This window comes from Elgaria multicarinata, chromosome 10 (assembly GCF_023053635.1).
Source record: "Elgaria multicarinata webbii isolate HBS135686 ecotype San Diego chromosome 10, rElgMul1.1.pri, whole genome shotgun sequence".
Lineage (NCBI taxonomy): Eukaryota > Metazoa > Chordata > Lepidosauria > Squamata > Anguidae > Elgaria > Elgaria multicarinata.
In genome coordinates, this window is record NC_086180.1 from 84,965,148 (window position 1) to 85,109,326 (window position 144,179).

A 144,179-nucleotide genomic window follows, 5' to 3' on the forward strand; every position below is an offset into this window, starting at 1 on the left:
CTGGAGAAGAGAAGATTGAGGGGAAACATGACAGCACTCTTCAAATACTTCAAAGGTTGTCACACAGAGGAGGGCCAGGATCTCTTCTCGATCCTCCCGGAGTGCAGGACACAGAATAACGGGCTCAAGTTACAGGAAGTCAGATTCCGGCTGGACATCAGGAAAAACGTCCCGACTGTTAGAGCAGTACGACAATGAAACCAGTTACCTAGGGAGGTTGTGGGCTCTCCCACACTAGAGGCCTTCAAGAGGCAGCTGGACAACCATCTGTCAGGGATGCTTTAGGGTGGATTCCTGCATTGAGCAGGGGGTTGGACTCGATGGCCTTATAGGCCCCTTCCAATTCTACTATTCTATGATTCATTGATCTCAGTTCCCACTCTGGGTAGTATATTAATGTGATCTGCATTCAGAGCTGGTCTTGACTGACCATTAATTAGCACTTGTTCCTCATAGTCAAGCCCAAGCTAACAAACAAACTTTGAAAAGTGGAACCACATTGCACATAACACCGTTAAAGTTAGACTTTACTTTATCTTATATTCATAGAATGGTGCCACACTGAACAAACATTGCCAAACTTGCAAATGAAGCACTTGAAAGAGGGGGAGGCGACAGAAAGCTAATCTCTCCCATTGGGGAAGTGTGTGGCGCATGAGCTTTACGGTCTGTAATTACAAGCCACAAAAAAATGTCAATTTATTTACATGCAGGTGATTCTCTGTTGGGAGCTGCGCTACAAGAGACCAAAGAAAGAGTGTTAAATGTTTTGTGCTGACACGAACAGCCGGCGCTTTCAAAAACGCTGAAGCTGAGCACTTACAACTCCCATTGACTTTAATGGCGAAGGCATGGTTACTCAGCACCTGTGAAAACTAGGCCACTGAAATATCACCTCATTCCTTGTGGCCTTAATGGCCAGAAACGAGAGCACTGTTCTTTGTAAGCTACTTTCTGCTTGAGTCTTGTCCCACAGCTTAATAGCGAAGAAAAATCTCTCGGCTAACCACACAGTCCAATCATGGGGGTGGGGGTGGGGGCTGAGAGTAGGAATAAATGAGAACCAGTGTGCTGCAGTGGTTCTTAACCTTTTTTGAATCACAGACCCCTTTGAAAATCTGGTGAAAGCTATGGACCCCCTCCCTAGAAAAATGCACAGAAGCACATAAACACAACTTTGCATGCAATGAATATACTTTATTTTATTGAAAATTGATTGCCTCATACAGTGTATGACATACACAAAGTATGAATAAATTTATTTGACTTTCACAGACTCCCTGAAGCCCATCCATGGACCCCAGGTTAAGAACCCCTGAGATAGAGTGTTGTTGGACCTGGGTTCAAAGTCTTTTTTCCTCCTTAAATGGGGACTGTACTTCTCCAAAACACCCTCCTCCAAACTCTGTTGAGTCATTCAGCAGAACTCAGGAAAGCTGCTCACTTTTATGATGGGTGTAGCTCTTCTGCTGGAAAAGAGGAAATACATGGACAACAATTGTATGAGTGGGGGTATTAGATCAGGTTTTCAGTAGGGTGATCAAAAGCCTCTGTGCCCCACCCCTTAGCCTTCCTCCTGAGCCTTTAATAACTGCTTGATTTGAAAGACTCAGCAGGTGAAGTCTTTCCTAGCACAGAGATCAGCATTATCACTGGGATTAAAGACACAGCAAAAGGACCAATCCTAGTCTTCCATGTCAGGAATAAGGGAAGTGAGAAGACCTGGGAAGGAGCAGCCTGTCCTGGGTAAGTTGTGCTGTCCCTCAGCCTCATCGAATAACTTGCTGCAAGTGTGGCATAAGCCCCATGAATTCCCTGTTATTTATTTATTTATTGCATTTCTATAATGCCCAATAGCCAAAGCTCTCTGGGCGGTTCACAAAAATTAAGACCATTCAAAGTGTAAAACAGCAGTATAAGTTGTTGGTATTGACCTATAAAGCCTTACACAGCTTGGCACCACAATACCTGACGGAACATCTCTCCCGACATGAACCTACCCATTCACTGTGCTCTACATCTAAGGTCCTCCTCTGAGTGCTTACTCCGAGGGAAGCTCGGAGGATGGCTACAAGGGAGAGGGCCTTTTCAGTGGTGGGCCCCCAATTTTGGAATGATCTCCCTGATGAGGCTCACCTGGCACCAACATTGTTATCTTTTCAGCTCCAGGTTAAGACCTTCCTCTTCTCCCAGCCGTTTAACAACATATGTTTTTAACGGACCCCAGAATAGCTGTTTTTATGATACCATGTTGCTTTTTAATTTTGTATATTTGTTTTAATGATTACTGTTTTTAACTTTTGTAAACCGCCCAGAGAGCTTCGGCTACGGGGTGGTATATAAGTGCAATAAATAAATAAAACCATAATTTGTGATGGCAGACTTGCCCAACCTGGTGCCCCCCCCCAAAAAATATGCTGGACTACAACCCCCATTATTCCCAGTCAACACAGGGCAGGTCACTTAGGGAACAAGTGTGCTATAATAAACAAGGTGTAAGATGGAGATGCTTTGGGAGATGGGATAAGGTCCTGTGAATAGGGTGTGTGTTTTTTGCTTGTCCTGTCCCGTCCATTTTTCTTGCTCCCCCCGTACCCCCTTGCCTTGTTTACCCCACCCCTCACCCCTGCTTTACTCAATTCCTTATCCCTTTCCTTGGCCCTACCACCAGGGCTAGGATCTAGTCCCATCCACACATAGTTGATGCATGGATTTCCCCTTGGCTAGTGAGAAGCTGCACGCATCATACAAATGAGCAACTTCCATGGCAGGCTTGTGGCAGGCACATAATACTTCAGGTCAAGGAAGAAGTCTGGCAGATTTGGGGGCTGCCCAAGTGTTCCATAGCCTCTTCATGTCAAATTATGCATCCGTATCAGTGCTGCTAGCAGGCCTTCTGTAGAAACTCTCTACTGATTTGGCATGATCCATTGTAGCAGGTGAAGTGTTCTCTAGCATGGAGGGATGCATTTTCATTTGCTATTAAAGGCACACTAGCTTTCAGTACCAGCAGGTAAAAAGTATATTGGCCTGGCTTGTAAATAAGGGTATGACTGCTTCTCTAGGCCAGTGGTTTTCAAATTGTGCTTTAAGGAACCATGGGGTTCCACAGCTGGAAGATCAGAAATACCCAAAACACTTAGGTTGCTCACTAATACTGAACTTCCTTGGCAAAATGCAGCTCCAGAAGTGCTGAGTTTGTTGTAGGATGAGTCACCTGGGATAAGGAGGAACCCAAAATCTGGCTAGTCCACTGCTTTAATGGAGTGTGTGCACTAACTCATTGCAGTGAACAGGTTCTATGGCAAGCAAGTGGGACTTTGAACCCACAGATACTGTGATTTCACCATCAGGTCTCTCTTCTCAATCCCCTCCTCCCCCAGATAACTTGCTTTTTGTAATCTCATCTTAACCTGATGAAGGGATCTGTAGATCTTGAAAGCTTGTACATTCCTTATGATCTTTTGGTTAGCCTAATAAAGGTATTACACTAATGTGGATTGTGGGTTGGTTTGTTTTTTATTGCTCAACATGGCTACCGTTGCGTTTTGTGTGACTTGGAGAATACCGAATTCAGCTGTTTTACAGTGGGACCCTACGCTGGAGGAAGACGATTTTATACCATCCAAAGTTTACAATTTATTCTCTGAGTTCATCCCCTCCAGTTTGTCTTCAATTGACTTTTTAAAACGTAGTACAGTATCTAATATCTCCAGTTTTGTTAATATAAAGCCTAGTTTCTCGCTGTGGTCCATCGATATTAGGACTGATGTTCCACAGAAAGTGATGGAAAACACTTCTGGAAACAGCTGGATTTTGGAAAAACAGGAGAATCCAACATATGTCTTCCTTTCTTGCTCCCAGCAACACTATGTCCAATCTGTAACCCGTCACATAGCTTGCAGAGCCTAACTTGAATTTCTGGAGATCTCTCCTTGTCCACTTCATTTTAGAACTGAATTATGACTTCACCATCAAGTCAGGGTTTCCCCCCCCCTCCCCTGCCACCTCCCCCAATCAATACCTGATGTAGAGTTCTTGAAAGCTTACACATTTTTGGTAAACTTTTGGTTCATCTAATAAAGCTTTTACATTAATATGTATTTTGGAACTTTTCCTTTCAGTCAACATAGCTGCCTTTGCTTTTTGTGGCACATTGGAATGGTCCTCATTAATGATAGACCTTTCAAAAAGCATTGCTGTAGGCCAGGGGTTGGCAACTTGCAGCTCCCCAAACGTTTTGGCCTACAACTCCCATCATCCCTCAGCACTAGTTGCCCACCTCTGTTGTAGGCTTTTGAATAAGTAGTAGCTAAAGGTGCTTTCTCAGTGGGTAGACAAGCCAGTATTGGCACTTGATTCTAACACTCACTTTAGAGTTTATTTCTTTTCCTTGGTGCTCTGTTATGGCCAATATCAGCTAATTAGTCACTTTGCCCTCATCAGAAAGATACGGACCAGCCTCCAGCATTTTTGGCTTCATTAACCTACCAGGTGTTTCTAATTAGGTCACCTATTTGGCATTGTCTTAGTGTGACAAAGGTACACACATTGCTACTAGCCAAGCAAGTAACTAAAGGACTGTTCTAATTAAATTTAATTGTAAGCATGCCAGCAGATGTAACATAATAGGATAAAGTATTCATGTCTTTGAACAATAACAGGCCCATCAGCTTAAACCATGGGTGACCACCCTGTAGCATGGATATCAGGGCATTATACAGTAATATGGAGTCTTGCAAGCCTGGCTGTGCCATAGAGTTGGGCCTACATTCCTGGGCTGTGTTATTCCCCAGTTTAGAGGCAAAAATCCATCAAGGACTGAATATAAACTATTGGGTACACTTTCTCACAGTTTGGATGTGGCTTTTGCCACATCCCCTAAACACTGGCTGCCCTTATAAGGCTTCTATAGTGGAATCAATACTACTGTACTTGTGATACTAAAGAGCTTATCAAATATTGAGCAAACATTTATGTACTACAAGGAAAAAGCCATCCTATTACTATCCTCTCTTGACTTCTTTACATATTTTTGTAAGATTGAGATTTGGACTTAATGGAGTCTCTGTTAATAGTCTTGGCAAAGTTGCCAAGTATCTCCTTGGTTTCCATAAATGGCCCATAATGACTAGGCAATGTCAGAATACTTATTTAGAAGGCAAGAGACTTCTTGGAGAAAGGACATGCCTTTCTCTCACCTCACTATGGCCCTCTTCACATGAGGCTTTTAATCATGCACTCATGGTCAGTCACTCACAGAGGTTTGCGAGTCATTTTCATGACATCATCAACCTCCAGTGCCTCCCCATTGTTTTTTAGCTTTATTCTGCCATTTTTTTTACTCTCCGAAAGTGCAGTAATGTTTCCAGAATCACACAATATCACAGCACCATCTACTGGCTGTATAAATGAAACATAAGTAAACAGCTCTCCAAAGGGGGAGGGAGTGCATGTATTATGCCAATTGTAATCTCCGAAAGACTTTGGAAGAAGAAGCCCTTGTAAAGGAGTGGGATTTTTGCTTCAATGTAGAGAAGCCCTAAGAATGAGTAATAAAAGTGTATGGCTGGGTTTGGATGACACGATAATCAAGGGTGGTGGTGGAATGGAGGCAACTGTCGGCTGAGTTGATTATTGTGTCCTGTGGGGGGATGACACACAATGTACACACAACCAAGAGTATGCTATTTCACCATTTTAAGTAACAGAGAAAAACAATGGGCTGCTCTGTTGCTTATGAAATAATTGATTAAAATGTTGTGTGGAGGGCTCTCCCCCTCGGTCGAGTGCACTATTCCATTGGCCGTAGAGTTCTCTGGCAGGAGTGGCCAAAATCACCCCAGCTGCTCCTGTACAGCTGTCAGAAGTCGCAATAGGTGATGGGATGCGGCTGGGAGGACTGATGGAGGAGCAGCAGCAGCCCAGAAGGATGCTGGGACTCTCAGCCGCGTGATGGGGGGAGGGGCAACATGTTGTGTGACAAATACCAGAAAATTAATGAACTGTGAGTGTGTTATTACCCCCTCCATTGCCTAATATGTTGTCCGAACTCAGCCTCTATGTGTGAAAAGAACAGAGGAAGTTTGAGTCTGACAGCAGACTGAGAAAAACACAGCAGTTTTTGGAACTCCATAAGTTTTGAGATATTGCGTGTCTGATGTGGCAGCAGTGGACACTAGCAGATTATTGAGGTATTTAAGTTGTGTGCCTTCACTTTTGCTTAGGCTGTGAATTTGTGAATGAATATAAATACGTCAAATCACCAAGAAACCTCCAGTAACCACCTTCCAAAGAAAATGGAACCCAGGTAAGTGCTGCTTCCCTAGAAAGTCTCACAGAAGTGGAATGCATGTTGTTGTTGTTGTTGTTGTTGTTATTATTATTTGTAGGCTAATCTGTCATATGTGAACGGAAGACAGATGGTTCACATGACCAAAATAAGCCATGGTGTGTGCTGGGTGCAATTTCCATAATCACTGCCCAGGAGCGACTTATCACGTTGCCCAAACCCAGACGGCATGGCTTGTTGGGAGGGGGAAACAACCCTACAACAGCTCAAGGGTTATTGGCGGGTAGTTTTCCCATGCAAAACACTGCCTGGGTTCGGGTGATTCATCAAGCCACGTCTGGGTAGTGGAAATTGTAACCTGCATGTGCCTGCAATATACTGAGATTTAAATAAGCCAAAGTGGCTCATTCTGATAGTGCAAACCAGGTCACAGAGAGAGAGAGAGAGAGAGCAAGCAAGTAAGAAGGCTGGCACAGTGTAGCATAAACTGCCCTGGTTAGGCCTCATCTAGAGTATTGCGTCCAATTCTGGGCTCCACAATTCAAGAAGGATGCAGACAAGCTGGAGCGTGTTCAGAGTAGGGCAACCAGGATGATCAGGGATCTGGAAACAAAGCCCTAAGAAGAGAGACTGAAAGAACTGAGCATGTTTAGCCTGGAGAAGAGGAGATTGAGGGGAGACATGAGAGCACTCTTCAAATACTTAAAAGGTTGTCACACAGAGGAGAGCCAGGATCTCTTCTTGATCCTCCCAGAGTGCAGGACACGGAATAACGGGCTCAAGTTAAAGGAAGCCAGATTCCAGCTGGACATCAGGAAAAACTTCCTGACTGTTAGAGCAGTACGACAATGGAATCAGTTACCTAGGGAGGTAGTGGGCTCTCCCACACTAGAGACATTCAAGAGGCAGCTGGACAACCATCTGTCAGGGATGCTTTAGGGTGGATTCCTGCATTGAGCAGGGGGTTGGACTCGATGGCCTTGTAGGCCCCTTCCAACTCTGCTATTCTATGATTCTATATCACAAACAATGCAATTGTTCAGTCCTGATGAATGGTCAACAGAAGGTAATCCCATAAATTGCCCTTGTCTAGGCTTCCTAGTTCAAAGGCGATCCTTTCATTTCTCTCTGTCCCTCTCTCTCTCTCTCTCTCTCTCTCTCTCTCTCTCTCTCTCTCTCTCTCACACACACACACACACACACACACACACACAAACACTCTTCAAATACTTAAAAGGTTGTCACACAGAGGAGGGCCAGAATCTCTTCTCGATCCTCCCAGAGTGCAGGACACGAGATAACGGGCTCAAGTTACAGGAAGCCAGATTCCAGCTGGACATCAGGAAAAACTTCCTGAGTGTTAGAGCAGTACAACAATGGAACCAGTTACCTAGGGAGGTTGTGGGCTCTCCCACACTAGAGTCATTCAAGAGGCAGCTGGACAACCATCTGTCAGGTATGCTTTAGGGTGGATTCCTGCAACGGTCCGGAAACTTCAGAGGGTACAAAACAGAGCAGCCCGTTTACTAACAGGCACTGGCCGGCGAGATCACATTACGCCAGTCCTTTTACAACTTTATTGGCTGCCAGTCCAGGTCCGGGCCCGATTCAAAGTGCCGGTATTGACATTTAAAGCCCTAAACGGTTTGGGGCCAGATTATTTGAAGGAACACCTCCTCCCATATGTACCTGCCCGGATCTTAAGATCATCTACAGGGGTCCTTCTCCGTGAGCCCCGGCCAAAGGAAGTGAGGCAGGTGGCTACTAGGTGGAGGGCCTTCTCCGCTGTGGCACCCTGGTTGTGGAATGAGCTCGCCAGAGAGGTCCGCCTGGCGCCTACACTGTACACCTTTCGTCGCCAGCTGAAGACCTTTTTATTCTCTCAGTATTTTAACACTTAATTTTAACTTAAATTTAAATTTTACTGTTCTAACTCTGTATTTCAATCTTATATCAATTTTGCTGCATGGCTTTATCCTGGTTGTGCTTTTTATTAGGGTGACTATCTAGAGGGTCGCTCTTTCAGCGTGTCGGCTAACGGCAGCTCGTCCTCCTCTTTTCCCCTTTCAGTTGGGGTTCCGCAAGGCTCGGTGCTTGGCCCGTTGTTGTTCTCTCTATACATGCTGCCCTTGGGCAAGCTCATTCAATCTCACGGCCTCCAATATCACCTGTATGCCGATGATACACAATTATATCTTTCATCTCCGGAACTTTCTCCAGATGTTCACGATCGTATCTCGGCATGTCTTTCAGATATCTCAGCCTGGCTGCTTCATCGTCGTTTGAAACTTAACATGGCAAAGACTGAACTGCTAGTTTTTCCTCCTAAACCTTCTCCTCACCTCTCATTCTCCCTTACTGTCAACGATGTCACGCTTACTCCAGTCAAGGAAGCTCGTAGTCTTGGCTTTATATTTGACTCCTCGCTCTCCTTTACTCCTCACATCGAGGCAGTAGCTAAATCCTGTCGTTTCTTCCTGTATAATATTGCCAGGATTCGACCATTTTTGTCTGTCTCTTCTGCCAAGACTCTCGTTCACGCACTGGTTATCTCTCGGTTGGACTACTGCAACCTTCTTCTCTCTGGCCTTCCTTCGTCTCACATCAGTCCGCTGGTCTCTGTCCACCACTCTGCCGCTAAGATCATCTTCTTGGCCCGCCGCTCTGACCATGTCACTCCACTTCTGAAGTCTCTTCATTGGCTTCCAATTCACTTCAGAATCCAATATAAACTTCTCCTACTGACCTTCAAAGCTCTTCACTGCCTAGCTCCTGCCTATCTCTCCTCTCTCATCTCACACTATCGCCCCGCTCGGGCTCTCCGCTCCTCTGATGCCATGCTTCTCGCCTGCCCAAGGACCTCCACTTCCCTTACTCGGCTTCGTCCTTTTTCTTCTGCTGCCCCTTACGCCTGGAACGCTCTTCCAGAACACTTGAGAACTACAAACTCAATCACTGCTTTTAAGACTCAGCTCAAAACTTTTCTTTTCCCTATAGCCTTCAAATATTGAGTTTGTTCTGACTTTACACTGTTGGTTTTGCCCTACCCTGTGCCTGTTTACACTTCCCTGTGCCTGTTTGCATTCTCCTTCCCTCTTTATTGTTTACTACAACTTATTAGATTGTAAGCCTATGCGGCAGGGTCTTGTTATTTACTGTGTTATCTGTACAGCACCATGTACATTGATGGTGCTATATAAATAATAATAATAATAATAATAATAATAATAATAATAATAATAAAAGGAGGACAGAGCTCCTGTATTTTTAACAGTTGTATTGAAAAGGGAATTTCAGCAGTTGTCATGTGCATGCATCACCTGGTGAAATTTCCTCTTCATCACACCAGTTAAAGCTGCAGGTGCCCTGCCCTCTTTTTAAATCACTCTATAGCTCCTGCACTTTAAACGTTGCGATAAAGAGAGAATTTCACCAGGTTCCCCATATATACAAATGACACCTGCTGAGAGTACCTTTTCTCTACAACTGTTAAAGATACAGGAGCCCTGTCCTCCTTTTCATATGGTCACCCTAACATGGCTCCTGTATCTTTAACAGTCACATAGAAAAGGGAATTTCAGCAGGTGTCATTTGTATATATGGAGAACCTGGTGAAATTTCCCCTTCATCACCGCAGTTAAAGCTGCAGGAGCTATACCAGAGTGACCAGATTTAAAAGAGGGCAGGGCACCTGCAGCTTTAACTGTTGTGATGAAGAGGGAATTCCACCAGGTTCCCCATATATACAAATGCCACCTGCTGAAATTCCCTTTTCAATACAAGCGTTAAAGATACAGGAGCCCTGTCCTCCTTTTCATACAAAGCGCAGGCGGAAGGAATCGCCCGGCCGGAACACATGCGCTCGGGGAGCGGTTTCCTAGTCGGGGCTGTAACTCCGCCGGACCTCTTTCCCCTTCTCGCTTTCTCTGCTGGGAAAGTCTCTCCTCGCGGTCGCTGCCGCCGCTGCTTCCTTCCTGCCGCCATTTTAGTCGATCTCGCTCTCTTTCTCGGCGGCCTGCTCGCGTCCCGGCTCCCATCATGTCCAAGCGCCACCGGCTCGACCTCGGGGACGATTACGGCTCCAACAAGAAGCGCGTCGCCTCCGACGGGTAAGGAAGGAGAAGCCGCGGGGGGCGGCGGCGGCGGAGCGGGGACGGGAGAAGGAGGGAGAAGCGCCTACTCTTCCCGCTCGCTGGAGGAAGCCTCCCCCCCCCACCCCGGCTCTGTTGCTTTCGGGACCCGGAGAGGCCTCGCTGAGGGCAGGCAGCGCGGGAGGCCCACCGCGGGCCCTCCTCGCCTTGGAAACCTGGATGTCCTTGAGCCTTTCACCGGCCACCCTCTGCAGGAGCGCGGCCGGCAACTAGGCCCCTCCGGCCTCTTTGTTTTGTATTTCTGTTCATGATCCTCGTTTTCTGCGCTCGCCTCTTACAGACCTCGCATTCACTCCCAACTATCCCCGTTTACTCCAAAAAAAAAACCATTGTCACTCTTTTGCCTTTAGTGTCCCTGTTTTTAAGGGAGTTATCTTAAATATTCCTCTTTTTCCTCCTTGTCTTTTTTTTTTTACGGGGTGTACTAGCTTTATGGAGATGGGCTGCAGCTCAATGGCAGAGCACATGCTCTGCATTGCAAAAGGTCCCAGGCTCAGTTCCTGGGATCTTCAAATAGGGCTGGGAAAGACTCCTGCCTGAAACCTTGGCGACCTAGATTCAGTGTTGACTATACTGAGCTGAATATTTATTTATTTATTTATTTATTTATTTATTTATTACATTTCTATACTGCCCAATAGCTGGAGCTCTCTGGGCGGTTCACAAAAATTAAAAAACATTCAAAGTATAAAACAACAGTATAAAACCATACTATAAAATACAATATAAAAGCTCAACCAGATAAAAACAGCAGCAATGCAAAATTACAAATTTAAAACACCAAGTTAAAATTTATTTATAGACTTAAAATGCTGGGAGAGTAAAAAGGTCTAAAAGCATATAATGTAGGTGCCAAGCGAACCTCCTTAGGGAGCTTATTCCACAGCTGGGGTGTCACAGCAGAGAAGGCCCTCATACATATGGTATGATTTTTCTTCCCCTCCCCACCAATGTTAAGAATCTTGTGGCACTTGGAAAAGTAACACATTTATTGTGGCAATAAGTCTCATAGAGCACATTTTATTATTTATTTATTTATTTATTTAATTACATTTATATACCGCCCCACAGCCGAAGCTCTCTGGGCGGTTTACAACATTTAAAAATAGTAAACATTAAAAGTATACAATTTAAACACACACACACACACACACACACACACATAGAAACAGTATAAAAACAACAGTATCCATTTAAAAACAACAATTGTGGGGTCCATTAAAAACAAACTTAACGTTGTTAAATGCTGTTAAAATGCTGTTAAAAATGCCTGGGAGAAGAGAAAAGTCTTGACCTGGCGCCGAAAAGATAACAATGTTGGCGCCAGGCGAGCCTCATCGGGGAGATCATTCCACAGTTGGGGGGCCACCACTGAAAAGGCCCTCTCCCTTGTTGCCATCCTCCGAGCTTCCCTTGGAGTAGGCACTCGGAGGAGGACCTTAGATGTTGAGCGCAGTGTACGGGTAGGTTCATGTCGGGAGAGGCGTTCCATCAGGTATTGTGGTCCCAAGCCATGTAGGTGCACACAGACAGTATATTTATTTATTTTAAATATTTATATCCTGCCCTATTTCACTAAGATCTCAGGGCGGTGTACAGATAAAAACATACAGTAAAAAACAATAAATATATACAGTTAAAAACAAATTAAACCACGATCCACGTTAAAACAATATATAATTTAAAAGCAATAGATATAGTTAAAACAATGTGCCAGTGAGTTTAACCATCAAAGGCTTTGTTTAAAAAGCCGTGTTTTTACTTGGCGTCGAAATGCAATCAATGTTGGCGCCAATCGGGCCTCCAAGGGGAAGGCATTCCACAGTCGGGGTGCCACCACAGAGAAAGCCCTCTCCCTTGTGCGAATGTACTCAGAGGTAATTGAGGAAGGGGTAAAGGGTATTGTACAAAAAGACTAGAGTCAGATTAGGCAAGGCAAGACATAGCTGCCAGTGTGTAACATAGTCCTGTTGGATCAAACCAAATAGATGGTGTTCTGTTTCCCGCAGTGACCAGTCAGATGCATCTGGAAGCCCAGGTACAGAGCATGAAGGCAATAGCCTTCTTTGGTGTTGTCCCACCTTGCCATTAACTGTATTCAGAGGCATGTTTTCTCTCGATATGGATGTTCCATTTAGCCATCATTGCCATCAGTTGCTGATAAGGCTGTTGTAGCCTTTTAAAGCCATCTAAGTCTGTGGTCATCACCACATCTTGTGGCGGTGGATTCCATAAATTTGTTAATTCATTTTGTGAAGTACTTTTTTTCTAGTTGCCCTGATTATACTGCTAATCAGTTCACCTGGGTAACCTGAAGTTCTTGTGTTATGGGAGGGGAAGAGAAATTCTCTCTACTTTCTCCACATCATGCATAATTTTTATAAACCTTTATTGTGCCTCTGCCAGTTGTCTGTCTTCTAAAGTTTTAGGTCTTTTTAATATCCAAATGATTTAGCTTTTTTCATGAGGATGGTGGTTCAATCTCCTGATCATTTTGTTTGCCTGTTTCACCTCTAGCATATCCCTTTTGGATGTCATGACTATAAATGTGCACAATGTTCCAAACGTGATTGCACGTTGATGAGCCAAGAGTTGTTACAGAGGAAGCAGATCATATGGGGAAATATTCCAGTGCATAACTTCTTGAATTCCCACAGCTGTGTTCCTGCTATAGACATTTAATTGGGAGTTAAACAACTCTCCCATAACCCTAAATCAGACCATGAGTTCAGTGAGTGTTGTTTAACCCTTGCATAGTTCATTCTTTCTGGGTGTGCAACCCCTTGGAACAGGGGTTGTATATTCAAAATGGTAGCTGCATGCACCATTACCATGGGTTCATGTGAACAGCCCCATTTAATATTTGTTCACTTCTTAAGCAAATGCTAACAAAAATACTACTTTCTCCTGAATCTGTGCCATGTTATATACCTTTTTATTTTCTTTGTATATTGGCATTACTTTTTGAAGTCTGTTCTTCCACTTTCCAGTGTTGGAGGGCACATTTTTTCTCTGAACTGATTAAGACCCTTGACTATTTGATTTCTGTGCTTTTGAAAACAAATGTGATAAAGCTCTTCAGCATCGATCCCACCCCCTCAACCTATCTTCTGGGCAGTGACAGGTGTGATCTGAAAGATTGTATGATAAATCCTAAGAATGATTAGAAGACTCAGCTTTGAGGAACTTTGGGTTCTTAAAAATCATGTGAACCTGTTGTAACAGAAATACTAATGCTATATTTGTGAAATTACTCACATGATGCTTAGGATTTGGGGCTGGCTTCAACATTTCTATTAATCCACTTCTTGGATTTAGTGCCTCTTTCATGTTCTGAATTCTGCATATGAAACATGCAGAACTGTAAGACTCAAATCTTATAATAGAAGATACAAATAAATTCAGATTCTTGCTTTCAAGGTCATGCATTCTAAAATAACAATCTTCAACAATGTACAAACATGTTTGTTCTCTGTCTTATGGGGAATTGATGATCGCCTTGAGAATTTTGTGAGGCTGGTAGAATTTCTGAACTTAAATTCTTTCTCTTACAACCTGATCCTACAGGTATGCACAGTTTCAGTTTTGTAGCTATAGTGGTGTGTTGTAAGTCAACTAGGACAAGTTCATTTTGCAAGGTTGCCTGACAGGTAGGCTCCCATTATAATTACAGTTGGCATTTGATAGATTAACCTCCCCCGCCCCCAACACTTTGGTCAATTCACTAGTCAGATGGGGTTGAATATCAGTCAAGTATTTAAAGTATTAATTTTTAGAACAGTAATAACAGAGTCCAGTCCTTCCCAGAAGATGTGCATAGCATTGTGCTAGGTCATATGGATACTTTCATGTCCACAGCAAATGTTGACTCACTAGTAGTCTTGAAACCAGGGTACTTGTGACATGTGCCAGTTTTGTTTACAAACCTTCTAATCCCCAGGGATGAGCATGTGCAGAATTCTAAAAATGCCTCCCTGTGTAGGAAGACAATGACCTTACAGATGCTACACTGCCTGAGAGATAGCAGGTAATTGTTCCATCGATGCCCTTTCTACAGTCAGCTGGGAGACCATCTTTTTCACACATGTAACCTCACCAAATGCACTCTGCAAAGTGTTGCCAGTGACCTCCATGAGGCCCAAGATCCATGTGTTGCTTTCAGTCCAATATCATGCAACCATCAGCATCATCTATCTGGATGCTTTGGGTCCACTCTTACTACCCCTTTGGAAATTGCTTCCACTGTGTGTGTACGCGAGAGGTAGGGAAGGAACGTGGTTGCAGAGAGAGAAAGGGCTATGCAATGCTGCAAACTACGCCATCTTTGGCTCTGTTCACCATTGTCTGTTCACTTCTGATTGACTTTTACCATGCCTCAACCTCCCTTCATAGTATGAATCAGCACATTTTTGCATTTATTTGCATTCTCAGACAAGGGGCTCTCACTTACGCCATAGCCACCAGATGACACTATGAAGCAGTAAAAGGACAGTTGCCACTTAAATACGTTCAAGGATTATGTGTAGCACACTTAAGTAAGGATATTCTTAACTTCATGGCATATTTGACGATAGTTGAATGTGGCCCAATAATATGTGGTCAGTTGACCGTATTCATCTAGTCAAATGACTGGTATCCGAATTCTGATTTATAACTTAAGAAAAAGTAATGCATTGCCCATATCTGTTTCCTGCTTCCTCGATTGGATGACTGCTTTGAGGACACTACTTGTCAGATCCATAAGGCAGGCTGCCTTTGGATGCCCAGATTCAAGTGTTGGGGTAGACTGGCAAGTTTTTGAAAGCAGATTTGTGCGATAGATTTTGTTCAGCTATTTTTCAAGGCTGCTATTCACTTGGCACAGTCATAATAGGAAATAATGAGAGCTTTAGGTTTGTACCCACCCTTCCCCCTTCATCTCCTCCTTTGCATCCATGAGCAGGAGACTGAGAACTGATTTCAATTCTGACCAAGTTTCCCTGTGGTGTTCAAACACGGCAGAAATGTGGTCTGTTCAAATCATGGTTACTGAGAATATTCCACACTCAAACCATGGTTTTTGATCTTGTGTTCTCAAGCCATACTTAAAACAAACCATAGTTTAATGGGGGCCATAGTTAATTTAAAATCACAGTTGTCAAAGACGTGGCAGAAGGATTGTGGGAGTGCATGACTCACTAGAGTTTGTTCTCATAATGGGCAGCCATGATATATTTGAACTAAGATACTGGGTATGTGGAGTTGAGTACTGTCGTAAATCTTTAGGAAAAGAGGGTGTAGATGAGTCACCTGTAGTCCATCTTGGCTCATTTCTATCCATCCTAATGTGCTATATCTTGCAGTAGTTTGTATTCATGTGGTAATATTGATATGGTACTGTGCTAACAACATTCTTAGTCTGCTCATTTTGGTAACACAAATAACACAAAATCCTACATCTAGTACAACTACAAGTCCTATATAGTTCATAGAATCATAGAATAGTAGAGTTGGAAGGGGCCCATAAGGCCATCGAGTCCAACCCCCTGCTCAATGCAGGAATCCACCCTAAAGCATCCCTGACAGATGGTTGTCCAGCTGCCTCTTGAATGCCTCTAGTATGGGAGAGCCCACAACCTCCCTAGGTAACTGGTTCCATTTTCATACTGTTCTAACAGTCAGGAAGTTTTTCCTGATGTCCAGCCGGATTCTGGCTTCTGGCTTCCTGTAACTTGACAAACCCACACTTTGATTTGGAGACCAGAATGGAGCAGACAACTGCAAAAACCTTGTTGAATAAGCCTTGAGGAAGGACGTTTTTTGTCCGAAATGCATAGGCACCTTCATTAAACCCTTTTTTATACAAATAATATTTTGCAACATTATCCTTGGTTCCGCCCCTGCCTTCAGCTTGTATAATGCCTGTAACTTGAGCCCATTATTCCGTGTCCTGTACTCTGGGATGATTGAGAAGAGATCCTGGCCCTCCTCTGTGTGACAACCTTTCTCGAGTACATTATACTATAGTAGTATAGGGAATACTTAGAATGCTGCTGTGCATTTTTGATAGACAGGCGTTTTTGCCCGTCTAGCTAGGGCTCTGCAGAGGGAGGAAGGCTGGGGATAGTTTGTATTCCTGCTTCCCCAGTTCCTTCCCCTCACTGATAGCAATTGAATTTCTTTGCCTTAATTTCTCAAATATAAAATGTTTTTATATTTGAGAAACATTTTTGAGACATTGGAGAGGCAGCAAGCGCAGTTCTCTCTGCACCAGCTGTGGGGGGAAGGGTTGGAGAGCTTGGACACTTGGATCCGAGGTCAGAGTGCTGTCTCCAACATCTGATCCAGAAATCCGGAAAAAATCCTATGTCCTCCCCCCAAGACATTGGGGCCATAGAATTGTTCTCTATATGTTCCAGTCTTAATTTAAAGGCATTTTCCTGTATGCTCTCCCTTAGGGAAGTTAATGCCAAGATGGGAGTTAATGCCATATATTGTAAGCAGTATTGGTTTTCAAATGGTGGGTTGAACTGAATTCTGCCTCCCACTAGAGTTGGGTTGTAACCATGGCATCCCCACCAATTCTTTGTTTCATTTTCTTTTTTTAAGGGAAAAGACAGAAAAAGAGAGAGGTGGATATAATTATCTACGGAAATAATTAAAAGTAGGCCCTCTTTGGATAGATGGGGTTAACATTTTGTCTGGGTCTGAAAATTGTGAAGATTTTTAATTCTCACCCCTAGATTTACTTACAACTGGAATTACTTAAACTACTAACGGTCAAATATTTGTTGCTTATATGTAAGCTAATCTTGGCACATTGGACATATGTTCTCTTTATTGAAATATATATATATATATATAACTTTCAAAGCGATAGAACTTGGAAATATAATACCTTGCCAGAAACACAAAAGGCCAGGTAGCTAAATTGGAATATTACAACAAATAACTTTTTATCTTAGAAGCATTTACTCCTTTTTCCATTAGCAGAGGGCAGAACAGGGTTGCAGAAAGTTGCATTCCCATATAAAGCTCTTTGCTTTGCTTCCATAGTGGGTAGGATTCCAACATTGACATCATTGACTTGGATGGAGGAATGTGTATAAAGGGAGAACCAGACAGAAATCTTTAATTTTACAATGGCTCTCATATCTCCAAGCTGTTACAAATTTTGTAATGCAAATAGTAATATTACTAGTAATATTAGTATTTATGTAGCAGCAAACTAGTATGTTTAGTATGCATACATTCAAGAAATCTCTAAATAAGATAATTTGAAAATTGTTTTAAATCAGTTATTCTCTTGGCTAATTTGGAGGCTTATCAGGGGTCCCTTCAATAAGATGATCAGTAATCACAAACAACCTCCCTGAAATACAGAGCTTCAAGGGAGTATTGGATGTGCACCTAGTACCTATAGGACTAGGTGTACTCTTGGTGGAGCACTGGTTAAGTTCCAACCAAAGACATGGCCAGTATGTTGTCTGTAACTGATTGTGATTCCTAGAAAGCTTTCAAGAATTCCTTTGTCTTACACAGTTGTGTGTTTGAAGATGTATGGGGTTCCTTGGTTGATATCAGTGTGAAATGGCTTCCCTTAAACTAGGGAGTTTGAAATCTTACCACTTTATTCCTTAGTGTGTCCTCTCTGCTTTAAAAACAAGGCCTTTATGCATAGCATTTATGTGTATTACAGAGTTGTTAAGCAAGCCAGAACAGAAATTGGATAGTTTTTATTGACTTAGTTAATGACTGAGCATGCTATTCTGAAAATTAAGAGTGACTTGTCCTTCCATGGTTGATTTTATTTATTTATTTATTTAAAACATTTGTATCGCACCTTATATCACTGTGATCTCAGGGCGGCATACAGATAAAATCATACAATATAAAACAATAAATATACACAGCTAAAAACAAATTAAACCATTAATAAAGTTAAAACCAATATATAATTTAAAAGCAGTTAAAACAATGTGCAAGCCAGGTGAATTTAACCATTAATGGCTTTATTGAAAAGCCATGTTTTTATCCTGGTCTAGATAGAGTATATCTAGAACATATCTAGAAAAAGGAAAGGTAATCAGGGGAGACAGACGTCTGTAGCAGGGAGGGCCCATGGTTTAGTGTTAAAGAACTAAGGGGGAAACATATTATTCTTATTTCAATGTTACATACCTTTTTGTATCCTGAAAACCCATTTAGGAAGGATCGAGATCGTGAACGGGATCGTGATGACCGATCCAAAGACCGTGACAGGGATCGAGATAGAGATCGTGAGAGGGAAAGAGATAAGGAAAAGGATTTGCGTCCTTCAACCAATTCTGCACTCATTGCTGGTGTTGGGTTGCCACCTTTAAAGCCAGCTGTACTTCCGCAGGGTATCAATCCATTTACAAACCTACCACACACACCTCGTTATTATGAAATCCTAAAGAAACGGCTTCAGCTCCCTGTGTGGGAATATAAGGAAAGATTTACCGATATTCTCATCAGACACCAGTCTTTTGTACTTGTTGGTGAGACAGGTTCTGGTAAAACAACACAGGTAAGTTCCTGTTTAGCCTTTATAATTAATCTGTCAAGATTATGTGGTGAATGGTATGTGTTAACCATTTTGAATGTTTCTATGAAATTATTCAGTGTTGTACTAGCAATATTTCAGTGTCCTTAAAGAAATTCATTGTGCAGTGACACATCACAGGTCTTACCCTTTTGAGCATGATCTGTTTAATGAACCTTTCAGTTGCTTAATGACTAGAAAATGATGTAATGAGATTTCACTTTCCTCCCCCACCTCCGGTAGTCTGTCTGTCTCTTCAGGGTCTGTTACCTCTTCATAAAAGGTTCAGTGAGGTTTGAATTGCTCAATACAAGCCTGTGTTAATCTACAAATAGCTGCTATTCTGGTTACTTGCATGTGTTGGTCTTATAATAAAGGTACCAAAATGAGGACATGCACTTATTCAAAAACAGATTTTTCTGAAACTGACTACTGCTAGATAAAAAAATTCCTAGACATTATTTGCATTCCATATCTATGTCACTGATAGCAATTGAATTACTTTGCCTTAATTTCTCAAATATAAAATGTTTGGTTCATATATAGATTGCCATCTTGTTTGCAACAGTGTTCTAATTCTCCAGGCAATATTGTGCCACTCATACAGGGGTGGTGAGTATATTGCTTTCAGAAGTCACAGGTGCGAGGAACAATATTCCGTGCGAGTTCACAGAAGGAATAAAATAATTGTAAATGCTACTCTGAGACAGGCTTGTTATAGGTACAAAATATTCGGGTATGTTTGCTCTTAATTCACATTTGTTACCAGCCTCACAAACATCATTAATCCTACAAATGTCAGTGGGATTGCTGACAGTGAAGTATGCACTGTGCTTGGTCCTTCTTTGTAATCCCTGTCAAAGGCAAATATTCAAAAATTCTTTCCTACATTATAACAAAGAAACACTCATATGCAGGCAAAGGAATGTTCCAGTACATCAGTATGTTTTGCTTTAAAGCAGTTAGTTTCATAGGAAATTAGCCCTAAAACAAAGATGGGAAAGTATGACACAGTGGTCCTTTTTGAGAGTCATAACAGGCTAACATCTTGACTGTCTGAAATACATATTTCACCATAGGCTCCTAGGCCTGCCTGTTTGTATGAGGACAATGTAATTGATATGTCGATAAAAATGGGAGTGCTCAATCCTCAAATTCTAACATTTTCTTTATTGTGGAAGTATCCAGTCTTCACAATATGGAGGCAATTGCCACAAATACAGCAAAGAAGCAGTGTCCTTACAAAAAACAGCTTGCCAAATGCTAACTTATTTTGGGTCGGTCAGTTGTCTGCTCAAATAACGGGCAAGTATTTTTAATGTTAAGAAAACAATGAAGTAGGTAACTATTTTTACTTAAGTTAATTACAATGAACAAATTAGATAGCTGTTACTGAGACGCAATGACATTGCCTTTTAAAAATAGTGATGAGCTATTTTTTTTTAAAAAAAATTGCCCTTTCTCCAAGAAGCTCAGAATGGATGTACATAGCTCCTTTCCCCAATTTTATCTCCAGATAACACTGCAGGGTATTTTTGGTAAGAGCGTGTGGCCCAACATCACTTAATGATCGTCAGTGAGGGAGAGTTTGAAGCTGTTACTCTGATCCTAGACCAACATTTGACCCACTAGGCAGTGTTCTTTATAACTGATGATTGTTTCTGCTCCTGTTTGGAGATGGCTAGTGGGAAACATTTAGCTATGCTGCTAGGCTTTGCCCATAACTACTGCTAAGTAAGCTGCCTTTATTCCTGTCTTTCCTAACAGATTACACCATCATGAAATAAAAATGTAAGCTGTCACCTATGCAGTGGTATTGTTGGAACATTTGACTGGTCAATTAACAAGCATGGCAATTCTAATTTACCACGGTGTGCATGTATCCAGTTGGTAACCCTGGTATCAGTATTGTCCTGCCAAGTGGTAAGGAAATCTGGTCACACTTCTGCACCCGATCACTCGGAAGGTTAATGCAGCTGGTCAGTTTACCAACTGGTTCCATGCATAGTGTGTTCAGTTACCCCTTGGTAAATGGTAGGCTGCATTGCTACCCAAACAGGTGTGCAAGGGATTGTGCACCATGCATTTTTGTTAACATTCACATTTGGCAGCGTTAATCACACTGGGAGTTTAAAGTATAACTTAGCAGCTTGAGATGTGTGAGTGTCTGTTCAGTTGGAGAGAACATTCAGTTCTGTTTGTGAATCCCTTGATTGTAACCACTGAACTCTGAAACCATTTGCACATAGGTTCTAGGGACTTGTATGGCTCCTTCACTGCCAGTTTTCCAATCAGGTGATGCTACCTCTGTGTGAATGCAGTGGGGGATATATATTTTTTATAGCTGTCTGCTGTGTAGTTACCTTTTGCCATTGCTATTTTAATTAGATGAAAATGAGAAGCTTTCCGATGATATTAGCTTTCACAAGTGAGAAATTTGCTTAAACGTGTTGTGTTTGTATTTCAAAGCTCATTGTCTGAGTTTTACCCTAGCCCCATGGTCTAGTTGGAATCTCCGTTCCATCTTTTAGATTATGTTGACATGTTAAATTAGTTGCCTACCTTCCATAGAAGCATACCTATCCTTTTAAATTATTTTTTCTGTAGTTTTCTGAAGACTTTCATCATAGCAGTAGATTAAGCTGTTGCCAGAAACACATTCCTAAATGGCTGTCTTGTTCATGCTGTTCTGGCCTGCAGGCTTTAGATGTTTTCTGCTAGACTCAGATATGACTTAAACACTCAGCCTGTTGTCTTTAGTGAAGTGGCATTATTGCTAAAGTGACAGTATATAACATCTGTTTTAATAAAAGCCACTCTTAAGATTATTAGCCAAATGTACAAGCACAACAGCATTGTGTATTCCAGATGGACCTTTCCCATAGATAAGGCATTTAATCTTCTTTCCCAAAGTTTCATAGCTTTATTTTGGACAGTACTTCTGGCCAATCATTTTAGTCTAATCTCTTTATACAAGAGCATATATGTAAAAAAAAAAAATCTTTTTAAATGCTGTGATTTAATACCTCCTTCCCTCAAAGACTGCTTATATGTTTTCTGGAAAGCTGCATAGCTAAAAGCTATCCTTAGCTTGGCAAGCACAGGCTGTAGCTGATATCTATTTTCCAGGCAAGAAGATCATATTAACCAAAGGCTGATAGCCTGGATAATTCCACTCCCTGGATCTTCACTTGATATCGTCTCCCAGTCTGATGACAATTTCCAACAGGTCATCAGCTGGCTGCATACCCAGGCTGCACTAATTCCTTTTAGTTCATATCTTCCAGCTTACTTGATTATGTATTGAACAGCATCAGGTGTTGTAGGATACCATTTGTAAAAAATTTACAACTCTTCAACATTAAGCAGTCACTTAAAGACACAACTTTGGCTGAGGCATCACCATTAAGTCTGGAGCTCTGTGGCTCCCCTACAAAACATTAAGATTAATGTCATTGTTCCACTGACTCGTTAAGCACTTAAGGGAACAATCCTATGCATGTTTTGACAGAGAAAAGTCCTACAATTCCCAGCAAGCTACAGCCAGGATCCTTTTTTCTGTCTAAATGTCAGCTAAATCCTGCATTTGTTTTTTCAAATGGAGTGTGTATGTGTACATATATAAATTCACACACACACACACACACACACACACACACGGCAATAGACAGTTGTTGTAGTATGCAATTGCAGTTTATTCCCTCTTATTTTAATGTTATTCCTCTGCTGTTGCCTTAAGCAGAGTCTTGACCCTAGGTGGCTGTCCAGTGACTTTTCTCTCTCACCTCCAGCTTTTCCTCCCTATTCAGCAGCCCCTGGTATCACAGATGAATGTTAACATTATGTTTATTAAAGTACTTACAAAATGGCATGTATTTGGTGCCAAAAGCAAGGACCCCCACCTCCGCATAGACAGATTTATCCACTCTGAGTGGTGGTGAGAACAATCCTAGGGTCCCTGGGAGAGTGTCCCAGGGACCCTAGGATTGCTGAGAAAAAGCCTTCCGGGATCGGAAGCAACACTCTGCACTCAGAAGGAGTTGGAGATTCCTCCCTTCCCCTTGCAGTTGATGCAGTAAGAACTGTGCCAGCTGCTCTCCGAGGTGAGAAAAGTGACTTCGGAGAAGAAGAAAAGCAGCCGTTCTGTTGGCTGGGGAGGGAACGAGACCAGAGAGGCCAGGATGTGGGATACTCTGAGCCGCTTCAAGACGGAGGATGGGGAGGTGAAGATGACCTCTTATTTCTTCTCCTCCCCTGCTGCCTACAGCCCAGGGGGGCATAGGAATTCCAGAAGTCTCAAAGTTAAGAGACTTCCAGGCAGCAAGGGTGCAATCAGTATATATCCTTATATTCAAGTATTCGAAAGAATTGGTTTTTGTGTGTGGTTCTTTTTCATGAAATAGTATTGGTTTGAGAATTTAAAGATGAAATACATTTAATACTTTGCTTTTGAGTTAATTCAATTTGATTAAATTTTATCTATATCCCTTGTTGAGAATTTTATGTAGCCTGCCTTGTTAGACAAGACTATTGCCAGTTTCTGTAGTATCTTTATAAATGGCAGATCTTTTGCTCTCTTATGGAAGGTACTTCTTTTGCATATGAATTTATAGCTTTTATTAATGTTGTCTCTATGAACCAAGCTATTGGCTAATGGAGTCACAAACTCTCAGTGATTTGTTAGAGATTTAGACTTTTTTTTTTTAACAGTAACTGTGCCTGAAAAAATATTTATCTTCAGCAGTTAAAGATGTGGGCTAAGTGAATTATTTCAAAACTTTTATTATTGTAGATATTGATGGCTATCCTACTGGGTCATTTTGAAGTATATTTAAATTGTTTCTTCCATGCTTTCTCCAGCCACCCTTGCTTCTTAATAATGGAAGTGAAATAGAATTGGAGTTGCAGTTGCTAATACATGTTTCTGTAACTCTTTTCTCTCCTCCCTGTACTATGTTTAATTGAAGCATCTTGAATGATTGACCTGTTTATCTTTACCATGAATAATACATTTATTTAATATAAATAATAAACTAAACACATTTTCCCACCTGGTAGATCCCTCAATGGTGTGTTGACTATATGCGGTCACTGCCAGGGCCAAAAAGAGGTGTTGCATGTACCCAGCCCAGGAGAGTAGCCGCAATGAGTGTGGCCCAGCGGGTTGCTGACGAAATGGATGTGATGTTAGGCCAAGAAGTTGGTTACTCTATTCGATTTGAAGACTGTAGTAGTGCAAAAACTATTCTAAAGTAAGTATTGACTGCTGTCGTTCCCCAAAATCAGCCATCTCCATTTGAAATCTGTTTGCATGTATGTGTGTCGTGGGGGAGGATTTTGGAAATGGCGTGCTCAGTAATTATATTACAGGGGTAAATCTCAACGGGGATGGGCAATCATGTGTCTTTCTCCCTCAAGAATGGCAAAAGTAACAACTGAAATGCACTGTACTGTATCACATTTATTTGAACTTGACAACTTAAGCTGTTTCTGGAAATAAAAGTTGTGTTTGATTGGATGATTCAGGAGGTAGGTTTGAATATATATGGTATATCCCAAACTGCTGCTTCCTTCCTTCCTGTGTTAATGGGGAGGAACATTTGTGTGTACAAGGCTCATAATAGATAGACGTTTCTTCCTGGAATGTAATATGTACAGGCCACTATTACAAATTATATCTTGCTGGTTATTGTACCTTGTTTCCTTTTTTCATTGCAGCAGTCTACCTCTCAGGACAAGAGATTATTAAACTGATAATGCCAGTAAAAGTATCCTTGCAAATATGATCCAGTTGTGTAAAAAACTTTTCCTTCTGTAGTCCAAGAGTTTTTAGGGAGTGTAGTTGCCTTTTAAAAAAAAAGTAGCTCTGCGAGATTGACTGGATCTGATCTTGTGCGATGATTGAGGCAGAACTATTACTGATTTTCTTCAGTGTAGGGCAGCCTTTTCCCAACCTAGTGACCTCCAGATGCTTTGAACTTCAACTTCCATCAGCACGGCCAGTGGTCAGGAATGCTGGGAGATGTACTCCAAAATACTTGGAGGGCACATAGTTGGAGAAGACTCATATAGGGCATTGCTAATAGGGTAATATGTTAAAAATAGATTAAGTGCTAGATTGAAGATATAATTATTTTGTTTGAATTTGAAGAATTACTTGAGCTCACTGGTTGATAGTTACTGTTGTTGAATATTCCAAAATTATGCTACAAAGGTGAAGATTGTAGTTGTCATTAAGGATGCATATACTTCTAATAGCACTGCAAGCCACAGTAATATGGATTTGTTTTATACAGATTTGAGAACCCATCCTTGAATATCTAAGCTGCTACTAAGTTATTTTGTAGTTTGGTATAGATATTAGAGTATAAAGTATTTTGCTGCTTTGGTTGTGAGGAGTGTATATATGGTTAAAATGACTTTTCCTTAAAAATACACATAAAGGCTCAATTCAGACAACACATTTCTCTACACACTGGGAAAATTCCACTCAACAGTTGAGTTTTTAGGAGGTACTCACCACACAACATATTCTAACTCCACCATTGTGTGACTGTGGGCTCCCGTGGAGTTGAGTAAAAGGCAACACACCGTTTGATTGACAGTTCCTCAGCCCTCTATCCTCCCCCAGTCCTCCTGATGGTATCCCATCAGCCATTTCTGCAAAAACAATCCCAGCGGCTTTTCTAGAGCGTCACTTGCTCCTTTGAACACTCTTGCCAGAGAACTCTGTAATCAGTGGGAAAAGTCAACTCAAAGCAATGGAAAACTCCATGAAGCGCTCCACACAACAGCGTGGATATACAGCGTGAAGCGTTTTCTTTTTTTAAAAAAACTCTCCACTGTGGGGTGGAGTTTTCCCTCCAGACAACACATTTCTCAATGGTGGTGTAAGAACTCCACTGTGTAGTTCTAAAACCACCATTGAGAAATGTGTTGTCTGAACTGAGACAAATGTTGTTCTGATCTTTCCTTTTCTCTGCTTCCATACCTCTTAGAGGAGAAAAGATGTCTTTGAAATGCATGGCTACTCTTGCATCCTTGCATGAATACAAAACATCATGCAAAGTGTGTCTGTGAGAAACAACCGATTAAAATATCCTGGGTCTGGTGGAGTATAAAAAAGTGGGGGGAATGAGGCTAGAGGAGTAATTCCCAAATATAGTGCTGTGAGAGAACTGCTAGAGAGCTATGACATATAAGTGAATTAAATACACTTTTTGAGTCCAAAGTATCTATCCACAGTGTGGTGTAGTGGCTGAGTTGTTCGACTGGGAGTTGGGAGATCGGGGTTCTAGTCCCCACTCGGTCATGGAAACCCGCTGGGTTCCTTTAAATAAAAACCACAGAAGAGGTTGCTTATTGAATCTCTGCTTGATTCAGTGCTTTGGCCCAGAACTGTGGCATTTGCGTGACTGTCCACCACATATTCATTTTCCCACAGGGACTGTCACATCATGCTAGGCACCCACAGGTGCAAAACCCAGGCAGCATGGTTGTTTGAAAGTTAGACAACCCTTAAATACCCTAAAATATGCCATGGGTTAGGTTCCTCCAAGCATTGTTAATTAACCCTTACATGCTCCTAAAGCAAATCTTTTTGAGTGCAAAAGTGAAGTACAGCTCAAATTTTCATTTTTGAAAAAAAAGTGTGGCTTGGCTATTAGACATATATAAGAAGCATTGACCCAGAGATACCAAAAGTATGTTTCAATAGCTATGAGGGAGAGGTTCATAGAAATTGCACAGTTTGTAAAGGTGGTAAAATTAAGGTACTTCCTTGGCACCTTTAGAGAGCCATCCTTTGGCCCCAAGGTGGTGTCTGAAGGGCCACAAGGATATGGTGACAGTGCTCCAGCCCCAGAACTCCACCTCTCCAAGCTCCTGCCAGCTACCACACAGAACTCTGCTGCAGGTTACTTTCCTAAGATGAGATTTCCAACCTCAGGAAGGAGAGGGAGAGGTGGTGTGTGCTGGTGGCAGTGAGGGAAGAATCCCTAGATCCTGTGGTGACAGCCATCCTAGGCAGTGCTGCCATTAGAGTGGAATCTGAGGCCCGTCTAATGAAAAATTGCTTTTTGGAGGAACTAATAATTAAAATTATCAAGTGTGCAAGGGATGGTGCTAACATGGGCAGGAACATCGGACTGTGTTAAGTTTAATATTTAAACTCCAGAAGGAAATTGGTGGGAGAAAGTTAACATTCTTTGAAGGAAGTACGAGAGCTAACAGAACACTGTATCTGGAATTAAATACTGGTTTCCTATTCAGGTACATGACTGATGGTATGTTACTGCGTGAAGCTATGAATGACCCTTTGCTGGAACGTTATGGAGTAATAATTCTTGACGAAGCCCATGAAAGAACACTGGCTACCGATATTTTGATGGGAGTTCTAAAAGAGGTTGTAAGGCAAAGATCCGATTTAAAGGTCAGTACTATATATCATATGTAGAACGTCGCAAAATGCATTTGTAGAAGACATTCTCAATACTGATTGCTTTTCACACTGTTAATAAGGTTTAAATTTTGTATGTGTGGCTGAAATGGTTCGTAGTGAGAAATTTATAATCCACAAAATAGCTTAGGTTTGTAATCTTTTAGCATCTTCCTTCTCCCCTTCCTTTCCAACTGTTTACTGTGTTAACACATACATAAAATGGTTTAGTGTGTATTTATTTGGAAGCAAGCCCCATTGAGTGCAGTGAGACTTGCTCCCAAGCAAGTGTGCATAGGATTGTAACCTTAGCAAAAGAAAACGTGACAGTGACCTGCTTCACATGTTGTGAACAACCCAGGATTTGTTAACCCTGGGTTGTTCATAATGAAGTGGGAATGAACCTGCTGGCTTCTGCCTGTTCCTGCTAACAACCCAGCGTTGTTTGCTGTGACATCGAAATCCAGAATTGGAGGTTGTTAGGGGAGGAACAGCCCAGGCTTGTAGCCCAAGAAAGTGCCGTGGCTTTCAGGTCTGGGTTGTTCTTTCCCCAACAACCTCCAGTTCTGGGTTCGGCATCATGATAAACAACTCAATAATGCTATGTAATTCAGTAGGAGCAGCCGGTCGGGCACCAGCACATTTGCTTGTTCACTGAACATTTGCTTGTTCCCACTTTTTCATTTGTGAAACCTTGGGTAGCTGTGACATGCAAACTGTATTATTGTGACCATGGTAGACTTCACCTTTAAATTGCAGTTTAGTGTACTGCATAATTATTGTGTTGTGTTCAACTTCCAACTAATGCTGTTTTTTTTATATTGTAGGTTATAGTTATGAGTGCTACTCTAGATGCTGGCAAGTTTCAAATTTATTTTGATAACTGTCCTCTCCTCACTATCCCTGGCCGTACGCATCCCGTAGAGATTTTTTATACTCCAGAACCGGAGAGGGATTACCTTGAGGCAGCTATTCGTACAGTAATCCAGATTCATATGTGTGAAGAGGAGGAAGGAGATCTTCTACTTTTTCTTACTGGGCAAGAGGTATTTTTCACATAATTCTTTTTCATATGAGTTGTAATTAGCCACTCATGAAAGGTTTGGTTTTTTTTTTAGTGTGTTCAGAAGTATTTTGTGTTATAAGTTGCTAATTGCTTATTTTTCAACTGTGGCTTAGTGTCATTAAGAAAATCAGATTCTGAATGGATGACAGTTGAAATATACAATATCAATGAACAGTAGTAAAAATGTAGGCTAAGAAAAATAACTGCCAGCATGTTGTGAAGAATGTGCTTTCTGACTATGCTGAAGTTGGGCCTAATCTCTCTCCCCACCACCCTGTTAGAATTTTCTATATCTGTATTTAAAGATTTTTTTCCCCGTTTTTGAACTCAGAGGTTTCCAAGCCAGTAAAAAACTAAAGCTAGTCAAAATTTAAAAGAATAAAATTATGATAAAAACACTAAAATTATACTAAAACAGCCTAGTAGCACAACAGTAAAAGTAGAAAACTGCACAAAAAACAGTGAAAGCAGAAGACGGCACAGTAAAATAATAAATTTTAAACTCGCGAGAACAGGATTCCTAGATTTTAGGTGCCAGGTATAAACCCACACCCAATTTGTAACCTGCCACGTGTGTCTGGAAAGGAAGCTCCACAACAGAAAAGGCTCTACATGTGGTTCCACTTGCCCAGCATCAGAAGTTTGGGCCTCTGGAGCACAGTTTCTCAAAATCTTTGGCTGTGAACTCACAGAAGTCAAATAGACCTTTATGCATCAAAACCTGCTCCTTGTGTCCAGAAACAAATTGGGAGTCAGTGGTTTTCTTAAAAACAAACACCTGATGAAATGTTAGCCAGTTCCCATTGTTAAACTGTGTTCTGAACTAGTGGAAGTTTCTAAGTCTTTAAGAGCAGACCATTGACATATTCAGTCAGACTGTTGGCCCATCTAGCTCTGTCCAGGAATAGGCAACATGTATCCTTTCACAAGTTGTTGAATTACAACTCCCCTCAACCCTTGTCATTGTCCATGCTGGCTGGGGCTGATGGGAATAGAAGTCGAACAATTGGAGGGCTGCATGTCGCTCACTTCAGTTACACTGTCAGCAGCTTTCCAGGTTTTCAAACGAGTCTTTCCTGGCTCTACCTGAAGACGTCAGGGATTGGACCTGGGAATGTTTGCATGCAATCTATGTACTCCATCACTGACCTACAGCTTTTCCCAGGAGGGACTGCAATTGGCATACCTGCCTAAGCCTATGAAAGGTGCCTTATGCCATAGATGCCTCTTGGGGCTTTCATTGTTAAAACCTAATAGCATTCAAACTTGATTCTTTGAGGGGAAGTGCAATTCTATCCAGAACAGATTGAATACCACCTCCAAGACCTTCATCCTGTCTCACTGAACTTCAGCCCATTACTGCCTCCAACTTCTACCATCCGCTACCATCACACCACACTTCAAAGCCCTGAAAAATATTTTCCATATAGATGTTACATAGAATGAGAGACAACAACATTTGTTTGCCAGAGTGAATGAATTTTGCATAACTGTTACATCGGTCTTTTGCTGTTCCCCCAAGACTTGTAATTTGACTAGGAGTTTTTTTATTTGTTTTAAATTATTTAATTTGAAAAAGTTGCAAGTACAGTAATACATTGTAAGTCTATGAACAAAATAAATTTACAGCCAATCTAGATGAATAGATCCCAGTTTGTATAAAAGTTTCTGTTTTTCGGATTGCATTCTCTAAACTTTACTAGATTTACAATTTGACCATAAAGCTGTCAGATCAACCCTCTAACTGTGACCTTTCAATTTTGTCCAGTTATCTTTACACTAGCCACTATAAGCAAATTATTTACTAATCCTTGACTTTTCAGATATTATATCCAGTCAAAGAGGACAGGTAGGTAAAGCAGATGATGTTCTGCTCTGAATGATTCCGATGATTTATTTCCAAAAGTCCTGAACTTTCCAACAGCTAGCCATATATGCCAATTAGCATTAGGCTCTGAGCAGCACTAGTATGAATCTGGAGTAGCAGTACCGCATGTATTTTGAGAAAAGCTTTAACATGATTTACTCTCAAACTAGTGGAGATAGTAGTATATGACCTGGTTTGCATTCAGTGGTGGCAAATTTTGAGTTAATTAACCTACAGTTAGTTGTGAGGTTAACTATCAGCTGTTTAATCCACGATTAATCCACAGTGTCTGGGTTCAGATGACTTGGGGGAAATTTCCAATCAGCCTGATTGGAGGTTGCATATGCAAAATGGCAGTGGCACATCTTGGGTTAATTAATCTGTTGTTACGTGCAAATGGGTCTGGTACCCTATTCTAGATAGTATTCCTTCTGAAATAGTGGATTCCCATGCATTTTCTGTTATGAGTTTTTCATTGTCTAAACTAGTGCTGTATCGTTTCAGTTTAGTTTCAGCAGGGTGAAATTAAAATGGCTCTGTCATGACGTAGTGTTGCTCCTTTTTGGTCATTCTTTTTGCAGTTAGGAAGGAATGCTGCCAGGCTGTGCTCAAGTAGCTCCACAATTGTTTTTAGTGGTGACATAGATTTTGGTGTGGGTGTGTGTGTGTGGGTGTGTGTGTGTGAAAGTGAGAAAGAGAAATCCTTGGGCACTGTATCCAGCACTGGTGCTCTGCTTAGGCTATTGATGTACCACTAGCGTAAGGAATCTTGGAATGCCATTAGCACAAGGTAGCGCCATGATTTTTCCAGGAAATCTCATCATGCCATCTTATGTATTGGTGTACCACTAGACATCCCTTATGCTAGCTGTACATGAATAGTGTAAGTAGAGTTGTAGTGGTGGATACTGTCCTTTGACTTTCTGTAACAGTAAATTCTGACTTTTTGAAAGGAGCCCTTAAACTGCCACCAGAATTTTCTCATAGAATCATAGAGTTGGAATGGGCTGCTTAGACCATTGACTCCAACCCTCTGTTCAGGAAGGCATCCAGTTTAAAGCATCCCTGACAGATGGCCAGTCTCTGCTTGAACACCTCCAGCGACAGAAAGCCCACTACATCCCGAAACACTTTGTTCCATTGTGCTCTGAACTGCTCTGAACACTAGGTAGTTTTTCCTGATACTCAGCTGAAATCTGTCTTCCTGTAACTTATTTCATATCCTACAGTCTTGGATGATAGAAAACAGGTTATGGTCCTCTTCTGTGTGACAAGGGAAGATGTTCCCAGTTCATTTTTGTCTCATCGCCATCTCTAGAAATTATTTCATTTGAAAGTACTGGATTAAGCATAAGTTTCCTTTCCATTGACAAATATTGGCTACGTTCGGACAACAGGATAGTAAACGGTGGGGTAATAATCAACTCGACAGTTGTTTACCTGGAGGGTACTCCCCACACGTCATGATAATAATCAATGGTAGTGTAACCTTGTAACCTTGAAGAGGTACTGTGAAAGTGAACTTCTGCAGATCAATTATGACAAAACAAAGGTTGTAGTTTTTTCCAGAAGAAGACTAAAATATAAATGGCAACTAAATGAACACCAAATCGAACAGGTGGTTTCGTATAAATATCTGGGAATAATATTTCATTCATCAGGAACGTGGAGGGTTCAATCTAAAAATGCCATCGCTAATGTGCTGAGGAGCATTAAGGCATTCCTCTCCTTTTTCTACAACAAAAGTGGGCAGCATATTTCCTCTGTTCTCCATGTCTTTGCTGCTAAGGTTTTAGCTCAAATGCTGTTTGGTTCAGAGATTTGTGTCTGTGAAAAGTTGGCCCCTCTGGAAGCTGTGCAAACTAAATTTCTGAGGGCAATTCTTGCGGTCCCGTCCTGCCTTCAAAATACAATTGTAAGGCTGGAGGCAGGCCAGGTCTCATTAGAGGCCCGTGTATGTATACGTAAGTTTCATCTCTGGTTAAAATTATTGTTTGTCCCTGTGGGTTTAGCTCCGCTTAGTCTAACGGACACTTTCAATTCAAGGTGGAAAGATACTTTGAATAGGAAGTTGCAATCGCTAGGCTATCCACGACTGCGGTCCTGAACCTAGGATATGAGAAAGCAAAAATGGATATTGCCCAAAGGATTCAAGATCTCGATCTACAAGATCAACTGAGTCGAGCTAGCCTGAACCTGGGGTTCAGGGAAAATAGTGGTCCTCTAGCACTTGCCATGTACCTGATAAACTTGGCCGTTCGGAGGCTCAAGAGTTTTTACGTTGGCCAGGTTTAATGTTTTACCTTCAGCATTGCTGGAGGGCAGATTTTAAAAAATCTCTTACAGCGAACGGCAATGTCCATGTGGGTCGCGGGATGTTGAGACAATAGTCCATGTTTTACTTTACTGCCACCTGTATAAAGACCTCAGAGTTTCCTTAATAACACCACTCATAAAAAAATTCCCGGGCAGAACGGACAAATTTTGTTTAGATTACCTTTTGTCAGGCATGAATGCCCAAGTTACTGTCAAAGCGGCCAGATTTTGTGCTGCAGCCATCTCACACTGTATAGAGGCGAGACAATAATAATACATGCACGTTCTCCATCTATAACTTAATGTAATGTGTTAAATTGTATGGTGTTTGATTGGAGTACTGGTTGTTATACTGTAATAAACTTATTCATTCACGTCATGATAATAATCAATGGTAGTGTGGATTAGGATCAGTGTTGAGCTGACTATTAGTCTACCTTGAGTTGACTCACTCATCCTCTGCCCTCTCCCCCGCTCAGTCCTCCTGCTAGTATCCCATCAGTCATTGATGCCAAAAATCTATCCTGCTGGCTGGACTAGAGCAGTAGCCACCACTTTGACCACTCTTGCCTTGTGACTCTGTGGTTGATGAAATAACCAATGGTGGCCAAGGAAATAACCAACAATGTCCTCCACCCAACACGATATCCAATAATGATTAAAATAGTCAACTCTGCACAGCGTTTGGTTATTTCGGCCAAATAACCAACCGTTGGTTAAAAAAAAACTCCTGCCAAACAACACGATAACCCACGGGTTAAATAAAAAACTGTCGACTATTTAAACCACCGTGGGTTATCGTGTTGTCTGAACCCAGTCATTGTCATATTGTAGGATGCTGTATTAAGAAGGGAGGAAGTCATTTCTTCTACTAAACCACGTGTTTCCCATGTTCAAAAATTACTTGCAAATGATTCAGTTTAGATTTAGAATTAACCAAACAAAAAAGACACTACAGGGGAAATAGAAGAGAGTTCTATCAACTTTTCCCCCCGCTATTACAACAAGCTCTAACTGTTACAGTTCTCTTTGTATGTAACTTTCACATTGACTTTTTCTACTTTGAAAAGGCTCCTAATGGAATCCCTACTTTCTGTTCCGACATATATCAAGCAATATCCGAAGAATTCATAAGCCAGTACTCAATAGCAACTATCTGTGCAGCAGGGCAGGAGGATAAAATTTGTTTGAAGAAAACCAAGTGTTTTCCGGTTAGAAAAAATATACTTAATCCCTACCTAGAGCCTTGGAATATTAATGTAAAAACCCGGCTAGCTTCATTGTGGTGGCTGCTAAGGCCTGTCTGATTCAGTGAGTGCTTGTCTATAGAAGTGAATGTGCTGAGGTGTTTCTCCCCTACAGCTTTCATTAACTTGAGTTTCTTACTACATGCTGGCACATCTGAGTTGGGAGCAGTCACCAATGTCTTCAGTTATTTGATTCAGCAGTATGGTTCCCTCAGTTAAAGAAGCTATACTCTTGTCTGGATGGACACATGGAACAGCATTTCAATTGGTCTCTCCATGTGCAGTGAGCTGTATGACTCTCTCTCTATTCTATTCATACAAGAGATGCTCAAGAGATCAAGAGCTACTAGTTTATGGAACTCCCATATCTTCCTTGTTCCAGGAATGCGATTGCATGGTGGCTCAGAATAATAATAATAATAATAATAACAACAACAACAACAACAACAACAACAACAACCCACCTCTCCATTTGGATCGAGGAGTGGAACAACAATAAATAAAAAATAAAACTGAATTAAAAACATAGTGTACATTATTAAAACATCCTAAAATTCCACTGGGTAGGCCTGCCGGAATAGATCAGTCTTTATAGCTTTCTCAAATGCTAAAAAAGTGTTAAGTTGACGAGTCTCCTCCGGCAGGCCATTCCACAGTCTGGGAGCAGCAGAAGAGAAGGTACTCTGGGTAATACTTGTCAGCCTAATTTTGGCAGACTGAAGTAGATTCTTCCCAGAGGACTTGAGTGTGCGGGGCAGATTGTACGGGAGAAGGCGATCCTGCAGGTAGCCTTGACCCAAACCATGTAGGGCTTTAAAGGTAATAACCAACACTTTATACTTTGCCTGAAAACTAATTGGTAGCCAGTGAAGAGATTTTAAAACTGGTGTAATGTGGTATACCGGTGTACCAACCTGGCTGCCATATTTTGAACTAATTAAAGTTTCCAGACTAGGCGCAAAGGTAGCCCTATGTAGAGCGCATTGCAGAAGTTGAGGCTCGAAGATATCATCGCATGCACTACTGTCTTTAGGTCTTCAAACTCTAGCAAGGGGCGCAGCTGGTGTATCACCCGAAATCCCTTGCAGTATCTAGTCCTGCTTTCTAGCACAAAGGGACAAGAACTGAAAGGTTGTTTCTGGGACTTGCATTCAGTACTAGTAGTTTTATTTGCATACTATTACCTTCTGCCAGGTGAAGCAGGATTACAGATTTGGTTGTTGAAGAAACTCTTGATCCTGGTGTAGCCATTTCTCTGCTCAGTTTAATATGGAAAGGAATGAGTGTGTCAGAAATGCTGCAGTAATGCAGAGTAAGCCTGCAATAGCTTTTAATGTCCTATAGTTACTTAAGACTTTGCTAGGGTCCTGGTTTGGAATCATATATATATAAACATGCTGAAGTGTTGTGGCTGAGATCCAATATCCTTTTTTCCTGGATCAAAGGGAAAAGATTTACCTAGGCTCAGTTAACCATGTGACTGTAGGAAATAGCTTTCAGGGCCAATGGACTATGTTCCATTGCTAATGATTCATAGCACAATTTTGGGGTATGAAAATACCTTGACTGTATTTATATAATCCACTGAGTTTTTCAGTTAATATATAGAATTGCCCATACATTCTACTAATAAAAAGAAAAACTTGTAACTACCACTCTTCCTATGTAACAAAAAAAAATTACTTCAAAAATATAAATGCACAATTGCCTGATTAGTCAGTTTAAGTGTAAGTGTGTGTATGCGAGGGAGAGACTTATTAACATCTTATTTTTATGTGACCAGTAGCAGGGAAAGAAAAGAAAAAAACTACAGAAAAAAAACAGGACCTGACGAATCAGTCCTTTTGTAAAAACATGTATAGAAAATGAATTGGCCATTCAGCCTATGTGCTGCTCTTTGACGTAAACCACCAGAAAGATGGAAATATTGCTAAGATTTCTTCCGTCGCTTTAAATTGCCTACCAAATGGCTCGCTCTCTGTACTGCACCCTTGTGTACTCATTACAACTAGACACAAAAGAAAACCAGTTCAGATGTCTGAATGTTCAGTTGCATCTTCAAATTTTTAACTTGACAATGAAGCACCTATATTCTTCGTATAGTAGTCCTAAATATGGTGGAACTAATGTATTCTGACACTTAACTAATGCATTCTGCTGCAGCTGAAAACAAAAGGCATTTGATAAGTGGATTGAAGTGTCTTTGGAAACCTTAGCAGTATTACCATTCTTGATGGAGCTGAAACTAAGGAATTGAATATACACTGCATGACAATTAATTTTCCATAGGTTCTGTGATTGATTTAGGGGTTAGATGGGACTAATTATAAAGGTAACCTCTAATCCAGATATTCCTAATCTTTTTATCATATGGTGAATCATTTTCTTTAATAGATATTCTGTTATCTTATGGTTGCCATGTAGAAGGACACCTGAAAAGTTTCTGAATTAAAATTGATTTGCTTCTGAACTCTAAATGCGGTTATACTGTGCACTCCAACTAAAAGACACAACACCAGAAGTGGAAGAGTCACTTGTTACATGCAAATCTCTCTCTCTCTCTCAGGCATTTTCTGGGTTTGTGTGCATTACTTCTCACCAACAGACCTCCCTCCCTCTCTCTCTCTCTCTCTCTCTCTCACACACACACACACACACACACACACACACACTGCTGTGTGTGTGTGTGTGTGAGAGAGAGAGAGAGAGAGAGAGAGAGAGAGAATGGAGGAGCTGGATTTGTTTACCCCCAGCCAATTTTTGGTAAGGGGAGGGGTCTTTTCTGTTCTGATATAATCCTATAGAGAAATTCCTCATAGACTTATATTGCAAGGAACTGCCCCCCCCCCTGCAGAGAATTGGCTGGGGGTTGGCAAATCAAATACCCCACGAAGAACTCTGTTGCCCCAAGGATTTTTTGTGGGGGAATTGGATGTACCCCTTGGCTGATTTTCGGCCGAGTAAGTTTCCCCCCCCCCTGTTCAAATGAACCCTATGGAATGATTCTTCATTGGCTTCCGTTAGAACGGAACAGCCTCCTCTCTGCTGAAAATTGGATGTAGAGTGGCAAATCCTACCTCCCCCCGCCCCAAACAAATATGCTATTGCCCTAAAGTTCAAAGCCTCCCTCCCAGAATTCCCACTAAGCAGAACCCATCCAGCCCATGGTTACCTGCCAAGGGATCAAGCCAGGTGAAGCAGGCAGTAGCCACTTTGTTTCTCCTCAATAGATAGTTTCCTCTTCTCCTGTTCCCCCCTCTTCCACTCAGCTGCAGCTGCGTGGAGTAATAAAATCATATTGCCTTTTCTTTTTTTTCTTTTTCTTTTTTAAAAAGACTGTTCTAAAAAATAAAATATAAAATATAAAAAAATGCCATTCCACCACAACCAAGACAAAAGGGACACTAAATCATCATGGTTTCTTGACTGGAAGCGATATTTTCTTTGCAAATGGTGAGCAATTTCTGGTTGGCACCCTGTTTAACCATAAACATTGAAGTGACCGAGGATTTCTTTTTTCTTCTTCTTCTGTTAATTGCTCTTTGTCCCTCAATTTTTAATCAATCTTCCTGATGTTTTCAGATTATGTAAAATAGGAATTTATTTCTGGCATATGTAAATTTCAGAAACATTGGTGAAACCTTTTCAATTTAATAAGTTTAGAATGACCAACCACCACCACCCTATCCCCCTCTGTTCAATGGTGGAACCTGTTTTTTTTTCTTTTCGAACCTTAACTGAGAGCGCACTTCTGTGTGTTCTTAAATAAACATCCATACAACTTTGATGGTTGTAGGAGATATGCTCAACCGTAACAAGAGCAGTAAGTTTTTTAGTCCGTTGAGTGATAGGTGGTGGGTGTTTATCCTTCCGAGCTTGAAGTATAAGTCTCTTTGCAAATGTAAAGGCTCTCAGTATCCACTTTTGCTGTGCATCTGCTCTCAGTATCCACTTTTGCTGTCCATCACAGGGATGTAGTTTCAAAGTGCATGTACATCTGCTATTATTAAACAACAAAATTTATATGAGCAATGACTTCCAACCAGAAGCAGCCTCTACAGGACATGCCCACATCATATGCCTCAATGAAACATTGCCCTCATTTCATCGCCAGCATCTAGCAGAGCTAGCCAGCTCCTTCTCTGTGATATCCAATATACGAAACATTTATTTTTGTTGAATCCATCTCCATTTTAAATCTACAGAAATAGTACATACGGAAACTAAGGCAACTTTCCATTGATTTAACTGTATAGCGCATTCTAATTCCTTATTCCATTCATCTCTCATGTAATTTCACTAGTTTTAGGTTCTCATAGAGGGCTTCTGAGGCAATGCTTTGTATCTGAATATACATACCCAAATGTACGCATGACGTGTCAGTTATGAAAGACTACATGTCTGCATTTGCAGCTTTTTCCTTCAAAATATGTAGACTCATGGGTGCAGTCCTCTGTTTCCATATGTTTTAAAAGGGCAAAGCAGCAAATATGTGTATTTTATATAAGATGTTGGTCTTGATTGGCAGTAAAATACTCTGCTCTGGCAGATTGAGCCAAAGCTTTCTTAGTGAGAAACTCTTGCACAGTCCGTCCCTGCTGTACTTTGCAGCTGCCTTTTCTTCATTTTTTAAATATCTCCAGTCCTGCCATCCAATGGAGTGCTATTGCCTACTTCACAAGTTGAAATGTTTGGGCCACTGTAGAATACGTTTGGTGCGTGCAAATTACTTTAAGGCTGGAAATATACTGACATTGCTTAGGAATCAGCATCAACCATCATAGATAACAAGTACCTTGGTATTTCTCACTGTTGCGTTCCATCGTTATCATAGTTTAAGTGCCCAGGAAATGGAAATTCTGTAGGAGTTGGTCAACTGAGTCTGCTCAAAGTGGCACACAGGAAGGAAAAGCAGCTGAGCAAATAGTTTCCTTCCATTCTCCTTGGGGAGCCAACACTTCAGTTCGTTGGTGTGCCCAGAAGAAACAAAAGAGTCTGTTACTGTTGCTTAGCAACCTTCCTTGGATTCGCAGAGAGCCCTATATAGTTGCTTTGGTAGCCCTGTTTTCCATCTCCGTGGTGGAAGAAAGCTCCTTGTTCTTAGTCACACTTGCTATTCCAACAGCAGTTTTGCTCTTTTCTGTAGCAGAGATGGCAGGGCCCAACCCTGTCAGTAATTGAAGAGGCTTGTCGTGGCCTTTATTCTTGTTTCCAAGCAGTTTCCATAGCTATCCAGATAAGTTAGGTATCCAATCAAGCTAACTGTAGAATCTCTCTGATTCTAACACATATTTGGAGAACTGAACTGGAGTCATTATTCATTAGCCATATAGAAACTATCCCCCTCCCCATCTTGAGACTTGTCTCAGTCTGACTTCTATAAACCTACCACACCGTATTCTAAAACAAGAAGCATAACTCCTTACATTTAGTATCTGTCCTGTTCTGGACCAGGCAGAAGCCCACAGGGTTCAGAACCCAGCAGCACCCAGGAGAGTTCCTAGTGAGCATCTTGCTTCTATGAAGTCTGAGGCCAAACTGAAGCCTTTTATGCTATTGTCCCAGACTTCACTTTTAAGACTGGGAGTCTTAAAAGTACTAGGCTTGTAGCCTAGGACTCCTCTGTCTCTCCAAGAGTTCGTGCCTGGCATGTTGTCAGCATGGGTGCATCGGCTCCCTGGAATGTGGGACTCTTGTAGACGAGAGTGCTGGTCCAGTGCTGGGGCTAGGTTCAGGGTACTCTGGAGGCTGAGGCTCATGGGCCTTGGGCGGCTCTGCAGTGGCGCTTGGGCCTGGAGTTTCCTCTGTTGGTGCCACTGGATCATCAACATCAGAGTCAATGTCACTGCTGGACTCCTGGGTCATGACAGTATTGAACTTGGTATTCCATTGAACGAGTCTTCCAGTTAAGTGTGGTTGTATTGACCTGGCTGTGTTGTTTAAACCATAGGATATTTGTGACTATGCCAGAGCAAGCAACCATGCCGCCTCATGACCGCTCACCACTTGCACTTCATTTCTGTTTTGGTAAATAACCTAGCTTTGTTGTTGGCTCAAAACTTGGTTGTTTCTCCTTCAACAACCCAGAATGCCAGGTTTGGACATCACAGAGCATAATGGGGCATTCCTGGGTTGTTTATCAAAGGGGAAATGAAGTGGAAGTGGCAAGCCGTCAGGAGGCAGCATGCTCGCTCACAAATAACCCATGGTAAAAGGCGGGATACAAATAAATATCTTGTACTCCTTTCGGCGCCTCCTGAAAACATCTTTATTCCAAGAAGCCTTTCTTTAACATGCAGCCTTGGATTTCTGTGTTGTTGTTGTTTTGCTTCTTTTTAAATTTTGTTTTAACTGTTTTATTCTGTTTTTATTTTCATTTTACCTTGTACACCGCTCCGAAATTTTTTCAATGAGGAGCGGTATATAAATATTCTAAATAAAATAAAAATAAAATATAATAATAATAATAATAATGATGATGATGGTTTAAAGAACCCAGCATCACCATAACATGTGAACTGGGTCACTGACCCTTGAGTTCCACAGTATCAGACAATGTAATCTTAAGCACTTGTCTGTGATGCACTTCAGTTATAACCAGTGATATAGTAATTGAAAAGTTATGAGTAAAAACAGTAGATATTGGAATGCATGGTTATTGTTTCGGAGTCGTAGCGAATTGCTGGGAAACTAATACCCTTAATATGCTACTGGATAAATCCCAATAAATAGTAATACAATTTATTTATATAGCACCTTATTACAAAGCACTGTACATAAAATAAAAGTAGATCAGCAGTTTACAATACAATGATCAGTTCGACTCTACTAAATACAAGTTTACAGCAGAGATCTCACAAAAATATTCAACAATATACTACGACAATATTTAACAATATACTAATCAACCCTATGATAATAATATTTTAAAATATACAAAATGCAAGTCTACAGCAAAAACAGAACAGATTAAAAATAATAACTTGGTTGGAATAGCGTTTCTCCCCCTGAAGCACTGCCTCCCAAACTTCAGCTCCAGCCTTGCTTTTAAAGTCTCCAGGTGTGTATAGAGGGTGGGGGTGGAGGGGAGCAGGTGGAATAGCTCGCCCAGGATGGCACTGTTTATTGTGGGCCTGTTTTGTTGTCCGAACTTTTTAAGCAATTCAAAGGTTCAAAACACCTAAATCATAGGTTTAAGCAGCCAATGTACATTTTTTGTTTCTAATCCAGTAGAGGGCATGCTAACCCAGAGTGATAGAGGTATTTAACCTTTTTACTTTGAAATCACTTTGCAAAAAGACACTTAATACATATATAAGGTTTTCATGTTTTTGGAGTGGGTTTTTTTGCTCCTGAAAGACAGACGAGAAATAGAAGGCTGTCTTTTACTTCTTACATAGATTGTACATTCTACTGACCCATGAAGTGGTCAGTAGGTGGTGTAATTCTAGAATATTCAGTGGAACAGGAAGAAAAGTGACAACTTCAGTCAAATTTTGGTTTGAAAATGAGTGAAAGGGTAATAATTTCTGTCACATTTCCTTGTACAAAGTGCTTCACAATTCTTGCCTCTGGCGGTATAACCTATCTTTATTGTTGCATAAGACAATCAATGCAGCCTACTATTCAGCCTTTTCATCCATTTAGTATGAAGTAATTTGGCAATAACATGACAGCTTATGTTGTTCTGTAGTTCCAACAGTAAGCTCGGTTAATAGGCAATGCTGGCTCTTGAGAGTATTGCTCAGATCATTAAGAAAATACTCACAAGTTCAAGATCTTTTGCAGCTTTTACTTCAGAAGATGTAAAAATATTTTCAGGTATAATTCTAAGATCTACCATAGCCCTGGTAAGTTGGGCAGAGGGGGATCTACTTCTTGAACATCTATGTTTATACTGTAAAGGTGTTTGTTCTCATTAGGTACAATGAAGCAAATCTTCCATATAATTGCATTAGTGATACGTGACATTAAAGCTTAATTGGCTTATTTAAAATATCTTGCACATCAATTTCTTTGAGATTGTGAAAATTGAAAAGGTCATGAGTGCAGTTTAATATTCCTGGGTGAGAGATTTCAATTTTAGTACAATTTGTAGAGAATTAATTAGGAAATACGACTAAAAGAAAAAAAGGGTGTTGAATGCAAATAAGGCTGTTATGCTCATTGGGATAAAGAATATGAGGCATCTTGGACTACTGTGGAAGTCCCATTGAAAATTCAACAAGTGTCCAAATTAGTTAAAAAATAACCTGTTTTGTAGCAAGACTACTTTTTTTTTAAAGTCTTCATAGCAATTAAGCTGGAAAAAAGTAACCGTTTTCATGGACTCTTGTCTGTGTAGGAAATAGATGAAGCCTGTAAGAGGATAAAGCGTGAAATCGATGATCTGGGCCCTGAAGTTGGTGACATTAAAATCATTCCATTGTATTCCACACTTCCACCACAGCAACAGCAGAGGATTTTTGAGCCTCCTCCTCCAAAAAAACCAAATGGTGCAATAGGACGAAAGGTAAGTTTATAAGGCTGCAATCCTGTACCCACTTAACTGGCAGTAAGCCCCAGTGAAATCAGTGGGGCTTACTTCTGAGTGGACATGCATAAGATTGTGCTGTGAAGCATTTTCTATCTTGTGATAATAAGGTTACTCAAATTTGAGCTCATGTGGATGCCATTGATATCTGGGAAACATGGTCCTGTTATCTCTTCTCTCTCCACTTCTGTCTCTCCACTTGTATATTTTGCAAGTTTTTAGGATGCTGTCTTGATAAATGTAATTCATGTTTTCTACATTGTCCTTTTTCTGTATGAAAAATCACCAAGAGGGGACTCTTGGTGAATTGCCCTTAATATTGTAACATGCAGTTTGAAAACCAGATTAGTTGTGGTTATTTCTTTAACCCGTTAATGCATCATTTTGGATCACGGGTGCTTTTTGGATGATTTGCTGGATTGCTGATATTTTGAGCTCTGTGTAGGTGTGGAGCCAGAAATACAATTTTAAAACAATCCAAAAATCTCTTTATTATGAATGATCAAGAAGCTCAGAAAGCAAGGAGAAATTATCCATAATCTGTGATGACCAGATCTGAGCTGCTGCCTTTCAGAACCTTACTTCATTATGTAGGTTTGAACTCTTGATTGGAAGAGGACTCTGGGTAGGGCTGCAGATAGCTGCAACAGAGTGGTCCATATTAGCATGTCCGATGTTTTCAAGCAACGTTGGGTTGGAGGGGAGATCTCCCTGAAAATTAGGTATGCTTATGTAAGTTAGCTTTGATTGGGTTTGGAGGCCTCACCCACTTTGTACAATACTATAGTGTTACATAGAGCCTGCTCAGACAACTCGCTAACCCTTTTGCAGCAAATGGTAGTGAGTGTGTTTAAATTGTTGTTATGTAGCCACCATGGTTAGGAATGGTTCACACGACATAATAAGCCATAATGTTTAGCGAAAAATGTTTAACCACCGTGGTTTAGCACGTTGTCTGAACAGGGTCACAATGTGGCAATGTTACTACTGAAAGTGGTACAGTATAGTTGTTGAAGATATTCTTGTTTGCAGAATGAAACCTTACCCTTGTGCATGACTCAATTGTGTGCTATCACTAGTGGGACTGCAGCAATAATATATTTCCAAAAAAATTCAAGCTCGCCTTCCCAAATGGCAGGCACTATTCCCAACTGTTCAAAATCATGTTGTTATTTTAATGACTTGTGATTTCCATGAAGATCAGAAAACTTAAATTCGTTGTTTCCTTTTTAAGCAAGGGTGTGTTGGTAAAACTAAACTCTTGAATATTTTTGAAGCAGGGTTTTTAGTTGACAATTGCTTGTCCAGCTTGTTCAGTGGGTATGCAGAATATTAATGAGTGTATAGCTTGAGAGATTCTGTTTACATATAGTGATCCTCTTTGTTGTTCCTTATTATTGTTGAAGTAGGTGATTGAGATCATATACTTGAAGTTGGCAAAACTAAACATCAGGCTGGTATTATCCCATTATGAATAAATTATAATCTTGCATTTTTGTTTAAAAGTTAGACATGGGTCTGGATAGGAATTTGGGGGGCTTTTAATGCTTGTCTCAAAAAAGAGGTGAGCACTGGGGTTAATTCAAGCTGGAGAGGAATTCCTGCTTTACCCCAAAACACTGATTGGTATTCTCCGGGGCCGTAGGGAGCTTCTTTGCAGCCCATATTGGAGATACTAATAAGTGCTCACAATCTCTGGCTACAGAAGGTTGCCAGCCTGCCACAGCCCAGGTGAGTACCCCCCTCCTCCCAAAAATTACCCCATACTTGGTTGGAAAACACACACCCACACCCACACGCACCCCTAATAGAGCCTCAAGCCTACACATACCCTCTTGCCCCAGGGCTCCTCTCTGGAAATTTGGAATTCCTCCCACCATTCATTTTTGGAGTGCATTTTCTTTGCTTGCCTTTTTCAGCACAGGATTGTATTGCAAGCCTCCATGATGGGGGGAGGTAGGCTTGCCGCAGAAATAAGCCTAGCTTATTTGAATTACTTTAGAAATATTTCACTGTGTGTAGTTTAAACATAATAGCTCGCTCATACTGTGACAGAACTGCTTGGGATTTCCTTTCCAACCCAGAGAGCTTCTTTAGTATGTAAGAGTCTGACTTGGAAAGTTCTCCATTTTCAAATCTCATATTTGCCTTAATGCTCTAGGTAGTCTTAGGAAAATGGCAGTTTTTTTCATTCTCAGTCCCCCATCTACAGTAAGAGGGATAAAGATATTGACATGCCTTGGAGAGCAGTTGTAAAGACTAGTGTTAATATATGTGAAAGCGTTTTAAACACCAAAAGCATTCATAAATGCTATTGTTGCATCCAGTACCACGCTTTTCTCCATGCCTTGCTCCAGTGGTGATCACTCTTTTTGGCAAGTGTCTCACAAGCAGAGTTTAAAGTATGAGAATACAACACTCTAATGTATATTTTTAGGGTATATGTTCTTCCTGGCACATGTAAATTCCAGGAAGATTGGTGAGACTTATTTATTTATTTATTACATTTTTATACCGCCCAATAGCTGAAGCTCTCTGGGTGTTTCACAAAAATTAAAACCATGAAGAGCATAAAAAGCAACCAACAATCTAAAAACACAAATACAAATTACAATATAAAAAGCACAACCAGGATAAAACCGCACAGCAAAAATTGATATAGGTCAAAATACGGAATTAAAACAAGGTTTAAATTTAAGTTAAATTAGGTGTTAAAATACTGAGAAAATAAAAAGGTCTTCAGCTGGCGACGGAAAGAGTACAGTGTAGGCGATAGGCGAACCTCTCTGGGGAGCTCGTTCCACAGCCGGGGTGCCACAGCAGAGAAAGCCCCGCTCCTAGTAGCCACCTGCCTCACTTCCTTTGGCAGGGGCTCACGGAGAAGGACCCCTGATTTTATGGATCTTGGAATGACCACCACGCCCATTTATAATGGTAGAATGCTTTTTTTTTTACTGTCAGACCTTAACCAAAGAGGCACTCCTGTGTGTCTTTAAATAAAGTACAAATGTAGGAGCTTAGACTTGGGATGTTTCTGCTCTAGTCCTATGAGCCAGTGACCAGGCAGAAGGGTGTACCAAAAAATGAAGGCAGGAATGTAAGTCTGACTTGTATGTATCCAGGTACCCCTGTGCTGCTTCCGGCACCTTTGTGGCAGGTTGGCCATCTTTACCTCATGAAGAAATGTGCCCAACTGTTGCATTTAATAGGCATTTGCTTTTTGGAAGTGTAAACATAGAAATTGAGTCCAGCACTTTGTGGCAGAATTACTGCCTCATTGTAATTAATTATTTATTTGTTTATTTATTTATTACATTTCTATACCGCCCAATAGCCGGAGCTCTCTCTAAGTTCACAAAAATTAAATCCATTCAAAGTATAAAACAACAGTATAAAACCATAATATAAAATACAATATAAAAGCTCAACCAGATAAAAACAGCAGCAATGCAAAATTACAAATTTAAAACACCACGTTAAAATGTATTTATAGATTGTTAAAATGTTGGGAGAATAAAAAGGTCTTCACCTGGCGCCTAAAAGCATATAATGTAGGTGCCAAGTGAACCTCCTTAGGAAGCTCATTCCACAGCCGGGGTGCCACAGCAGAAAAGGCCCTCCTCCTGGTAGCCACCTGCCTCACTAATCATTGAGTAAAGACCTATAAATAGTAGAATAGTATAATCAATGAATAAAGACCTATAAATAGTATAATCAACTCCCCCACCCAAACTGTGTCATTGGGACAATAGACCCCCCCCCCCTCTTTGAAACCTGTATAAGAGGCTTGGAGTCAGAAACTCTACACATATAACTATGTGAATCATCTTAAATTTTGATTTACGTACCAAATGAATGAAATGAAGGCGTTATGATACTGTACTTGGTTCCTATAGTAATGTGCATATGCTGAAGTATCTGGTTGCAAGAGATGACATTGCAGGAAGGATAAAATACGAGCTGGAGGAACTGTGTTAAGTAATGGGAAGTAGTGATCATCTGAAATGCAGGAAGAAATAGAAGCCAGCAAGTCTAAGTAGTAGAAGTTGTTACAATTTCAGGTAGTTCCACTGCCTCATGTAGATGAGACTGTGCAGGGCACCTACAATTTGTTTAATTTGAATAAAATTAGGAGAAACTATAGGATGCATACTTTCTTAAAATAGAAGCAAACCTGTGCTAATAAACCTATGCCTCAAGCTCATAGCTTAAGATTGTTTTGAATAATGTTTCAGAGTGATGGCATAATAGAGCCATCATTGCCTAATAACGCTGCCATCCATTTCCCCCCCTTTGCCACTATAGTCTCTTTGAAAACTAGTTTTATAGACTTTATAGTGCTGTTGTCTGTACGTGGTCTAAAAGCTGGTGGACATTAAATGTCTACCCCCTGGTTTGAATTGGTCACTGTGGCAGCCAGTTCGTGCACAGTTACCACAGTAGTCATGCCATTGCAAACCTTAAAAAATTGTCACTATGAGGGGATGGTTCTTCTGTTGAGTCATTTAAAGCTGTTTGATGTGGAAGCTGAGTTTTATATCCTTGCTTTCTGTGTGGCGCAGAGGAATTCTGACTGCATGTGGCAGTTGCTGCCTAACTTAAACTTCTGTTTTATTGTTTTGCAATATCTAAATGTAAAAACGTGTGTGTGAAATTCAAAAGGGGCGCAGGTCATTCAGTTGCTTTTGTTACTTGTTAGGACAATTTATTCATAAAGAGAGAGAGTCTCTTGCTTAACTTAGATGATGTGTTTTTGAGTGCAAAAAATTCTTTCAGAATTGTTAAAAGGGTTACCTGAAACTGTTGCCTTCATTCACATAAGATCAGGTAGATATGAAACAAGCATAGTTTCCAACCTTGAAATGTAAAATGGACCAAACTGTGAGTTAGAGCTACGTATGTAATTTGTTTTCTGTCCTCTACACGCATTGTTTCATGATTTTTGTGGTGCAATAGCCCTTAGAAGTGAAGTAATGGTCATAACTATAGCTTGACAATTGGTATCGTGCCAAACGACATAGTTAAGTTTCTTTAAGTATGGCTTGATGTGGTGTTTGAACTGAGCTAGAGTAGTAGAAAATGCTTGTTGTCCAGATAATAATAATAATTTATTTCTTACCTGCCTCTCCGATTGGATTGAGGCAGGGACGACAACAAGCATAAAATACATAAAATACTAATTAAAAACATGGTATACACTGTTAAAAAACATCCTGAAAGCATACTAAAATAGCTTGATGAAAGTACAAATTTGAATTATTTCAAAACTAACATGATTGTAATGATACTAAACCAACAAAAGAGAAACTCATCAGTGCTAGAAAATTGTACGTTTTAAGGTTACCAGCTAATCCCTATGGTTTCTGACTACTGTAGGCCACAACATTTGCTGCCTGATCTAGTGGACAGTTTATTAAATACTTAATGGACCTTATATGAACGCTGGATTCTGTCTTTCTACCTTTGTTGAATTCTTAAATGGTTTAATGTTTGTGCGGCAATATTTGTGCCTTGTTTGAATCATGCATAGTAGAAAAAATATTATGCTCTTCAACAGGTTGTCGTATCGACTAATATCGCTGAGACATCATTGACAATAGATGGTGTTGTATTTGTCATTGATCCTGGATTCGCTAAGCAAAAGGTAAATATAAATTCTTTCATACAGGATGAATCCCCCCATCCAGGCAGCAAAAAGAAAACCTTAAACGTAGTTAGTTGTATAAAAATTGGGGGAATTTAGCAGGAGGCTAACAGATAAAATAGGGCATTTTTTATGTAAAAAAGTAATAACATTTAAAGTTTTCCCACCACCTAAAACTATAAGATTTATTTTTATTTTGTATTTTTAAAAAATTTCTAACGGATTGACTTGGTGGCTTACAAAAGTGTTACAAATGCACACAAAATTGTGTACTACTTTTTTTTTGTTTTTAGCGACTTAGAGAGAAAATGTATCATACAGAAATGTATCCTGCAGAACTAGATGATTCTTTTCTGTATTTGACTTTTCCATCGAACAGGTATACAATCCTCGAATAAGGGTAGAATCTCTCTTGGTAACTGCAATAAGTAAAGCTTCAGCTCAGCAAAGAGCTGGCCGTGCTGGTCGTACTAGACCAGGCAAGTGTTTCCGACTGTATACGGAGAAGGCCTACAAAACTGAGATGCAGGTGTGTAATGTTCAGTTGGTTGGATTTAGTTTAAGTCCAGTTATACTGGAGCTTGATGCGGAATGTCAAAAATATTTAATGGCATCCCATAATAATGGTTTCCCTTTGGCATTGGGAAATATATGACATGCTTAGCCGGTGTTACTGCTCGAACACTGAAGATGTTCAGCTTTTCTGTTTGCCTTGACCTTACATATAATCATATAATCTTTTGATATCACTACTTTATTTTAAAATTAAGTAGCGCTTAAAGTTTCAAACACACATATATATATAGGCATAAAGAATTCTGGCTGTTATTATCAAACGAGATAGCAATTTTCAGCATCTTACTAGCATTTTTGTGAACCACCCAGAGAGCTTTGGCTATTGGGCGGTATAGAAATGCAATAAGTAAATAAATATACAAAAATCCATATATAATAATATTAGGGGGAAAGACGGTTTTTAAAAAAATTCCAGTTGATCTGTTAATTGTTCCGTATTAGACTGGTACATCTTAGCAAAGGGGCAAACCAACATTAACTGAAGTAATTTCCCATTTTCTTTTTTTACATTTCCAGCACAGAGGATTGTAAAAAGCCTTAATTTTGCATAATTTCTGAAGTATCTTCTGCTGTCCAGTTGTCATTTTTTTTTAAAAAAAAAATCTCCCCCAAGTTACTATAATTTGAAAAAAATAATGCTGTATCCAGTTATTTTCCTCAAACATTGACATTTTATTGTATGACCAAATCTTGTGCCTGGTGTATAGTAAAGTTGCTCTGTTTCACAGTGATATTCTAACATTATTTTCCAGGTGTTTGACACAAAATGTTGCCATATGTTCCAAGTCAGTTCTCTAAAATGGAAGTGGGGTTAGGTTCTTGGGTTCTTTTGTTTGATGGCATCCTTGATACTGATGGGTGTACATCTGTTCCATGCAGTTTTACATCCCAGTTTATAAAAAGACATGGATATATGTAACTGGATAGAATTGCAGTTGAATTGTATCTTGGCCTATGAAGGCTTAGTATCATGGATATCCTCTACTGGTTGCAGCCTTCTGTGCCAGTTCTGAAGCCAATCTGCATGTGTGTGTTTTCTGGAGCAGAGTGGTGATGTGTGCCTCATTTGAAATTAGGAAAAATTGAAGAGTTGATACTAAAGTGAAGAAAAAATAAACAATTTGTTCGTTTCGTAGGACAACACCTATCCTGAGATTCTGAGGTCCAACTTGGGTTCTGTAGTATTACAGCTGAAAAAGCTTGGAATAGATGATTTGGTTCACTTCGATTTTATGGACCCACCAGGTAATTTTATAAATCCCTAAAATTCTCTTTCTGGAATATAGTAAGCAAGATATACAGTATATTGTTTGTTTTAATTTGGGAACTTTGGCATAACCTGCATATAAAACAAGGTCCCTAATATTTGTGGTTGCATGCAGCAGGCAGTGACAAAAAGCACTCATTTTTTTGGTCTTCTATCTTTATGTGAAAACATATCTACTATACAAGTACCTCATAATTGTAGAGCCAACTGTGTAACAACGATCTCAGTTGTGTAAAATTGTACAGCATGTTAAGTCTTCTCCACGTTGAGCAGCTTTATGCCACATGCTCAGTAGTGGCTCCATATTTTGAAACTGGTTAGTCTATTTTACTGACCAGTTAGCTGGTTTTGTTGTTGTATGGATTTAACCTTGGTCATTGGAATTGGAATCTTCCAAACAGGCTAGTTAGGTCCAAAAGATAATATATTGAACTTGAAAGACTTGGCTTCATATACTGTCTTGGTCATAAAAATGCTAGGTGGTATGGTTCGAGTTGCTATTTCTCAGCCTCAGTTCCTTACTTTACTAAAAGTGGAGATTACAGCAAAGTAACTTACATAGTACAGCAACTGGATATGTTCCTAGGTACACTTCTCTGCCCTATCTCTGTGACCTCTTTCGTTACACATAGACTTGCAGTGGCCAGCTATTTGATATATTATACATTTGTGGAGACTACTTATCTCCTCTATCATGATTTCCTCTGCACGTTCTACTTTTTTTGCCTTTGTCAGCGTTTGCTCAGTTATGACGTCTGGAATCCAAGATAAAACAATAAAATATGACATAGTTAAAAAAAAATACTCATTCAAACATCTCGAGAATGGGTCAATAATTTTAATTTGGCATTAAGCAAAATATACTTTAAAAATATGAAAATATGGGTTCTTATGTACATACTAGTGTAATAAATAAATAAAATAAAATAGTATTCTTCAAATCTTCTATGTTCTTCTTAAAGACCCTGTAGTGGTGTTATCTGGACACTAGTGCACACACAATTCTGTGGAGTTGACTCCCTGGCCTCCCTGTTCCAGTGATCCAGTAGGTCACTTTACTGTACCCAGCTGGCTAATAATAATAACAACAACAACAACAAATTTGTTACCCGCCTCTCCATCTGGATCGAGGCGGGGAACAACACTAAATAAAATATAATACATAAAATTAGCTAAAAGAGCATATAAAACTAAGGGAAAGGCCAAACCCAGAAGAGAACCCTGATGGGGCTGCACGTATATAGAAGTTGAAGTTGAGCCCACAGCACAAAGGGGGGGCATAAGCTCCAAGAGAGCTGGAAAGGGGCCAAGGTGAGGCCAGGCAGCAGGGTGGATCAGCACCAGGCAGCTCTGCAGCAGGTGAGGAAGATTTAGCATGGTTTCTACAAAGGGCAATGAACCTCCACACCTGCGGCCGCCTAGAGGAGGTCTTCCTCCTAGGTAATTTGAAAGAAGGGAAAAAAGTGGGTAGGGGAGGCTTCCAGATGGAGATTAAAAGATGGGGATAGAGGAAAAGAATCCTTCCCTGCCTTTCTCGAGAAGCTGTGTCTGGCGCACCATTTGGTCCTTGAGACTGTACTCTGCACTTCTGTTCATTAAACTAAAAGCTCTGAAGTCACAAACATGGTGAGTGGGTGTCTTTATTGAAGGAGAGAGAGATTTGCACCCTTTGAGGTTGAACTGCCCCCTCAGTCCTGACAACAAAGTCGAACAAGATTGATAATGCGGTATTAATCTAAACAGGATAGATGAACAGAACCACTATAACAACTAATTAGTGTTGCTATGTGACATACAAAAATGAGAGCTTCAATCTTTTCACTGCCTTCCTGCTGAAATTGTGGGTAAAGTAAGTATATATAGCATATAAAAATACAAGAAACATGAGTTGATTATGAACACCAGGATATCTGGCATGGGATACTTTGAACTCTAGCAATTTGCTTTGGCCACAGCTTAATTTGGAAGGCTGTGCCAGACCTGTGTTACAGGGTATTCTAAAGTGTTGAGTGATTTTAGCTTCTACTGTGAAAATATTAAGGGCAAGAATGTGCCATAGGCTATAGGAAGTAGCTTATGACAAATCTGGTGTAATAAATATTGTTATTTACAAATGTATGAAATGGCTAGAAGAGAGCCTGCAAATCAGCATATCTGTAGCCAAATCTCAATTGGTCAAATTGCTAATCCCTTTGATTCTTTAGCATAACCCTAAAGCCAACTTCAGAGTTTTATTTGATTCATTGGTTGCTAGTTTTCAGTAATGTAATTTGATGGCAGCTTGTGTTCTGAATTTCGTCAACTACAGAATGAAAAATGAGATTGCTTATAACAGTGTGTTATATTTTTGCTTACTAAAGGCAGCTTAACTCATGTTTCTTTGCAGCTCCGGAAACTTTGATGAGAGCCCTAGAGCTTTTGAATTACCTAGCTGCTTTAAATGATGATGGAGATTTGACTGAACTGGGATCCATGATGGCAGAATTTCCACTCGATCCACAGCTGGCTAAAATGGTTATTGCAAGTTGCGACTACAACTGTTCTAATGAGATTCTATCTATTACTGCCATGCTGTCAGGTAATAGCAGGGACAGAGATGCCAATCAAAACACAGATCTCCAGTTAGGGGAAGCTTGTATTATTGTTCCTGCAACAGGACTTATAACTTTTAAAAAGCTTGAATTGTGCCTTTCAAAGTTACTGTATAGTGTGATTCATAATGGAGTAAAGTTTATAAATGAAAACAAAACTGAAGCTAAAGAAGTCATTGTGTGTGAAATGGTGATCTAACTTGTCTCATGGCAACAAAAAATCTATTTATTTGTTCAGGGTTACAGACCATAGGAACACATTTCTATTAAAAATTGCCTGTATGCTCATTTTTTGTTACAAAGTGAGCAATAGCAATAATCCACTTTATTTTTCAGTCCTCTTGTGATTGCTAATTACATAACTAGAACATTCCAGTTGTGTTTAGGAGAATTCTAACAAGTCTCTTATGTAAACTTCCCGAATTTCCATTGTTAAAGGGAACACTAACGGGAGAAGCAGTTCCTTAATATTACTACTCCATATTCTTTTAAAAAGTGGAAAAGGCAAATAGGATAAAATGGACTTGTCTGAATAGCAGTCATTTTGTTACAACGGACGAGTTTCATTAGGGCTGGAATCCAAAGAGTTACCTGTCTAAATCTAAGGGCTTGGGTATGCCCAGTGGGTTTTTTAAAACATTGAGCAGCACACCCATGTCACATCACATACTGCTTTTGAAAATTGACTGAATTTCAAAAGTGATTTGGCACTGGGAAGCTGCTGTTTGAGGAATTTAGGCCCAGAACCCTCTAGGGCATGCAGAAGTAGCATGTGGTTATTTGAGTATTGGTCTAAAACTGTAATTGTTCTGAGGGGGGAAACTGTTCAAAATCTGTGTAGGCAAGGAAGGAAATGGAAGATTAATATATGGTTAAACCTCCATCCCCATACTTAATAATCTCTAGTTGTATTCTACAATTAACAAGATGTCAAATGCTCATTATGGTAATAAAGACAATACTACTTACGAAATTATAAAAGAGATATATTTCGGTTGTCCCTGAAATGGGGAAGTTCATGGTAGATCATAAGAAAAAGGTTTGGGGTAAGACAAGCTGTCACTTTATTATTGCAGCGTATTAACAGTATAATAATATTTTTTTTCTAAAAGCAAGCTACAATGTTTATTGCAGAGTTTTGACAGTTCAGACTCAGAGCAGATGGGCAGGGCAGAATCTAATTGTTTCATGTAAATTGTAGCCTTATTTGCGGAGGTGGTGGTAGGTTGATGCCTGCCTTTTTATGCCATGCATTTTCGTCAAACCAGACTAAGACTTGATCTGAGCTCTCACTATGAACTGCATATGTTTTAATCCTTGAACTGTATATGTAGATATATTGAACGAAGACATTTTACTTAAACCTTCACAAAATATTTATACATATGGTAGCTTCATTCTTTTTCAACTAAGAACTTGTGCACACAACATTCAGTACAGTATTTTAGTAAGAATACAGTCTAAAAGAAATGTATTCTGAATGATAGTTACTCTCTTGGATGCAGTTAGGGCATAATTTTCTAAAATCCTGTTGCTTTCTACAAACTGTCAACAACAGAACCAACAAACATAACCATATTGAACAAACGCATATGGGAACCATCTAATAACTGGTTAGATGCAATCCTATACATGTCTACTCAGAGGCAAGTACCATTAGGTTCAATGGGACTTACTCTCAGGAAAGTAGATATGGGATTACAGCCTTATAGTACTGTATTATATGTAAGTGGTAGATAAAATGAAGAGGAACATAGTGTTGCTTATTGAAGTTAGTTAAACCAAAGTAATTTTATATATTTTTAACTAAGGCCTTAGTAAAATGACTTTAAGCTGATAAAAATAGTACTGCTCTTCATTCTACTACTTGCAGTATAAACACGACTAATTTTTATCTGTAATTTCTAGTTGAACATTGAATTAATGGAAATATGCTGTAATAGTGAATGGTTTTTTATTAGCCTTAGATCCACAACATTCAAACTGTTTTCTGTTTCTGGATGTTGGACTTGATTTGGTTTTGTAGAAACTCTTCTCTTTGGACTTTTGGTTCTTTCTTTCTTTATTTAAAAGTATGCGTGTGGCTTTTGCAGTATTGCTGTTGGCATATTGCATTTTGCACAGGATTCAATTACTGTATTGTTATCAGTCATTTCCTAGTATGTCTGTACTTTTAGAAGGCTAAAAGACCAGTTTAAAATTGTGTGAATGATTAAAAAAAAACCCTTTATGAGCTTTGGTTGTGACCAAGGCAAAAATTTCATGGAGTTTAAGGAGCAGTTAGACATTCATCTTGTTCTTTCATCATCCACTGTGATTAGTTTCACTTAAACATGTGCGTAGCTTTTAAGTGGAATATTATTTTTGTACATACTCTCTAGGGAAGATACTTTGCTCTTTCTTCATGTATGAGGCTGAAAAACTAGCACTAACTCATCAAACAAGTTGCTTTATGGATTGTTTACCTACTATAAATAGTGAAATCACTGCTTTATGGTCATTAATTATTCTTCATTTTGACCTTTTGAATTGAATTAAAATAAATTAAAAATGCATTACTTAAAGAGAAATTGTTATATAAAAAGAACAAGTATAGTCTCAATTCCCTAAATTCAGATTTGCTTGCTAAGGTCTGATAAAGCTGCTGGGCAGTCTACCTTCCACCACTGCCGCTATCATCAGAACCCTGGACTGCTATATATTTATATATTTATTCACGGATGTTTCTGTCTGCCAGTGCTGATAGCAATGCCTGCTGTTGATGACAGAGCTGTAATACAAATTAATATTTGCTATCAATAGAATAGTTGTTGGTGTAATATTTTTAGGGGTTTCCTCTTGCTGAATACCCCTCATTCCCACAGGTTAATATTGACCATTGACTACTTCTCTGAAAATGCATTGTCTCCACTGCATTGGGTAGAGCTATCAGCATTTGGTTTTTCACTGAGGTCACATGATCCTTACATTACACAACTTTGAAACTTTGATGGCCTTCAGAATAGATTTTTTTCATGCCTACTTCTAGTCCAAATAATCAGGCATTCTGTAGCTTTGAAACCCTCTTGTCTTGCAGATGTGGTTAGGTGTTGATGTACCAAATCAAGGTAGTAGACAGTCCAAGATGCAGTTGGAGGCCATCCTGCCCTGCCCTATGCTCTGTGAACTGACCTAGCTAGGCCTTGTTCCTCTATCTGTGAATGCGTGACTCATCGATATGGGCGTTTGTGTTGGGCCCATACCAACCTTGTTTAGTCCCACAGTGTTTTGTTCGCCCCACGGAAGCCAAGAAAGCTGCAGATGAAGCCAAGATGAGGTTCGCCCACATAGATGGAGATCATTTGACGTTGCTGAATGTCTACCATGCTTTCAAACAAAGTGAGTACAAACTTGGGATACTTGTTTATTTGTTAGTGTATGGTGTTTACAGTTTGATGAATCTGTATTCACTGTAGCTGGAGACCTTTTTGCAGATACTACTGGATGGTTATGCATTACCACTTACAAAAAAGAATATTTTTGTGGAAAATACTTTGAGCTGATGTAGTGGCTAAGAAGCTGAGTACAAATTGGGAAGTCTTTGGTTCAAATGTTGACTGTGCCATTAACTCACTAGGTGGCTTTAGAGCAAGCTACACTTTCTCAACCTACGTTCTTTATCTGCACCATGGGGATAACAACATTGGCCTCATACATACTGGATGTAAAGATTGCTAAAATATGTATGCAAAGTACTTTGAACATTCTCAAGAGCCACATCAGTGGGATTCATTTTCGACTTATTGAAGAATTGGGGGTGTTTTTTAGTTCAGGCGTTTATGTCAGAGGTAATTTTAAAAGAGTGGCAGCTATCTTACCTACTGCTTCTGTTATTGACAGTGTCACTGGTCATATTTCTTGATTTTGTTTTTTTAATCCATTTTTAGACTTCTACAACTTTGTTCCCAACATGAATAGGACCTTCTAACAGGGTTGGAGATTGGGTGGGGTGGGATCAGTCTTTAAAAAAACGAGGGAAGGAGAAATGACCAAAAGCCATTAAATAAATCACAATGCAAAAGTAAAAAAATAAAAATAAATGCATGTGTTTATTAACATAGGTAAACCCTGAGTTATTAATCCATAACTTCAGTTTAATTGAACTGATACTTGTTTTGAAAATGGATATCTTGTTGTAGTATCATGGTAGGATTGGACTTAACATCTGGGTAGAGGAAAATAATAGTTACTACTTAAGGCCAGACAGAAATTTGTGGACCCCTGACTATACCTAACAAGAAAATATTAATTTTGTATTCTTCTGCTGAATTGAAAGTGAGTGTTTTGTCAATAAGAAACATCTGAATAACTATTATTTGGAGGTACTGGATATTGCAATAGATGAGAAGAACATTAATGACTCCATTGGATTTTTTGTTGAGGCCATTAGGATGCTAGGGAAAGTTAGTCTAGATTATTTCTAGATTAAGGAGCATGCACAAAGCTGTCATGGATTCCTGAAGATGTGATCAGTTTCAGTTAGTTGAAGTTGCTGAGTTTCGAATACTAGAACTACTTTGAATGACAGAGTAATGGGTAGGTAGGTGTTGATTTACAGGGTAGCAAGTAATTGTGATAACTTTGTCATAGGGACATTGTTTCATGACTGTTGTCTGCACTAATGCATTCAATCTTCCAATAACATCTCTTTTTAGTCAGGTCTGTATGAAAAGTTAGTTCAAGATCAAAGCATTGAACAGAAAAAGTAATTCTCTCTTCTGAAGAACTAGGGTGAATGACACCCTAGGTTTCAATTTTTATTTTCCATCAATGTCTTTCATGTCAAAACTGATAACTATCTCCATGAAACAGCTTCCATGAAAATTTACCTGACAGAACAGTTACCCTTGCTTGTATAATCTGTAAATTAAAATGTGAAAGTAGTGGTTTGGCAGATATGAAAATGTTCAAAATAGATTTGTTCTTCTTTAAATAAGCAAATGCAAAGAACTTTAGAAGTTGTTGGTAGATAAAAAGCATAAGTGCAGGTACTGGCCAGCTTTTCCCTTGTGCAAAAATGTATTTTGTCTTTATATGGAATGTGAGTTTTACCGTTACAGGCTGCTTTTTTTCCTATTGCAACTGTTAGATGCATTCCTCATTTGTAGTTGGAACACCCCTATGTATTCTCTGAAGGGCTCATAGATGGTCTTCAGATCTTCTCTTCAACAGTGCAAATCTGTTCCATTTGATAACACCAACATGTTTCCACATTTAAACACTGGGAGAATATGAATGGAGTCAGGGCTGGAAAAATCCCAGTGCTTAGTTGTCCAGGCTGATGTTTGCGCCTACGCATGCAGAAGTGGGATCTTGCGTGCATAATATCATGCACAATTTCACAGGTCAACAGCCAAAATTGCACACACACAGCCTTTTAAAGGAAGCTGGAATTGTACCGATTAGCTGTTTGGGCATGAGTGGGTGTGGATTCAGTTTCTCCCCTCCCTGCCAAACAAGTGATCACCATGATACTAGCTTCCTTTAAAGGACTATACTTCTGCCATCCCAGCTGCTGCACCTGTGCAGTATTGGATCAGAGTTAATGTTCATTAGAGTATTCTGTACCAGAACTTGCAGCTGTCAGCCATCTCCTCGCTAGTTCGGTCATATATGGCATGCCAAAATCCAGAAATGAAACATTACAAAACTTGTACAATACAGTCCATTGTATTTACTAGCACTCAATGACGTTCTATTATTTACCTCCCCCCATGTGGTTTCCTATTGTCTTGCCTCCTTGAACAATTTTTTAAAATATTTGAACAATTCAGCATCTACTTCCTTTGTCAGTGTTGCTGCAAATATAAGTTATTGAGTTTTTAGTCTCGTTTACAGATTGCCCAGCCAAATTAACCTAAGAGCAACTGAAAAGATGTAGCAGTTGCTGTTTAAATAAAACCATGTCATTTGGTATTTTAATCGGTCCACTGGATTGACCATTCAGCTGGTTTCTGTTTGTGTACTTGTTTTAATTTGGTGAAATGCTCACTTTTAGATGATTCATGACTTTTTTTTTAACATTGCAGATCATGAATCGGTTCAGTGGTGTTATGACAACTTCATTAACTACAGGTCCCTGATGTCTGCAGACAATGTACGCCAACAGCTGTCACGAATCATGGACAGATTTAATTTGCCACGTAGAAGCACAGACTTCACGAGCAGGGACTATTACATCAATATAAGAAAGGCTTTGGTTACTGGTTACTTCATGCAGGTATGTCTGCATATAAAATAGAGGAAAATTGGTCTCCACCTCTGTTAAAATTTAGATTGAGAGCTCCTTCATGCTGGGACCTGTCTTTTTCCTTGTGTCATTTTCAAGTCCCTTGAACATTGGTAGTGCTATATAGATCATAAATAATAATGTTTTTAGTTTTGCTGGATAGTAGCTATCTTTTAAAATAAATATACAGGTTACATGTAAATTCAAGGTTCAGAGATTTTGAAAAGAGGCATAATTTTAACCCTATTAATATGACAAAAATACATAGAATATAATTCTAAAAACAGGCTGATGCAGAAGAGGAAACCAGAAGTTCAGCTAAGTATAAAATATAAATTTAAACTGTGGGCACTGTATCTGTATAATTTGGTTTATTGTGCAGAGTTGGACCTCTACTTTATTAACAGCAGGTTGGACATAGTGTCTTGGTTTGCACATATTGGCAGTTCATGGATTGTTTACACGAGAGTAAGTGTGTTGCTTCCACTTTCACATCCATTTTCATAAACAACTCATGAATGCCCTGTTCCTGGGTTGTTTGATGCAACGTGCAAACTCTGGGTTGTTGAAAGACGATCAACGCAGAGCAGCGATCTTTACTTTTTTCAAGTGGGAGCCACTTTGGCTAAAAAATAAAATAAAGGTGTGAGCCACCTTAACTTAACTAGGATTAACACAGAATAATCACATGCAAAGATTACTTTGGACTTCAGTTTCCGTCAGCCCAGCTACTATGGCTAATGGTCAAGATTTTGGAGTTGTGGTCCAAAACATCTGCAGTGTACTAATGAATGTGAACAGAAATCTCTGCTCACTCCTCTGCAGAGTAAAGGGGCGCAAGGGCTTGGGGCGGGGGCGCAGATTCTGTAACATAAAAGAAACCACCCAAAATTTACCATGTCATCCGCACATTGCTTGCTATTTATAGTCTCTTTTTACCTTTTGTTGGGTTAAAAGGCAACTCTTTTTGTTCACTTCCTGCTGCAGTTCAGCTGTCTTGTTTTTCTCTTTTCTTCCCTTTTTTAAATCTTGGAGGGGCTGGCTCCCCTCCCTGATGAAATGGGAAAGGCTGCTGATGGTCAGCACATACTAGAAAGCAACGTGCAGTACTGATTCCAGTGCTGCAGCCACGCATCATTTTAATTGAAACCATTTCCCTCAGAGCAAGCGTGGCAGCACACCCATACTTTTTGAATCTCACAGCCAATGGTGCATGAGGGAAGGATGAGGGATCCTCACTGGCTGCGTGACCCAAAAAGCTAGAATCTCAGGAACACAGGAAGCTGCCTTACTCATGAGTCAGACCCTCGGTCCATCTGGCCTGGTTTTGGTGAAACTGACTGGCAGCAATGGCTCTCCAGCCTTTCAGGCAAGAGTTTTTCCAGCCCTACCTGGAGATGCCTGGGATTGAACCTGGGACCTTCTACATGCAAAGCACGTGCTCTACCACTGAGCCACAGCCTCCCTCTTATAGCTGTTGTTGCTCCTCTGAGGAAAATGTTTGAATGAATCCATTTGAGGGAGACGGGCTGGAAATATGTTTGGGAATCTCCAGTCTGGTGTTTGGGAGCTGCCAGTGGCCCACAGGCCTTTCAGTGAAGAACACTGATCCAGAGTTTTAACCCAACAACAAAGCATGGGTTCAAACTCTGGGTTATTTGTTCCTCAACAGGCCAGAGTTGCAGGTTCAGATGTTGCATCAAACAACCCAGGAACAGGGCATTTCTGGGTTGTTTACAAAAGTGGATGCAACATGGAAGTGGCAAGTGTGCACAAGGCAGCATGCTCACTTTGGCACAGCCCCAACTGACTATGGTTTGTTTAAATAACGCTCTAAGTAATACAGTCAGCCTTATTCAGGGCATACTGAGTAATGAATTGAACTGTGCCCTCCTGGACTCCATACTATTGCCAGCTGATACTTTAGTGAGGATCTTGTTGCTTCATGTGTATGGAACATCTGCTGATTTATTTTTCCCTGCTTCTAGTTACAACCCCTTGAATCACACTGAAAGCCAAGTCTTTAAGAAAGGCTCCTCAGTGGAACTCCAAAAAGCCTCAGGTCACATAGTACCATGGCCAGTAAATCTCTAATTTTGTATTGTACGTAATACCATGGCAATAATGTTTATCTTTCATCTGATTTATAATTAATTTAGCTACAAATTCAGTAAAATGTAGCTTATCCATCCTAGTTGCAGGAAGTTTAAAAATAAACACATGGAACTTTCAGCATCCATCCTCAGGGTATATTCTTTGTATCCTGGAGCACACAAATCTCCAGAGGGTTTGTCTTAAGTGACATTTCCCCCAATATGATTCTTTAATTGTTCAGAGTATCATAGTATGTGTTCCCAGGATGGATCATGCATAAAACCTGTATAATCATTGGAAATTTGTAGACCTTTTGTTAAAAATGCACTGGGAAAAATAAAAACACACCAAACAGTTTAAATTCTCTAAGAGTAATGACCCTTGAGATGCTTTTATGGACCTACTTGCTTTCTGGATTACCTTTCGTCATATCCATGTTGATAGTATTTGGAATTAACTTATTTATTTATTTATAACATTTATATCCCACCCTATATCATTAAGATCTCAGGGCAGTGTACAGTTAAAAGCATACAGTATAAAACAGTAAATATACACAGCCAAAAACAAATTAAACCATAAACCAAGTTAAAACAATATATAATTTAGAAGCAGTAAAACCAAACAGTTAAAACTATGTGCCATCTTAGTGCAATTAACTTGCTTCAATCCAGTGATTTTCTTTTGGCATTGAACTTTGATGTACAAGAAGCAGCCCTATTTGGACAGTGTGTCTCATTCATTTCATTGGAGGAAACAGAATTATGTGCCCATTGCTTCACATGCATGAATCTGTTTCCTCTTTGGAAATGAATGGAACAGCGAACATATACAAAAGTTTGGTCAGGACACTGGAATATGCATGATCTGGATTGGAACAACTGTTTAGTAGTCGTGGCTTGTTGAGTATTACCTAACATTAGTTGAATCCTCTTGTCTGATGTCCACGGGTTTCATCTCTGCTTTTTATTTATTTCTACTGCTAAGCTTGCATGTGCCCACTCTTTTTAATGTGCCCTTCTTAAGTACCTTAAGGAGTTCATTGACTCCAAATGGCAGTAAATTACCGAATATCTAATTATTTTAGGAGATTGCTACTTTTTTAGAACTCTGCTCAAACCAGGGGTTTGATGCTGAAAATATGTCCTATTCCTCTGTATGGGTTAGCAGTTGTTGCATACTTGGGGTTTGAGGGAGAAAAAAGATTTTTCTGAGTCAACCTTGATGCAGAATTAGAATCATAGAATAGCAGAGTTTGAAGGGGCCTACAAGGCCATCGAGTCCAACCCACTGCTCAATGCAAGAATCCACCCTAAAGCATCCCTGACAGATGGTTGGAATAGAATTTACCACATTGAGGATCTTGGTTTTGCACGATTCTTGAGTGATTTAATATCATAGGAAAAACATAGCAGTTACCTCATTTCTAACGTTTGTGTGTGTTGTGTGAATGTTGTTTAATGTAGGTGGCACATTTGGAGCGGACAGGGCACTATCTAACAGTGAAAGACAACCAAGTAGTGCAGTTGCATCCTTCCACAGTTCTTGATCACAAACCTGAATGGGTGCTTTACAACGAATTTGTTCTTACAACAAAGAATTACATCCGCACTTGTACAGACATCAAACCAGAATGGTAAGCCTTTCCCCCCTTTGAATCTGTTTTTACAATATGTCTTTTGTTTAAACACTACTGTAGTTAAAAGTACATTTTCATGTACGTCTTTGTGAAAGTTACAGAACATTTTAAGTACAAATTTCTAATAAAGGATTTGTGGGGCAATCTATTAATCTTCATTTTCAGTTGCGCTTATTAAAAATTGCGTTGTCCCAATTCCTCTCATCTGGTTGAGATAGGTATACATAAGCCTACCCTGGGAGTCAGGAGGGATATCCTGCATGCCATAAAGAGAAATTGTGATCCTTTTCTTTGTAACAAAATAATAATAATAATAATAATAATAATAATAATAATAATAATAATAATTTTAAGCGTTAATAGAGAACTACATTTTTTTACAGAACATTGTGTTGAAGAGTGCTTGTATTTCTCTTGTTGGTACAGTTAATGGGGTACAGGGGAGATTCTGTAATTTTAAAAGCTTGATTTGGAGCACTGCTGGCATTGCTGCCATGGGTAAGTGTGGTCCACCTAAGGCAGACCATCGTGGTGTGCAGTCACATAGCCCACTCTCTAAACCCTACTTAAAGGGCAAGCTAGCGTTATGTTTGTACCAGCACTCTTTTTTTTAAAGGGGTATTATAGTGCTACTTTTTTCTACTTGCTTAATATGTTATCCCTACCCACAATTGTGCTACCTTTTACTGAGGCAATTTTGAACTGGATTTATAAAAATGATATTTTAATAAACACAGGATTTTGACTAGCAATTGCAGGCTTGCCAAAGTTGAAACCTAAAAATAGCGATCATAACTGGAGACTTGTATATTGCCTTATTAGTTACGATGGCTATTGTGGAAAGAGATATTAATAGAAAGGTCCAAAAAGGAATGAATACTAAGAAATAGGACTTCCTTTCCCTTTTCATGCCTATTCTTTTTAAAACCAACATTTTCTTTTCATCCTTTTTTTTAAAAAAAGCCATGCTTAGTAGAGAATTATTTTTTACTGAGAGGTAAACATAGGTTTAGGCTTGCAATCCACCACCTTGCCATTCCATAACCCCTAGTACATTCTGAGTCCCTTCCAGACTTCCTGGTTTGATCAAATCATGGTTTGCTGTTGCATGTGAACATAGTTTGCCTGCAAACCAGAACATATGGGGTTGAACACGATTTCCAATTCTGTTTTCAGACAAGCTATGGTATACACAAACCATATTTCCAGTTTAGATGTAATAACAGATTATAAAACCAGGAAGTTGATTAAATAAAATAAAATGCAGGACAAGAAGAGAAAACATGCAAGCCTGTAACATTTTCCAAATTTTCTGGTGATAGTTTGGAGGATTGGAAACACTACATTTGAACCAATCTGTAGAATTTGACAGTACTGAATTTCTTTTTGTACGTCACTAATACACAGTTTCATTCTCATACTCCGATTTAACTTCAAAATGTGGGAGAAGAGATGAAAAGAGGTTTTATTCATTCATGATAAACAACTCCATGTACTTAAAGTATTCAAACATTATTTCCAACTTACATATTATTCTAAGTCAATAAAAAATTAACCATTTTAATGAACACTAAGATTATTTTAATGTTACATATATATGGCGTTTTAAATACCTCTTGACAGTCATTGCATGTTAGAAGCATTTTATATTGAACTTTTAAGTTCTGAAACGTTAGGGTAGGAAGTATATCTAATCCTTGGAAGTGCCTTTTATTTTGAAACAGTGTTTTGCAGTAGAATGCTTTTTATACTTAGTAGATTTCCATATTTCTAGGCATTATTAAATAGATTGATAATCTAATTATCATAAGTAGCTACTAATTGGGCCATTGGTATCGCCTGCATGTTGCTCATGTCTGTGCGCAAGTGACAAACCTTTCTTTCTTTGGCAGGTTGGTGAAAATTGCCCCTCAATATTATGACATGAGCAATTTTCCACAGTGTGAAGCAAAGAGACAGTTGGACCGCATCATTGCCAAACTTCAGTCCAAGGAATACTCGCAGTACTGAATTTTATTATTTGAATTGAAGTTGCTCAGAGGACAGCTTAAAACAATGAATGAACTCTTTAAGTTCCAAGTTGTGCTCTTTGCTTTGGTTCAATAATGGCCTTTATTTGAAAGCTTTTAAATTTTTCTTTACAGTAAATATTCCATTCTGATTTCATAAATTAAACATGTATGCCTCCCTTTTGTGTTCACACTGTAGCTCATACTGGAAAAGCTGATCAATGTTTTGCAGTTTATTAAAAGTAGTTCTATATATATAACAATGTTATAAGCATTTCTTTAGAAATGGTTGAAAATGCTTCTAAAATGTGATTATCGACCATGGTATGCATGATCGTTGTAATTGTTGACATTCCTTTTAGAAGTTGTGAAATGTTACAACGTGCTTATGTAGACACAATCTCCAGCTTCAGTACAGAGTTACTGACTTCAATAAAGTCTATTTATACTAAGTTTTTGGCAAAGTAACTTGCCCTTTCTGTTCCCCGTGGTTAAAGAATGCTGAGGGGACTCAAGCCCTGTACAGGCATTTGTCTACAGCAGCCTTCCCAACATGGTGCCATGCTGGCTGGGGATTAGGGGAATTGTAGTCCAACACATCTGGAGAGCACCACGTTGGGAAAGGCTGGCCTACACTATAGAGCAGAGCTTTCCAAACTTTTCATGTTGGTGACACACTTTTTAGACATACATCATTTCGCGACACAGTAATTCAGTTTTACTAGCAAACCGGAGGTTAAACGAACCCCTTATAAGAGATATGGACACATACATAAATTGTAATAATGAAACGTACAGGGACACACAACATACCTCATGAAAACCTTTCATTTATATTTTTTAAAATATATGATTTGCAAGATAATAATATACATTTCCAAGACTTTTCACATTGAACCAATTTTGTTGAGCTGCGATCGAGCGGCGGTTGAGACGGTGTTCTATCAAAAAACTGGACCCATGGAATTTCTCGAATGCGTCACTTCAGGTGCAGCTGCGTCACTGGAAGTGACGCAGAATCAACTGTTTTGACCCAATTATGCATACTACGCATGCGCAGTACCTGTACGATCCCTCAACCGTGGTGTGCATACACGGATCCGACGGAAGGGGAATATACTAGTGCACCATACTAATTGGCACCTTTGCTGCATAAAAATGCCTGCAAGTTGGTATTGCTTATTTCACATAGACTCAGAGGTTTCTCGTTACTTTCGCGTGACGCACCTACACGCTGCAGCTGACACACTAACGTGTCGCGATACACAGTTTGGAAAGCTCTGCTATAGAGGGTTAAACAGGGAGGGGACAGAGGCAGGCCCCATCTCCCATTGTCTCTGCCTTCCTGACTGCTGTTACAGATCCATGTGAGTTTAGCGTGAAGATCTGAAAGGCGCCAACACTTTGTGTGTTTGAGAAACCTGCCACATCAGGGTCCCAAATCATGTGTAGACTGTAAGTATGTTCGGCATAATGTCTTGCAAACCTCTTTCAGATCTTCATGCTAGATGTGCAAAGATCTCTTAACAGCTGCTGGGGATGTAGGAATCAGATCATGCAAAATCCTGCATTGGGGTTTATTCAGCCTGAAATCAACAACTGATTTCAGCTTATTTTGTTCAAATATTTCAGTTAATTACTTGAGGAATGTTCTTCACCATAATGCGATGCTAGTTAAATAAAGCATGTTGATGTTGTGTGTGCCGTGCCAGCTGCACATTTACATTAAGAAGTACTACAACCTTCCATCCTGAAAGAGAAGTTTGTTCAAGGTGAGGAAATTCAGGTGTGTATGTAGATCTTCACTGGCTACAATCCTTTCTGCACGTTGGATAGAGGAAGCAAATCATCATGTACATTTCTTTCGGAATGAATTAGGGCCCCCTACATATGCAAAAATCCATGTGTCTATTTGAGCTCTTTCTGATCTCTGATATTTTCCTTTCCAGTACTAGAATGTAAAATGCTTCCCAGTTACACTCTCCAATTGTCAAATGAAGCAGACTTGACCTAGAAGTTCATTAATGGATTTTCAAAAGATGTACTGTTGCTTTTTAGAAACTAATAATAGTTGGCTTTCAGATAAGTAAATTAAAGGCCATGATCCTTATGTTCTTGCAGACATACATATTAAGACCCGAATTTTTACGGTTTCCAGTTCTAAAATGTTTGTGCAAATATGGAATAGGACAATTTACAGTGGAGCTCTTAAGGCCCTTAGTCCTGCTGGGGAACATGGGTGGGAGGGTGCTGTTGCACCATGTCCTGCTTGTTCATCCCTGGCTGGTTGGCCACTGTTCGAACAGCGTGCAGGGCTAGATGGACCCTTGGTCTGATCCAGCATCAGGGCTCTTCTTATGTTCTTAAGTGGATATCTGCCTTGGGCTTCTGCACATGGATCAGAAGTATATAATAATGTTTTGATTTAGCATCACTATAGAAAACCTAGGCCATTAAGTTATAAAGTATGGATGTATTAAATCTTGTGTTACTTAAAAAAAAACCTGTCTAAAACCAGAAGATTCAGGTTATATAAGAAATTTTACTTATTGCAAGTTAAGAAATGTTTGTTTGTTTGATTTATTGATTGCATTTCTATACTGCCCAATAGCCAAAGCTCTCTGGTTACTAGTAAGAAACACATGGTGAAATAATGCAAACACTGAAAAAACACAATGTATAATTGTGTTCCTGTTTTCTTTATTTCTTGAGAGAGAAACAGGCCTTAGCTAGACCTAAGGTTTATCCTGGGATCGTCCCGGGGTCATCCCTGTTCATGTAAATGACACACAGGATATCCCGGGAGCAGATAGGGACGACCCTTGGAACGATCCCGGAATAAACCTTAGGTCTAGCTAAGGCCTGAGCTGTATTTTTATGCTACAGTTGATTCTATTGTGTCATTTGCCAAAAGCTATATGAAAAAGCTACGTAAAATCTCAATGTCCTCAAAGAGCTGTAAGAGACGTACTAGTTAGAAGGGAATTTCTAATCCACATTTAACCACTAGCTTTACTTGTAGAAAAGCACAAAAAAATGAGCCATAGAATTGTTAGAACAACATAATTAGGAAAGAATATGGTTGTTAGGTAGGCATGAAACAGTTCAAAGCAGGGAGAGATGATAGAGAGAATAGACAATTGTTTACTTTTGACGTATGTACTATTATGAATTTACTTAGGGGTAGTATCTAAAAAGGTATACTTCGTTAATAAAGTATCTAAAAAGTATCTAAAAAGGTATACTTCGTTAATAAAGAGGTGGTCTTGGTCCAGCCAATAACTGGAAAACAACAACCTGGGTATACAATTTGTAAGTTGGTTTAACCTATTTATTACTGCAACCTTTTTAACTGGGAAGAGTGCAAGGTGAGAGAGGCATTAACTTAGAAATCAATATGTGGCCTATACCATAGCTACATATATATTGTTGCAGTGATAAAATGCCTTGATTCTTGTGGAGTGTGACACTGAAGTATACTTAAGCAATGTCTTAATTTGACAAAAGTAAATGTGTATTTAGAATCTTGATCCTAGATAAATGCTTCTGTCAGCTATTAATATTTATCTCATTTTTTTGGCATAATTTAATACTTGAAAAGGAAGGTATGAGTAACTCTGGAATGTTTCTGTGCAACACACAAATGGTGCAGTTGGTGCAATGCACTTCACATTGAAGGAGTACATGCTTTTATTCATCTAGTTGGTCAAGATGAGATACTTGTAGTCCAACTAGTCTACAAGTGACCCTGAAGAGGTTCCCAGCACTTGCTTTATACATTTTATTGATTTTATTTTATTTACCAGATCTGTAATTTTCTAAATTCCAGATTCCAGAGCAGTGAACATAAGAGTAAAACAAAAATATTAAAATATATTAAAATTGTTCTTTGAACACAGAATGCCATTAAAATGCCAATAAAAACTGGCTGGTCAATTTAGGAATGCTTCCTGGAGTAGTACTGTTTTGAGGAGGTGCCTGAAGCGGCATAGTGTGTGGGAGCTTGTCAGACCTCCAGGGGAAGGGAGTCCCAAAGGGGCCACCACACTAAAGGCTCTTCCTCTGGTGGACTCCAGTGAGGCCATAGGTTCATGTGGAACCGTTAGGAGCATGCTCTCTAATGACTTCAGTGACAGGAGGGGTTCGTAAGGGAGGAGGGGTTCTCTCAGGTATTCTGGTCCCAGAAGCAAATAGGCAGCCAGTGTAGTTAACCTCAGCAAAGGAGTTGCATGCGTACACATATAAATCCCATACAACAGCCTTCCCCAGCCTGACACCCTCCAGATGTTTTGGATGACAAACCACATCACAACTCACTATTGCCCATGCTAGGCCTTGATTGGAACTGTAGTTCAAAACATCTGGATGGCACTAGATTAGGGGAGGCTGCAGTATAGAATCTTCCTGTTCAATTACAATAACTACATTGTCTCCAGCACACAAATAATTGGACCATATCAGTGCTCTGTGTGAACTGAGAGTGCACTGCAGAACATACCCAATGCCCCTGTGGTTGTGCATCACTTCAGGCGGTATTTGGTAGTGATGAGCAAGCTAGTGTGCTATTCCTGATCTTACCGAAGAGTCCATGGTAAGCCTACAAGCTTCTCCAGAACAATTAATTACTTTAAATAATGTTAGTCTAGTCTAATTTAGACTGGGATTTTTTTAAAAAAAATCAGTAATTTCTCTTTTGCACATTAATACTTTATTTTTAAAACAGAGGTTATGGAAACAAGTTATTTTTTACTTCTGCTTTTTCCACACATGCAGCCGAATGTTTCTACTTCGTCTTTTGAAAATCACCAGTTGTAATTAGGCATGTTACAAATAGGTGTTAGGTGCCTTGGATCGCAATCCTACATACCAGAGGTCCCCCAACCTTTATGGATCTGTGGGCACATTTGGGAATTTGAGATACTGCTGTGGGCATTACCACAAAATGCCTAATCAGTGGGTCAACAGTTTGGCATCTACCTTTCGCGTCTATGGATGTTAGGGTCTCTTTTTCAGCAAAAATGATTGCTTCATGTCTGTTAGACACTGCAATGACTCTTTAATAAGGGATTGTCTAATTCAGCTAACTGCTGGTGGTGCAATACAACTAATGCTTCTTTTAAACATGTTCTGGCAGTGTCCAGTATTTGCTTCTTTATGGGAAGGTTATTACACAGAAAAAAATTGTACTGGAACAGTCTTTAATACTCATTGATGTACACACACTTCTAAATTACTTACTTGTTTCATGGGAATTAACACATGGCCAGCCTAAATGGATTTTTGACAGCTAAAAGCCTACTATTATAACACTGGAAGGATAAACACTCAGCTCCTATAATGCAATGGATTGAAGACCTTACAACACTTTCATATAAACGTCACTTTAAAATGGAGAGTTATTTGGATATTTCGTCCACTTTTGTTGAATCCTATGTATAATTGCTTAGAAAGGTGTATGCATTTGAAACGAATCCATTTATGTATATGAAAAAATGAAAATAAAAATTGGGTGCCCATGGGCTGCATGTTAGGGACACGTGGGCATCATGGGGTGCTGCATTGTGGACTCCTGCTATACATACTTAGCTGGAAGTAAGTCCAATTGAACTGAGACTTCCATGCAGGTAAACATCCCTAGGATTGGCCTGTTAGCTTTGTATTTTAAAAGATGCCCATTGTAATTAGAGTGGCTAAACGATAGATTTGCCATGCCCAATCTTACCTCATATCGTTAATCTACCAGGTGCAACCTGTGTGAGAGAGTGCTTTATCTGCAAGATCCCAGTATAGAAAGTCCCTTTCAGATGGTGGTCTGGGAAAGTAGTGGCCTGAATATTGGTGAAAAGGAAATGGAAGACTTTCTAAGTGAAGAAAAGTCAGTGACTCTGGGTGCTGTGTCTCTTGGCAAGGTGAACTTTTACATGTGTTTGGCCCACAATTTTCTCATGTAAAATGTCACCGAAAAATACACCGATGTGAGTACTTTTTTCTTGCAGGAGCTTTAGTGTAGATAAAAAAAAATTCAGAGATCCATATCTTGAAGGCTCTTTAACATACATTTTAACAGCACATTGGGCTGTTTTGATACCATATAGTTGCAGCTTTAGTAAAGCAATTGAAGGCTTTGCCTGCAAGTTGGCTTTAATGGCATAATTGTTAATTTTTGCCATTTATTGGGGTGCAAAAGAGTGACCATCAATTACGTTGATGGAGAAGAGCTGCTAAAAGGCCCGAGGAGGGCATTCAATTATCACTTCATTTGAATAACCACGGTAATGTTGAAAGTTTCTTATTATGGATATGTTATTAGACTCATCAATGTTTGCTTCTATTCGAACAGATGAAACGTTTACCCAGTTGCACGCTTGACAACGTAGAATCCAAACAGATCTTTTACGTACCTTGAAAGAACAGCAACAACAAAATCCATTCATCTTGTTCTCTTATCTCTTGGCAGTTTTCAATTTGCTTTCAAAGAATGTTTCCATTACTTGTTTCCTTCCCATCACCTTAATTTTCAGTCAAGAGCAATTCATATGTTGCTATTTGGCTGAGCAGTGAGTATTGATCAGCTGCTTTCTACAACTTATGGATAATACTAGATACAAATGCCAGTTTCCATTTCTTCCAGAACATTTATGATTTTTACATATACTAATGGCAAAATACATTTCTGTGTGCTCATTGAGTAGGATTGGAGGAACAAAAAATATATATCTTCGTTTCCATATCAAATCAATAGGAACAACAAAACTGAGCAAACTCTTACTTGGCAAGGAAAAACATCCCATGGATGAACAGAACCGCTGGCCATGAAATAGAGTTTGCACAGATTTCAATAGATTTGCTTTCTTTTTCCAATGAGTGCTTCTATTTCCATACCATTGGCCATTTGGCCTATCATGAATGTACCTTTTTACACATCCTAGTTGACAGCTTTATCACAGCTTTAAAAACTGGATGGTAACCGGTTAAAACATCTAGTAGTCACAAGCTTTGGAATGCCTATGCCAAGTCTATATTTTCCCAATTATCTCCGCTCTTGTGCTAGACCGTAAGATCCTTTATGTGGTAAATTTTGGATGATGTGGCCTTGCTAAGATTTTCGCTGCAAATAAAGGGCAGCAATTTAATTTATAAGGTTTCTACAAATGATTCATGCTATTTGAATATAGGCAAGCTCATCAGTGATTGTCACCCTTCATTGTATCTAGTTGAGTGATGTGAAAATCTCTCCAGCTAAATAAAGAATTTCCACCACCACCCTGCAGTGTCCAACATATTGAAAGGAAGTACTCAAAATGAAGCTTGGGACAAAAAGTTACTTTGATTTCTGGAAAGACACCTGGCTTGCAGATTTTATTTATTTATTTATTCAATTTATATACCGCCCCATAGCCGAAGCTCTCTGGGCGGTTTACAAAAGTAAAAAACAGTGATAATTAAAAAGTATACAAAATTTAACACCATCAAAAATATAAAAGCAACAGTATAAAACAACTATCCATTTAAACAACAACAGTTCTGGGGTCCATTAAAAAACAAACTTAGCATATGTTGTTAAATGCCTGGGAGAAGAGAAGTCTTGAAGAGAAGTCCAGGTGAGCCTCATTGGGGAGATCATTCCACAGTCGAGGGGCAACCACTGAGAAGGCCCTCTCCCTTGTTGCCATCCTCTGAGCTTCCTTCGGAGTAAGCACTCGGAGGAGGACCTTAGATCCTAGTGTATGGGTAGCTTCATGTGGGGAGAGGTGTTCTGTCAGGTATTGTGGTCCCAAGCCGTGTAAGATATCCCTTTGAATATTATTGTCATTACCATAATGTAGTGCAAAGCTAGATAATGTGCTGTGAAGTCCTTACACTTTTTCACCCTTCACAAAATAGGGTCGCTGTTTTAAATTAATGTGGTGGTCTGTATGTAAAATGTTTATATTTCTAAATTTTTTTGAGCTGTTTATAGAAGTCTGGTTCAATGTACTTGCCACTGAATGTACTACAGGGAAATTTGAAGTAATGTGTGGATGGATGGGATCTTCGGAGAAAAACTACCCAATATATTTTGAAAGAAGTAAGATTAATTTTGAGAAGATGATGTAACATTTTCAGAGGGTTTCCTTGTATGTTCAAAGTCTCCACAAGTCAATACAAAAAGATATATGTAGGAGCTTGTTTTCATATTTAAATAGGAATCCCCTTGTGATAGCTCAGAGTTGGATTTTTGGGTTGAATGACATGTTACATGCAGTTGCACATTTCTTGCTCAAACTGTTTTTAAACAAGCTGGCAGCCTGAGAAGGCTAATTTTCAGGTGGGCAGGATAGATTCGGAGGAGCTGCAAAAGTTTTCAGCCTTCATATCAAAACCACCCTTGCTGTGCTGCTTTCCTCCTTAAGCGACCCTTCCCCTGACTTCTGCTCCCAATGGCAACCTCTGCTGCTTTCTAGTTTTTTTGGGGGGAAATCATTTTGGGGAGAGAAACGCACAACTGCATGTAATATATCGTTTACTCCTAAGATATAGTTTTGATAGCCTATTGCTAGGCAGAGAATATGCAGTGGAGAAAATTGGAATGTGCTGTTTCAAATATTCGTAGGTAAGAATGTTCTTCAATGGCACAGATGGTGTATGTACCTGTGGGCAAAAATGCAAAAGTAGAAATTGCATGGTTAAGCAGAGAAGTATTCAAGTTCATTAAGGACTGGAAGTAGGGTGAAGGCACACATCCAGCATCTTTAAAAGCGAATCCTGCTTGAACCACTTAAGCTAGAATACGTCCTATCCTTAAGGTACAAACTGAAAACTAAATAGATGAAGACATGATGTACAGATAAAGCATGCAACAATATCAAAAAGCATTAAGCTTAAATATGTGCTAGAAGCAAGGATGGTTGGACTTGACAATTTTTCTCATTCAAGGCAGGACACGGAATGGTATGACAGCATGAAGCAAAGGCATACATATCCCCACTCCACCCCATAAAGGAGAAAAATTCCAAGCACAATTTTTAGGTTGTGGTGGACATGGCATTCATAGGATTTGTTATCCCCCTCTCTTTTTTTTAAAGGGAAGATCTATCTTGCATTATGAAGACATTACTAGGAATCATGATTGGGCGGGTATATGGGTCATCCATTTTATAGTCATATTTGCAAGTCATCTTGAGAAGAACAATTCTTCCTTTATAAGTGACCAGCTTGAAGCCATCCAGTGAGCATCAATGATGGAATGGGATTTGGGACTGGGAAACCTGAGTTCAAATTCAACACTCTCACTACTACATCACACTGACTCAATATAGTTCATTATCTATAATCCTGCATACTTCATCGGTTAAGACGGAACAGCATCCTTAAACATCGGTTGCAGAGTAAATCATGAATATGCTGTTTCTATACATGAATAATTTGCCTACAGTAGATATATGCACATAATTTTGCGTGTCTTGTTTGTAAAACGTCCATGAACAACATTCTGGTTTTCCAAAATTTGTGGCTGAATCATAAAATTTATCCTAGGGTATGAGAATGTGGGCATGTCTACACCAGCCCTATATCCTGGGATTGTTCCTGTGCATCATAATCTTGGGAGCAGGCAGGAACGATCCCTCCATTTTCCTGAGATAACCCTTAGGTGTAGAAAGAGCCTGTGTGTGTGTGTGTGTGTTGGGGCGGGGGCATTAGAATAGTCAGGGTGCCTGATATTGGTAGATAATAAAGTAGTGAAAGGGCTGTTGAAAATTGCAGCAAGCGGAAAGACGGCTTAAGGCTGCAGCTGTACCCACTTACCTGGGAGCAAGCCCCAATGAACTTTGTAGAATTTACACCTGAGCAGACAAGTTAAGGATAACAGGTTACCCACAGCTGTTTTCAAACAAAGAGGAATGACTCGGGCTGAGATAGAATGGCCAGGGGAGGGCTGCTACCATTCCACACCCTAGTATCTACTACTCAGATGGCTACCTCACTCTGCATAATAGAAAGCCCCCTTCCTTTGCTGTAGTTCTCTTCAGCTACCACAGTAGTCTTATTTACGAATGAAATTTCTGTCCTGCCTTTACACCATAAATCATGCTCAAGGCAGCCAACGAAAATTGAGTATTAAGATAAAACATGAACTTATAATGAAAACAAAAGCAAGAACACATCAATAAAGTTAAAAAATAAACAGCATACACAGGTGAAACTTAACAAATTTATTATGGCGGAAGTCAGCTTTCCCCAACCAGGTGCCCTCCAGAGGTTTTTTTTTTTTTTTTTTTTTACTTTTAACTCCCATTGGCTCCAGCCAGCATGGCCAGGAATCCTGCGAGTTGTAGCCCAAAACATCTGGAGTGCACTAGATTGGGGTAGGCTGGCATAAGCCTTCGTGGACTGCAGCCCACTTTCTCAGATGCATCTGAAAAAAGCTTATGCCATAATAGATGTTATTAGTCTTTAAGGTGCCGTGAGAAAGGGGACAAATTGCACATAGTAGTCAACAGCCCCCTTTCCCCCACAGCTCAGCTGGCTCCTGGTTTAAGAGGGGACTCTCCTGCTCTGTTTATGTGATGACCTTTTTCTTGTGCCCAAACTAAATGTGGTGTTCAATTGTATGTATCTTGGTATGATTAATCAAGACTTTCACAGAGCAAATGCCTGTGTGTGTGTATTTAAATAAGACATAAGAACAGCCATGCTGGATCAGACCAAGGGTCCAGCTAGTCAAGCATTCTGTTCACACAATGGCCAACCAGTTGCTGACACAAAACCCAGAAGCAAGACATGGGTGCAACAGCACCCTCCTGCCCATTTCCCCCAGCAACTGCTTTACATAGGCATACTGCCTCAGGTACGGAGGCAGCCCATAACCCTCAGGACTAGTAGCCATTGCTAGACTTATCCACCATTTATCCATCCTCCTTTTAAAGCCATCCAAACTGGCATCCATCACTACATCTTGTAGAAATGAATTCCATGGTTTAACTATGCACCATTTCAAGTACTTCTTTCTGTCCTCAATGTCCTGACTGTCCCACCCATCAGCTTCGTGGGATGCTCTGGGTTCTGAGAAAAATGCCTCCCTATCCACTTTCTCCACACCATGCAAAATTTTGTACGCCTCTATCATATCTCCCCTTACTCCCCTTTTTTCTAAGACCTTGCCTCTCGGGGAAAAAAAGCCCATTGAAAGTAGCAATAGAAGCGCATAAGATTGTTGATAGTACTTAATCTTGGGGTGTACTTATAAATTGTGTTTAGCTTGAAGTGTGAGATAACAGATACACACATTGACACATCGTTCTCTATGGGATGTTATATGGCTCTCAAGCAATCCAAGCTCCTTCCCCCCCCACGCCAAGTTTAGATAATTGCATATAAAATACAGTGTGGGGAAAAGAGCAAGGACCAATTATAAAAGGCAGGCGTTTTTAAATTCCCGTGAGGTGTCAGCTGCCTGGAAAAAGCTTTCCCTTCTCACTGCAGTGACTTGCCTGGTGTGGTGCTACCAGTCTATACATGAGAACCTGTTTTCCAATCAAATGTTTCTTACAGAGATTCTTGGAGAGAATTTGATCTAGAGCATGGGGTTATTTCTTGCTTTTTAAAGCTTATTCTTTTAAAGGGTGTGTGGTGAAGATGGGAACCCCCAGTTCTCTTTGCCCTGCTGGTAACACACAAACTACTGCTTTAGATGCAGATGTATGTGGCTGAAACCGGTACGCAGGAAGGCTTGCATCTGGAATGGAACAGCATACTAAAATGCCTCCCCCTGTCTTCCACTTGCTTGCTTTCCAGGATCAATCCCTTTTGCTAGGAATGAGCTCCCCTGCCCCACCCACTTTCCCCTTTCTGTCTTACAGCCTGGAGATCTGTACCCTATAGCTCACCTGTCTAAAGTAAGTCCGGCCTGGCCTTGAGCTTGTCTATCCCTTTGAGCTGAGTAGGGAAAGCCAAGCGAGCGTGTTAAAACGGCTCAATGCTCAGAACGGGAGAACAGAGTCTAGAAACGGAGTTCTCCTCCCATAAGACAACTCTGTGCAGGCAGAGTCTCCTAGCGCAGCACCACCACTTCAGCCAGGCCGCCTGACAAATAGATGCTGGACCTTAAGGCCTGGTCTCATGAGACATGCACTCTGCATCTGCTCAGAAGGCCATTTTAGCAGCTTGAGCGCAAGGATGCGAAATCCGTCCCCTCGCCTACGCTCTGTTGACATGCCTGGACTCTGCCCATGGTCAGAGGCTCCCTGAGCCTAGCATTTGGGAAGAGGAAGCCAGCGCGTGTTCTAACCACTGGGCAGGGGGAGCTGCACTCTGTACTTGCTGGGAAGACTCACGCTACCACATTGAATCCTAGTATTTGGGGGTGGGGGAGAGGAAACAGGACCCAGGACAAAAACTGGCGGTGGCGGTAGCATCGCCCTTTTCCTTCTCCCTCCTCCCCGCGCAGCCCGATCCTATGCATGTTGCTCCCGAAGCAAGTCACCCCCCTCTCCACGGGGCCCCCTCTCCCCTCCAGTTCACGTGCGCAGCGCCCGCCTGCTTGCGGTTTGGCTGCTGCAGCCTGGGCGCGCGGAGCCCTTTTTGGCGCATCTCGTGTGGGTTTATTTGCAGGAGGAAAGGCTGGGGAGGCGGCGGGGAAAGGTCGCTTCTTTGGCGTGATTTAGTAGCGGCGGCGGCGGCGGCGTTGGCAGTAGTAGCAGCACCGGCTTGTTGGTAGCACACTGCCTGTCCCCCTCAGCGGCGGCGGCGGAGGGAGCGCGCCCACGTGATTCCGGTGGCGGCTTCCGACAGCGTCTCTCCAAAGAGCCGCACACCACAAGGCAGCGTCCAGAGAGCCCCGCTGCTCCGCGCTCCGCTCCCGCCGCCTCGCTCGCTCGCTCGCTCGCGTGCGCCTGGCGCGTTCTTGCCGCCGCCAGGGCAAACGGGCAGCCTTCGCAGCGCAGAGTTCCTCGCCTCCCTCGCCAAACGCCCGAGCGTCTCGCTGTGCACCCGAGGAAGGCATGGCTGGCTGCGGGCTCTCCGAAGATGCCGCCTTCTCCCTCTCCTCCTCCTCCTCCACCGCCGCCGCCGCCGCCGCCGCCTCCTCCTCCTGCTCCTCCTTCTTCAACCTCGCCGCCTCCTGGGAAGCCCCTTTCAGCCACCAGGTAAAAAGAAGAAGAAGAGGGGTGGGTGGCAAAAGGCGCGCGTCCTCCCGAAGAGGGAAAGGCGCAAACATCCAAGCGAACGGTCCCCTGTTGTGTTTCCTTTCGACGCCTGTTGGTATCGCGCAAGGCTGACCTAGAGCCGCTTTCTTGGGCGGGCTGTTTGGGGTGGGTGTGTGGGTGTTTCGAAGGGCACCGTCGTCTCCCCGAGCTGGATAAGGGGGGGCGGGGGCGGGGGCGGGAGCGGGAGCAGAACTCCAAGCCCCGCTTCCCGAAATGGGCGACCTGAGGGAACGAGCCGAAGAAAGGCGCGACGCCCATAAACAACTCCAGAGCGCCACGAGCCAACTCGAGCAGAACCTGGCTGAAGTCTCTGGCTGAACCCTCCCCCCCCTTCCTCCAGAGAGGTGGGCTAGAGTTTAGCTGAGGTGAATTTGCTGCCACAGTGAACCGGGCCCCCCGCTTAGGACTTTCTTCCGCCGGGCCCTTTCCTCGAAGGAGAAATGTGCCAAAAGACCCTTCCAGCCCCTTTGCCCGACGCCTCTCAGGATTTCCCGCTGCCATAAACCGTTGCAGCCGGCGTCCTCAGGCAGCCCCCCCCCCCCAAGACGCCACAACACAAACCCCCGCTGGGCTCTGTTTAGACGGGGAAAGAAGCAGAAGCAGCAGAAAACGGCGTCCAGGCTCGCTTCCTGCCTCCTCTCGCTGTCTCCAAGCCTCGTACTTAACTTTGATGACTGTGCAATGCAGAGCTTGCATCCAAAGTGCAACCAAAACCCTGCCCGGTTCCTTTTCTGCCTTTCATTTGCTGAAGTCTGATATGAGAGAGAGAGAGAGAGAGAGAGAGAGAGAGAGGCTTTTTAAAAGATGGGGAAGATAGAAAAGATAATAGTGTGGTTTCTTGGAGTGGGGGGAATCTTTAATGTCTACTGCGATTGTAAAGAGGGATCTTGCGAGCTTCCCAAAGGTCTTTTGAATTAAACAGCGTCTGGAGTAGGCTTTTGCTGCCCCCACTGCTTGTTCGGTGCAAGGCTACAGACAACCAGTCGTTTTTAAGAAACGATTGTGCAGGGAGCTTGGTTTTGGGGGCTGTGGAGGCGTGTGTGTGTGTTTCTGAAATGGGAAAAGTTCACTTGTTAGAATAACCGGCTTCTGAAGGAAGTAAGATGCTTCAGCAGGCAGGGAAGGCAAAGCAGGAGAGGAGAGGAGAGGGACAGGCAACACCCCCCCTTTCCTCCCTAGCTACAGGAGAGTATGGGGGGGCATTTCTTTGGCAGTGTGCCTCTCTGTCAGGTGGTGGACAATTGCAGGGAGGGGGGGTGACCAGGGAGTCTCGTGTGCTCTAGTATCCCTCCCTCTTTACTGGGGGCAGAGTGTTGCTGAGCTCATGGAAAAACAGTGCGGCTCGCAGCCCTGGTTTCCAGGAAACTAAACTCCCCCAAACTAGCAGTTGCCAGTTTAAGGTTACACCTCACAGCGCAGGATCAAGACACTGCACATTTCTCTCTCTCTCTCTCTCTCTCTCTCCCTCTTTCTCTCTGCCTCCAGGAGTTGTTGATCCAGAATGCTTCTTCTTCAGCAGACAGTCTGAGAGCTCATCAAACGTTAAGGGAAAGAGAGAGAAGGAAAGGGCGCTCAGGGGCGCACAGTATTATTATTGATGGGGGCTTTCGGAGCTCTGACAACTGTGTTGTGTTTCACCTTAAGCAGCGGAATAAGTATTGAACTCTTTAGTGTGTCTCTGGGTGGGAGGAAATATTTATCAGCACCCGATGAGGAAAGCACCTGGTGTCAGGTCAGGGTGATGGATGACTTTGCAAGTCCAGACTGGGCAATGAAGAAGGGTTTCTAGTTAGAAATAAGGATTGCTATTGCTGATGCCAGCTAGGTATTTTATCTTCTCTTTTTCCACTGACTCTAACATTCAAACAAAAGACTTTCAATATACATTGAAATCCAGCAGACTTCATAAAGTTAGCTTTAGCAAACACTGATGCAACGTGAGAAGGAGCAGGATAGTCACTCACTGGGAACATGGGGGGAAATTCATACCACAGGCAACACCGTTGCACATGTTTTTCTTTCTGTTGCTTTCCCATTTTACCCCATTCAAAATTTAGGTTCAAAACTGGTATTCTTTACCAGCTGATGGTAAGTGGGTATCATAACACAGTAATGGTCTCTGTCTCACTGGCACTACTATTCAATTTTTATGTGTAATGCAGTATGATATGTTGAACATATGTATGCATATCTCTGCAGCAACTTTATGAAGGATTTATTAGTGGTTTGTTCAAGCAAACAATTTCATTAAGCTTCCTATAAAGAGGGTGCTGGTAGGGAAATGATTCAACCTGACAATACCAGTTCCTTTCATTAATAATGGCTTCCCTAAATAATTTTAAACTTGCAGAAGTGTATAAATGTCAAATGTTAAGTCCTTTCAAACATCCTTTCAATCTTCTTTAAGTAAAGGAATGGAATTGAAAATTAGGGAAAATGCTGATAAATCTATTACGGCTCACTTCATGGTATACCTGACTAATATTGAATTTTATTTCAGTTGAGAATCAGAGAGATAATTTGGGAAAGTGATCTATTTTTAGTAGGCCTATAAACTCTTGAAATGTAGTATACAGACTTCAGTTAAGTATGCATAATGCAGGAAGTTGATGGTAGATAGGGAATAGGAGAATTAATCATTGTTATTGACACAGTGTATTGGTTTGCTTCTTCACAAACCATAATATATTTTATTCAAAAATAAAGTAACATTTTTATAAACACCCCTTCCCCTCCAGAAAGGAGTTGTTTAGAGCATCTTACAATTGTAAGAACAGAAATTAAAATAACAATAATTCATCATTAAAACACAACTACCAGACTAAAAGCAACATCAAAGGACAAAAACAACAAAGAGCCAAAATTAATAATCAAACGAATGTAAAGGCTATGCTTACATGGGCGCTAGCTGTACCTTTCCTGCTTTTTTGCGCAGAAAAGGGCAACTAAAATGATTAAGGGGCTGGAACATCTTCCCTATGAGGGAAGGTTACATCAACTGGGATTGTTTAGCTTGGAGAAAAGGAGGCTAAGGGGAGACATGGTAGAGGTGTACAAAATTACGCATAGTGTGGAGAATGTGGACAGGGACACATTTTTCTCCCTCTCCCAAAATACTAGAACCCAAAGGGGTCATCCCATGAAACTGATTGGTGGGAGATCCAGGACAAATAAAAGGAAGGACTTCTTCAAACAGCGCATAGTTAAGTTATGGAACTCAATATTAGCTTTAGTCATAGTAAATTTAAGCTTGTCCGTATGGTTCTCTTGGTTATTTTAAACTGTTGTGTACTTTTATAGTTGTATGCTTTTCTATGGATGTATTTGTCATGGCCTTCGGCTAGCACAATAAACTGATGATTGATTGATTGATTGAACTCAATATTACAGGATGTGGTGATGGCCATCAATCTGGATGGCTTTAAAAGGGGGTTGGATAAGTTCCTGGAGATGAAGGCTATCAATGGCTACTAGCCCTGATGGTTGTGTGCTATCTCCAGTATTCAAGGCAGTAAGCCTGTGTGCATCAGTTGCTGGGGAACATGGGTGGGGACCATGTCCTGCTTGTTCATCCCTGGCCGATGGCTGGTTGGCCACTGTGTGAACAGAGTGCTGGACTAGATGGCCCCTTGGTCTGATCTAGCATCAGGGCACTTCTTATGTTCTTAATAATGAAAATATGGCTCATGCATAGTGAATCCTCCCTCTGAAATTTGCATGCAGCACGGCCCCTCCCCCTCCTTCACATGCTCCCATGGGTGCCTCTGTCCCCTTCCTTGTCCCCGCTGGCGGTGACAGCCTGCAAAGGCAGGTGCCTGGGATCTGCCTTTACGCCACACTGATTGGCCAAGCAAAGCTGTCTGTCATCCCACTAGCGGAGGGGGACGCTCTCCCTGTTTGGTGCAGAGGAAATTTAATTGCTATTAAACCTCGAGCTTTGGACTTTTTTGAGCTTTCAATTTTTTCTGCCTGTCCACACTGCTAATACAAATAAAAAGGAAGATGACCCAGCTAAGCAGTTGATGCAGACAGTTCCACATACAGGGTGCTACCACAAGGTAAGGCCTGCCATGTGTTACCACCAACCATGCCTCAGAAGGCAGTGGTGCAGCAAGAGGGGTGCAACATTTGATTCGCATAGAAGGAGACCCCATGTAGCCTGTCCCAAGCCGTTTAGGACTTTGAAATGCCACAAACTGGAAGTCAGTGCAGTTAATACAATAAATGGACCGCATAATCCCAGCACTTTGCCCCATCAGAGTTTGAGTGGTACTGTGGCAACATTCAGCATTAGTTGGGTTCCAAGTGGTTTTCAAGAACAGCACCCTCTAGAGTGTGCTATAGTAGAGGAGGTCAGTCAGAATGTAACTAATACATCTATAAATACACTATATTTGTGAATGTAAGTATATTTGTTCTAGTTCCCTCTGTTCCTGTTCTTCCAATAGAAAATAGCATTTGTATGCCCACTATTAATTGCAGTGGGAAATAACTAAAAAAGTGCAGAATACTTCTTCTTCTTTTTACTGGTGATGTTTTAGCATAGTAATCTAACCAAGGTCTATATTTGAGACGTGGTTACATTATTTTATATTTGCTTGAAGCGATATCAAAAAGGATTCAAACTGACCTGGTTTCCACATCATTGCTTAGGGAGTTATGATTGAGCAAGAGCAAGCGAACATCTTGGCATCCGCCTGCTTGCTTGCTCCCATGGGTGTTTTTTTTGGGGGGGGGTTTACAACTTTGAGTTGTCACTCCCCCAACAACCCAGAATTCCAGGTTTGGATGTCACACTAAACAACTCATGGAAGGAGGACCATTCCTAGGTTGTTTAGCTCAGCAGGAGTGGGTGAGAACCAGTATCCTCATTCCCTCCCACTTCTTTGTGAATTCCCAGGGTTTAGAACAGCTTTTCTCAAGCTTGTGTTCTCCAAATGTGTTTGACTATAACTTCCAACATGTTATGCTTGGAGTTGTAGTCCATTATATCTAGTGGGCCGTTGGGGAAGGCTGGTTTCAACAAACCATAGGTAGCTTTGACATGTGCACTGGCTCATTGTCTTGTCTCTAAGGGCTCCATCACACCAGCAATTTATCACACACTTGCCATGCCTGGTATGTGGATTCGCAGCCCGGTACTCACATGATGTCATCCATGTCCTGCACTCATTTTGCCTCTTCCTCTCCGTGTTTTGTTTCTTTTTGGAGTGGGGAAAGTCTGGATTATTTTCCCTCCATGTGAAATAAATGTGCTCCTCCCTCCTGTGTATTGTTACCACTGTGTTCTATCAGACCATCCCATTCTTTGTTGTGTTTGTGCGTGTCTAAAGGCGGTCTCACTAACAAAAGAGGAAGGCGGTATGGTTCTCCACTCAACCGTGAAGGGGGAGGGAGGGAGGTCCCATTTAACTCTTGTTCTTACTCCTGAGTAGGCATGACTAGGGATACATTTTTACCTTAAAAGTAATGTGGAAAATGCACTCTCCTTCCCTGCAGCTCCCTCATTTTTAATAATAAAGGTCTGCTTCAGATGACACTCTGGGCTTTGTGGTTAGCTTAATCATGTTCGGCTGTGGTTAATGCTGCGACATGCAGAATGCTTGCAGAAGACACTGTTAACTCTCTTTTGTGGTTAAGTTTTCGTTAACCACACGCTAACCACGCTAGTGCTTAAGTAGAGCTTTTAGCATGCCAAATTTGAATCAAATAGGTTCATCCCTTGATTTTTTTAGGAATTTTTTAATCCCCCCCTAAACCTTTCTCCTGATAGTCCACCAGTGTGAAGGATTTATTTTCCTTTCCTTTAATCATGCAAAGCTGTGCATCACCAAGTTCATAAAATAGAGATCTGCTGTTCCCTTACTCAAGAGTAAATCCCATTGATTTCAACTGCATTTACATCCAAGTCATACTAAAATACCATGTATGTTTACCTTTGAGTAGACCCCATTGAACCCAGAGAGACTTACTTCTGAGCAAACAGACGTAAGACCTCAGAAGTAAGTATAGGGTTGCAGAGCACTTCTTTCCAGTTTCCTGTTTTCAACTTTTTTTAAAAAAAGCTTCTGAGTGACCACACTATAAAAATCAGTTCTGTATGTGTTTACTCAGAAGTAAGTCTCTCTCTGTTTTGCTCATTTCAAAGGGTGGGCAGATGAACAATAATTTTAACTAATTTCCTTTGTAAGGGTGGTCAGGTCCCCTCCTTTGCTCCAAGGTAACCAAAATGCTTACATCTGTGTAAGTTTTAAAGATAAAGAGATCAAACTTCGCACGGTGATAGCTGTTAAGGAGGGCTTTAGCCAGCCCATGTTTTAATCAGATCGGTTCATCCCTCAATTTAAAGGAATTTTTGAAATGGAAATTAACAAAAATGCTTAGATTTACATATTTTTAAAATATAAAGAAATCAAACTTGGCACAGTAATAGCTCTTAAGGAGGGCTTTATCCATGCCAAATTTGAATCAGATCAGTTCATCCCTTGATTTTGTAGGCTTTTAAATTTTTTCCCCCTTAAACACTTTTCCTGATTGTCCACTAGTGCGAAGGATTGATTTTCCTTTCCTTGATTCATCAAAGCTGTGGATCTCCAAGTTCATAAAATATAGATTTGCTGGTTCCCTTACCCAAGAATAAATCCTATTGATTTCAACTGCATTTACATCCAAGTCATACTAAAATCTGATGCATGCTTACCTTTGAGTAAACCCTATTGAACAGAGAGAGACTTACTTCTGAGTAAACCCATATAGAATTGATTTTTCATTGTGTGCTCACTCAGAAGCTTTTTTTAAAGTCTAAAACAGCAAACTGGAAAGGAGTGCTCTGCAACCCTATACTTACTTCTGAGGTCTTACTTCCATTAAGTCTCTGGGTTCAATGGGGTTTACTCAAAGGTAAGCATACATGGGATTTTAGTATGATTTGGATGTAAATGCAGTTGAAATCAATGGGATTTACTCTTGAGTAAGGGAACAGCAGAGCTCTTATTTTATGAACTTGGAGATGCACAGCTTCACATGATCAAAGGAAAGGAAAATCAATCCTTCACACTGGTGGATGATCAGCCTAAAGCCCTCCTTAAGAGCTATCGCTGTGCCAAGTTTGATCTCTTTACGTAGATGTAAGCATTTTTGTTAATTTCCATTTTAAAAATTCCTTAAAATCAAGGGATGAACCGATCTGATTCAAACTTGGGGTGGCTAAAGCCCTCCTTAAGAGCTATCACCATGCCAAGTTTGATCTCTTTATCTTTAAAACTTACGCAGATGTAAGTATTTTGGTTACTTTGGAGCAAAGGAGGGGACCTGACCACCTTTACAAGGGAAATTAGTGACAATGACAGTTCATCTGCCCAACTTTTGAAACGAGCAAAACAAACCATCCGCTCCTCCTCCCCTGTAAACCTTTCCCAAGGGGTGGGGCAGGAAATTTCAACGGCATAGTAGCGTTCCAGTTGAAAAGCTACATGAGCTGAAAGAACACAACAATGCACAAATGTGAAAGTGCCCAGCAGTCTACTCGCTAAGGTGATGGAGGGGGAAACCGCGAATGAAAACTGGATAAAAAAGTAGGTGTGATGGAGCTCTAAATACAGCAACTTCATTCACCCAGACAAAATCTGTCATATGTAGTAGTACAATTTGGTTTAGGGAAGGAAATACTCAAAGTTCAATATACCACAAAATGCCTTATAAACGACAGGCAAGCTATAGCGGGGGAAAATAGCTTTTTATTCCTAGATCAATATGATGCACTCTGTGAACATCTAATACCATATAAAAGCATTCTTTTTAAATATCAATAGAAGTTCAACCAGGACTTGCTAAATCTGTTCCTGGCATAGCAGGATATATATTGTAATAAAATTGTACACAAACAAAACAGTATTTACATAGTATAAACACCTAAGAGGAGGAGGAATTTTTTTGTGTATTTTCCATTTGACCTTGCAACTCTGAAATCAGAACATAAATGTCTTTTCAGTCAAATATTACAATACTGGTTTAACTTTTTCTTTTCTTTTTTTGCATTTCCTTGGCATGAAACATTTCTCTATGTTCCAGCACCAAATATAAGGGAATGACTTGTTGGGAGTATTCTTCAATGAAAATATTCTTTGTAGTGTGCATAAAACTGTCCCAGAAGAGCTATACCTGGAAACTTCCATTGGAAATAAAAGAACTAAGCTGAGTGGGTTAATGCAAGGAGTCTTGGATCTTAGTTTTGATCTACTGTTGAACCCAGTTGGGACCCAAAGTTCTACACTGGGTGTGCCTAAGAACTTGTGATTGTTCAGTAAGATCTTTCAGTACCTACCCCTTTGAACAGAAGATCTATCCCATGTCATAACGCAAAATGATTCTGAAACTTCTCAGTTTTCAAATGCTATTTGCCATGCATCATGTGGAGCTGCTGTGTTAGAAAGACATATCCAAAGCCACTTAGGCTTTGTTCTTTGGAATCATGGCTGTTATATTTAGTAGAGGAGACGTCTTGCTTAGGGTTTCACAGCATGTAGTTACAAGGTATGTGGAACAAGACCCTTATCCATTAGAGTCCCTTCCTGTGAAATCCACTTCCTTTTGAGATATGCATGAAACTGAGTGCATATGCATATAACATGAGTTGTGAACCTGTTGAGAAAGCGCACTTTTATATGTACAGCCTACCCTTTGGGATCAACCTCTACGGAAGATGGACGTGGAGAGCACTGACTGGCTGATTTGTGTGATGTCACTAGGTCATTTCCTCCTCATCCTTCATGGACCATCTTTAACAATAGTACAAATAATCAGCCAAACAAATGCTCAAGTAACTAAATATTCATCATGTGGAAAGCTAAAAGAAGGATGGGAGCGGTGGGCTATCTCTATATGTAGCCTAAGTAAATCCCTACTGACATTTAGGGAATGTTGTAAATTGTCCTTATTTAGATGTGCATTGGAAATTATCCATCGGACTGGTTTCACTGTAATTGCATTACTTTTTAGTTTATTTTGAATACAATTTGATTTACTGGATTATTCTAATTTATTGCAAGCTGCCTGGGGTTATATAAAATGGCTAGGGGGAGACATCTTAAAAGAATTAAAATTTATTGGCATGGGGTGTTATCATTGTCCCATGCCCCAGTGGACATGGGTGGTTGAGCGCCTATCCATCTAGAAGCAAAATGGTACCATCAAAAATAAGAGTGGTTTCTATAGGGTTGGATGATTTCCTAGGTATGCGGGAGTTTGTACATTTCAGAGATAGTTTTAACCCTACCCAACCAAAACAGTCTGTCAAGTTTTCCATTTACAAAATTCAAATACATTAGGATGTTTTAATTTTGGTACGGAAGATAGATAGACAAAATAAAATAAACTTGATTACTTTACTTTCAGTGCAAAAATTCCATGTTTGTTGTATACTCCTTACTGCTGATTTAATAGAGTCCAAAATTCAGTTCTAGTAATCTCCTTGAGTCAAGAAGAAGGTTGTCCTAACTTTTACTCAAGGTGCATCCAACAGAAAATTTACATAATCATAGTATCTGGCTGGCTACCTAAGTTTAGATATTAACATATTTTAAAATGTGCTTACTTTTTCAATTGGAATCATAGATGCTTTTGCTTTCTTCCTCTTTCAGGATTGGCTAATCTTTTATTATGCTTCATCATCATCATCATCATCTGTCACTAGGTGTCACTATAGGGATATTTGCACAGCAAGCAGCACTTCAGCAGAATTTAGAGACAACACAAAATATCAGCATCTAGACCAAAGACAAGCCCCTTGAAGACAGACAGATCTTCATTTGCTCTCTCTAGTAATGGGTGGTGGGGCAATGTATTTAGAACTGCTGCACCAGTACTCACTCCTATCTTCTTTATAAGAAAATAGAACAAATAGGGACACAGATCTACACATGTTAAAGGTGCAGGGACAGTGTCTTTGAAATGCCAAAAGCTTGAGGAAAAGCAGTATTGTTCCATTTCTGGATAATGGTGCATATAGTTTCCTTCAAATATTGCACTTATATAGAGAAAGAGAAGTATAGTATCAATTCCAAATTAAAGTACATAATGAGAAGGTTTCTCAAAGATGTTGCAACTGCATTATGATCTCTTTGTGATCCATTTCATACTTGAAGAACCAATGATTTATAGTATTCAGTCAGTGAGTCAACCTGCTGTTTTTGATGAGTTATTGATTTTCAGATGTTTCTTCTTAAGGGGAATACAAAAATTAAGGAGTCATAAGGTTCTGAACCATTATTTTCTTGAACCTACTTGTCCCTGGTCTCAAACACAGGACCATAACTACTGCTGACCAAGTTTGCACGTCTTGGTTTATTTATTATTTATTTATTTATTTATTTATTACATTTTTATACCGCCCAATAGCCGAAGCTCTCTGGTTAGTCTCAATTTTAGGTGGAAAGCTTCAGAAAAGGCTTCAAAAATGATTTAGTTGGGCGATCTTAAAACCTGATTGTCTGCTACATAATTTGCAATTTAAAAACACACTGATGCTCTCTGGATCCCTGAATTTTTTTTTAACTGTTAACATATAATATATGCTAAAAGTTGCCAGTCAAGTTTTCTTATGTGGCTTTACTTGTTCTTTTTGTGATTAATTCATATAAATATGTGAGGCTCTTGATATAAATCTGTAGAACTTAGAACTGAATTGAAATTATAACATGTACTCCATAGTACAGTGTAGTAAATATGTCATTTTTGTATACCTTTGGCCTACCATAAATTATTGATTTTGAGTTTTAGCTGTTTTAGCTGTTGATGGACAATTGCATTTTTACTCTGCTAAAAAGAGTTGTATGCTATCTACTTCTTTTATAGCCAGCATTGGTTTTCCGATCTAAATGTGTTATCGTAAGCAGGGCTGTGTTCCCTTTGAAGTGCTGTTGTCCTGAGATGCACTTTCATTATCTCCTTCCAATACGCATTTTATTTCTGAAGGATATTGTGGTTGAGGTTTAACTTTAAAAAATCGCTAAAAATCAGGGCATGATCCGATTTCCTTCAAAGTGGCCATGCCTAAGGTCCAATGTGGAAGCTATCATGGGGCCCAGTTACATGTGTGTATCTTGAAAAATGACGGAGATTAATGCAGTTTCGTAAATGGGGGAGGCGAATGCTGAAATCTTTAACAATTCGCTAAAAATGAGGGGATGATCCCATTTCCTTCAAAGTCATCATGCATAAGGTCCTATGTAGAAGCTATCACGATGCCCAGTTACATGTGTGTATCTTGAAAAATGACGGAGATGAATGTAGTTTTGTAAATGGTGGGGGGAAATTTTAAAAATTCCTTAAAAATCGGGATGATCCGATTTGCTTCAAAATTGGCACAACTAAGGATCTATTTAGAAGCTATCACGTTGCCCAGTTACATGTGTGTATCTTGGGGAAAAAGGGTATAGGTATTTTTCTTTTCCAATGTAAGTCTATGGGGGGAAATCCGGACCTCCGGACCTTGCTCTGGATTGGTTTGGAAGAGGTCCGGATCAATCCAGATCGGTTTGGACCCAATCCGGAAGGTCTGGATCCAGAGCGGATTGGTGGGTCCCTGCACAGCCCTAATCTAAAGTTTTTTGGGGGTGGGTGGGACCTGTGGCCCTTCAGATGCTGTTGGATTCCAGTCCTATCAGCACTACCCAGTATGGACAATGAGCAGGGATAATGAAAGTTATAGGGCATGTCTACACCTAGGGAGGGAAGGGGGAGGATCTTGCAATATGGTGATTGCGAGATCCTCCCCCTCAGTCCACACACGGTGTGCGACATCCCAGGAGGAAGAACGCTGCACCTGCCATTTTTTAAATTGGAGATGAGTGCATGAGTGCTCCAACAATAAAGGTAAGTTGTTTTTTAAAAAATGATCCTGCTCCCGCTCTCCGTGCCCCATGCCCGGTTCCTGGCTCGTCGTGTTTACTTGCGAGGAGCCGGGCCAACACCCAAACGGCCAACCAACACATCAGGATTAAAGCTGTCCCAGTTAACCCGGGGAAAGGGAGAGATCATCTCTCCCTGCCCCCGGGATCCCCTGTGCGTCATATGGATGGACAGGGATGATCCTGGGGCGATCCCCAGGATAAGCTCTCATGTAGACATGCCCTCAGTCTCACATCTAGAAGGCTGCTGGTTGCCCACTCGTGTCTCATGACTTTGATTTTCCCTCCTGAACAATTCCTTTGTAGTTAGAAAAAAAGGTGGAAGATGCAATAGGGAAACATGGGCTTGTTTTTTTTAGAAATGGCAGATGACATTGACTTAGGTTGGCCGTATGACCTCTTTTGTACTGGTCCGACCAATATTTTAAGGACTGCCTGGGAAGGCATATGGGTTTGATATGCCTGGTACCAGACAAAAAAGGATGAGATGAGGTCGCCGGATGATCAGTAAATGTAATAAAGTTAGCCAGCAACTGAATTGAGCTGCCTGCCGAGTAACTTGCATAGAAACTTCAAATCTCTCTGGGTAGGTGTGAAGGGAAATGACATTGCTTCCATTTCCTTTACAGGAGACACTTGTATGGAAAAACAAAAACACAAATGGCTGCTACTATGGTCAGGCTACAGGGGCTGCTTTCCCCCCACCTACCCCCATGCTATTATCCCTGTAAAGGAAATGGAAACAATATTTTTCTCTTCCATTCCTACTCAGAGGCATTTGAAGTTTCAATTTGCACTGTGCAACAGGGAGCTCAGCTCAATTGCTACAGCACCTTGCCTTTGGCTAGCTTTATTACATTTTTAAAAAGTCACATTGGCTGGCCAATTGAGTCCTCATTTTATAGTAAGGATTGCACCACCACTAGAAAGGAATTACTATGCAAATCCTATTTATCATTAGAATCATAGAATTATAGACTAGTAGAGTTGGAAGGGGCCTATAAGGCCATCAAATCCAACTCCCTGCTCAATGCAGGAATCCACCCTAAAGCATCCCTGTCCAGCTGCCTCTTGAATGCCTCTAGTATGGGAGAGCCCACAACCTCCCTAGGTAATTGGTTCCATTGTTGTGCTGCTCTAACAGTCAGGAAGTCTAATTTAATTTGATTTAGGAGGATAGTGATATGAATGATTGAACTAAAGGAGGATAGTTTATTGAAAGAATTTGATTTTAGAGCAGGATCTGGGTCATCTTGGGGTAGTTTAATTGAATAAAAACTGATTTGGGTGATCATCTTTGTAGATTGGTACCAGAGCCAGTGTGGTGTAGTGGCTAGAGTGTTGGACTGGGAGTCGGAAGATCCAGGTTCTAGTCCACACTCAGCCTTGAAGTTCACTGGATGACTTTAGGCCAGTCACAGACTCTCAGGGCTCATCTACACCAAGCAGGATATTCCACTGTGAAAGCAGTATATAAAAGGCAGGAGCCACACTACTGCTTTATAGCGGTATTGAAGTGCACTGCAGGATCTAAGCTACTGTTTTATAGTGGTACTTAAGTGCACTGACAACTGATGGGGCCCAGGACACAGCTACACCAAGCAGGATATAACACTATGAAAGTGGTATGGAAGAAGTATATAGTATGTGTCATGCGTCCCAACAGTTGTCAGTGCACTTCAGTACCACTATAAAGCAGTAGTGTAGATCCTGCAGTGCACTTCAATACTGCTACAAAGCAGTAGTGTGGCTCCTGCCTTTTATATAGCGCTTTCATACCACTTTCATAGTGGAATATCTGCTTGGTGTACATGAGCCCTCAGCCAAACCTACCTCACCGGGTTGTTGTTGTGAGGATAAAATAGAGAGAAGGAGGATTATGTATGCTACCTTGAATTCCTTTGTGGGAAAAAGGTAGGATATAAATGCAATAAATAAAATAATCCTTTTGTCTTCTTTTCCAGTGGTACATGCCCTCTTTTTGAGGGGGGAAATGTGTAACTGGATACTCTAGATGTTGTATGGACACCTCCTCCATAAAATTCCATGGGACTGTGTAATTGCATAATACAAGCCTTGTTTGGAAGCACTCTTAGGCCTTTGCTAGACCAGCCTATATCCCGGGGTGATACCCGGGATCGTCCCTGTGCATCCAGATTACGCACAGGGGATCCCAGGCTCAGGCAGGGATGAACCCTCCCTGGCCCCAGGATATAGCCTACCCCTTCAACCCCACTTTTTTCTGTGGTGTCGGGCTGAGCGTGTGGTCTGTTTTTGTGGCTTTTCCCAGCTCCGCGCGATTACTCACAAGGTGCCCATCGGGGCTGTGGTGGGGGAAGCAGGAAAATCTTTTTTTAAAAAATCCGCTTACCTTTCTGCTCCTGCACTTGTGCACAGCTCACCAATGATCACCAATGATCTCCTTACTGCCAAGTCTAAAGGCCATTATTCCGTTCTTATTCTCCTTGATCTAACTGCAGCCTTTGACACGGTTGATCATGATCTTCTCTTAGACTCCCTTCATGACCTTGGATTTTGTGGCTCTGTCTATAACTGGTTTGCCTCCTATCTAGCAGGTCGCTCTTTCAGCGTGTTGGCTAATGGCAGCTCGTCTTCCTCCTTTCCCCTCTCAGTAGGGGTTCCGCAAGGCTCGGTGCTTGGCCCGTTACTGTTTTCCTTATACATGTTGCCCTTGGGCAAGCTTATTCAATCTCATGGCCTCCAATATCATCTGTACACCGATGATACACAACTATATCTGTCATCTCCGGAACTTTCTCCTGATGTTCACGATCGTATCTCGGCATGTCTTTCAGATATCTCAGCTTGGCTGCTTCATCGTCGCTTGAAGCTTAACATGGCAAAGACTGAATTGCTTGTTTTTCCTCCTAAACCTTCTCCTCATCTCTCATTCTCTCTTACTGTCAATGATGTTACGCTTACTCCGGTCAAGGAAGCTCGTAGCCTTGGCTTTATCTTCGACTCCTCGCTCTCCTTTATTCCTCATATTGAGGCAGTAGCTAAATCTTGTCGATTTTTCCTGTATAATATTGCCAGGATTCGATCATTTTTGTCTGCCTCTTCTGCCAAGACGCTTGTTCACGCACTGGTTATTTCACGGTTGGACTACTGCAACCTTCTTCTCTCTGGCCTTCCTTCTTCTCACATCAGTCCGTTGGTTTCTGTTCACCACTCTGCCGCTAAGATCATCTTCTTAGCTCGCCGCTCCAACCATGTTACTCCGCTTCTGAAATCTCTTCATTAGCTTCCAATTCACTTCAGAATCCAATATAAACTTCTCCTGTTAACCTTCAAAGCTTTTCACGGTCTAGCTCCTTCCTATCTCTCCTCTCTCATCTCACACTATTGCCCCGCTCGTGCTCTTCGCTCCTCTGATGCCATGTTTCTCGCCTGCCCAAGGGCCTCTACTTCCCTTGCTCGGCTTCGTCCATTTTCGTCTGCTGCCCCTTACGCCTGGAACGCTCTTCCAGAACATTTGAGAACTACAAGTTCAACCACAGCTTTTAAAGCTCAACTAAAAACTTTTCTTTTTCCTAAAGCTTTTAAAACTTGATGTTGTGCAGACTTCTACTGTTACTTTCTACTGTTAGTTTTTCCCTACCCTGTGCCTGCTTACCCTACCCTGTACCTGTGTGCGTTCTCTTCCCCTCCTTATTGTTTTACTATGATTTTATTAGATTGTAAGCCTATGCGGCAGGGTCTTGCTATTTACTGTTTTACTCTGTACAGCACCATGTACATTGATGGTGCTATATAAATAAATAATAATAATAATAATAATACAGCTGGCCCTTTAAGAGACTAAACAAAATGGTGGGCGCGACGGGTCTCTCCTTGAGCTCATCGCGCCTAACGTGTAGACTAGAGCGACAGTCCTCCTCCGTTGCGGACTTTGCGGTAGGTCTAGCAAAGCCCTGAGTCTCCCAAAAGCAGTTTTTACTCAGGTGAATGGTTAATTTGGTATGACTCTAAAATTAGTATGACTCTAAAACAAAGTTGCTCAGGTATCAAAATCTTTGCAGAAAGCTAATTTTAGTCTTCTGATCAGCTTTGTAGGAATGTTGTCATTTTTGTTAAAAATGACCGGTGTTGTGACATTCAGCATAGGAAAAGCTTATTATTTTAAAGCATCCATTCCACCTTGTAGACAGATCCACAGAAGTTTGCTAGCCTGCATATGTATTTGCGTCAGTTTCATGTAACAAATCTACAGAAAAGAAGCAAACAAGCACATACAACTCTTTCAGTTTACAAGTGCTTCTATGCCTAGTGCCTTGCAGGTGATTCTAACTTGCCTCAGGCAAATGGCTATTTAGTACCCTGCATTCTCAGTTTGTTTTAATAAAACTTTCCACAATTTAGCTTAAGATATTAGTATAGAAAATGTATTCATGCCCCAGAGGAAACCATGAAAAGGTGGGGCGTAGAAGAATATAATGTGAATTCATAACAAACGTTCCATTTACTAAATTAAAAAGTAACATCCCTCCTCATCAGTATATGAGTGTATCTTTGTGTACTTAACTAGAAATTTAAAGTTGAAATACAATGGTCTAAAAATATATTCATATTTTATCGGCTAGGAGCTGGCATTCAAAATGCAAGAGAAGGAAGAACCGTTAGTAGTTAAGAGGGAGAGAGCAAAGAATTCTTAGCTGGTCACATGTTTAGGTGGGTTAGCAGAAATGTAAAAGTGCAGGGTTTGCATTGCAATGAGAATGGGGTCATCCACCCTTTGTACTCATCATCAGGGAAGCAGAACCTTCTTCCAGCGTGACCATAGGAAATCAATGAGTACACTTTGCTAGTGTAGAGATAAATGTGTACTGCAGAAAGGTATTAAATATAAAAGGCCAGCAGTAGAATGATTTACTACGTTGTGGCAGAGTGGATTGTTTTTGGTCATCCAAAGGAAGTTTTTTTAAAAAAATTTTGGGCCACAATGAAATATTTCATTATTTCAATATGTTTCAAATGTTTCAATTTTATACCTGCTTTTTGTGTAACTTCATTTAAGGGAATAAAAATCAGGTTGCAAAACTCCTTCCCCCTTCCAGTGTCCCTATATTGATGCTTATCCATTTATATCAAAGGCATGGAAAGATCCTTATGAAAATAGAATCTGTATGTAAGAAGTAATAGCTTCAATTAAAACAGGTTTTGATTTGGGGTGTTGTATTTCTTCCAAGTCTTTGCTGAAGTGTGATTTTCAGATTTGAAACATTTGCTATAAAATGGCTGAGGGTGAAAAAAAAACACTTCTTGGCACAGTTTATAGGAAACAGACACCAGTCCTCTGAAATATCGAAATATTATTATCCATGGTTTACAGGCAAACGATGGTGCAGTGATCTATGATACTACTGCTATGTATAATGGGATATTCTCATTGTTTTTTCAGGATCACAGCTAGAGAGATCGAGGACAATGTTTTCAAAAAGAGGCATTACTTCATACTTGTTAATTTATCTTTTGGTGCTAAGGTACAAATATACCTTGGTGGGTGGTGGCGAATGAAGTGGGATGTTTTCATTTCAAATTAGGCCAGACTCAGTTTAGTCTGTGATCCATTCACCATCTTTCTGCATAAAATATTTGCTAACAAGCTTGAATTAATAAATTAAAATTTTGAAAAATAGTCAGTGATCAATCATTACCATGAAAAAATATATAGTTACTACAAATGAAGTCAAAGCCATTAATGAATGTGACCTAATATTAGGCCTAGCATACCTTCAAAATAGGGTGACCACTTCTGAATTGCCAAAAAAGAGGAAATGAGTCACCACAAAAGAGGGCAAATGGTGATATAGATTTGCATAAAATTGCATATGCTAATTTATATCCATAGGTATGAATTTGGAAATAATATTTTAATTGAAATACAGTAGATCTCAACGTAGGGTGGACGACTAACCAGGTGACCTGTGTGCCTTCCTGTTCAATGTGCTGTTCAGATGCTAATTGTTGATGGATGACAATTCTTATGGTTCATTTTATTTAAACTGGAACTAGACAGGGGAGTCCTCCCTGGTCCTCTGACAGCCCTTCAAACAGAAAACTGCCCTCTGTAAAAGAGGTCAGACGGACACTGTTTTAAAAAAGTTTTCAGATATTCTCACTGTGTAACTAACTGTGTGCATTTCCTCACTGCAGGAGCAGGATGAAAACTGTAGTCAGTATAATTATGTTACTTTCCCGATAGTAGTTTTACACAATCTTTTTGCTTTAATATTAGTTGTAGAAAGCCAACCATGCTAATGAAAATTAATCTGGATGTTTTTAGTAACATGGAATTCCTTATTGGAGATAGGATGATATTCATTTATTTTTATTTATTTAATAGATTTATATACTGGCTACCATAGTTTAAAAAAACCTCTAACCAGTTATAGTGCTGAATGCTTACTGTTGATATGATCAAAGTACTAAGGCATCAAGTTTAGTTTGTAGGTGGGTTTTTTTTTGTTTCAGAACAGGCCGTATTTCCATTTTCTAGCTTTACTTAGATCTGAGCAGTTTGTGTAGGGTGACCATATGAAAAGGAGGAAAGGGCTCCTGTATCTTTAACAGTTGCATAGAAAAGGGAATTTCAGCAGGTGTTATTTGTATGCATGCAGCTCCTGGTGAAATTCCCTCTTCGTTACAACAGTTAAAGCTGTAGGAGTCCTGCCCTCTTTTGTATCTGGTCATGCTAGTATAGCTCCTGCAGCTTTAACTGTTGTGATGAAGACGGAATTTCATCAGGTGCTGCTTGCATACAAATGACACCTGCTGAAATTTAGTTTTCTGTAGAACTGTTAAAGATACAGGAACTCTGTCCTCCTTTCCATATGGTCACCCTACGTTTGTGCAGCTGGGACAGGCAGCAAGCAGGCACTAGGGAGACAGGTAGGTGCTTGGATAGACATCTTCCTCTTCTTCCTAAACTTAATCCTAGCAAAACCTCTTCAGGGCTGGGTGGATCAGTTGTTGGAGAAGAGGGCGCTGTCTTTGCAAATGCCTTTTTCTCCCAATCCCCACAAACAGCTCAGGCCTGAGTCAAATTATGTTTTGTAATATTGGTGTAAATCTGCACTGTGTTGCATCCTGGGATGGTTTTAGATCTGTTGAGAAGAAGTGAGATAATTTTAGGTTCACTTGAAAACAATTGTGTTTTCTTCCCTTCCCTTCCTATTGTTAACCAGGGGCTCATCTACACCAAGCAGGATATTCCACAATGAAAGTGGTATATAAAAGGCAGGAGCCACACTGCTGCTTTATAGCAGTACTGAAGTGCACTGACAATTGTTGGGGCCCATTGACACATACCATAGACCGCTTTCATAGTGTTATATCTTGCTTGGTGTAGATGTGTCAATGGGCCCCAACAGTTGTCAGTGCACTTCAGTACCACTATAAAGCAGTAGTTTAGATCCTGCAGTACACTTCAGTATCGCTATAAAGCAGTAGTGTGGCTCCTGCCTTTTATATACCTCTTTCATAGTGGAATTTCCTGCTTGGTGTAGATGAGTCCTAAGTTTCAATTTATCAAGGCATACTGGCTGAGATTCGGGGTTTGTGAACACCCTTTTACAAATTGATCACTCGAGGCCCTAATTCCAGACTCAAATTTGTATCAGATTAGATTATTGTACCAATTTTATTTAAAAGATAGTAATCAGAATGTGTGTGAGAGAAAGAGAGAGAAAGATGAAGCTGCTTGCAATTAAATATTTAGTTCTGGGATTTCATTTGATTGGATCAGGATGCTAGCGTTGGCTCCCTTCCCAATTTGGTTGCAGTTATTTTAATGCCACTTTGAACTTGTGGGTTGAAATAACCTACCCACCAATAAGAGTGTTTCCAGTGTTGCATTATAAACATTAAAATTTTATTGAAAGGGATTATCTCAAGAGTTTTTGCCTACTTTTTTCCTGCCAGGCGTTTTGAGATTTTATTTATTTATTTACTTATTTATTTTGTCTGTTGGTAAATACAGACCTGAATGTAAACTATTATTCCCTCATACACTTTGAAAAATAATGGTTTGAAGTAGGTTAGTGGAAAACTGGTTTATATATGTATTAGTTTGCTTACAATTATGGTTAATGGTGGAAAGGGTAGAAAATGCCTCTATGGAGGGAAAGAGGCCATCTGTAGGCTACGGTTCTCAGGGAATCACTATATTCTGGGATTTGCTGGATATTAGATGTAGTGCTGCCAGGAGATACACCCCCAGTGTTTAGGACTGAACTTTCTAACAAACTTGAGAAACCAGGCCCTCGTCTATACAACAGCAGGATTGCTCCTCATTAAATATAAACCTGATTTTTTGTTGATTCAAATGTAGGTAAAGAGCGTCACACTGCAGCAGCAACAGCAATTTATCTCCTGTATTTTTTTTTGTAGTGCAGTTATACATGCGCACATGCGCATTGTCGCATTATGGGATATACGATGCTATTGAGGTGAGTGAAGTGATATAGTTTATATGTGGAGCTCTGCAGATTGATATAAAAGCAAAACTGCAGATTGATATAACAGCAAAACCGGAGTGTGGGGGAAAGGAACGAGGCTGTAGAGAAAGATAGCAGTGCGTTTCTGCTTCTTTGTTTATGTGGAATTCCGTAGGATCAGATCATTCAACCTAAAAACGTCACCAAAAAACGAGCTAGCCGATAGGTGGGAAAGTGGGAAACCGGCCAATCACGTTCTCCTACCCTCAAAGCCCACCTGTCAAAATGCGGTTTAACTCCCCCAATGACACATAACCATAACGCAGAGCAAATTCGGACGTGATCGAAAAGTCGCGCTAAATCGCTGATGCAAATATGCGCATTATCGTGGTTAAAACACGATATTACTACGAACAGACGGCTGACTCGTGTGTCCTAAAATGAGAATATGTGCAGCTACATTGGGGTAAACAAGCCGTATAGACAAGCCCCAGGTTTGCTTACATTTCCCACTGAGAAATCATACCCCTTTTAGTCATTTTCCTGAACATGTGCAAATGCGCAGGCTCCAAATGTGCAGGCTGTTTGGCCTGTGCATGCTGCCCCCAAATCCTGCCCCACTGTTGCCACAGTCCCTGATCCTTGATAAAGCAAGCTCCCCAATTACACAGAGAGTTCGATGTGTTTGCTTGAACACAAATAAAACTCTGCGTCGTACCTTGCTGCTCCATGTAGCAAGGTCAGGGACTGAGGGGGTGGGAACTGGGGGGTAAATTGGAATGCATGTGGATCGGTGCATGTGGATCGGTGCATGTGACCCCTTGCACTGCACACTTTGAGCCTGAAATGGACTCAGAATGTGTGTCTATTAATTCACCCAAGGACATATTTGGAAGGTATGTGGGAGCACAAAGAACAGAATGATTAAGGTCTTGTATACCTTAATCATAAGACCTTTTCTATCCCTGCCTCAGAGGTCTGCCTCCTGGCTTCATGAAAAAACAACAACCCCCAAATAACAGTTTGGTTATCTGAGAAGTGATGAAATGCATGCCAAACTCTTCTTTCTGTAATTGTATCCTCTTTTTACTCGCTCTCTCCCTCTCTTATTTATTCTATTTTATTATTTATTTGCAAGAGCAGTTTTAGTCCTTAATGTTAACAATGAATGATTATGATTCTCTACTTCCGTTTACAGCATAAATTAGCATTTTTGTTTTCCATTACAGCTTTTGAATGAGGAATTATAATGTATAATTTGCTGCAAATAGATGTTATCATCTTGCTGGATGAGAACAGCCACATAAACTGGTACAAGTGATAAAAATGGAATCAATTACTTCTCAGATGGAGGCAGTTTACAAACCTCCACATAGAAAAGTGGCAGTGGTAGTGGTTGTATTGTGACAAATAATTAGATTTTTTAAAAACAACATTTATTGAATTCTATTGACAGTTTTTAAATTGTTCACAGGAGCCTCGAATCCTCCCCTTATATAAAGAGGACGTTTTGCATTGTGTTTGTTTTGCTTTGGGTTTATTATTAAGCTTAATGTGTGTTTATTTAAACTGCATACCCCTTTTCAAATATAAAGGAACAGGGCAGGACATTTCTTAACAATAGTTATTAGCAAAAATGATGGCTCTGGGATGTCAGTTTGCAAAGACTCTGGAGGAATGAGACATTAAAATGTGTGCTTTATGGAAACAGTTGATTGAACATAGTGGGAGTATTTTTGTTGGTTTGTCCCTTTAACAGCCTCTCTTCGGGGTAAAGAGTTACCAGGAACACTACAGTTTACTTGACTATATGTTAATTAAATTTATATGCTAGTCATTGGGGAAAGTCAAATTACACAGATCTTTGCCACTTTACACCCTGGGGGAGGATCTCGCGATCAGGATATTGTGAGATCCTCCCCATTCCTTTCTGGAAGGCTGGAAGGTGTAGAAAGGGCCAGAGTAGCTTGCAAGCACAATTAAAATTGATTAAAACAAGCAATATATTAAAATACATAAAAGACATAACAATTACATAATAAATAAATAAATAACAGCACCCAACCCAACAAACCCACTTACAAGACAATGGCCTTCCTGAATAAAGTGGTCTTCGTCTGCTAGCAGAAAGACAGCAGACGAGTGAACCTAGCCTCCCTTAGGAGAGAGTACCACAGCCTGAGAGAAGCTTCCAAATAACCCTGTCTTAGGTTGCCACCAAATATGGTTCTGAAGACAGAGGTCTTGAAAGAAGGGCCTCTCCAGAAGATCTTAAGACCCGGACAGGCTCGTATGGGAGCAGACGGTCTTCTAGGAAATCTGGTCCTAAGCCATTTAGGGCTTTATAGGAACTGCCCAGAGAGCCTTGGTTGTTGGGCAGTATAAATATGTATTAAATAAAATAAATAAATAAATAACCAGAACTTTGAAGTCTGCCCAGAAACAGCTAGCCAGTGAAGCTGCTGTAACAAGGGAGTCATGTGCTCCCTGTAACTGGCCCCAGTCAACAGTCTGACTGTAGCATTCTGGACCAGCTGAAGTTTCTGAACAGCTTCTGAAGGCAGTCCCATGTAGAACATATTACAGTAGCCCAAGATGTAACTAAATGATGTGTGACTGTGGCCAGATCAGATATCTTTAGGAATGGGTGCAGTTGGTTAGCTAACCTCAGCAAATGCACTCCTAGCCCCGCTGAGACCTGGGATCCAGGTTCAGGGCCAAGTCCAAGAATGCACCCAAACTGTGAGCCATGGTCTTTAGGGGGAGTGAAACCCCATCCAGGACTGGTTGAATCTCTGTTTTCTTATCTGCATTTTGACTGACCAAAAACAGCTCTGTCTTATCTGGATTAAGCTTCAATTTGTTTGCCCTCCTCCAGTTCACCAACATCAAGCACCAATTTTAGAACCAGAACAACTTCCTTGGATTTAGATGGAAAGGAGAGATAGAAGTGGGTGTCATCAGCATACTGGTGGCATTGAACCCCTTAACTCAGGACAATCTCCCCAGAGATTCCATGTATATGTTAAATAGGGACACCACAGGCCAATGGCCACAACGTCGAGTAGGAATCCACCAGCACCACATTCTGAGATTACTCCTCCAAGAAGAACTGGAGCCACCATGTAACAATGTCTCCCAGTCCCATCTCAGACAGATGCCTCAGAAGGATACAATGAATGATGGAATCGAAAGTTGTTGAAAAGTCCAGCAGAACTAACAGGGTTACACTCCCCTTGTCCAGTTCCCAGTGTAGATCGTTCACCAAAGTGACCAAAGCAGTGTCTGTCTCACAAGCAGGCCTGAAGCCAGGTTGAAATTGATACAGATCAGCCATCTCATCCAGAAATCCATGGAGCTGAGAGGCCACCAGATACTCAAGCAACTTACACAAGACTGAAATATTGGAGACCAGCCAGAAATTATCCAATACAGCGGGGTTGTTTTTTGTTTTTGTTTTAGAAACCCACCAAAGGTCTTACCCAATACCCATATCTTCTTTAGGCAAGATGGACTCACAGCTTGCCACAAAAAGTTGTCTACCACTATCTTACCCACTCAGCCAATCCCCTACACACACTGGGCAAGGTCCAGCACATGAGTGGTAGGGTTCACCTCCTTAAGGATCTTGCCCACATCCCTGGGCTGCACAAATTGAAAGACATTGATTGTAATTGGATAAGCAGGAGCCAAAATTGTATCCACAGGACCTGTATAGACTATACATCCAAGTTGCCATGGATACGATTGATATTATCTGCAAAGTGTTGCGCAAATTAGTCAGAGTGGGCTATTGACTGATCTAACTCTTCTTTTTGTAGCCCAGAATGTAACAGGCCTCTGACCACCTAAAAAACTCCACTGGGTGACACTGAGCAGACACAATGGTGGTGGTGAACTACGATTTCTTCACTGCCCTCTGTCGTGACCAGGCCTGTTCCCCTTAGGGTGGGGGAAGGAGTTTCAGGCTGTCAATCGGAATCAGAATCTGCAGCAGAAGAGTCAGGGCTAGAAACGTTCCAGCCTATATGGGAAGTGGGAGTGGTGATTCTCCCAGGCTCTTCACCAGCTGGCGATGAACTTTTGCTGGATCTTATCAGTGACAGCATTAACAGCTCTCAGTCTGTGGGAAATCAACAATCTTCAGAGGAGGAAAGGGCTTCAGAGTGGGCTGATCCTAGAGTCCACCGCAGACTCAAATGGGCAGAGTTAAAAGAAGGCGAGAGGCAATCGGCTCGGCTCGCTTCTCACCAAATGCTTCTTCAGAACAATCCTCCTTGAAGTTAAAGGGGCTCACAGAAAAGGCTTTCCCTTTTGTTACAAGGACAATCGTCTCACTTAGTTTAGCCCAGTGTTAGCCTAGAGGAAAGTTCCTAGGGTTTAAACTCTCTTGAGGTGCAAAGAGATGTTTATTTGCTGAATAAAGCTTTGTGGGTTATTTAGCAGACCTCTTTATTGTCTTGCACTTTGGTGGGAGGGCTGGGAAACACGTCACCTTCATTGCTATGGCGTAGGCTTTCAAATGAGTTCTAGCCCATGTTTGATCTGACTTATTCAGAGTTTTCTGTCAACATTACTCTAGTCAACAACCCACTTGTTTTGTCACCTGCAGCACCTGGAAAACCATGAGGCTTAGTTGGCTTCGCTCTATGCAAGATGTCACTCAGGAGTGATCATGTCAGCTGCCTGGGCCATTTCTCCATTCCAGACATCGACCAGTTGACATTTAAATTCCCAAGAGCCATCAGAAAGCCATCTGTATCCATTAGTCTTGTGAGGCAGACCGTCTTAATCAGCCGACTACCCCTGCATATGCTCTGAGTCCAAGCAAGTCTAAACCCCACCAGGTAGTGACTTGTCCATGACAATAGGTTGGTTTGCATGATCAAGCAGCCTACCATGAGCTATGGCACCTGTGACCATTTTGAATATTCAAGTGGCCAGGATGGCTTGTCATGACATCCAAGCTGGGTGAGGGTGGGTTGTTGATGTGCTTAACAAACCGTTCATGACCCTTAAACAACCCATGGATTTGGATGGTTTGTTAAGCATGCCAACAACCACCCTTGCCAGTTCGGACATCACAACAAATAGCGGTCGCAGCTTGAATATTTTAAAGTTGCTGGCATACACTGCTACTTCCATAATCGTGTGAACCAGGTCAGTGGAACTATAGAAATTTCCTTCACCCCCAGATAGCCATCATACCAACCTATACAGAAAACCAGATCCAAAGTGTACCCAGCTACATGAGTGCGACAAGTACAAATGAACAAATTGGAATAGACCCATGGCTGAATTCCTCACTCACTCCCAACAAGATGGCCTCAGCATGTATGTTGAAGTTCCCCAGCATAACATGCTATGGAGACCCTAGCACGAACACCAAGACCATCTCGGCTAGTTAAGGGAGCGAGACTGTTGAGCAGTGTAGTGAATGGTAGACCAACAGAATCTCTATTTTGTCTGAAACATCCACCATTAGAAACATGCACTTGAAACTGGAAGACTGCAGGATAGCACCTGGACAGGGGGATAGAATCATGATAGACCACAGTAATTCCACCTCCCCACCCCACCCCACCCCACCCCCAGTCTTGCCTGCTGCAACACGGAGAACCCAGGTGGGCAAAGCTGGAAGAATTTTACTTCCCCAGTTTCATCCAACCAGATCTCTATGATACAGGCCGGATAGGCACCTTTATCCAAGATCAAGTCCTGGATCGCCACTGGAATATTCCAGTCTACTAATATTTTTGCTCTACTATGTAGAAAGTGTAATTAGTGTTATTTGAAATCATGTTGTGGCATACAACGTATACTTATAGATTTTAGTTGAAAATCTAGGAGAGTGGAAGTTTTAAAAAGTGTCTCATCCTCATTACTCCCTTTTAGGTACTATATTGCTCTTTGCTTAAAATGTTCATGTTCTGCTAATACTCAGACTTTGGGTTTAGGATGAGGAGCATGAGAAATGTAATGCAAGATGAGTAATTAGAATTATTTATTTCGAGCACATTGTTTCAGATTACTTGAAATCAAATTTGCTTAGTACTTAGACCACAAACTTGTAGAAATTTAAGAGAAAAAGAGGGATGGAGATAATTGCTACCAAGGAAGGGATCTTTAATGTGTGGCACATAATTAAATATTGAGTCTGTTTAAAACAATGAGGGCATGAACTGCTGGACTAATTCATTAGGCAAAACAAAAGTAACACTGCACTTCCGATTTTTTTTAATTGGAGTCCAGAAGGTTCATAATTGCTTGAGGATTAAAATCATACAGAAATGTACCGAAGTGATAATAGCGCACAAAGTACAGAGGGAAAGTGGAAATAGAAAATGCTTTTTTATGATGTCAAAGATTACAAAAAAAGTTGTGGGACTTTGATGTCAATTTTGGATTTAAACAATATGCCACAAAACAAAGAAGTCTTTTTAGATTTTATTAAATCCTTTTTTCTTCTAAAGAGCTGGGGCATCTTTATTAATTGATTTCCTGACACTCATAATCACAGTTGCATTGCAAATATATTTATAAAGGAACTTTTATTTTCAGAGGCAGAACCCCTGCAGAATTTGTTGTGAAGAAGTGGATAGAGGATGGATTAATTCTACATGAGAATTCTTAGAGAATTATAATCTGCTTGATTGGTAAAACTGCTCTTCTGCTCCTTTGCATATTTTTAAACTATGCAGTAATCTCTGTGTGTCTTTTAATGCTATAAATAACTATGACTTTGCTCAGATTGTTGCTGTGGTATCTTTGCTTAGGTAGTGATTGTGGTTGTGTTGTCTAAACCTTTCAGAACTTTATGCTGCCAGTCAGTGGGGAAGTCCTCTCCAGCTGTGAGCACAGATGTGGTTTATTTACAAAGGTACAGGTAATCAGGGAGATTTGTAAAACAGGCAAATATTTAAAGTTTTACTGGATGTGTATGTATGTGTATTGTGTAGGGTGACCATATGAAATGGAGGACAGGGCTCCTGTATCTTTAACAGTTGTATTAAAGAGGGAATTTCAGCAGGTGTCATTTGTATATATGGAGAACCTGGTGAAATTTCCTCTTCATCACCACAGTTAAAGCTGCAGGTGCCCTGCCCTCTTTTAAATTTGGTCACTCTAGTGTAGCTCCTGCAGCTTTAACTGTTGTGCCGAAGAGGGAATTTCACCAGGTTCTCCATATATACAAACGACACCTGCTGAAATTTCCTTTTCTATGCAATGGTTTATTTATTTATTTATTTATTTATTTATTACATTTCTATACCGCCCAATAGCCGGAGCTCTTTGGGCGGTTCACAAAAATTAAAAACATTCAAAGTATAAAACAACAGTATAAAACCATAATATAAAATACAATATAAAAGCTCAACCAGATAAAAACAGCAGCAATGCAAAATTACAAATTTTAAACACCAAGTTAAAATTTATTTATAGACTGTTAAAATGCTGGGAGAATAAAAACGTCTTCACCTGGCATCTAAAAGCATATAATATAGGTGCCAAGCGAACCTCCTTAGGGAGCTCATTCCACAGCCGGGGTGCCACAGCAGAGAAGGCCCTCCTCCTGGTAGCCACCTGCCTCACTTCCTTTGGCAGGGGCTTGTGGAGAAGGACCCCTGAAGATGACCTTAGGGTCCGGGCAGGTACATATGGGAGGAGGTGTTCCTTCAGATAACCTGGCCCCAAGCTGTTTAGGGCTTTAAATGTTAATACCAGCAATTTGAATTGGGCCCGGACCTGGACTGGCAGCCAGTGAAGCTGGAAAAGACCACTGGCGTAATGTGGTCTCGTCGGCCAGTCCCTGTTAGTAAACGGGATGCCCTGTTTTGTACCAGTTGAAGTTTCCGGACCATTTTCAAAGGCAGCCCCACGTATAACGCATTGCAGTAATCCAAACGAGAGGTTATCAGAGCATGGATAACTGTAGCTAGGCTATCTCTGTCCAGATAAGGGCAGTTAAAGAGAAGGGGTTAAAGATACAGGAGCCCTGTCCTCCTTTTCATATGGTCACCCTAGTGTTATGTGTGTGTGAAATAGGGATGTGCTCCGCTTCTAATCGGACCGGCGAATTAGAAACGGAGCGGAGTGCTTTGCCTCCCCTTAAAGCGGAGGCGAAGAGGATTGGGCGGCCAGCGGAGCGTTGCGAAGAGGATCGAGGTGAAGGCGGATCCTTCGCCTCGATCCGGAGCTCCGCAAGAAAGGTAAGTGGGGTTTACCGGGCCCTGCCGCTGTCGCCCATGCGGCGACAGCGGCAGGCCCGGTAAACCCCCTCCCTCCTCTCCCTTACCTGCGTCCGTCCACGGTCTCTCGGCTTCTTCAATTGAGCCCGCGGCTCAACCAGGAAGTCTAGGCCGCACTTGCGGCCCAGACTTCCTGGTTGAGCCACGGGCTCAATTGAAGAAGCCGAGGGACCACGGACGGACGCAGGTAAGGCCCCCCTCCCCCTTGGTCCCTTACCGGGCTCTGCAGGTAAGGGAGAGGAGGGAGGGGGGCCTTACCTGGCGCCACTCCCCTCCACTGCAGAGCTTCGATTTGGAGCCGGAGCTCCGCGGTGAAGAGGAGCGGACTATGGGTGGAGTGGCGCAGAGCGGAGCGGGCCTGATCCGAAATTTTCGGATCGGCCCGCGGGGCGGATCGGGGGGGTCCGTGCACACCCTTAGTGTGAAATACTTGTAAGATGTAGAAATAGGTTTGTAATCACAGGCTTCACTATTAGGGAGACTTATTGATATGATAGACCAGGAGACTGTCTTCATGGGTTTTTTCCTGTGGCTTAGGTGTGTTGTCAGGTCCTTTGCAGCGCATGACATCGTGGCCAGCGTGCACTCAACCAGCCACTTCCGCCTTGAAAAATTGCAGTATCGTAGAGTCGTTTTACTGAGTTCTTCTTGGTTGAAGCGGCTCCCATTGCTCTACAATGAGACCTTGTTCCTCCGCATTAAATCCTGGGAAATGCTTGTGATCGGGGTACCTCTGGACGGCTTGTTTGCCTCGTAGTAAATGCGTTCCAGGTAGATGACGCAGCCGTCAACCGAAGCAATGTTGTTGTACTAATGTTGTTCCCCGCCTCAATCCAAGGGGAGAGGTGGGTAATAAAAAAATTATTATTATTATTATTATTATTATTATTATTATTATTATTATTATTATTTAGGGGCAAACCCCCAAAGCTCTGCTTTAAAAAAGTGGTGGACTTACCATGACTTTTTTGGCTTGCGGTGAGGTGACGATGGCTTCTGCTGTCTGTCTCTTTGAGTCGGAGCTGCTTCGGGTGAGTGCCCCAGCCAATGCCGACCCCTTATCGATTGCATTGGCTCGACGGGGACATGGGGTGGGCCAGTGAGCCAAATGGCCTTGGATCACCTCTGCAGAGCTTAATATTGAATTGAATTGAATTTAAAACAAAACAAAACAGCTGTACGTTTTAAAAATACTACTAATAAGGTCCGCTGGCTCACAGGGACAGTGGAGAAGTGGTGGTTCATCTCCGTGCCTCCCTAGAAATGTGCAATTGTACAATTAGAGGACTAAAATTTAAAAAAACCAAAGTGGTAAAATAATAATAATAATGGGTTGAGGAGCAAACTTCCCCCTCCAGGACTCCTTTGTTTTCGGATGCTGGGGGGAGGAGGAGGAGGGTGCAAGAACGGGGCGCTAGGGGCAGCAGCGGCCAGTCAGCCTCCAAAACCTGTACTTGAGCTCCTTTCCATGGGTATTGCCCTGGAGGAGTGCAATTGCAGGATTTCGGATAATGAGATGCAAGTTCATCTCTATCTTTAAAAATGACAGAGCTCGTTAATTCCCATAGGCTATAATAGAGTGGTTATGCAAAAACGGAACAGTTCAGAGTGGAGCAAACCTGCTCTGCACACCCCTACTAGACAACAAAGCCAGGGGGTGGGGAAGGTGGCCATCCATGATGAACAAGAACCAATGGACTGGAGGGGGAAGGAGAAGGGAGTGGGGTGGGGTGGGAGGGCCATTCACAAGCTTGCTAATGGTGTGAATAGAGGCAGTTTCTACACCAGCTCGAAAATGCGGGCTAGTCACGGCTGACTCCCTGTGCGTCCAAATGACACAGAGGGACTCCCGGGGGTGGTGGGGGACGAGCATGCATTTTCCCAGGGATAAATAATCCCTGGTAAAATCTGATTCCTCCCATGGTCTCAGGATCATCCCAAGACCACAGGCAGTATGTGGCAGCCTGTCCCGGCTCCTTCCCTCCTCCCTGTGAGTAGCGGGGATCATTATAGGGAAGGAGCTGGGCCGGGAGGAATCAGGGGTGGGTAGGGGAGCGTGAGCGTTTTTATCTCCACTTACCTTTCGCTGGAGCTCCTGTAACTTAAAAAAAATGGCCGCCTCCACTCGGCGACATCCCTCCTCCCATCCCGGACGTCACGCTGGCCATTTGGACATGGGGGACGATCCCGGAATGAGGTAAGTCCGGGATCGCCTCCCCTCCCTCCCTCTACACCTGTATGGTGTAGAAAGGGTCAGAGTCTCATCTAGTTTGACCCTTGATCTCTAGTATTTTAAACTGTGGAGCAAGGTTTCAGGTAAACAACGCTTTGCAACCCTATCGGCATGTAGAGGGAACCCTGCTTTATGAGTGTAGGCTTCTTCTAGGATGCAAAACTGTGATTAGGGTTGTACATCAAAGGGGGAAGCTTTGCACATAAATTAGAATTGCTTCTACATATGTGTCCTCCCCCCGTGCATGCACAGTAGATAGAATGATGCAGGAGAGGGCATGGGGGTGGGGCCAGCATGTCTAGCCTTGTGCTTCCCCTCATGTGAGACCAGATGAGAGGGAATGCCCAAATAGGACTGTTGAGTCTATTACATTGTAAGCTATTATTTGAGATTGTAAGTTGCCTTGTGTAAATTGGCAGAAAGGTGGCACATAAATGTAGCAAATAAAAAAAAACATGAAAGGAAAATATACTGTGTGCAGTAAAAAAAATGTGATGAGAATTTGCACATTATTAAATAGTATGTGTGTAATGTCATATTATTTCAATGGGGGTAGAGCACTACGTGTCACCGAAGAGAATTTGTACCTGATGCAAGCCCAGCTGGAACAAGAGGAGGTTGCACAGCAGGAATACTTGGTAGATTACAATTTTAAAGAACATTTTGGAGTTGCTGTGCCTCTAAATGAAGCTTATTTTTATCTTATTCTTTCTCCCTAATATTGCAGAAAATAGTTGAAGTATGCAAATGAAGTTATGTTATTCTTGTTGTGAAGTATAGTATTAAATGAAAAGCTGTTTGTGGGTTTCCTGATTTCTCCTTCCAGGGGAGAAAAAGCACTTTGCTTGAAACTCATTGGGAATTGGAATTGTTGAAATAAATTCTTGTACACCCATCTGAGTTTTATTTGCAAGATGTCTTAAACCAACTTGAGAGGAACTTGAAGTTCTTTAGTAGGGAATTAACCAGAAGTCTAGTGAATTAATATGGAATTGGGATATAGGACTTTATTTCTTTAACACTGTAATAATTATGTTCTATTGGTTTTAGGGTGCAATCTTATTGTTTGCATCCCTGATGATCAAGCCCCCAAATTCGGAGGCTTACGATCATCCTATGCAAGGCGGGAGGAGTGACAGAGGCGACCTGTCCCTCCCTGCCATAGTGATTTTTCGCATCTAGTTAAGGCATTTTAAGGGAGGGGAGGAAAGGGAGATGTGTTTACTTGGAAGTAAGTTCCCCCCACGCACGGAGGGTACATCTCCACTCCCTCCCACCCCACATCTGCAAGATAGACGCGTCGCTCCTTGGGGGGGGGACGTGAATGTTTTTTTTTAAAAAAAGTATATATCTTCTGCACACCTCCACACATACAAAGGAACAAAGCCCCGTTTGCGCGGATTCATGAACATATAATTTAAACTTCACATTCAGAGCTTGGATAGGTGGTTGTTTTATTAAAGGCGCGGTAAATCTCAGAAGTCGCGGCAAATCGGCACCTACGAACATGCGCATTTTAGGGGATTTAAAATGGCGGAGCGTCAAATGGATGGCTGCGTCATGTGATGAGTAGCGCAGAAAGGCGCAGGTCAGGTGAGTTATAGAGCCCGTATAGATGTACCCTGGCAGAGGCTCAGGATAGCTTGCATCCTGGCCTCTCCAGTTCCCTCCCCTTCCTGCCCATCTGAATGCCTCCTTTCTGAGGAGGTCGAATTCCCATCCTTAGAGGGCAGCCAGTGCGCGTCTTTCCACGCTGGCTGCAAGGAGAAGGGGAGTCAGATCTCTGATTCTCCCTTCCTAGGTCAGACTGCTTTCTCCAATCTCAGAGAGGGGATTCTGAACGATCCTATCACCCCCTCTGACAACTGCCATAGGACTGCTTGGTTTAAATGTTTAAATGTTTTTATTAATGTTTTATATAAACATTTTAGTGATTATTATGTATTTTAATATATTTATTTGTATTTATTTTTATTGTGAACTGCTTGAAGATATTTTTAAATATGGTAAATAATATATACATCTATTATATACATCTATTATAATATATCTATTATATTATACACCTAGTAGCCTACTAGGTGGCTACTAGGAGGAGGGCTTTCTCCGCTGTGGCACCCCAGCTGTGGAATGAGCTCCCCAGAGAGGTCCTCCTGGCGCCTACACTGTATTCTTTTTGTCGCCAGCTGAAGACCTCTTTATTCTCTCAGTATTTTAACACTTAATTTCTAACTTAAATTTAAATTTTACTGTTTTAACTCTGTATTTTAATCTTATATCAATTTTGCTGCATGGTTTTATCCTGGTTGTTCTTTTTATACTGCATTTTGTATTTGTGTTTTTAACCTGTTGGTTGTTTTATTATGGTTTTAATTTTTGTGAACCGCCCAGAGAGCTTCGGCTATTGGGCGGTATAAAAATGTAATAAATAAATAAATAAAAATTAAATAAATTAAATAAATACAAACAATGTCTTACCCTTCCTAGTGCACTATTTTTGAAACAAGGGCCATTTCCAGTATTTTCCAATGCATACGTAGGCAACAGAACCTTGCAGTCTTTAATACAAACAGTTGAAAACATACATGTGTTGAATGCACACAATTTGTGTTAGGTGTGCACCTTGAAACGTAATGTGTGAAACAGCCAATAAGCATCCCCTAGAAAGAATCTGGTGCTGCAAAAAGAGAGAAATAACCCCAAATCACTAAAGTGTTGCTGGGGGTATGGTATAGAAAGAGTGCAGTAGCAAGGAATCCTTTACAAGAAAATGTGGTTGCAGGGTGAAATAAATGGATAATGGGGTCACATATTGTTTTTGAGGCAATAGACGCTGCTAGTCATAAACTCATAATGGTGTTAGTGTTAGATACTGGAACTGTTTCGAGTGTCTGATGTTGGGAATGATTTCCTTGCCAGGGTAAGTGAGTCATATTGTCCCTGTGGAGAGAAATGTATTAAAAATGTGGAAACTGGTAAATTATGCTGTTTGGGGTGAAATGCTGAAATATATCTTATCTGCAGTCTGCATTGTTGCATTTCAAGTAGATGCCTACCTGCAGCCTAAATAAATATGAGTGCAGAGTGATTTTCTTTCTAGATGTAGCTGGAGTGTGTAATCGGACATTTTCAGAAGATGGAGTGCATGAGCACTAAATGATAGAGGTGGGAAATGGCTAAATGATAAATTAAGCCTGCGCCTTCGAAAGTGATGTCATCTCTACAAGCTCAGGGAAGGGTATTATCTTGTCCCATATTCCAGAAATGAGAATTGCAAAGCACTGGAGGCCTTGAGTGTTGGCACAACTCACATACACAGCCCATGCCTACTAAGCTAAGCTGTATGTGCCTGAGAAAAAAAAGAGAGTTTTCCATACAGAGCAGCGACTTGGCCAACTAGACAGGCACTTTTCCATAAAAGCACCAAATTACATCATATTTATTTATTTATTACGTTTATATCCCACTTTCTTCTTCCCCAAGGAACTCAAGGCGATGTATATAATCCTCTGCCTTTCCATTTTATCCTACTACTTCATAATGATCCTTCTCAAATATAGTGTCATGTGCAGCCAACTTAATATTTACGCCAGCTGCGCCCTTTCCTAGGTTTGGAAGACCTAAAGACAGTAGTGCACAAGCTGGTAACCTCAAGGCCCAACTTCTGCAATGCGCTGTACATAGAGCTACCATTGTACCTAATTCAAGGTGCTGGTCTTAACCTATAAAGCCCTACATGGCTTGGGACCACAATACCTGATGGAACGCCTCTCCCGACATGAACCTACCCGTACACTGCGCTCAACATCTAAGGTCCTCCTCCGAGTGCCTACTCTGAGGGAAGCTCGGAGGATGGCAAAAAGGGAGAGGGCCTTTTCAGTGGTGGCCCCCCGACTGTGGAATGATCTCCCCGATGAGGCTCGCCTGGCGCCAACATTGTTATCTTTTCGGCGCCAGGTCAAGACTTTTCTCTTCTCCCAGGCATTTTTAACAGCATTTTAACAGCATTTAACAACGTTAAAGTTTGTTTTTAATGGACCCCACAATTGTTGTTTTTAAATGGATACTGTTGTTTTTATACTGTTTTTATGTGTGTGTGTGTGTGTGTGTGTTTTTAAATTGTATACTTTTAATGTTTACTATTTTTAAATGTTGTAAACCGCCCAGAGAGCTTCGGCTGTGGGGCGGTATATAAATGTAATTAAATAAATAAATAAATAAATAAATAGTTCAGAAACTTCAACTAGTTCAAAACATGGCAGCCAGGTTGGTTGCCGGCACATCTAGGGGTGACCCTATTACACCAACATTAAAATCACTCCACTGGCTGCCAATTAGTTTCCTGGTGAAGTACAAAGTGTTGGTTATTACCTTTAAAGCCCTACATGGTTTAGGTCCAGGCTACCTGCAGAATCGCCTTCTCCCATACAATCTGCCCCGCACACTCAGGCCTTCTGGGGCGAACTTACTTCAAAAATGATGCTTGGGTGCGACAAAACAGTTGCCACGTGTCTTAATATCACCATGCCCTTACTTCCTATGTAAACTGTGGCTGTTGAGAAGGAGAACAATATTGAAAATATGATGCTTAAATGTTAAAATACCAAAAGAAAGATAAAAAGAATCGAAACTTGGTTTCAAATGATGATTTTGAATCACTCCAATAGTTTGGTAAGGGCAACAGTTTGGTTGTACTGCCTTTGAAAGGTGCAAATTTGGAAGCAATGAAGGGGAAGCTGGATAACTCACGTAGTATATTTCATGTGCAATTTGTAGTCAGTGCTAGCAATCAATCATCACGATTTGGCTGCCTACAGCTTATCAAGAGAAGTGTTTTCTACACACATTACACACACAGTAAGAATTTTAAAAATGGTACGCCTCTTATTAAGACTGGGAAGGGAAACAGGAGAGGACCTTTGAGAAAGGAGAACCTGCAAAACAAATATGCAGGCAGTATCTGGTTAAAATCTAGTTAAAATATTCTGGTTAAGAATCTGTCAGAGATGTGGTGACTGTACCTCAAGTCATGCTTGGGTTTCCATCTCAACCAGGGGAGGTTGTGTAGGTCTTGAACTTGTCTCATAGATGAGCTGGATTGGGACAAATGAGCTGAAACACAATTTGGACAGTTCAGAGGTCCTCTTGGTCGGTTGGTCCATTGACGCAATGGCAGGTGGCAGCCTGTTCTGGATGGTATTTCACTCTCCTCGAAATATGACGTCTCTATTTTTGTGAATGCCCCTGGATGTTCAAGCGTTTGTTTGTGATCTGGCAGTGATGTAGATTTTCCAGGGAAAAAAATCCAGTGCAGTAAATTCAATGGGATCTTATTTAGCAAAAACTAGCTAAAAGTATTTGAACTGAAATGTTTGAGCTGGACAATAAATACATAAAGTGCACTTAGGCTGCTATCCTATTCATACTTACTCACGAGGTGGTCCCATTAAATTCAGTGGGACATATTTCTGGGTAGACATGTATAGGGTTGTGTTAACATGTCTTAAAAAATTCAAAGCCGTACTTGGAAGTTATTTTTATTAGAATGTTTGTAAATATATTGATAGAGCAACTCAATAATGTATGCTTTCCCTTAAATTGTTTAAATTTTAAGGAAAAAATGAAGGCACTGAAAACTAATTAGCATACTAATTTTAATATACTCAAATACTTGTGCATGTGATATGTAGCTATTTCTTAGCTATAGCCATATAAAAAAAGTCAATTGCAACTTTGAAATTGCCCAATTTAACTGGTATTATATACATTCATTATATTACAAATTAATGATAAGTTATGATTAATAATGATAACTGCATTGGATTCCTGCATTGAGCAGGGGGCTGGACTCGAGGGCCTTGTAGGCCCCTTCCAAATCTGAATATAAGCCAACAGATACCCTTGAGGGGCATCAAGCTCTGCCCTGATCCCTTAGACTCCAGCCACATTTTGTGTCCAAGAGTGTGCATGCATGTGCACTTACATGATAGGCTGGAGTGCTGGGCTGAAAACAACAGAATGAAATTTAATAGGGATAAATGCCAAGTTCTACATCTAGGAAATAGAAACCAAATGCACAATTACAAGATGGGGGATACTTGGCTCAGCAATACTACAAACGAGAAGGATCTTGGAATTGTTGTAGATCACAAGCTGAATATGAGCCAACAGTGCGATGTGGCTGCAAGAAAGGCAAATGCTATTTTGGGCTGTATTAATAGAAGTATAGCTTCCAAATCATGCAAGGTACTGGTTGCCCTCTATTCGGCCCTAGTTAGGCCTCATCTTGAGTATTGCGTCCAGTTCTGGGCTCCACACTTCAAGAAGGATGTAGGCAAGGTGGAGCGTGTTCAGAGGAGGGCAACGAGGATGATCAGGGGTCTGGAAACAAAGCCCTTTGAGGAGAGTCTGAAAGAACTGGGCGTGTTTGGTCTGGAGAAGAGAAGATTGAGGGGAGACATGATAGCACTCTTCAAATACTCCTTTTCCTTGTGTGTCATGTCTTTATTAGATTGTAAGCCTGAGGGTAGGGACTTTCTTTTTTGCTAACTAATTGTAAGCCGCTCAGAGAGCCTTTTTTGGCTGAGGAGCAGGGTATAAGTATGATAAATAATAATAATAATAATAATAATAATAATAATAATAATAATAATAATAACTTGAAAGGTTGTCACACAGAGGAGGGCCAGGATCTCTTCTCGATCATCCCAGAGTACAGGACACGGAATAATGGGCTCAAGTTACAGGAAGACAGATTCTGGCTGGACATCAGGAAAACATTCCTGACTGTTAGAGCAGTACAACAATTAAATCATTTACTTAGAGAGGTTGTGGGCTCTCCCTCACTAGAGGCATTCAAGAGGCAACTGGTCAACCATCTGTCAGGGATGCTTTAGGGTGGATTCCTGCATTGAGCAGGGGTTTGGACTCGATGGTCTTACAGACCCCTTCCAACTCTAATATTCTATGATTCTATAAGATTTGAACCTGGGCTTTCCATATCCAAACCACACTCAAGTTATTTCACTACTGCCTAGCTTTGCTTTCTGAATTGGGAAACTGGATGTAAGACAAAGCTGTGTGCACTGTGATTCTACACAAGACCAGAATGTATTACTGACTGCAAATTTAAGCTTCCTAAGAATCTCTGCTTTCATTTCCCCCTAGAACTTATGGTTTTGAAGATATGCTTGAGTCACTGCCTGATGACATCTCAGAAGATGGAAGACCTGCTGTGTAGGATTACCAGTGATCAAGGGGTGGCACTTCATAGCTCTGCGTAGCCTCCACACCCATTATGATCACTAGCAAAGAATAATGCATTGTGAAAATAGTAAAATAAAATAAAATATGGAACTCAATTATGTAAAATATAAGAAACTAGCTGATATACCCAGTGTTGCTCGGGTCTGTGAATAATGTTTATAACATTTATTTGATATATAATAAATTTCTATGCAACTTATTCATCTTTAGGTTGGTTGGGTTTTTTTTTAGTTTGGTTGAGTTAGAAAATTGTTTTGTTAGAATAAATGGGAAATTGTGTTAATAAGAACTGCATTTTAAATTAGAGCTTCGTGATTAACCACATTTTTTTGTTTTACCTGAAAAGTCTTCATGCCTTGGCCAGAGCAGCCGTCTCAACTTCAAAAACAATCAGGACACACAACACCCTTTCTGCCAGCTAAAAAAGATGCAAACCTAAAAATAGGTTTTCAAAATATACCCGGCATTGCCCAGATATCTGAATAACTTCAGAGAACTATTTTTTTTATTAGTTACAAACATAAGAAGTGGCCTTATACTGTGTCAGGCCCTTGGTCCACCGAGTCATTATTGTCGACACTGACTCTCCAGAGCTTCAGGCAGGATTTTTTCCAGCCTTACCTGGAGACACCAGGGATCGAACCTGTGACCTTCTGCATGCAATGCATGCACTCTACCACTGAAGGACAGCCCTTCCCCTGTGTCAGAGGATACATGCCACTGACATAGATGCTTATCCTAATTATGCTAACTGTGACATGGAGTTTAAAGATGTTGAAGGCTTGGTTATGTGCCCTGCTATACCATGTCCTACTATATGTGTTTGTACGTGTAGTTAACAGCCGTGATCCTTGTGGATTTTAAATTGGAAGGAGGGACCTCTGTAGTTTTGCATATTGTTGTGAATCCCTTTGGTAAATCAGAGACAACAGGCTTAGGAGCTTATTGCAGAGATGCATTAATAAATAAAATAAAACTTACAAATGGACCATGTATGAGGCAGATTTGAGAGATTTGATTAATGTTTTTACCTTCTCTGTTAGTGCTTATTCAGTAACCATCACAGTTTAGCCAAATCAACTCTGAGGGAGGTCATGGCACAGAGGAAAGAATAATTCCCTCTGTTACACAGTGTCTCAAAAGATTATAATTGCAGTGGCTGAAATAATTGCTGTGGCTTGTACTTACTCACTACATTCTTTGATGCAGAACAAGAGGCATTTCAGTGCCAATGCGGTTTTGATTTGTTTAACCTGTTGATTTGTTTTGCGTGCGCACCCTCTTTGGAAGGCTGTATTGAGCATTCAGGAGTCCTTGTGTAGAAAAACAAACTTGTGTGGTGGAGAGACTCCTGCTTGTTCCTAAGAAACAGTCAAAGATCACCAGTTGGGTCCAGTGGCAAGAATTTGTATAACTTGAAGAAGTTTATTTACCTAAGTAGGCTGATATATTATAAACAGGCTGCTGACCTGCAGCTTTTTGAGTTGTCAAAACATAGGTGGAGTTTTGTATCAAAATCTGTACAATATGTTAAAACAATCACATATGGCAAGTCAGTAAATATAGGTTTTGCCACAAATAGTCTTGACTAGTTGGTATTTATGGCTGAGTAATAGAGAATGTCTACAATTGTTCAGCATCCTTGCTTCTCTTGTCATACTCTAGTTGCTGCTGTGCCATCCTTCCCTTTCAATTTTGAATGAGCAAACTTCCCCTTTCTGTCCTCCCCTTGCAGCCCCCTGCACATCCCCAAATCTGCTGCAGAGGGTCCCCCAATCCTCTGGAGTAGATTTGGGGAGGAGGGGAACAACTGTAGGAGGAAGGGGAAAGTCATGTTGCAAGGACGTGTGTAATGCCTCAACTGCTATCCAAAATGGCATACTCTAGAAACAATGGAACCATAAGCTATTTCTTATGAAATATATATATGAAATAAATCCTAAACTTTTTTCATTTCACATATATGACATCTGTAATGAGGAGTAGAGACTTCACTGCAGTAGCCCTGAGACTATGGTATGACTTTTCATAAGATCAAACAATTGTGGCCTTATATATTCCCAGATTCTTTGCCCCCAAGAGTTGAACAGGGTTTAAGAATAACACTAGAAAGATGCAAATTGTTGAGAGAAAATTTCACATTAGCAAAAACTTCGTATGGAGAAATAAATAAATGTAAATAACTTGTATGCTGCTTTTCCTGCACTCAAAGCAGCTCACATATAAAAAGACCAACCATTCAAAGTGGGTTCAAAACTATCATTTAAACAAAAATAAAAACGTCATAGGAACCTCTTGTGCAGGCACTGAGTCATTACTGACTCTTGGGAGGGATGCCAGCTTTCGTTGACGTTTCCTTGGCAGGCCTTTTAGCGGGGTGGTTTGCCGTTGCCTTCCCCGGCCGTTATTACCTTTCCCCCAGCTAACTGGGTACACATTTTACTGATGTAGGAGGATGGAAGGCTGAGTTGACCTGAGCCGGCTGCCTGAGAACCAGCTTCCGCTGGGATCGAACTCAGGCCGTGGGGAGAGTTTCAGCTACAGAAACTGCTGCTGTACTGCTCTGCGCCACACGAGGCTCTAGCATCCATTAAATAGTCATATCAGCAGAACAAAGAATCACAGCCAAATGCTGCTGGAATAAACGAGTTTTACAACCTTCCCAGAGGGCAGAGAGGAAGAGATGAACAGCTCCTGAACTCACCTGGAAAGTCATACCATAGCCTCAGGGCCACTGCAGTGAAGATCCCTACTCCATGGCCACTGATATTTTAGCTTCATATATGTGAAATGCTAAAAGCTAATTCATACAAGCAGAAATTGCTTATGGTGCAATTCTTTCTAAGGCTCATCTACACCAAGCAGGATATTCCATTATGAAAGTGGTATATAAAAGGTGGGAGGCACAGTACTGTTTTATAGCTATATTGAAGTGCACTGCAGGATCTACACTACTACTTTATAGTGGTACTGAAGTGCACTGACAACTGTTGGGGCGCATGCCACTTCTACACCAAGCAGGATATAACACTATGAAAGTGGTATGAAAGCAGTATATGGTATGTGTCAATGGGCCCCAACAGTTGTCAGTGACTTCAACACCGCTATAAAGCAGTAGCGTAGATCCTGCCTTTTAAATACCGCTGTCATAATGCAATATCCTGCTTGGTGTAGATGTGCCCCTAGAGTACATCATTTTAGATTCCCAATGGGGCATTCCATGTTTGTCTGCTCCCTTTACATGTTGTAAAAGCAAAAACAAAACCCTTCCCGTATGTGTAAAGGTTAGGGCAGTTTGTAAAATTTTGTCCTAGCTTGTTTTCTTTCCATGTGTAGCGACTTTGGGTTCTTTATTTTTGTTTGTTTTAAACAGAATATTAAAACCAATACAAACCCTCCCTGGCTATCTAAAATGGTAAACTCTAGAAAAAGCTGAACCACATGCTATTTCCACCTGCTGGAGTTGGCTGACACTTATAGCTTTAATTGTGACGACCGAAAGGAAAGTATTTATCTTCAGCATTTCAGCATAATTTAAGAAGATGGATTTTAAATGTCCTACCTGAGATGTTAGTTTATTGCGTGCAAGTTTTGCCTGAATGCAGTGTTCGCTTGCTTGAGGCTACGACAACAATAGACACTGACCTTAGTCACAAAGTGCGTTAGGCCATGAAGAAAAAAAAATTACTGAGGCAAGGATGCAAAGGTTGGGAATGGCAGTTCATTTTCAAGAAAATTGAGGTATGGTTTCTCTTGGTGTACACACTCATTTTCTTTGATCTACTGTTGCTTTTGGCCAGTTTTTTTTAAAAGCACTGCAAAACCTGTGAATGGAGATGACAGTGGGCACACTAAAGGCAACACAGCTTCCAACTCTTTGAAAAAAGGGAAAAAGTATCATTTGTTTCTACTCAAACTTTCAGCTATAACAGATTGGGAGATCTGATGCCTGTTGTCTTAAGATGAGTATTTCTTGATGTGGGAAGCTGAATCAGCTAAAGCAGCAGCTGGCAAGGCAAAATAGCAAGGATGCATCAACGCATTTGTCTGGTTTGTTTGTTTAAAAAACACACACCCTGCCATGTGAGGTCACAATCGTGCAACTATCCCTCCCAAAATTGGGAGCCAACAACAAGGGCTTTACATCAAAAGTACATAGACCTGTATACAGACTATATATGATTCTTGTAGCAGTAATGTGAGAAAGTTGACTTCCTCTCGCTTGTGGGGCTGGGGGCAATGAAGTGGGGAGTTTCTTCTACATGGAGATATTTTGCACTACTTGTTAATGCAGTATTTGGGGGACCCTGGACTGTTTCAGAAACCTATTGGGAGTTCTTCAGATATTGGTAAGAGTGGAAAAGTCTCTCTGAGACTGCCCAGCACTACTTCTCCTTTCAATAATGCACAGAAGCAGGAAAGTCTTAGGTGTCTTCTAGCTCATGAATATGGTGTAAACAAGGTGACAATATGGCGAAGTTCCTCAGAAGATGTCGATGTGGAAAGGGTTCCCTGAGGATAGAGACTTTGAAAACAACTGTGCTATTAAATAGAAAAGGGACTTTGGAATCCCTTCTCATTAATTGGCAGATGCACAAGATTGCTGCCATTTTAAGCAATGTGTTCTGGCATCACCTGAACTGTCGGGAATGGGTTTAATTTTACTGTAATACTTTTTATATCAATATGGTCAAGCCTTGGTGATGTCAACTTTTTAACCAAGGTGCCCCCACAATTATTTTGAAAGTTGACTCAGTTGCTTATGTTCCCATGAGCCATCCATCTTTTAGCATACAATGAAGCTCATGGCATATTTGTTTGCTACTTTAAGCTGAGGCAGCTGGCCTTGTGAAGCTGTCTGTAACTGGCAGAATATGCATCAAGCTTTGCATTGCATATAGGGCCAGTGAACCTAGGCTGCAACCTTCAGAAAACTTGCAGAACAGACTCACTCACCCCAGGTTTCCTGACCTTATCACTGGCTGCGAATTTCTTGTTTGTCTCAAGCATTAATTCCATGCTTTGTTTGAGCCACATACCAAAAAGGGATATATAAATTTTGCCCTGTAATAGTATGATAATGGAGGTTGGTGAAAAGCCATCAATATTCTTCTGTTGGGAAAACAGGTTTTCTGGTTACCTGCTCTCTTTCTGTCTCTGTTGCTTGTTCGTTTTCTGTATTGGTTTGTTTCTGCAGCTGGGCTTGCTTTCACAATCCAGTGAAGCTGCAGACAAAGATACATCTGAGTTGTTCTACTTCTTGCCTTAGAAGTCTCAGCAATAACACTGTGGGCAAGGGGAGGAGGGAAGAATGATAAATAGAGAGGAGCACAATTCAGCTGAAAGTAAGTACTGTGTTGAACTTTCCCCTGCTATTTCCTATGAAGCAAAGGGTCTCATTGGCACAGGGTCCTCTTCCTACTTGTGTAACTGGAAGCTTACACACAGCACTCACAGTGGGAACCTCAATGGATCAAGGCAAGTTTCACACAGGATTTAGCCCCTTTTATATCCTTTCTCCTGTTGGGACCTTATCCAAAACCAACCTATATGGTGCTTCTATAGGGCATTAGGTAGACCTAAGGGTTATCCTGGGATCGTCCCGAGGTTATCCCTGTTCATGTAAATGACACACAGGATATCCTGGGAGCAGGCAGGGACGACCCCAGGACAATCCTGGGATAAACCTTAGGTCTAGCTAAGGCTTCAGTCGGTTATAGGCCATCATATGAGGCTCTTGGAGGTCAGCTGACAACCTTTTGAATCACCTGATACTCCTCTATTTCAGCTACCTTTATGATTATATCGCATAGTTCAAAGGACATTGAACTGTTGGTGTATATTTATGTCTATAGCTATAAAGTTGCTGTCCAACACCTGCCTGCAGCTGCCTTCTTCTACGAGCTTGTGGAGTACTACCTAAATCTTCCCTACCTTGGTAGAATTGCCAAAAGGAATATAACCATGGCTACACTTCCTTTGCTGGGGTAATTCTCCCATGTGGCATAGAGGCTTGCCTGGAGCAATACATTATTTGCTCTATCCATAGAAACTTATGAAGGTAATATGCATTTTTTTAAAAACAAAAACAAAACACATACATCTCTGATCATTTTTGAAAGCTTTCATTCATCTATTCATTTTCCTTTGAAACATTTGCCTTTCAAATACATTAAAATGCTTGAGTTTTCCAAGCATGCCTCCATCTATACGACAACGGGATTGCTCCTCTTTGAATATAAACCTGAATTTTCGTTGATTCGAATCTAGGGAAAGAGCGTCACACTGCAGCAGCAACAACAATTTTATCTCCTGATTTTTTTTGTAGTGCAGTTATTAATGCGTTCATGTGCACATACGCACATTCACACAGACAATGCTACAGAGGAGAGAGGAGTGAACTATAAATTTTATCTGCGGACCTGTGCAGATTCATATAAGAGAAAAACTGAGAGGAGGGGGGAAAGGAACGAGGCAGCAAAGGAGGATGCGAGAAGGGGGAACCCTCCAAAAAGAAAACGGAGGCTTTTCTCCAAGGAGCCAGACAGGGACTGAACACGTCTCCTCCCTCTGGCTGCCCGTTGCCCCCTCTTTGTTTTAATATTATAAGCTCTATCTGCGGAGCTCCGCAGAATCATATAATTCAAAATGAAAACTGTGGGAAGGAACGAGGGAGCCAGAAGAGGACGCGATAGGTGGGAAGGTGGGAAATCGGCCAAACACTTTGTCCTGCCCTGAAAGCTACCCCACATGTCAAAATGCAATTTAACTCCCCCAATGACACATAACTATAATGCGGTGCAAACTCAGATGTTGATACAAAAGTCGCGGTAAATCACACATGCGAATATGCGCATTATCGCGTTAAAAAAAGGCGCAGCAGCAAATGGGTGGCTGCATCATGTGTCCTGAAATGCAAACCTGTGCATTTACGTCGGGGTAAAGAAGCTGTATAGACAACCCCAGGTCTCACTTTGGTTTCAGTAGCATGATACAAATTTGAGCTGGAAAATGCTATTTTACTAGAATGTACTGAATTTACTGAATGGAAAATAATGAACAAAATCCAGAAATAAAGTCCTTCTCCTTCTCCAGAGTGGAACAGAAGTGAATTGGCTTAGATGCACTGAACAGGAAGCAATAAAAAAGGCCCTGTAAGGTAGGCCTGGACTATTATCCCTATGCTATAAATAGAGGGCTTTCCTGCAGCCACCTATTGAGTTCATTGCTGAAACAGGATTTGGATCCAAACTGTCTTGGATAGTATCTAGCTCACAACCCCAGCTATTCAACACCAGCTATCAGGGACATTTTTGTAGGGTGTTGCCCAGGTAACTATCATGTAAGTGTCTTGTGGGTTTGTAATGGTATATGTTGCTGTTCATATCTTCTCCGTCCCCCCCTCCCCCTCCCACAGGTGATCTGCAAGCATTCTAGTCATGTATTGGAAAAGCAGGTCTGCCCTTCAGGAAAGATGCAGAAAAGAGATACATTAGATTTGTGATCAGAAAAACAGAGAGATTGAGTTCCGTAGCACTTAATTTGCTGCATGCAACATGCTGGAAAAGTTAGTCAAGATTTTATGCTTCATGCCTCAGAGGCAAAGGAAAGGTATCGACAAGCAAATGCATTATTTTAATCTCTAGACAGTAGGCATTTTATTGCATGCAGCTTTTTATTCCTAGTTTTATTTCCTTCAATAAGAAAGTTAAAGCTAAGCTAAAATAGTTTTAAAAACTTAGATGACAGTATGCAGCTCTAGTTAAAACAACTTTAACTTGCCATTAAAAAAAATCTGACTCTTAATTTTAAAACTTCATTGCCTACAATGCAGTCATCTTTGAACGCTCTGAGCAGGAGCATTTGAATCGCACGAAAACTGCCTCCGTGTGATCACTTGCCCCCATCATGGCCATAACATACCATCATTCTAGGCCCTGGCACAAAGAGATCTCATACCTGTCTGTCTCACAAATGGAACTGCTGGTTTACGACTTCTCTGTGCCAGGTACTAGAGTGGCAAGGCAGCCAGTGCTACAGATTACGACAGTGGCAAAGGGAAGTCCCAATGCAGAGGCCATTTTCAACAATAAGCCCCATCACATCTAGGTCGAAGCTCGCGGCTCCCATCCCTTCTCTGTCGTCACTTGCTGAAAACAGGAAGTAATTAGGCCCATTCAGTCCTGTAGGACAGAGCAGCAACCAACTTTTCCTGGTTTTTTTTTTGTGGCGTAACGAAGGCCAGAAGGGGCAGAAGACGCACGAGAGGCATATGACGCTATGCGAGAAATCCATGAGTGCCCAGTAACGATAATGAGCGTGCAGTAAAACGCTCGTCAGATGGAGCTTAATATCTGCAGGATTCAAGTAAAGTGCACTCTGGTTCAAAGGTCCAAAACAGACATTCTTTTAAATCAGTATCTAGCAACAACGTCTTTCCCTCCAATTTTTACTGTAAAGTAGATGCCCTCTGACCTGGATTGGGACTCTAGGATAAGAAAGTAGAGTGCTTAGGCCTTTTACCCATGCTAGGGTCCTGATCCAGATTGGGGAGACCTGTGCCTATTCTGGAGTAAAACCGAAAAGAAAAAACACATAGCTGCTAGACGCATTTTTAAAGAAAAGTCTGCTCTGTCCTTAAATGTCCATAATTGGACAACAACCAAACTTCTTGGTGTTGCAGAACACTTCTAAAAGCAATCTCTTGTGGTCTATTTTTAGATTACACTTTATCATATTCAAATTAGCATAACACTCCCAGTTTTAAATAAATGTTCTTTCTGTGGCATAGAAAAGTTTAAGGTAAAGTGCTTTCTAATTCCATAATGTTGTATTGTTGAGCTAGGGGTATTTGCTAATTTCAGTCATTATTCAGCAGTGTCATGTCCAGTATTCTTATTCTAAAATTTATACTGAGAATTAAGTCACATTGGGTTCATTGGTACTTGTTTTATAGCGGGGGGCAGGGGAATCTAGTACTGTAGCCAGAGGCCCAGTGCTCAAACATAGCAGATGAAGTGGTAAAACTGTTCATGGATTGCACCATTTTACACTGTAGGAATACTTTCCTGTAGAAAATGTTCCATTTCATGAGTTCTTTGGTAACAATTAATGGATTCTTATCCCAAATACAATATTAGGCAAGCTTGGCAGTTTCAAAGTTGTGATTAATGTTTTCAGATGATTATGCCTAGCAAATATGACATTGAAATACATATATGTCTCAGTGTGAAATTAAACTAATAAATAGTGACAGTGAAACCAAAGGTGCCCCGAAAACTGTAGTGGAAGAGAGTGGAACTCTTTTGAAATATTTATTTTTATTTAATTATAATATTTATATACCATTCCACTTCTCAACATATTCCAGAGCGGTGAACAATAAAAGAAAAAAGGAATAAAACAACATACTAACAGTTTTACCAGAATTAACAAAATCAACAATTTTAAAAACAGAATACCAATAAAAACTGTTGCTGATCAATATGGGAAGACTTGTTGAAATCTGAGCAGTTGCATCTCATGCACAATTCTTTGGGTTGCTAAAATTAATTACTCCATTTCCCCACAACCTGGTGCCCTCCATGCTGCTGACTGAAGGATCCTGGGAGTTGTAGTCCAACATATCTGAAGGGCACCATTTGCTCCTAATTGGCATCAGAAAATTTTCCAATTTAAAATGGGAACTGGATGATTGAACGTTCCTCCATTAGCACAAAACAAATCTCCCTACACTTGGAAAAGTAGACGTTGGGGAACAGTTCTAGCCTGATTGATATGCTAGTTTTGTACATTCAGAGGTTCTTCTCACACACACACTGCAATTTAACTATGGGCTCATCTATACCAAGCAGGATATTCCACTATGAAAGTGGTATGAAAGAGAGATATAAAAGGCGGGAGCCACACTACTGCTTTATAGTGATATTGAAGTGCACTGCAGGATCTACACTACTGCTTTATAGTGGTACTGAAGTGCACTGACAACTGTTGGGGCCCAGGACACAGCTACACCAAGCAGGATGTAACACTATGAAGTGGTATGAAAGTGGTATATGATATGTGTCATGGGTCCCAACAGTTGTCAGTGCACTTCAATACCACTATAAAGGAGCAGTGTGGCTCCTGCCTTTTATATACCACTTTCATACCACAATATCTGCTTGGTGTAGATGAGCCCATGTGATCCTTACTTGCAGGCTGAAGTGGTGCAGTTCCAACAACAGTTTTACCAACTAATTAGCTGTTTATGTGAACAAGGCTTTAAAAAGGTCATAAACTCTCAGCACTTCCCTTATGGCATACAGCTAAGCATTCTTCCGATGCCCATTTGGCCTATTCCATTCCTTCCCAACTCTGCCTCCCCCAAATGCCCCATCCTCCTTTAATATGGAAGAAATGTTGCCTTTGCTACCAAGTGTCTTGACCAAGATTAAGTGATTCTCCTCTGTGCTCCCCTTTCTGTTGCCTGTTTCAGGCTCCACCTGCTGTTATGAAACCAAAATGTTGGGAGTGGTGTAGAAAGGAAGGAATTTCTCCTGGAGCTCACACACAGTGGCTGCTTTTGAATAATCAAAAAAGAGGGAATACGTTACTACAAAAGCAGCACAAATGAAGGTAGAAATTTGCATAAAATCTGCATATGCTGATTTACATGTATAGATACTTGTTGAGAAAGTATGGCTATAATTTAAATAGAAATATAATACATCTCACTGTAGTGGGGAACACTCTGACCAGGGGACATATGTATGTGTTGCCTGCTCATTCTGCTGTCCTGTTGATGGGCAACTCCAAGGCCCCTGCTGGCTCTCCCTTCTTTAACTTTAAATTGGACTTGGATTAGACATTTCTTCAAACAGAGGATTGTCCTCTGTAAAGTAGGACACATGGCCACCCTGGGCTCAAGTCTTGACAGAAATAGCAGCAGAATTTCCCATAGTCAGGAGTTCTAGTGCAAAGTTAAGGGAATGCAAGGGGAAGGCTGAACATAACGCTAGCTAAGCAACCCTCCATAGATAGCTATGTAAATTGGGATACTCCTAGCTGTAGAGATGAGTATGATTTAAGTGATTTAAACAATACCAAGAAGAAGGGAAATATGATATTTGAATTGCAGCAGGCCAAATGGACTAGTAAGTGTATTGGAGCTACTTCCATATCTGTTACTCAATTATATTTTTAAATTAATGAAAAACGTGGAATATTAGCCACTCACAAATTCTGACCATGGTTTTCTGCCAAATACTCTAACCCCCTTTCTTAGCAACCCATTGTATGTGTCCCACCTTCCTCCGGAACAATTTATAACATGTACCAATCATCCTGATATGTAGCCACATGGCTGCTTGATAGTGTGCGCCCTTACAGCACGGACAGGATGAAAACAATTATTTTTTTTCAGTCACATACAAGCAATTGTAGGAATATTTAACTTGGAAAGGAGAGGAGGAATTCTGCCAATAAACCTACAACTAGCCATGCAATATTTGAAGGTTGGTTTCCCCCTCAAAAAAACCTATCGCCCAGGATTGGACAACAAAATAACCCCTGGCAACCTCACTGAGGGTTGAATATTCAAAATGGCTGCCAGTGCGCACCTCAACACATTAAATAAGCCACTGTGGACTACGTTAATCATATGGCAAAATTCACCCACAAATTGTGAAATTCCTTACTTGCAAACCAGGGCAGGATCTACACGACTGCTTTAAAGCGCTTTATAACAGTTATAAAGCGCTTTAACTGCTTTAAAGCACTATAAAACTGTTATAAAGCGCTTTAAAGCAGTAGTGTAGATCCGGCCCAGGTCAATAAGTCAAATATTGCATTGAGCCATCAAGTTAAACAGTCAAAGCTTCCTTAGCCATTAAGAAACTACTTAATAGCACTTAACCCGTAAGGGAACAAAGGAAAAGAGTTTGCAGATTTGTTAGACTCCCAGTTTACAAAGGCAGGAGAGATGTGCGTTTACACATGCAAATTGTGGTTTTATGCTTGTGATGTTTTTATATTTTTGTATTTGTTATTAATGTTCACTGTTTTTAACCTTTGTAAACCGCCCAGAGAGCTTCGGCTATGGGGCGGTATATAAATGTAATAAATAAATAAATAAATAAATAAATACATATTTGGGAATACTTAGAGCTGTCAAAAAGTCCCTTCATTGTTTGCGCAGTTGCAGAAAATGCTGAACTTTCTGTGGAAGCGTGAGGCTTATACACATTTATAACAAAGTGTCTGAGATGTTTCGTAACTCAGAAGTTTTATTTCACTTCTTTCTGCGTTCAGGCAGCACTGACCTTTTTTGTAGTGGTGGTAAGAAATGTAACCCTTGTGATTATCCTCATACTGCCAGTTGTGGACCCCTTCCTACTAGTTTTGAGCCGCCACCACTCCATTCCGGACTTCACACAGGTACGTTAAATGGACATGGCATAAAAACAAATCTAAAGTTGCCTGTTGCTTGTGTTTTGGTCTGAACTATTGACCCAGAAGTGAAACACTTCATATTCCATTACTTGTCTCCTAAGCCAGCTGCTCCCCCTGATATAGCCATAGATGCTGATAGCACTGAGTGGCAGGCAGTGTCATTTCAAGATGAGAGGCTACAGCAGATTGAAAAATAATCCTCTGGACATGAATTCCATGACACCAGAGCAGCAATTAACAGTCCTGTCTTTCGTCACTAGGAGATGATTAATGTTTAAATTATTGGCAATGTGTTTCTTTAAAGGGAAGTGGAGCAGGGGAGGGGGGTAACCTAATCATTAGAAAGGATTTTTGGTAGTTTCACATTATCTTCCTCCTTGGGTTTAGCACTCAGACAGTGGTTTTGGATAAAGAGAAAAGTTATTTGCACTCTCTAGGGGCCAGAGATAACACTGAGAGGTGAGTATGAGATTCAGAAATGTAGAGTAAAGTTCTAACTCAGTGCAGAGAGATAGTAAACCAACATTTGTTTGGCCATGTTTGTCACTGAGGATCTGTAAGTGGCTGGATAGAGGAATCCTTACACAGATTATCTGGAGTTTTTGGTCATTTGGTCCATAAAAGATCAGTAGGAATTAGGCTTCTTGACTTTCAGATGTGATAACTGGTCATGTGGGGATTCGGCCATTTGCTCAGGAATGGTGGGAATGACTCAGTTTGTACAACCATAATAGCCCACTGTAGCAGTGCATGCTGGCATGTGCTGGCAGGATTTGTCGTGTCGTGCGAACCCAGGCAGTAGGGGTTGTGTGAGGCTTAAACAACCCTCGCATAGTTCTAGAACAGACCATGGGTTATGTGAGCTTGTTTAACACTTGCACAAACACCTCTGGGGCCTTAGCTAGACCTAAGGTTTATCCTAGGATCGTCCCAGGATCATCCCTGTTCATGTAAATGACACACAGGATATCCCCGGAGCAGGCAGGGACAACCCCGGGACGACCCCAGGATAAACCTTAGGTCTAGCTAAGGCCTGGGTTTGCATGACATGACAGACCACAGCTGAAGGGTAAATATTCAAAACGGCACACAACATGACTTTAACAAGCCACAGTGGGCTGTTTGATCATGTGAACCAGCCCAATGTGTAGTTTCTTGAACAAATAAAAGTTTAAGCAAAGATGATGGCGATAGAATGAAAGAGGGTGTCCTTTAAAAATCACTGCATATTTTCTTACTGTGGTTTTGGAACCAGTTACTTAGGAATGCTTGTCAGATTACCGCAACATTAGATTTTAAGTGTGGAGTGAAAACCTTTCTTTGTCTCTGGCTCTTTAAATATTGATATAATATTTGCCTTTTTCTTTTAATTAGTTACTCTTTTTATTGCTAATTAATTATATTTCTAGTTCTTGCCTTGCTGATTGTACATAACTTACAGAGTTTTTTAAACACAAAAACACAGGAACATAGAAAGGTGCTTTATGCAGGATGAGACCATACTGACCATGGCCATACAGACTAGCAGCAGCCCTCTTACTGGTGAGTTCGTTGGCTTGGAAGTTTTGTTTTTATTTTGACAAATCAAGCTACTAATGATAGTACAACAATACGTTACAAAAAGAAAACTACACCAAACTACTTTCTTTTTCATTCACTTCATTAATGTTTTCATTCACTTTTGTTTGGTGGGAAAAGTCCTCTGCTTCTCTATTGTAAGTTCTGAACTGCCTAGACAATTGTATGAAACTTAACATTTGGTTCTGTAAAACCAGTTGTTTCCCCAGAAACACAATTCATGGAGAAAAGTCAAATTTAATGAAAGGTTTAACTTAAGTAACTTGCGTTTATTGAAACATTCAAAATGTTACATTTTTATCTTTACAAAATGTCCTTAAATACAGTGTTTTTGATGTAGATTCCAGGGCAACCACTGTAATGTCCTTTTTCTGGTCCATTGACAACTTGAATCTTGGGGTTTGCGCATGAGCGCACACAACTCATGGCAACGTAGAGTTGTCCATGGCAGAAGGCAGGTAGATGCCAACTTGGTCTACAGTCTGTCCTGATTTGTTTACAGGCCGTATGTTACTGGCATAACATTGTACTTTGGCCTGCAGTTGTGTTTATAAAGGTATATAGAGACTTTTAAATGTTATTTTGTTAAATTTAACAGCTAGAGACTTCCTAATTGAGCAATAGCTAAACCTTGACTGGGTTACTTTTAACTGAAGGTGGGCCCATTCAGAAGACACCTTAAACTATGGCTTTAACCACAGTAAAAAGGGCTTTTTGCTTTATTCACCATGGTTAAAGCTGTGGTTTAACAGTGCCTGGCTTTCTGGCTTAACCACCATGGTTAAAGCCATGGCTTAAGGTGTCTTCTGAACAGGGCCGGTGTCTCTAAAGCCCTTCATGATTTATTTACAGGCCTAATGTTACTGGCATATCATTGTACTTCGGCCTGCACCTGTGTTTATAAAGGTGTACAGAGACTTTTTGTATGTTTGTATTTAATTTCCCCTAGTTTTCAATTAATTATGTTTGTTTAATTATACTTGACATTTTTATATTAAAAGCGAAGTTTTATAGTACATTGTTAACGAAGATAGCCTAATTCTTTAAATAAATAAAAAAGCTTTATGGACATAAATAAACTCCAGACTTTGAATGATAGTGAAAACTGCTGTTATATCTGCATGTCAAGAGCTTTCCAATGAAATATGCTTCATGAGAGTCAGTCAAACAGAAGGTAGTCAGAAGGAGATGACCAACTAACTCTCAACTTTGAATTATATTTATAAGATTAAACTAAAAAAATATCCTCTGGACAATTTCAAAAATCAAAAATCAAAAAATCAAAAATCCATATCATTGCAATATCTTTATTAGGCCAACTCCAGGTTGCAAAATACTGTGCAAGCCTTTGAATTTTACAAAACTCTTCATCAGGCAGGATGGTAAACAAAGCTAAAGAAAGGGGAAGAGGAAGGAGGAAAAAAGGGGCTGGTATTCAAATCATGGAATCTGTTACAGTCTTAAACAGTTGGAGGAAGCTTCAAACTTTCGAATTAGGCTTTAGCAGGTACAGAGGTGGTTTCAGGTTGCAGTGGGACCCTCTGAAGGGCTCTTGGGTGCAACCTGGGAAGAAGAAACAAACAAACAATAGTTGATCGCCCAATTTAGGAAATATAAAATCCATCTGTTACTTACAAACCATCTCCATGCTTAGGCGAAATACACGGGTTCCTTGGTAGGTCGAAAACAGAAGTAGAGACAAGCTAGGCATTTTATATTAATAAAACTGGAGTTAATTTTTGAGCTGTACTAGGTAAAAAAAAATTAATGGAAGCCGGACTGGGAAATTTTACCTAGTAGACAGAGAGGATGTGCCTTCCAAGAATAAAGTCACCGTCTTTTCCATTCACTAACCAAGCACTAGGGTTTAGCCCGGTGCGAGGCCTGGGCTGGCCCCTGTGCATCCAGATGACGCACAGGGGATCACAGGCCCAGGCAGGGCTCAAACTGCCCTGGCCCTGGGCTAACTGGCACCGCTTGTGGCCTGGTTTTTCCCGTGGTCTCAGGCTGAGCCTGAGACCGCAGGCGTGTAGCCCGTTCTGCCGCTTTCCCCAGCTACCGCATTTACTCGTGAGTAGCAGGGAAAAGCGGCGGACGAGCACTGCGGCCATCAAGGCAGGGTGGGGGGACGGAGGAAAAATGAAGCCGGGGGAATGGGGATCGGACATCGCGGGGGGGGGAATCGGGGGCAGGGGGGGCGGGGAACCCTTTTTTAAAAAAACAACCCTATCTTTCTTGTTGGTGTGCTCCTGTGCACATAGCCCCTCTTAAAGATTGAAGAAAATGGCCACCGCGACGGGGCTTTCCTTTACCCCGTCGCGTTGACATGTGGATGTGAGCGACAGCCCGCGCTACTTCTAGTGCGGGCTGGCCCCTCCACACGCCCGGATTTTAAGGTAGGTCTAGCAAGGCCCCAAGAGCCTTTCTACTTGAGGCATTTATTATGTGTTCATCATTCCCTATTCACAGTTGTTTACGGGTTATTTAGATGATACTGTAACCCTCCAATTTTGGTTCTGTTTATAAACAACACTTTCGGCAAGTGTTTTTTTTAGAGCAGGGAAAATGGGGCATTATTCCACTACACTTTAGGGCCACCGAAAGGTTATGTAGTGGAAAAGCAGGAAAGAAAGTGCTCTTCATGAAGTGCTCGGATCTCAACTCTGCAATGAAACCGAAAGATGAAAAGCCCCAAAATTCTATTTGTGGGAGGGGGCATTTCTAATTTATTTATTTACATTAATTACATTATGATGGAATAGCGCCAGCACACTTCCTTTTTCAAAAACAATAAAAAATTACTAACTAGCCTGGGAGCAGTTGTAAGCAGCAGTTACTCCCTCAAAGCACCTTGATTCTCCAGCACTTGAGGAGGAGTTAGAGGAGATGGTAATGTAGGATGAAGGAAGTTTACTTCTGCTGTAGTTGGACCAACTAAGGCCACAGCTAGACCTAAGGTTTATCCTGGGATCATCCAGGGTTCACCCCTGCCTGAGCACTGGATCCCCTGTGTGTCACCTAGATGAACAGGTTTGACCCCTGGACGATCCAGGGATAAACCTTAGGTCTAGCTATGGCCTAACTTTCCCATCTAAAATGAGGAAGAGGTGGTAGCAATAGCAGGAGCTGCTGCTGGGATGCTTTCCCTTCTCCAATGGGCAGCTACTTTCCAACACGCTCATTGCTTTGTTTACATTTTGGCTTAAAATGGCTAAACAGATGGGACTAAATTGGTTCCTCAGCCTTCTCCTGCACAAGCTGAGGTTGAAGAAGCTGTTGTCTCAGTGCTGGTTTGGAATGTTTTTATTATTATTATTTGGGTTCCACCCTCTATCTTCCATGAAGGATATTTTATTGACATTTTTGGTGGGAAAGGGTTCCAGTATTGGAGACACCAATTGAACACACACACACACACACACACACACAAAACAGACTTCTTGACCAGGTAAATGGTGTTGCGGCCGCAGAAAACATTGCTTGCCAAAGGTTACAAAAGTTACACACAAACATGGGATCATACACATACGTGCACACATAGTGCAAAAATGCCTGCTTCAAAATGTTGGAAGAAAGGGGTGGAAATCATGAGGGTTTGGGGAAAGGGAAGGGAACACCACTACTCACATGGTAATGTTGCACCCACTGTGTGGACAGAACATAGTGAGATGCGTACACCTAAAAAAACCTAGACTTCCTGAAATGTGAATGGTCAATTGCAATTCCGCTTGTAAGATTCAATGGAGGATCATTTTGCCATGCCCGGCAAAGCCTGGGCATGGGGAGAGGTTTGCGGGCAAGGGGAGAGGCGTGCCCAATGGTGATTGGGCATTTGGGTTTGGCGCCACTGGGCTGGGAAGAGTGACCCAAGAGATAAAAACTGGGCACTTACCCTTCTCAGCCCTCTTTGCAATTCTGCTTGTAAGATTCAATGGGAGAGCATTGACTGAAGGTGCTAGGAGGCATCAATCTGGAAGAACCCTAAGTTTGGATTCAAACCATTGGGAGCTGAGCTGTACTTATTCAGGGCTGCATGGACACTGATGTTGTTAATTGTTTTCAATTAAAGTATTTTAATGTTGCAGATAGTTTAAAGGGCTGTGATCTATACCCATTTACTTGGGAGTAAGCTCCAATGAATTCAATCAAAAATACTTCCGAGTAAGATTACACTGAGTAGAATTACACTGCAACAGAATATAGGCTGAGACTGATACATGTTTTGCTCTTTCGAAACCCTGACAGCTTCTATAAAAAGGATGGTGAACTGGTGTAGCCGTCAGTGTAATTTTATTCACCATATGTTTTGATAGTGGGGAAGATTTCGCAACAATAATTTTATCTGATGGTAATGTTACATTTTTGGCTATGAGAATAAATTACACTTCTGGCCCTGAGAATACAACTTGAAAAATAATTTGGCCCTCCTTGGGGTTAGTTCTACTTGGAGTAGATGAACTGAAAGGATTGGGACAGGTTAGACTAAAAACCTTGTTCGATGGATACCAGTTAAAACCGCCAATCTTGCCTTGTTTTACCCCATTTGCAATTCTGCGTTGGAGGATCTTGCCTTAAAAGCAGAACCTACAGACTCCTTCTTGGTGTACAAAGAACTCTGCACAGCCCTTCCGTAATTTTTTACTGTATGAAAAAGAAATGTTTGCCTCTGTTTTCCTGAGAAGTCAGTTTCTACCTAGGCACCTAATTGAAATCGTCAGACTTCAAAGATTGTTCAAATTCCAGCTGCTTTCATTGTTCATGATGGGCACAAAGCACTGTATTATTTTGGTGGCATTGACTAAGGTTGTAAATGTTCTACTACAATGTGTTCTTTGATGGGATAGCTGATGGAGCAATTATGAAACCATGGTGCTACGTTAATACAAAACGTTTCTGGATTTGTATGGTGCCACGTAATAAAATACAGAGCAGAAAGATTTCTGGGTATTTATTATGGTTGTTTCCTTCTGTCATGAGGGGGAGAGCCAGTAGAAATTTGAGCAGGTTTGCACTGATTCAAGGTAGCTATTTTAGAATTGATAGACGTACCTTAGACTTTAGGAAACGTTTTGTTTCTCTCATCTTTATATACAGCTTGAAGAATGTTATAGAAAGTAGCCCGAACACTGTTCACACCTCACAGATTGTAAGAAAAGGAAGGGAAGGACTGTACCACTTTGTTTTGAGGTCTAGTACTGAAGAGACAAAAGGCTCTAACAAATGTTGCTGTGCTCCACTTCTGGATTGGCTGAGGGTAAAGTGTCTTTTAAAAAAGGACTCTTTCTCCTACTGTGTTTAACATGATATCTGAACAATGAATAGTATATTAGACCTGCAGGCTGTGAAAACTTCTGCAATGCGCTCTACATAGCACTACCTTTGTACCTAGTCCGGAAACTTCAACTAGTGCAAAATATTGCAGCCAGGTTGGTCACTGGTACAGCTAGGGGTGATCACATTACACCAGTTTTAAAATCTCTTCACTGGCTGCCGATTAGTTTCTCGGCAAAGTATAAAGTGTTAGTTATCACCTTTAAAGCCCTACATGGTTTGGGGCCAGGCTACCTGCGGGATCGCCTTCTCCCGTACACTCTATCCCCGCACATTTAGGTCCTCTGGGAAAAATTTCCTTCAGCCAGCCAAAATTAGGCTGACAAGTATTACCCAGAGGACCTTCTCTTCTGCTGCTCCCAGACTGTGGAATGGCCTGCTGGAGGAGATTTGTCAGCTTAATAGTCTTTTAGCATTTAAGAATGCTATAAAGACTGATCTATTCCAGCAGGCCTATCCAGTGGAATTTTAGGATGCTTTCAGGATGTTTTTTTAGGATGTATTATTATTATTATTATTATTATTATTATTATTATTATTTATTTATTTATTTATTTATTTATATAGCACCATCAATGTACTATGTTTTTAAACAGTATTTTATGTATTTTATACTTAACTGTTGCTCCCCGCCTTGATCAAAATGGAGAGGCGGGTAAGAAATACATTTTATTTATTTATTTATTTATTTATTTATTATTATTATTAACATGTCACTCAAAATTTAATACATTATTGAGTATATTGTTCTCCATAGAAAGAGGGGCTATAAATTTAATAAAAATCAATATAAATAAGTGCTGATGTATTAGTGCTTTTCTTGAGGAGCAATGCCTCTTTGAGTATCTATTAAGGCAGAGGAGTATGAGAAAATCAGAAGCAAGGTATTCTTTTTCACAACATGAACATGCCCTTTAATTTTATTTATTACATTAACATCTCACTGTCTCTTCATGGAGCTCAGAGTGAAATGCATGGGGTTCACAAGCTGTATGCTATCTAGCAAACTGTCTTAGGCCATAGCTAGACCTAAGGTTTATCCCTGGATCATCCAGGGGTCAAACCTGTTCATCTAGGTGACACACAGGGGATCCAGTGCTCAGGCAGGGGCGAACCCTGGATGATCCCAGGATAAACCTTAGGTCTAGCTGTGGCCTTAGGTTCGAGGTGGTCTTTTTTTTCTATTTAGTCTGTGGCTTGAAAGAGGGACCATTACCTCTGGTGTGTGCTGTCATCCCACTTCCAGCTGCAATATATATATATTTAAAAATCTGTTTGACCAGAGGAGACAGTAGGAGAAATGAAACAAGTCTGTACACTGTGGGAAGCAAGGGCCCTGTCCAAACCTCATATCTCTCACTAAACTGTTATATTCCTCCAGCCTTCATTGTTTCAAAGGCAGACTTCTGTGAGTTACCTTCGGACTGACGTGGGATAAGGCAATGTAAGTACCAGGGTTTGGAGCTTATGCAGGGATGGGACATCAATTAGGATGGTCTGCCCCAGGAGCGTGAGGCTCCAAAGGGATCCTGACTGCCTACAGGGAATTTCCTTGTGCTATGGCTGACATGTTCTGTTGAATATCTAGTGAATCTCTAGACTGTGGAGATAATTTAGGCAGTTGATGCAGTTGCCTGGTTTTCACATAACAACAACCCAGAGTATGGGTTAAGTATAGGTGGTCATTGAATCATAGGTGGTCATTATGTGCAAACCCTGTACTGTGGTTTAACTATGAGGTAAACCATAGTTAACTCATAGTTAAACCATGGGTTCCCTTCCTGGATTTGTCTTACTAGCTTGCCTACTTACAGGGCAGATGATTGGCCTCTGAGAGGTGAGGAGGGGAGACCATGGAATGAATTTGACCAAATATGGGCTAACACACAATTTCAAGTCTACTCCATAGTGGTGATGGTGGTGAAGCATAAGCACTTTTCTACTACTACTACATTTGTGAAAAGTTATCTTTCAAGCCGTATCTGAGTAGTGAGAGTAGTAGTTCTTCATCTGAGAATGTTATTTATTAATTGGTGGCCTGCTATGACTTCATAGATAAAATTACTAGCATCCATTCCAACTTGGATTCCACATGGTCTTCAGTACAAATACAAGGTCCTTCCAGAGCATGAACTAGTCATCTATGCTTGGATGAATTTCAGTTGTAGCCTGTGAATGTTGACAGTGGTTGGAAGGGCTCAGCCAACTAACTGCACACTGTGTCCTTGCCCATCATGGTTTATTATTATCTAGCTGGAAGGGACTGATAGAGGAGGGGATTATCAATGTGTCATTGAGGGAAGGGTAGTACTGGCTGCCTTGAAGGAGGCAGTTGTGTAAGCAATCTTGAAGATGCCATCTTTGTATCCTGGAAACCTCAGTGACTGTTGACTAGCAGTCAACATTCCTTTCTTGACATCATTGCCTTACAACTCTAGGCACTCTGGATGAAACTGACTATTTGGATCCATTGAGTCTGTGGATTTTCCTGGTTTTCTCAGTAGCTAGTTCAGCCATCCTGAACATGGTGCCCTCCAGATGTCTTGGACTACAATTCCCAGAATCCCCCAGCCAGCTATGAGCTAGTTGATGGCACAAGGGTTTAACACACACTCCTCACCATATTGAAATGTGAACACCAAAAACAAAGGAGTGTGCCTTTGAATATATGCAGAATGGGTGGGATTTCTCAGTGGAGACACCATGGCATTTTTCAACACATCCATGAATATGGGATAGCATCCATATTGGAGAGTCACAGGAGTGTCACTTCCAAAATTGATCTCCAGCTTATCTCATTTAGAAATTAACCCATACAGCCAATTATATGTTCTTAAATACATGCAGCATTTTAAAGAGGGAACGCTTCCTTTTGCCCAAAAGCGAATACCACATATATGAATGGTTCTTTTTTAAAAGGACCAGATCCTTTGCTCTTGTGATTGCAAGCTTTTTTTTAAAAAAAAATGGTGCCAGTGACTCCACTCCAACTTCTGAAAACCAAACCCACTCTTCCCTTAAAATTAATAGAATGAATGCATTTGAATGGGTTTGGAGAAAATCGCCACAACAAAATTCTCACATGAAGAATTTTGAGAAGCAAATGTGTGTGGGGGGAGAGATTTAATCCCCAATCCAAATTGGTATTGCACACAGTTACTTTAAAGTAAAGGAAAATATAAGTCTCAGTCCAGCTACATACTATTCAGTTAGCATATGTTGTTTGGCCTGAGTTTGAACTGAAGATTAGTTTGGAAGAATTAAATAAATAAAATGATAAAGTTATTTTAATTTTAATTCCCCCTACCCTCCTTTTTAAGGAGGGAAGAATGATTTAGCCCCTCTTGCAGGAGCAACCATTGGGATCAATCTAACATGAAAAATAAATATTTCAAACAGGACTGGGCTGACATTTTTTTTCTGATGTGTTTCATCCATATTGGTCTTGATATTTTCCTCTCCATTCTAGTGCTATTACTCAAGGTAAGTATTTTTCATATAATTTTAGAGATACCTGGTGGGATAACACTGGAAAAAGGTAGAAATAAGTGCATGCTGGTCCACATATTATAAGAGCATTACTGAGACAGCATTACTGGCTTAGCAGCTGTGTATCTGCTGTAGTCATCAGACCATGCTTAGGCTGTAATGTGGGGTTTTAAGCTCACTACCGGTCATTATTTCTTTGGTAATGACTGAACACATTATTGTTATTATGAACAGTTCTTGTACCATTTTCAAGTTCCTATTTTATTGAGTGGTTACTGACACCCTCAGCGAAGGATTATTGTGCTTGACAGGGCAATTTTGTGTGTGCGTGTAAGCAGTGGAAGGACATTTTCTGCAGTTTTCTGATGGTGTTTTGAAGAAGATGCTATTTTTATTAGTATGTCATCTAAACAGTTGCAGAGCAAATTAAATGCTGTGTTATGTATTGAACCAAGAGATCTGTTTTCTCCCCATAATGTTTATTAGGGCTTTAAGCTGTAATTAAAGTTTTTGTTTAGGGGTAGCCAATTTTGATTAATGGGGCTGAAATTTAAGGACACACACACAGGCACACACAAAATGTAAGGGTGTTTTTCCTCCTGTAAATGGTAATTGAAAAAATTTATAGAAAACGTATCCTTCTAACAATGGGATATACCATTTGTTTGCTAACTTTCATGTCTCAAAAAGGCACATATATTGAAATTTTGCTAGTTTGGGCAGCCAGGAATCCATATCAGGCTTCCCCTGTCCAGCTTTGTTGAATTTTCTACATCCAAGGCACACTTCCGTAAGAGGGCTGAAAATGTTTGAGGAAAGTGGGTGGAAGCAGAGCCAGACAGAAAATGGCAGCGGATGGGCAACCAGATCAGAGTATGATGATCACTGAAAGAAACATGGAAGTTGATAATCTGGTATATTCAGCTGGTGACTAGTGACACCATTTTCTATTGATATCTAATCCAGCTATGGAAATTGCTAAATTACTTGCCATAGCAATTTCCTTGTGGCAGTAAGAACATAGGAAGAGTCATGCTAGATCGATTGATCTAGTCCAGCACTCTGTTCACGAAGTGGCCAGCCAGCTGTCAACTGGGAACCCACAAGCAGGACACAGGTGCAACACTATCCTCCATCTGTCACACTCCCTTCCATGTTCCCCAGCAACTAGTGTATATAGGCTTGCTGCTTTGGATACTGGAGTTAGCACATAGCTATCAGTACTAGTAGCCATTAATAGCCTTCTCCTCCAGGAATTTATCCAACCCCATTTTAAAGTCATCCAAATTGGTGGCCATCACTACATCTTGTGATAGTGAATTCCATAGTGTAACTATGCACTATGTGAAGAAGTACTTCCTTTTATCTGTCCTGAATCTCCCACCAATCCGCTTCATGGGATGACCCCAGGTTCTAGTATTTTGAGAGAGGGAGAAAAAGGTCTTCCTCCCTAACTGAGGAAGGAAAGCACGGGCGGAGAAGTGAAGGTAGGGAGTGTGTTAACCCCTGGTGTGATGGAGCTTTGAGTGTGTTATGAATATAAAAATGAATACTTTTGGACTTTAATAATAATAATAATAAATTTATTTCTTACCTGCCTCTCCATTTGATCGAGGCAGGGAACAGCAGTAAGTATAAAATACATAAATACTGATTAAACACATAGTATACATTGTTAAAACATCCTTCAGCTTTTGCATGAATCAAACCACAACTTTCTAGACTTTTGAAGGCATTTGATCGTTTCAAAGACTTGCTAGCAAAGTTACATGAAAGGGTGGAAGGACTTCCTCGTATCTTTTTTACAACAACCTGGGGGAGGGGATAAATAGCATTATAGTCCAGTAATATGTGTGTAAAAACTCAATGTTCTATGTCTTCCTCTTCCAAGCCCACCCTCCACCCCACACCCCCATGATCTACACTGACCCTCCATTCTTCCCCCTGCTCCAAGCTATAAACCACAGTTTTCTGTTAATTTAAAAATGGGAAACTGATTTAATCTTATTGTTTAATCCCAAACATGATATGGAACCAGGATGATAATATGTAAATGTACATAATTTAAAGGCAGATATTAAACCAATCATTCTTTAATAGGGGGGCAAGTTTTATGAAAGGAGAGAAGTCAGATTTGTTCAAACGTATGTTTCCTGCCTTGCAGATAGTAAGAATTGGTTTAGGATTATTGATTTGTTTAACATAAATTGGAGTTTCATATAAACCTACTTTTAAAAATAATGTTAGAGGTACCTGAAATTGAGACTTTGTAGGAATAAATGTTCCATTATTTTTCAAGCTTTACCAAAGTTTTAGCCCTGGCAATTATAGTAGTTGTGTTTTTATCTTTCAATTTTGAGAAAGCTGGGATACCTGGCTATTCATTTTCAGGTTTGTTTTTCTTTCAGTAGCTTAGGAAGAATTCAAACAATAACTACCATTATGTATAAATACATGGTAACTTTAGGCTAACTTTATTTTCTATAAAGATATGAAAGGATTACTCCCAAAATACAGATAGAGGGCTGGAAATGAGAAATCCTGCAGTATAATGATTTTCTTCTAGATGTGAATCCCTTTTCCCCTACAGGTGTAGAAATGAGAGATATTGAAGAATAGGATGAAGAGGTCATAATATTAAAACCAGAGGCTTTACTTCAAACCGTTGACCTATCTGCTGTTTTGTTTGATGTTTTTAATTAGTGTGTTAACTTCTTGGTATCAACCTGGAGATAAGACCATAAGTGAAAGACGTCAGAGGAGCCCTGCTGGATCAGGTTAAAGGCTTATCCAGCATCTTCTGTGCCACAGCCAACCAGATGACTATGAGAAGCCTACAACTAGACAAATGCAATGGTCCACTCTTGTTGTTCTCCAGCAGCTAATATTTGGAGGTATTGGCCAATGATAGCTTTACTCTTCCATTAATTTGTCTAATCTTCTTTTAAATCCACTAGTGCTAGTGGCTGTTACTACACATTGTGGCAACACATTCTATAAGTTAAGTCTTTGCTGTGTGAAGTCTCACCATTCAGCATCATTAGATGACCCCTGGTTCTAGTATTGCATGAGAAGGAGAAACGCTTCTCTGTAGGCATAATTTTATAGACCTCTGTTGTTGACTTTTTTCTAAACTATAAAGGCCCCAAAATAAACTTCCCTCATAGGCAAGGTGCTCCAACCCCATGATCATCTTGGTTGCCCTTATTTGTACCTTTCCCAGCTCTGGGCTATGGGTCACCCAGTACTGTACTCAATATTCCAAGTGTGGTTGCACCACCAGTTCATGTGAAAGCATTATAATTTTGGTAGTTTTATTTTTGATTCTCTTCCTAGTGATCCCTAGTGTAAAATTCACCCTTTTTTACAGTTACCACATATTGGCTCGTCATTTTGGTCCTCTAGGTGGAATCCAACTCAAGTCTTAGCATCTCCTGATAGGACAGGAGAACCACTGCCTGCAACCCTGAGGCCCTGCTGCCAGTCTGTGTCGACAATATTGGGCTAGATGGACCAATAGTCTGACTCAGTAGAAGGCAGCTCCCTATGCTTCCTGGAGTGGACCCACTAAAATGAATGGGACTTAAATTAGTCAGGGCTGGCTTGGGTCCCATTCATTTCAATGGGTGTACTCTAAGCAGGACTTTAGTTAGATTCTACCCTCTGATTTCTTCTCTGTAGCTGCTAATGAAAAAACAGAAAGATACATTTAATACATGTCTTATGTAAATAGTTTAAAACACACTGACTTAGGCTGCTTTTATAAGGATACTGTGTTTTTATGCTTTTTATGTTTTTAAACTTTGTATATTTGTTTTAATGTTTACTGTTTTTAACTTTTGTAAACCGCCCTGAGAGCTTCGGCTATGAGGTGGTATATAAATGCAATAAATAAATAAATAAATAAATAAATTTTCATTGCTCTCTCCTTCATGACCCTAAGGTGTCTTTCCTGGTCAGTCACTGCCAGCCCAGATTTGATTAATGCATATAAGAAGATAGATTCTCCTCCACCCTTCAAAATCTGTTGCAAGGCCGCTTTTATAAATAGGGGTCAACCTATAGGCTTTGCATGCACAACATGTCAGGTAGATCATGGAGAGCAATCTTACAGGCAGCAATAATTTAGTGTATTCCTAGGGATAGATCTGCGCAAGGAAGCATGCTTCCTTCACATGTATGGCCCCTAGCTAGACAGGGGCATTTGAATTGCTAAAGGTATATCCTATAAATAATTGTGTTTCTTGTTGCAAAACAGTCCGTAACCTCTGTTATCATCACAACACATTTTTACTCCTGAAGAGAAATTATACAGTAGATACTGAATATGGTATGCCACACATTGGTGCCATCTTAGGGGAAAGTTAAGTGTTCGACAGATGGTTACATTTATTTATTTTGCAACTAGGTATGTAATCCCAGGAAAGTTTTTAAATCTATTCATTGATTGGTAAGTGACATTATAATTATATGTATAATCAAGGAATCTTATAATCTACCGTATTTACTTGCTCTCAGGACATTAATCTACAGAGATCATATATTAGACTGCCTGTTCATTATATGAGAGCTCCTGTACTTAACAGACAACGAAATTAGCTATAAGCTGCCTTGTAAGTGATATCCAGCAGGTGTCAACAGTTCAAATCTTTAAGTGCTTATTGATCCAGAATCAAACACTTCATTAATCTAAGGACACATTATATAGATTTTTCAATGTGATTTTGAAAAGGTTGAAAAACTATATTGAAGGATGATAGTCAAATTACATTTTTATAGTGTGTCTTCCTTGGGTTTGTGATACATCCACATGGGAATAGTTGCCAAAAACTGCAGATAATAGTGCCATTTTCATGTGTATACTATGAAGACTTGTTTGTGGGAAGACCTTGGAAGATATCTTGAATGCTTGTGGAAATAAAAATTCAAATAAATCAGAGATGTTGTAAATGGTTGAATTTGAATCTGGGAAGATATTGTGATGTGGGGTGGGTGGGGAGACTAAGAACGTCATCAGATGAGTGTTTTATCGCACGCTTGTTACTGCCCACTCACGGTTTTTCACGCATCCTTTAGATGGGATGTCCGCCTCCCATGTGTCTCCCGCTCCTTCTGGCCTTCGTTCCATCATAAAATAGACCCTGGTAAATCCTTTTTTTTAAAAAGTAATGTTCCGCCATTTCCTGCTGTGTGCAGGAAAAGCTATGTGATAAAAATGCCTACTGAATGGGACACATGGTCATTGTTACTTCTTTCTTTCCCTGTATGGAGAAAGAGGAAGTATCATGAGACAGAAGCAGGAAAGAAAGCAGCAGTAAGGAAACACGATCCCCCCCGCCGTCTAATGACACTGAATGCGTAAATATGGAAGAAATAGTGAATTATGGGGAGGAAATGCCTTGCATTGGAAGGATGAATAACTTGGCCTTCAGGATGGGCATCTTAAGATATTGGCAAAAAAGAAGGAAACAAATTACAGGGAAAGTGACAGAAGATAGATAATGTGATGT

General features: G+C 40.8%; 1 protein-coding gene across 1 annotated transcript; it reads left to right on the top strand.

The window, feature by feature from the left end:
- The first annotated feature begins 10,262 nt into the window (after positions 1-10,262).
- Positions 10,263-64,994, top strand: DHX15 (DEAH-box helicase 15). The gene is made up of 14 exons (XM_063135195.1): positions 10,263-10,401; positions 18,631-18,973; positions 24,047-24,240; positions 27,260-27,419; positions 28,253-28,471; positions 42,266-42,433; positions 48,012-48,098; positions 48,478-48,627; positions 49,811-49,919; positions 52,328-52,519; positions 55,788-55,910; positions 58,601-58,791; positions 62,361-62,530; positions 64,426-64,994. The coding sequence occupies exons 1-14, from the start codon at positions 10,331-10,333 to the stop codon at positions 64,541-64,543; spliced, it is 2,295 nt and encodes a 764-aa protein (XP_062991265.1). The 5' UTR covers positions 10,263-10,330; the 3' UTR covers positions 64,544-64,994.
- The last annotated feature ends 79,185 nt before the right edge of the window (positions 64,995-144,179 follow it).

Coding starts and splice junctions, on each gene's coding strand:
- DHX15 (XM_063135195.1), top strand. CDS start 10,331: ATGTCCAAGCGCCACCGGCTCGACCTCGGGGACGATTACGGCTCCAAC. Junction 58,792..62,360: donor TTACTGGTTACTTCATGCAG/GTATGTCTGCAT, acceptor TGTTTAATGTAG/GTGGCACATTTGGAGCGGAC. Junction 62,531..64,425: donor ACAGACATCAAACCAGAATG/GTAAGCCTTTCC, acceptor TTTCTTTGGCAG/GTTGGTGAAAATTGCCCCTC.